At 39.6% G+C, this 144179-nt stretch overlaps 1 long non-coding RNA gene across 1 annotated transcript; it reads left to right on the plus strand.

Moving 5' to 3' along the window:
• The first annotated feature begins 35931 nt into the window (after positions 1-35931).
• Positions 35932-112464, plus strand: LOC140713766 (uncharacterized). The gene is made up of 3 exons (XR_012095728.1): positions 35932-36098; positions 108611-108839; positions 112299-112464. It is a non-coding gene; the product is annotated as an uncharacterized lncRNA (long non-coding RNA).
• The last annotated feature ends 31715 nt before the right edge of the window (positions 112465-144179 follow it).

A 144179-nucleotide genomic window follows, 5' to 3' on the forward strand; every position in this document is an offset into this window, starting at 1 on the left:
AGGGACATTTTGTGCATTTCACATTCTAACCTCCTTCTCTGCAGTTCTGCTGCATCCTTCGCTGCAGTCACTAATGATTTTGCAATGGTCAATTCCCATTCTAAGGTTAGGTCTCTTTTGGATAGTAGCCTCTTTTGAGTGCTTTGTCTATGCATGCTACATACAAGCCTGTCCCTTATTGCATCAGAAAGTCCATCTCTAAAGTCACGGAACTGGGAAAATTTGAACAGTTCCTCAATGTATTCAGAAAGGCTTTCATTTTTGACTGGTTTATTTTCTAAATCTAAATCTCTCAGCTATTACCAACAGTTTAGGGCTCAAGTGATTTAGTAAAATTGTAACAATTTCATCCAACGTCCTGCTTGCTGGCATTTTAAGGGTTACTCAGTTCTGTAAGAGACTACAAGTTCTTGCACACATTAAGCTAAGAATGTAGGGGCTTTCTTTTGCTCTTCCATGTTGTTCACATTATAATACAGTTCAGTCCTCTCAATATATAACTCCCAGCCTTTATTAGCACAAACAAATTCATCAACTTTCCTGACTGAAGCCATCGCCGCATTTTTTTCACTTTAAATTCAGCACTTCTTTCACTGTTACTATGCACTGTACTCACGTTTGTTAGCATCTGTAATGGCTTTCTCGTGCAGTTTAACTCTCGCTGTTTCATCCCGTAACTGTTGGTGCAGTTGGGGATTTTCTCTGATGTTCAGGTTCATACTCATCACCAATCTGTTGTGTTTGTGCAAAACTGCATACCAATTAAGTAAAAGCACGCATGCAGGAGATGGCTTTAACTGATATACTGACATTGCATTGAGAGAGAGAGAAAAACAATGTGCATGCGTAGACAACAGTGGATGCACAGACAACAGATCAATACATAGTGATAAGAAGGGGGAGGTCATTGCTCTAAAAGAAATAGATCCATACATTACAGTGGTTTTGCTCAGACTACTAAAGTGCAAGGTTAAAGATCTCAGTGAACACTCCAGCCAGTTGATCAGCTCAAGTCTTTAGTAGTCAGCCAGGTATCCCTGTGGGCTGAATGTTCTCCGTGTGTTCATCTCCTGAAGGTTGCTCACACATCAGCCTCAAAGAATGAAGTCACAGGATCATCAGGGTCTGTGTGAGTTCATTATGTTCTCTCCATGTTTTGATGGTTAAAGCCAGCATAGAAGGCATTAAGTTCGTCTGGAAGAGAAGCCCTGTTGACCCTATATCACTTGATCTCTCTTTATAAGAGGCGATAGCTGTTATGCATCCTTCATTGATTCAAGTTTAGTCAGAATTGTCACTTTGCCCGTGAAAAAGCTTTCTGGAGATCGTACCTGGACCTCTTGATTTTCTCTTGATCACGAGAGTTGAAAACCTTTGATTTGGCCCTCAGCGGATTGTGGATCTCATGATTCTTCCAGTACTTCTAGTTGGGGAAGACTTGGAATGCTTTTGCTGGGAAAGAGTCTATTTTTATAGAGTCCATGACAACAATGGTTTATTTATTCAGATCTACAGATGAGTCCTAGAAAATGTCCAGTCCACCAATTTGAAGTAATCCCGCAGTTACTCCTCTGCCTCCTGTAACCACATCTTTGTTGTCCTAAACTCTAGATCCGTGCTCTTTAGCCTTTGCCTGTACTCAAGTAAGAGAAGAACAGCCAAATGATTAGATTTCCCGAAATGTTTTGCATTGCTTACCTTAGTATAACAGTGGTCTAGTGTTTTGTGACCTCTGGTGTAGCAGGTTAAATGCTGATGGTGATTGGGCAGGTTTTTTTTCATAGATAACTAATGGGGTTATTGGTCTGGAGGGCATTATACAGATTGTATATCCCTTATCTGAAATTCCAAAATCTGAAAAACAATTTTTTTTTTGAGTGCTGGCACGTTGTCACAAATGGAAGATTCCACAAGGCGCTGAAGGTCCCAAGTGATGCACAGGACTGTGCATACCACACGCAGTTCTGAGAAGTGACCTCACCCCTGCCATGAACAGAAATTAATGAAAAGTAGAAACACGCTGCATAAATTGAACAATGATGCTCTTCATCATGTATTCTCAGCATCAGAATGAACATCTGCTGCTTAATGATATGCTGATCGGAGGGAACAATCTCTGCGGACTGTGCTTAGTGGTGGGGTCCTGGTGAAGGTGGCGGAAGTTGCGGAGGATCCACCACCAGCATATTATCCTCCACAACTTGCAGGACCCCACCACTAAGCACATCTTTCCCTCTCTACCCCTCTCCGCTTTCTGCAGGGATCGTTCCCTCCCCAGCTCCCTGGTGCTCACGTCCCTCCCCACATATCTCCCACCTGGCACTTATCCCTGCAAGCGTAAGTGCTACACCTGTCCCTACACCTCCTCTCTTACCACCATTCAGGGCCCCAAACAGTCTTTCCAGGTGAGGCAACACTTCATTTGTGAGTATGTTGGGCTCATCTATTGCATCCGGTGCTCCCAGTGCGGCCTCCTCTACATCGGCAAGACCCGATGCAGATTGGGGGACTCCTTCATCAAGCACCTCCACTCCATCCGCCACAACAGACAGGATCTCCTGGTTGCCACCCATTTCAACTCTGCTTCACATTCCCATTCGGATATGTCCATACGTTGCCTCCTCTACTGCCATGATGAGGCCAAACTCAGGTTGGAGGAGCAACACCTCATATACCATCTAGGTAGTCTCCAGCCCCTTGGTATGAACATTGAATTGTCCAACTTCCGGTAATTTCCTTCCTCTCCCTTCCCCCATCCCAGTTTCACTCTGCCTCCTCCTCCAGTTGCCTATCACCTCTCTCATGATTCTGCCTTCTTCTACTACACAGTGCTTTCCCCTTACATTCCTTCTTCACCTTTCCTGCCTATCCCCTCCCTGCTTCCCCTCCCCCACCCCTTGATCTTTCCTCTGATTGGTTTTTAACCTGACACCTACCAGCCTTCTCCTACCCACCCTCCTCTCACCTTCTTTGTAGAACCCCTGCCCCCTCCCTCTTCAGTCTCGATGAAGGGTCTTGGCCCAAAACGCTGATTGCTCATATAACACCAAGACTGCTTACTGGTGGCACTGTTACGTACCCCGTAACTGGGTGTCAGACCAGCAGAGAAAGAAGAATCCGTTGGAGTCTGGTGGTACCAAAACTAAAGGTGTTTATTAGTAAACTACACAATACAGTATCAAAAATGCAAATATACATATAAAACAGGTTAGCAATAATAAACTTAAAAGTGTAGGAATAATAATAAGCAATAATAAACAAACTCTATCGATGTCTAGGGGTAAATGAATTGTCATAGAAAAGTATAAAGTTCAGTTCAGTTCATGCATGCTGAGGTAGTTATGGCTGTTGTGTTGTAATCGTTGGAGAGAGAGAGAGAGAGAGAGCGAGATGTAACAGCTGCAACAGGCAAACCTTCTGTTGCTTTCTGATTCCGTCGGGTAGTAGTGGTCATTCAGTTATGACCCCTCTGTTCTTCAGCTAGACCATTCTTCTGTGGTGGACTTGTCACTCTGGCATGAGTGGACACACACACAAGTCCCCACTGGCCCTGCCATAACACTGTGAGCTTCATTGACCAATCTCCTGATTCAGTCTCTGAAACCCCCACCTTTCTGTGGGTGCACAACACTCAGTCAGTGTCCACTGGTGTGTCTGAAGGGTGTCTCTCCAGACTTGTCTTTTATCCCCACTCACGGGGTCTCAGCTATCCATCAACTCTGAATGACTGTGTCCATCAAATCATGCCACTCCTGCTATCTCCTGAGGAATGTTAACGAGCAAAGTAAAGTCCTTGTAGTGAAAGGTAAATAATCCAGGAAGAGTCAAAATACAATAGATCAACAGTCTCTCTCTCCCTCTTATCTGCAGCAGATGTTCTTGCCTGGGCGTCATCTCTCTCTCTCAGTAGCAGCATAGCAACAGCAATAGTTCATAGTTCTCGGGGGGGGGGGATGGTTAACTCTGCACCCCATTTCTATCAGGTCTGTCCATCACTCATAACACCCCCATCCTTCTGGGAATATTTACCAGGGTGAAAATGAACTAATAAAGCACATTACTGAATTACAGAGCTTAACAAAAATGGTCTTAACTACAAGAATAGTACAGATATATGTTCAAATCAACATCTGGATAAACAATCAGCAATTACATTATCACTCCCCCTTACATGTTGTATTTTAATATCAAATTCCTGTAACAACAAACTCCAACTTAATAACCGCCTATTTTTATTCTTCATGTTAGCCAAAAATACCAAGGGGTTGTGTTCTTAGCTTAGGTGTATATTACAAAGTGTGAACCAATACATGTGTGATTATACTGTGTAACACATTACAGAAGTGTACAAATACTAATCTATATTTTACTTTTAAACTTAACATTCAGTCAGTCTTCCATGATGATTTTATCTTTCACAAGCCTTGTTAAAAAAAAAATCAAATTCCCGCAAAACCAGATCCTGTTATTCAAAGTGGCATTTGGTCAACCATTGCCTCTCTTCCACTTAACTCTCACGTGGTTAGCTTGCTCACCAGCTTGGAATAGGCCTTCACAGGCTCCTTTCACAGGAGCTATCTTATCACCAGTGTTTTCCAAACTAAGCCCATTTGCTGAACTTCCAAACCACTCATTAATTTTAAGCAGGTCATTAATTTTATCTTCAGGATCTTTAATTCAGTTAGTTTCCAGTTTAACATCTGCAGGTGATCCCTCTTGGTCAAAACAACACTTTAAGTTCTGCCTCACCAAATCACATACTTGAACAACATCAGGTTATTTATCCTTAAATTCCAAAACAAACTGTAATTGACTCACAGGCACCTTGTTAACAAGCCATTGTTCCTTCATCATGGTTAAGGCTTCTAAAATCAATCCAGACTTTAAATTTACCTTATTCAAAAGTTTAGTAACACTTTTCCCCTCAATATCTTTTAGAACACCGTCTAACAGAAGAGACTGAGAATTCTCACTTTCTCCTGGTTCCAAGGTTAACCCTTTCTCCACTGAACCAAGTAAATCTGACCCAAAAGGACTGCATTCCTTTTCAACTAAATCAGATACCTCAGACTTTTCCTGAGCTTCAACACTAGGTTCAGTACCCTGCGACTCCACATCCTTCACATCCTGAACACCGGTCAACAGGACATCTGCCTCTTCTAGGCTTTCAATACCAGTTCCCTTTTCAAATTCTAAGATCCCCTGATCCTCCCAGTTACTCTCTGGGCAACTCCCCTCCAGTATAAACTCAACCTTGCGGGTTAAAACAACCTCGTCTGCTAACCCAGCAGACTCCCTCAAGGTAGTGGCATCCTTTTCATCTAGGACTGCTCTCATATCATCGGGAACACACTTAAATTCCCCAACTGAAAACAGTTCTGTCAAGCCAGACAGATCATCGGTGTCCAGCCCTGAACATTCTAACTGCCCCATTTGTTTCTCATCTTTACTCTGTGCCTCCATAACCTCCTTCCTCACTCCTAAGTGTCCACCTAGGGGTATCTTATGAACCAGGTTCAAAATCTCATTCCAATAAACCTTCGGAACCACCACCTGGTGTACCACCGCCCAGTCCTCATCGACTGGCACCGTGGTCGGCCTCCACTTCCTCATTAACACTCCCTCCTTCAGGTAGTATTCCCCTGGTTCCTTATCAATCTCTTCTTCAGAAAGAGCTGATTCTTTCAACGCCACAAGCTCCTCATCACGTCTCTGTTCCTTCATAAAGTCCCTCCTTGCTAATGGTAGATATACCTCCTCTCCTTTACTCTCCTTAACCCCGCTATCCTTTTCCTCCTCATCCGGTAACCCCTTTTTATACAAGGTCGGTAAAAACATCTCCGCTAAATCAACACTGGACTAATTTAAATGGGTTCCTTTCTCAGCCGCCTTTCTAGACATTCTGCGAGTTATTGCGCATGTGGGATAAATCTTGGAATCTATGAGCTGGTCCTCAGCCCTCACAGGCTTGCTTGTTAGTTTCACTGCTGAATACATGTCCCCACCTGCCAGATCGTTACCAAGTAGGCAGTCCACGCCGTCCATCGGTAGTTTCGACCGCACCCCTATTTCGACGGGTCCAGATACCAGGCCACATTTCAGAAATATCCTGTGCAAAGGTACGGCCTCAGTCCCTTGCGCAATACCTCTTAACACAACCTCCCAGTCTCAGTCTCAGAACCAAAATCTAACACCTTCCTTAAAATCAATGACTGTCCAGCCCCAGTGTCCGCACTGGAACTGGGGTTTCACCCTCCTTCACAGACACCGTCCCTTCCGCGATTAACTTCTCACACCCCTCTTGCGCTCTATCTAACATTGCCTTCCTCATCGATCTGTTGACCGGCTCAATGCAACCAGTCGGAGTTGCTGTTTTCCCTTTTCCTGTCTCCTTCTTCAGAGCAAAGCACTTAGATGCTATGTGGCCCGCTTTCCCACAATTATAACATGTAAAGCTAGGAACCTTCCTGCCAGCCTGTTTTTCCTCCTCCTTACCTTTTCCACTAGCTCCTGGCTTATTCTCTGCCTTAGCCAGTGGGCTTTCTCTACCGTCCCTACTGCCTCTCTGGTAGCTCTTATTTGAGGAAAACTTTGTCTTGTGGGTTAAGACATACTTGTCTGCTAACTTGGCAGTTGCAGACAGAGTCTCTGTCTCCTTCTCATCCAAGTACGTCTTCATACCTTCAGGGATACAACCTTTGAACTGCTCCATCAGTATTAACTGTAGCAGTTTGTCATAATCCCCAACGACCCCTTTTGAGGCGCACCAACGCTCACAATACATTTGCATCTCATGGGCAAACTCTAAATACGTGTGGTTCCACGGCTTACTCAAGTTCCGGAACTTCTGCCGGTATGCCTCTGGCACCAACTCGTAACTCCTCAATACAGCCCTTTTTACTTCCTCATAATCCGTAGACTCATCCATAGACAATGCCGAAAACGCTTGCTGAGCCTTCCCCCTAAGTACGCTCTGTAACAGAACAGCCCATTTCCCCTCAGGCCAGTTCTGATTCACAGCCACTTTCTCAAAATGGAGGAAGTACTTATCGACATCCATCTCCTTGAATGGAGGTACCAACTGGATCTCCAGATCAATCTTGAACCTCTCATTTGGGTTTGCTGCCTGTTCTCTTCCCTGTGATGCCCTTAACCTCTCCATTTCTAGCTCATGCTGCCTCTCTTTCTCTCTTTCCTCCCTCTGCCTATCAGCTTCTTCTCTCTGCCTTTCAGCTTCCATTTCCTTTATCTGGGGCTCATGCTCCCTCTTCTTTTCCTCCTCAGCCAACCTTAATTTTTCTATCTGTAACTGAATCTCACCCTCGGCTGGTTTCCTCTCAGGGAACAGGTCCAATACATCCGATGGGAAAACACCCTCGGATACATAATGCACAGCTATTGCTCTCTGTATGTCCAACTTTCTCATCATCGATTTCACCGCCGAGAGATTTAATCGTTTCGCAACACTCACCAATTCCGCCTTCCTGGCATCCTCTAATGCTCCTGAAGTCGGGTCTTTTAAAAATTTGTCAATCTCCATCTCTGCTGGTTTCCTGTCCGGTTATCCGCACAACCAGATCAGATAAGGGACTTCTATCCCGATTCAATGGCCCGCCAATTTGGTTATCAAATCCTGGATGAGCCCCCAATTTGTTAGTACCCTGTAACTGGGTGTCAGACCAGCAGAGAAAGAAGAATCCGTTGGAGTCTGGTGGTACCAAAACTGAAGGTGTTTATTAGTAAACTACACAATACAGTATCAAAAATGCAAATATACATATAAAACAGGTTAGCAATAATAAACTTAAAAGTGTAGGAATAATAATAAGCAATAATAAACAAACTCTATCGATGTCTAGGGGTAAATGAATTGTCATAGAAAAGTATAAAGTTCAGTTCAGTTCATGCGTGCTGAGGTAGTTATGGCTGTTGTGTTGTAATCGTTGGAGAGAGAGAGAGAGAGAGAGATGTAACAATTGCAACAGGCAAACCTTCTGTTGCTTTCTGATTCCGTCGGATCGTAGTGGTCATTCAGTTATGACCCCTCTGTTCATTATCTAGACCGTTCTTCTGTGGTGGACTTGTCACTCTGGCATGAGTGGACACACACACAAGTCCCCACTGGCCCTGCCATAACACTGTGAGCTTCATTGACCAATCTCCTGATTTGGTCTCTGAAACCCCCACCTTTCTGTGGGTTCACAACACTCAGTCAGTGGCCACTGGTGTGTCTGAAGGGTGTCTCTCCAGGCCTGTCTTTTATCCCCACTCACGGGGTCTCAGCTATCCATCAACTCTGAATGACTGTGTCCATCAAATCATGCCACTCCTGCTATCTCCTGAGGAATGTTAACGAGCAAAGTAAAGTCCTTGTAGTGAAAGGTAAATAATCCAGGAAGAGTCAAAATACAATAGATCAACAGTCTCTCTCTCCCTCTTATCTGCAGCAGATGTTCTTGCCTGGGCATCATCTCTCTCTCTCAGTAGCAGCATAGCAACAGCAATAGTTCGTAGTTCTCGGGGGGGGGGGAATTGTTAACTCTGCACCCCATTTCCATCAGGTCTGTTCATCACTCAGAATAGCACATAAGTTCAGAGTTGGAAATGACGGTGACCACAAGCCATCTCATTATGTATTCCAGAATCCAAAAATCCAAAATCCAAATCTGGCCCTAAGCATTTCAGATAAGGGGTAATCAGCCTGTATTGCAGAAAGCAATGGAAACAATATGGCTCCCTTGTATAGGGCAATAATGAAATCAGATCAACTGACTGAGTTTTACCTCAAATTTTAACTTCTGTGGAAGTAAAATCCACTATAAGTAAAAAATTCAAACGATTTGGTCCACTGTGTTACCAGTGGCTTAAATTTGAAATGAGTATTTAATAAAATGTATGCTTTGAAATCAAATCAAGTATAATTGTAATATAGTGATAACTTAACCATAAATACTTAGCAACATAATGGGTTACTTCTTTCAGAAGTACGATAATGATTATACAGCATTGACAAAACACTTACCAGGATGAATTATCCATAATAGAGCAACGTAAAACCCTGGTGTGAATTGCAGAATATCACACAATTTGTATTAATCACCTTAAAAAACTGATATGCTGTAGATCAGTCACAAATATCGGTACTCAAAATTTTTCTAGAACCAACGTTAAATAACTGTGATTTTTCCATCTAAATATCCATTGAACACAAATTTGCAAAATTGTGACAGATTTATTCTGTGATAATTCTGTGTATTTAATTTCTGTCATGCAACCATCTGAAGTGGTCACAAAGTAAATCTGAAATGGATCTATTTGGGCAGTTTCTGGTCACTAACTTGTTTCTGCATTCATTCTTAGTGGAATGAATTCTCGAAGGAGAGTATATACTATACGGCTAATATAGCATGACTGGCTAGAGTAAGTTTCAAAACATTCTTGATTTATGCCTTGTATCGTGCTAATAATCTTACTTCTCACTTTTTCAAAATAAGGATGAAAACACTGAAAACAGTCTTTCAAATTTTCTGAATTGATTTTGTCACTTATGTTTATTGTAAAAGTGTGCTGTGAGATACATGTAGACTCCATTAAGGGACGTAGACAGTTAAAGTTAAATGATTGGGCAAAGGAACCTGATGGAATAGAAACAGGGAAAATCTGAGGTTATTTATGCATTTAGTGAGTGCACACCAGAGTCAATGGGCTTAATGGCACACTCCCTGTTCTATTATGATCTTGCATTCTGAACTGAACAATTTTTATACTTTGCTTTTAACTACTCAATTATTTCACAGTCAACCCTTCAGGGTATTTTTGACGGTCTCATTCTTATTCATTGTCAAACTAACTGAAAGGGATAAATCATAAAAGGCCGTTAGCAGAGGTCAATGATTAGATGATTAGAATATTTTAATTGAGGTATTAAAAATCCAAAACAAAGAACTAAGAAAGGAATTACAGAGTGAGGTCACAGCTCAAATAATTGTTAGTAATTGCCGGTGTGGTTAATTACTGTTTGTTATAAGATAAACGCATTTCATTATATAGCCACAGGTATTTATATTCATTAACTGCATCTTTGTTGCACTCAAAGATTGTTTGTTTCATTAAGATATGCTTTTAATATGAGAATTAACAACCTATTAGGAAAGAAAGCAAAAGAAATTAAATTTAAATGGTGACTGAAAACATTGCCGTAGTGATTAGGAAAGAGATAAAAGCAAATAAGTTCTAATAACCTTATATAAAAATAGAAAGAGGAATGTAGCCGAAGAAAATATGAGGTCATTTCTTTTAAGTTGATTGAAAATCTAAGGTAACAATTTAGTCTATTATGCTTGCATTGAAGGAGCATCACACTTAGAAATTTTCTCAGAGGTGACAGAAGCCATCAGGAATGTAATATGTTGCCAGAAGACAAAAAGCATTGATTACATGGTCAAGGTCACATCTATAATCCAGTGGAAGCAAGTTTGTAAGATTGCAGAAAAAGTTAATTCTGTGTACGTATTATTGGACCTTCAGCTCTATTTCAAGGACATTAGCGAAGTTTATTCAGGGAGTTTGAACAAAATTGGTGAACAGTTGTATATTGAAAGTAGCCCTAGTATTTAATAATTATTTCTTTATTCAGTCTTGCAATATGGACTGCACTGATAGTGTCAGCATTTATTGTCAAATTAGACCACTGAAATAAGTAACCTAACAGGGCTTTACAGAATGCAGTAAAGAGGCAAACACATTGCTGAGCAATACATCTGCAGAATCTCTTGTGTTTAATCACATGGCTATATAGCTGGAAATAAATATGGACCAGTCTGGTACACACAGAAGCATCAAAATCAGTTTAATGTCACAGGCATATATCGTGAAATTTGTTGTCTTTGTGGCAGCTGTACAATTCAATACATAATAAAAAGAAAAACATGAAGTACAGTAAGTATACACATAAAATAGTTAAATAAGTAGTGCAAAAATAAAAATTAAACAAGTAGTGAGGTATTGTAATATCCATTCAGAAATCAGGAAAGAAGCTGTTCCTAAATTATTGAGGTGTGTCTTCAGGTGTCGCCTGATGGTGACAATGAGAACAAGCCATGACCTGGGTGATGGGGGTTCTTAATGATGGATGCTGCTTTTCTGAGGCATTGCACCTTGAAGATGTCCTGGATACAATGGAGGCTAGTGCCCATGATGGAACTGACTAAATTTACAACTCTCTGCAGCTTATTTCAATTCTGTGCAGTAGCAGCATGCCCCTTGAACCAGACAGTGATGCAGCCACTTAGAACACTCTTTACAGTACATCTCTAGAAACTTGCGAGTGTCTTTGGTGACATATCAAATCTTCTCAAACTCCTAATGAAATATAGCTGCTGCCACGCCCTCTTTGTAGCTACATCGATACGGTAGGTCTGGGATATTAACACCTAGAAACTTAAATTTGCTCACTCTTTCCACTTCTGATCCCTCCACGTGGGTTCTCTCATCTTACCCATTCTGAAGTCCACAATTGGTTCTTTGGTCTTACTGAAGTTGAGTGCAAGATTGTTATTGCAACAGTACTCAACTAGTTAATATATTTCACTCCTGTATGTCTTCTCATCACCATTTGAAATTCTGCCAGCAGTGGTTGCATTATCAGCAAATTTATAGATGACATTTGAATTGTTCCTAGCCTCTCAGTCTTGGGTATAGAGAGAGTACAACAGTGGACTAAGCACACATCCCTTAGGTGTGTCAGTGTTAATTGTCAGCAAGATGAAGAAGTAATTTCTGATAAACACAGATTGTGGTCTTCCGGGTTTTGAAGAAAATGTCGTAGTTTCATGGTTACACACTTGTTTTCTTCAAAATGATACACACTTCTTTGTATGTTTTAATAATTTAATCTATGTGACAAATAAAGCTAATCTTTTTAATCTTTTTTCTTCATTTTTTTATTAATTGATTTTGAATTCCCCAGCTGTCGTGGTAGATGGAATCTCAGTTTTCAAGATCTGTCATCCAGAGAGATGCTGATTATTAGCCTAGTGATATTAGCACAGCACTACCATACTCATCTGATCAAAGGATAGTGGGAATCTTACCACTGTTATGCAAGGAAAATCACTGTCAAATGTACCAGTAGCTCCTCCGTTCCTGATTCTCTAAACAAGTTGTATACATGCTTCGAGGCATGCAACACAACACCAGCCATTAAAGTTAGCCTCCTCCTGGGTAATCATCCACTATCTGTAAAATCAGCAGACATGAGAAGGCCTCTGTAGAGAGTCAATCGTTGTAGGACGGCCGGGCCAGACAACATCCCAAACTGAGTACTCGGGAAGTGTGCAAACCAACTCACGGACATCTTCAAAGACATCTTCAGCACTTCACTCATCTAGGCCGTTCTCGTCACATGCTTCAAATCAGCCACCTTCATCCCTGTCCCAGAAGTAAATGACTACCGTCTAGTGGCACTGACGCCAATCATCATGAAGTTCTTTGAACGGATGGTAATGGCACATATCAAAACTTCACTCCTACCACATTGGACATACACCAATATGCTTACCGCAGAACCATTCTTTGATAGATACCATAGCATTTGTCATGCACCCAGCCCTGAGAAGGACACATACATGAGAATACTGTTTCTGGATTTCATTTTAGCATTCAACACTATTGTCCCACAGACCTTTGTGAACAAACTCCTATACACCATTGTGTAACTAGGTGTTGGACTTCCTAACCAACAGATCTTAGATAATCAGGATGTACAACAGCTCCTTCCTCCCCAACATCCTCACCACAGATGCCACCAGAGCTGTGCTACATTGGATCCTGAGTAACAATTATTTCATTCTCCTTTACAATTGTGTACTGGAAATTACATGAAGCAATGTTGTACACTCTGCTCACACGTGATGGCCAAACACCCAAGTAATCACGTTGCCAAATTTGCCGTTGTCGTGACAATGGTGTACCTCATCACCAGCAATGATGAGAAAGGCGGAAGAAGCCTGGTCCCAGGCAAGTACTGCAACCTCTGTCTTAATGTCAACCATGCAAAAAAGATGGATATTGACTTCAGGAGAACTCACATCACTCAGATCCCACTTTACATTGGCAAATTGCGAGCAGCTAAAAACTCCCGGGAGTGCACATCTCGCACAACCTCTCATGGTCTCAGAGCACATTCCACACAACCAGGAAAGTTCCGCTATATCTCTACTTCCTGAGAAAGCTGGAGGGCTGGACTATGCACATCTATACTCATGTCATTCGACACATACACAGTAGAGAGCATCCTAGCGCCACATGTACGGAACTGCACTGTGGTGGATAGGAAGGCTCTACAATGGGTAGCCAAAACTGCCCAAAGCATCATGGGCACCGGCCTACCTAGCATCAAGGACATATATACAGAAAGGTGCCCGAAAAGGGCCAGTAACATGATACCCGCAGCACGGCCCACTCCCCTCAGGGAGGAGGCTACGTAGCATGACTAGGACCACCAGTCTCAAAAATAGTTACTTTCCCCAAGCAGTAAGGCTGATCAACCCTCCACCCATGAACCCACTCCTCCACACCCCCACCACTACTACTTTATCATTGCCTGTTGGTCACCTTATGTACAAAAACTTCAGTGCCTAGCACCATTTTATAGACATACAGACAAATCTATGTATATAAGCTATCTAATGTATATTTTTATTAATTCTGTATTAATACAGAATTCACAATTCTGTATTAATTGTGTTTTTTTTGTTATTGTCTTCACTATCTTATTGTGTTTTTTTGTGCTGCATTGGATCTTGAGTAACAATTATTTCATTCTCCTTTACACTTGTGTACTGGAAATTGAAGTGTACTTGAAGCTTGAGTGAAAAGTCTTGTGCTTTTTGTTCTGCCACACCAGAATTCAACATAAGTATTGTGCTGTGTAATTCAAATCTCTAACATTTGAATTTACATTGAAATTTTGCTATTTGAACAACCATGGGCCCAAGATTTAAAGAAAGCAGGTAGAACTGAAGTGAATATTTGTCAAAAGGGAAATACTTCAGTAGTTGGAATCATACCATGCACAAAGAGCAATGGTTGATGGTTCGCCATCAGTCATCGCATTCCTTGGAGATCACATTAGGAGTTCCTCAGGGCAGAGTCTAACCATGCTTCATCTATGACCTTCAAACCAACAGAGGTTGAAATGTGGTTGTTAACTGATGGTAGTATAATTCCTTTTGGAAACTCATCAGTAAATTGAACTTTAAACTCATCAGTAAATTGAAATTGAACAGTAAGACAACATTCAGGTATATTAAATAGCGAGTAACACTCATACCAGAGACCAGAGACCGCTTAACAGCCAATGGACAACAAGAGAGAATCTTACCATCTGCCCTTATCATTTAATGGCATTGCCATCGCCGACTCCACTTCCTATATCCTGGGAGGCAATTTTGACCAGAAATCCAACTGGTCCAGCAACATAAATAACAATGCTAGCAAAGAAGTTCAGAGACTGTGAATCTTATGGCAACTGACTCATCTTATACCCCAAGGCTTTTACCCCAAACCAAAGTTTCCATGAGGCTAGATGCATATACTGTCAATAAGCTTTTAAGATAAAATAGCTATCTTGACTGGCACTACAGATGCAAGTTACTGGGTGTCAATATCTCTGAGGAGCTACGTAATCTGATTGCCATTTATTGATGCAGCTGTAAAGGCAGCAAGACAGCGATTACATTTCATTAGGAGTTTGAGCAGATTTGCTTTGTCAACTAAAACATTTGAAAAATTTTACAAATGTACCATGGAGAGCATTCTGACTGGCTGCGTCACTGGTACAAGGGGGCTGCTGCACAAGGTTATGTTGCAGAAACTTGTAAAATTAAGTCAGCTCCATCATGGCTAGCAACCTCCACAGTATCCAAGACATCTTCAAGAAGCAGAGCCTTAGGAAGGCAGTGTCTATCATTAAGGCTCCCCACCACCCAGGACATGTCTTCTTCACACTGTTTTCATTAGGAAGGAAGTACAGCAGCCTGAAGGCACACACTCAGCGATTCACGAACAACTTCTTCCCCTCTGCCATCTGATTCCTAAATAGACGTTGAACCCATGAACAGTAGTTCAATAATTTATTTTTATTTCTACATTTTTTCCTCGATATTTATTTGTCATGTATTTCATTGTACTTGCTGCCATAAAGTGAACAAATTCCACAACACATGGCAGTGATGTTAAATCTGATTCTGTTTCTGAAATGCCATCCTAAACTTCATTCCCTCCACCAGGAGCTGGCAATGGCTGCAATGTTTGCCCATCTGCACTATAGTTACACACTCAAGTCACTCTGAGAGTATCTTCTGAACATACATCCTCAACTACAAGGAGGTAACAGGTGTATGAGAGCACCACCACTTGCAGGTTTCCCTGAGAACTGCACATGATCATTTCTTCATCATAATGAGGTCCAAATCCTTGAATATTCTACTCAGCAGCACTGTGGAATTACCTTCACCAAATGGACTGCAGTGATTCAAAAGAAACATTTCACCACTCACCAATTTTTCAAGGGCAATTAGGAATTAATAAAAATAGAAATTAAGATATGGATAATAATTTAGGGACGAGTGATGAAATGCCTTTTTAAACTATTGCATCATTTCAAAGATGCCTAGATCTTGAAAATAAATTTAAATAAGGCCAGAGAGCATCAATTAATACTTTGAACAAATTAATAAAAATCATCTATTTTGAGAATTAATGAGTCAAATATGTAAACAGTCATCAAAAATGAAGCATTCTAATGAATCAAATAATCGCAACAATTTCCATTTAAATGGCACCTATAATGGAGCAAAATTTCTCAAGGCGACATTTGACAAAATTACTGAAATAGAAACGCATTTTAGGACTAGGACTAAAATCTTGCTCTGGGCTTAAGAGTACCTGACATGCGGAAATTATGGTTGAAAGGCAGAGAGGCTTGCAGATGAACTACAGTGCTCACAGACCAATCAGTCTTAATTCTATTGAAAATCATATAATGAAATGAATGACAATAAACCACTTATCAGAGATCAGTACACATTTTTCGGAGCAACCCCCCCCCCCCCCCAACATCTTTGAGGAAGTACTGAACCATCTCTTTGAAGTTCTGTATTTCTACACTAAATGTAGATATCAGAGCATATGCTGAATTGCCAGTGCAGGCTGTGCTCACTGAATAGATAAGGGATCATGGGTTTGGTACAGACAATAACCTATACTCCTTGTTCTGACCTGGACTGAGGCAATCAACTTAGTCAGTTTGAATGTCATCAATTGACTATCCAATCTCATTCACTTTCTTCTTTCCATGTTTGTTCTTCCATCCCCTGTCTGTAAGGAGTATGTATGCTTTCCCTCTGGCTCCAGGTGTTTCCCCCTACATTCCAAGGGTGTACAGGTTAGTAGGTTAATTGGTCACACAGGTGTAATTGGTTATTGTGGGCTTTTTGGGCTGGAGGGATCTGTTACCATGCTGTATTTCTAAATAAATAAAATAGTCACACAAAATTACAGGCTCATTTTTTAATGTTGCTATGATCACATACTCATAATACCACTAGCCACTTCACAGCTATGGAGAATCTATTAGTTGTCCACTTCATACAATTTTATTGGAAATGTAAAATGCCCCATCTGAGGTGTTAAGGAGTTCCTTATACATTAGATCTGGGAAGATGAAGGAAAATAGAAAGGCCTGAGAGAAATTCTGAAACTTGTGAGGAAAATTTGGACAATCCAAAATTTAAATCATTTGATTGGGCTGTTTCTGACCAGTCAATCTGGGTGAAGTAAGTGCATGCATGAATTCAAACATCAGAAACAATTTGATCAGGCAACATCTGTAAAGGCAAAAATAAAATCAATGTTTCTGATCAATGACCTTTTATCAGAACTGTAAGACTAGTATCCAAGGTTCCTACATTTAACTTTCAGTAACACATCCGTACACATTTTCAGTGTGACTACGAGGAAGAGATGAAGCTAAGCCACTCCTAATTGGTGTGCTGATAATCCTTGGAACAACAACATAGACCAAAAAAATGACCAAATATTTTCTCCTGGTATGTCATGAGGAACCAAGTATTTTTTTGCTCAACTTCTTGAGCAGTCTGTGTGCTGAGAGAAAATTCTAAAGAACCTGCAAATACAGACATATTTCTTCAATCCTTAAAGCCAACATGAAACCCATACACTAAATTTGTGGAATAGAGATAAGCTTAAACTTATAGTGTCATAGAGTCATAAAGTTGTACAGAACAGAAACAGAATACCCCAACTACATTGACCACATGCCTATCTGTACTAATCCCACTTGTTTGTATTATTTCACTACGTCCTATTATCTCTCTGTGTCCTGTTCATTCAAATACCTGTCCACAATCCTCTTAAATGTTGTTACAGCTCCTATCTCCACTACTTCCCTGGCAGCTCATTCCAGATTCCAATTACTTCTTGTGTGAAAACAAACTTCCCTTCACATCCCTTTGAAACCTCTTACATTTCACTTTAAACCTATACCCTTAGGTTTTGGTCAACCTACCATGGGGAGCTGACGTTGGCTATTGACTCTTTCTATGCTTCACATAATTTTATATACCTCCGTAATATCTACTCTTAGCCTCCGTTTTTCCGAAGAAAACAGGCCTCCTATCAAGGTATCCAGTCTCTCCTGTAACCCAAACCCTCCAATCCATGGAAACTTTCCTGTGAACCTTTTACTTCACCCACTCTAGTTTTATCACACCTTTCTATAATGTGGTGACCAATGTTTCGTATGACAATAACATAATGTACCTACTCTTACTTCAATGTCTCAGCTGATGAAGGCAAGCATTGCATGCAACTTCTTTGTGACCCTGAATCCTTGTGATTCCATTTTCAGAGAACTATGTACTTGTACTCCATCAACCCTCCACATAGGCTGAGTTTGTCCTGTCCTGGTTTAACTTCCTGAAATGCATCACTCTGCACTCTGTGTTAACTTCCATTTACTATCCCCCTTGCTCATTTTCCCACTTGATCCCTATTTTGCTGGAATCTCAGACAACTTGTTTCACAGTTCACTACCTCAAATTCTGAAGTCATTGGTTGATGCACCATCAATAACTCACTCTGAGACATAAGAAGCGAGGTATCAGCTTTTATTGACTGGAAGAATGAACAACACTACATCCTGGAGAATGAGGCTGGGCATCAGGCTTCAATCGCCTTTATACAGGGGTCTGTGGGAGGAGCCACAGAAGCAGTCAGCAGGGGTCTGTGGGAGGAGCCACAGGAGCAGTCCAGACAGGTATATGTAGTTCACCACATTGGTTAAGTTACTAATCATCCCACCTACATTCTCACCCAAATCATTAATATATTTGACAAACACCAGAGGGCCCAGCAGACCCAACTATCAAGCCACTTTCTAGTTCTAATGAATGAACATTAATTGTTCATGTACCAAATAGCTCATAGTCTTGCAGCAAGCAAGATGAAGATGGTATAAAGTGTAGTTTAATAGTTAGAGACATTTATTGTACATACTATACTGTACTTAGAAGGATGAGAGCGGATCTGATTGAAACATATACAATTGTTAAGGGATTGGACACACTGGAGGCAGAAAGCATGTTCCCACTGATGGGTGAGTCCAGAACTAGAGGCCACAGTTTAAGAATAAGGGGTAGGCCATTTAGAACAGAGATGCGGAAAAACCTTTTCACCCAGAGAGTGGTGGATATGTGGAATGCTCTGCCCCACAAGGCAATGGAGGCCAAGTCTCTGGATGCATTCAAGAGAGAGTTAGATAGAGCTCTTATAGATAGCGGGGTCAAGGGATATGGGGAGAGGGCAGGAATGGGGTACTGATTGTATATGATCAGCCATGATCACAGTGAATGGCAGTGCTGGCTAGAAGGACTGAATGGCCTACTCCTGCACCTACTGTCTGTTGTCTATTGTCTACATGTGAATAGCTATTATCATTACTTTTGAGGGTTAAAGTTGTGTAAGATGCAGAATGCAGAGGTAACATAATAGACAATAGTTTAAAGTATTTTATATCAAAAGAATTTTCAATAATTTCATGGAATCATAGAGATATTAACCAATACAGAATGGAAACTAACCCTTTAACCCAATAAGTCTGCATCAAACATTAACTACATACCTACACTAAACCCATGCCCCAGCTGTCTCTACCTGCCATTTTAAACTTTTTCTTTGTGTATTTTCACCTATCACATTCCTGCCCCTTTCTCCCAGCTCCACTGCTCCCCTCCCACACCTGCTCCATCTGACCACCATTTTCCATCCCTGCTCAGTCCACCGACCACCTATTGGTCTTGATCTCACCCCTGCCGCACCCCTCTTTATACAAGCACTCTTCTTCACTCTCAGTCCTGATGGAAGGTCTTGACTCAAGGCATTGACTGCTCCTTTCCCCCCACAGATGTTGATGAGTTCCTCCAATGATTTTCTGCTGAAGATTCCAGCATCTGCAGTCTCTTACATCTCTATACATCAGTCCCATTCTGCGTTCCCCATGCTCCCATCAACTCCTTCTAGATTCTACAATTCATGTTCATATTATGAGCAATCTACAGTGGCCGATTGACGTACCAAATCACATGCCGTTGAGATGTTGGAAGCAAGTGAGTATCTGTGGGATGCTTGTGATCACAAAGATATTCTACAAACTTCACACAGATGGCACCAGTGGTTAGGATTAAATTCTGAGTCTTTGGACTTGCAAAGCAGCAGTTTCTAAATGCTAAACAATTGCTCATAACTATCTTATTGTTGTGATTATATTTGGATTAATTTATAATTTTTCCAGTTTTAATGAATTTCTAAAGGAATACTTAGATATGTTGTTCTGTGAGCCTTGACTGTGTTTTTTGCCCTACCCTGAGGTGTTTGGGCTGAACTCTAAAAATAGGTGAGACTGCTACTTACAGATATCCTGCTGTTGTCTGCCAAGTCCCAACTCCCCGAACTCCAGATATCCCAAACATGAAAGCAGCATTAACATTTATTTTTATCTAAAACATTACAAACTATCACTCCTTTAAAATAACTTGCTTTGAAAATGGAAAAGAACTAAAGAAAACTACACGCTTGCCTGCAGCAGGGAACATTTTTATCAAAGTGTCTCAAGTAAACTACTTAGAAATTCAGTGGAATAAAAGTTCATTCATATCTTTCTGTTGTGTTAATGAATTAATATTTCCAACAGTCTACTTGAACAATGTTTGATTATGTTAATGCATATTCTGTATGCATTACACTCAAATTAAATGCAGATTGCCAATAAAAAATAAGTAGCAAATAATTTTGAAAATTAGAATTAGATTTAGATTTCTTTATTAATCACATGTACATCAAAATATACAGTGAAATGTGTGGGTTTTTTTTCGTTAACAACCAACACAAACTGAGGATGCGCTGGGGACAATACACAAGTGTTGCCACATATTCTGAAGCCAACATAGCATTATTAGTGGAAATAAATTAAGTAAATCATAACAACCTTTTTAAATGTATTATTAAACAGAAATAGAAACAGGTTCATCTATCCAAGATGGATTATCCATCTTGCTTGATCTTGCAATGAATCATAATTGCTTACATTTGTAAATCTGCCAAAAATAAATGATTTAATTCATTAATTAATTAATACCTGCCCTGAAACTTTACTATCTATTGTCATCATTGTTAGTTCAAAACTTGCAGAGCTATATTGTTCTGTAAGCACAGATAATTTAAAACTGTCTTGAAAATAGCAGAGCTGAAAATCCCCATGTGGTGACCACCTATCAAGACACAGTTTTGGACCCTCTCTCATTTTTCAGGTTTCATAGACCATTTCTTCAGATGCTTCCCATTCCCACTTAAATCTTTTCATTTTTTTTTCTTTTCTTTTTCTATATTTTTTGTATTCCCAAAATTGCCACTTAATAATAACTTAGCCATTAGGATAGAGATATCCTACAGGAAGGATGTGGAAACCATAGAAAGGGTGCAGAGGAGATTTACAAGGATGTTGCCTGGATTGGGGAGCATGCCTTATGAGAATAGGTTGAGTGAACTCGGGTTTTCTCCTTGGAGCGACGGAGGATGAGAGGAGACCTGATAGAGGTGTATAAGACAATGACTGACATTGATGCTGTGGATAGTCAGAGGCTTTTTCCCAGGACTGAAATAGCTAGCACAAGCGAGCATAGTTTTAAGGTGCTTGGAAGTAGGTACAGAGGAGATGTCAGGGGTAGGTTTTTTACACAGAGAGTGGTGAGTGCATGGAATGGGCTGCCAGCGGCAGTGGTCGAGGCGGAAACAATAGGGTCTTTTAAGAAACTCCTGGATGGATACATGAAGCTTTGAAAAATAGAGGGCTATGGGTAAGCCTAGGTAGTTCTCAGGTAGGGACATGTTCGGCACAGCTTTGTGGGCCAAAGGACCTGTATTGTGCTGTAGGTTTTCTATGTTTTTATAAGAGGAAACTTTGATGACTCAGGATGATATAATACCTTGCAGTTCTCTATTCCTTGACGAAAATTACTTCGCCCCCCTTATTCAGTCTGGGTTCTAGATAACTCACACTGGATGCCACAGCTCTCTTTTCTGACTAATTGTTTTAATGCTCTCTCCCAGCCTCTATATTCTGCGTATACTTCACATGTGGGCAATTGCCATTTGGTCGCAGCCCAGCTAGTAATTCAGTGAGTAACACTTCCTAATTCATTTTGCAGTCCCATCTGGCAACCTGGATAGTGACACGCATGGTCAACACATCAGTTCCTGAACAACACACTCAAAATGTTTGAGGATTTCAACAGGTTGTGAAGCGAAATAACCAGTCAAGCAGAGACCCTTCATCAGGATAGGAAAGAAAGGGGAAAGAAAGCACCAGATGAAGGGTCTCAGCCCGATATATTGACTATTTATTTCCCTCCACAGATGCGCCTGACCTGCTGAGTTCCTCCAGTATTTCAGAATCAGAATCTGAAACAGGTTTATTATCATTGGCATATGTCATGAAGTTTGTTGTTTTGTAGCAGTACTACAGTGCAATACATAATACAAGTATACTGTAAATTATAATTACAAATATATTTAAAGAATATAAATATGTAGTACAAAAAAGGTGGTGTAAATCAGTAGGTTGCTCAACATTTCCAGCGCTTTCAGAATCTCTTCTGTCTCTGAACGTATCTGGTATTTAGCTTCTGCTACTACAACTGATCCACATAGCCTTTCCTTTACCATCTGGTTACTCCCTCTCCTGTTTGCCCAACTCATTGTATTTTAAGAATAAAGCAAAATGCAGTAGCTAAAACATAGAATTTAGACAGCACAGAAGAGGAACAAGACCATAGGCCCACAATGTCTGTACCGAATACCATGGCAAAATAAACTTACTACTTCTGCCTTCACATGGTCCATATTCCTCCATTCCCTGCATATCCCCACACCTGTCTAAATAGACCTTAAATGCCACTACTGCATCTGCTTCCAGCAGTACCTCTGGCAGTGTGTTCCAGGTATTGAGAGTCTGTGACATAAACTGAAAACTTCACCTCATAGTCTGCCGTGGTTCAGGGCAATGTCTCACCACCACCTTCCCAAAAGTGATGAGACATGGACAATAAATACTGATGTTTACAGTGGCCACATCCTGCAAATGAAAACAAAATAAAAATAGCCACATTATGATGTCGGACATAATGACATATTTTGAGTGCTGCAGATACCGTAAAACATTTTTAGCATTTATTGAAAATAATTTATGATTTCTTAAGGCCTTGATTTTTTCTTTTATCAGAAACTCCATTAAATTTTCTGGTCTTTTTGATCATATCACACAAAAATTTCCAAAGTTTAAATGATTTACTAATATTGAAAAGTGAGAAAATAAATTTTTAAGAAGTATCCAAATATTTCATAGTCTTAACTAAAAGGAAAGAACATATCCAATTAATTCTGATAGACACACGGAAAGGATTTCAAATCCTATTGCATAAATTATCACAATATACCTATGTTAAACTGCTCTTTTGAGCACCTCTATTTTGATTCCTTTTTAAAAGAACCTTAGAAATAAATTTTAAATTTTGTAACAAAACATAGAGCCATTTTGAATTAATGTGCATGGTCAGACAAAAGTGCTATTATCCCATTGAATGTCACATAGCAAAAAATAGGAGCTTAAATGTAAATTGTCTTGCTCATAAATGAGCGTGGCTTAAAAAAAAGCTTTCCAAGAGATGTGATTAACTATAGTTCTTGTTTGTCTATGCTCTTTTCTCTCCGAGTATGCCTTTGTGATGTGCCTTTGGATATTTTTCTCTCTTAATCAATTTCTGAATAAGGAGAAGTAATTGTTATTAACATTCAAATAGAGAAATTTAGTGAAAAGGCTTATGTTATAGTCAATGAATTTTTTATGCGAGAAGGCTATGATTTTTGTAGGCTGAAAGACAATGGATTTTATGATGAAAAGTCTGAAGATGAAGGACATTGCCTAGGACATGTAAAGACTATAATGAAAACAGAAATGTTGGAGGATCTAAGTTATTCAAATGGCATTCACAGGAAGTTAACATTTCCTGTCAGTGACCCTTCCTCAGAAATGGGGGTGGGGGGAGGGGTTGAGCGAGCGGGAGTTAGTCTTCAAAGTTGAACTGGTGAAAGAAATCATGTTTAAGACGAAAGGTGGTATGTTTATTCAATATAACAGTGCAGGTGAAGACAGTGCATGAGATAAAGGAAGAAGTAGCGAGGTATTTTATAGAATGGTGAGAAAGGTTATGAGCATTATGACAGGTGAAGATGAGGTGAAGATTCTATCTGAAGTAAAATTCAGTTTTACTTCAAGAAGGTTGTCTAGTAGATAATATGTTCTTCTCATTGATATTATATGCAAGTGAATCACTAATTTGAGCCCACCTCTGATCTGAAAACTGATTCCACTTCACTCACACTCCACACCACAGCTCTGACAAAGGGGCATTGATCCAAAATGTTAACTAGTTTCTTTTTCTACAGATGCTGCTTGCCATGTTGAGTTCTTCCATCATTTCTGTTTGTTTCAGATTTCTACGTTTGCAGTTTTATTTGCTTTCCATATAAAGAATGGAATTTTCTCCAAAGATTATAGTTATTGACTACAGTACTACCTGCAATACTATAAGTCCAAGCAAACATACCACCAAATTGATACTTGGGAGCCAGCTCCTCCCTATGCAACTGGATCCTTGACTTCCTAACCAAAAGGTTACAATCAGTAAGGATAGGACATGACATCTCCGCCACAATTATTCACAACACTGATCTTCCACAAGCTTGTCTCCACAGCCCCCTACTCTACTGCCTCTACACTCATGACTGTGTGACCAGATTCTGCCCTAATGACATCTACAAGTTTGTAGTGGGCTGCATCTCAAATAATGATGAGTTGGCATACGGGGAGGAGGTGGAGAGATCTCATAGTGTTATGACAACAACCTTACCCTTACCGATAACAAAACAAAAGTGCTGGTCATTAACTTCAGGAAGTGGTTGGGTGGGGTGAGGGTTAGAGCTGTGTCAGAGAGGGTTAAGAGCTTCATGCTCTTTGGATTGAACATCACCAACACACTGTCTTGGTCCTATCATGTTGACACCATAGCCATGACAGTTCACCAGGGTCGCTATTCCCTCATGGGGCTAAATAAATTTGACTTATCCCTGTCGACTGTTGCCAATTTTTATCAATCCACCATAGAAAACATCTTATCTCAATGCATCACAGCTTTTTGTGGCAACTGTTCTACCTATAACCACAAGAAACTGCAGAGAGCAATGGACATAGTGCAGCACATCATTGAAATCATCTTCACTTCCATGGACTCTATCTATGTTCTTTGGTAAAGCAGCCAGCATTATTAAAAATCCCACCAGCCAGACATTCTCAATTCTCCTATCTTTCACTGGGCAAAAGATACAAAAATCTGAAAGCACACACTATTAGTTCGATAAGATGGGCTCTTGACTTCATCATCTACCTTGTTATGATCTTGCACCTTATTGTTAACTTGCACTACATGTCTCTGTAGCTGCATAAGGACATAAGAAATAGGAGCAGGAGTTGGCCATCTGGCCCGTCGAGCCTGCTCCACCATTCAATAAGATCATGGCTCATCTGGCCATGGACTCATCTCCACCTACCTGCCTTTTCCCCATAACCTTTGATACCCTAAATAATCAAGAACCTATCAACCTCTGTTTTAAATATATCCAATGACTTGGCCTCCATAGCCGTCTGTAGCAATGAATTCCACAGATTCACCCTCCTTTGGCTACAGTACTTCCAACTTGGTAGATGTGACAATAATAAACCAATTCTAAATCCAAATACAAGTCTGTAAAAAGGAAAGTGAAGTTTTTAAGTCAATTTTCTGATGTAAAGGAAAGATATTTGGTAAAATCAGGGATTAGGATATTCAAGAGAATTTTTTTCATATGAGATCAGTCCAATATGGTCTACGTTAGCTGCAAAGCACATAAATAGAATAATAAGTGGAAAGAAATGGGAGGCATTAACCTGAATATGATTAAGGTGTGTGATTTCAGCAGTTGAAATATAGAAGCATATGAAAGTTATGTGGATGAAGATGGATGTAGAGTGGCAAGGTCAATTAAAAGTTACAAGGGAGCCTCCATGGCCCAGGATAAGAGGGAAGCTGAGGAGAACTGGAACATGAAAATACTGACTTGAAGGAATTCTGGTTTGGCTGGTGATGAACATAAGGAAAGCAGGGAATATGATTTGGCACATGCTGCACTCAGTTATGATCAATGCAGGGAGGGATCATGAAACTGGTGCTCAGCCCTGAACTGATGTTCATACTGCCATGGACATCAAGCAGGAACCTAGCTACTTTTGATCCCTATTGTACCCAAGGGCAAGTGTCAAACCTCCATCAAAGTATATTTAGCCAAAACTGCAAGACTGCATGGTTCAGAAGTAGTTTATTTCTGAAGCAGAGTCCTGTTTGTCAGTGGCTTTGATTACAGAAATTTCACAGATATCAGGAATGGTTCCTTTCAGTGTTTAAGCTCTTCTTTCATCTTTCATAGTAGGCTTTAAAATGGATGTTGATGGATAACATCAAACGGTTATATCCTTTAACTGATTGCCAATAGGTAAATGTAATGCATGACTGGCTTCAGTGACCCTGTACTTCTCATTCAAATGTCTAAACTAGTTATGATTATCCATTCACTTGTTTTACACTCAATCTGATTGATTCTGAGACTTAATGTTTCTCGGCTCAACTATGATCAAACTCCAACTGAATTTTCTTCCTTGAAAAGGTTCATCTTCATTGGATCTATATTGCATCAAGAGCTCACCTTCAATCCAATGTGACTTGCTCCTGGGTATCCCAAAGATGCTGCTTCCCTTATGTCATTGAATTTACCCTTTACCTACATTCTATAGGTATCTAAAATTCCTGCTTAGCATCAGCTAAATGCTCTTCAGTAAACAGTTCTGACCTCTGCATAGTAGGGCTGATTGACAGTATTGGTGGTAATTGATCTGAATTCTATAGATGACATACAGACACTTAGGTATACTGTACTCCATTTGATTCAGCACCTGAGGGTTAAAATCTAACCCTTTCTACCTTCCTTATGATGAATAACAATAACATGTGTTTACTCTATGTAACTAAGCATATATTTCTACATGTCTGATACTCGAATGGGACTACCATATACAGTGAAGAAAGAAATAAATTCTGGAGAAAATGAATAAACGGCTTCCAGCTTTGCCTTTCTTGTGATCTGATCAGCAGCTATTGACAAATTTTATTCCCAGTGCAACTTCTTCTATGTTAAACACTAACAGCTGCTTTCTTGTTGAAAAACTGTCACCTTGAAATGCAAGTAGTTGGCATATTTATACTTCCCAAGTTCTGAAGAAATGGAGGAAGCAATTCCAATTTCCAGAGTCTTCCGGAGGATAGAAATATAAGATTACCACGATAAATCTGATGAAGTACTAATGACTGGTTAGAATGTGGAACTTGCAACAGCAGGGAAGTTCTGAGGTAATGAGTGTGTGAAAATTTAAAAGGAAGCCAGATGAATTCTTGAAGGAAAAAAAACAGAAGCCATTCTGAAAGAATGCAATGAGGAAGAATAGTGATGATCTGAGTTGAATTGTCTGTTCCTATACTGCATGTTTTCTGCAGTTCTGCATAATACAGATTGATTCAATACATCTTTAAAACAAATATAAATGCTTCCTCTGTTGATAAAATGGATTTGAAATGTCTGGCCTCCTAAAGAAATGTCAATGCAAGATTAATGAAAGGTTTTATTTAGTGCTGTTTTGTGTTTCATGATGTTTCATTGCAATTTATGTCAGAGAAATTAAAAGAACCCCTGGCAATTATTACACCTTTTATGCACACTTTGAAAGGGAGAACAAAAATTGCATCTGATTGGACAGTGGCACAACCGCAGTAGAAGTATTCCCCCGCAGGTCCAGAGCGGAGCTTGAAAAAGCAGCCAGTTTTCAGCAGGAGCATTTGATTGGGGGACAGTGGTGAAGATGCAGTAGAAGTCTTCCTGCACAGATGCAAATCAGATTTGAAAAACCCTGTCTCCATAAAGGAGAGGTACAGTCTAGCAGAGCTGTCATCATGGGAGTGGTCTGAGTCAGAGTGGTAAGGCTTTGGCAAGAACAGGCGAAAGTGAGGCAAGTAAGTAAGTTTATTTCTTATTTCTATTTCTTATTTAACTTTTGAAAGAATCGGGGATATGTCTTCAGGGCCTGTGTTCTGTCTGTCAGATGTGGTATTTCCAGAAAGCTTCCAGCCTCCTTGATGGGCACATCTGCACCAGGTGCATCGAGATATATCTCCTTAGAGACCATGTTCGGGAACCAGAGATGCAGCTTGATGACCTTTGGCTTGTTAGGGAGTGTGAGGAGGTGATAGACAGGAGCTGCAGGGAGGTAGTCACCCCAAGGCTACCGGAAACAGATTTGTGGCTGTCAAGAGATGGAAGGGGAAACGTCAGTGGAGAGCACCCCTGTGGCCATCCCCCTCAACAACCAGTACCCCAGTTGAGCACTGTTGTGGGGGGGACCTACCTGTGGGAGGCAACAGCAGCCATGCCCCAGGCACTGACTCTTGGCCCTGTGGCTCAGAAGAGTAGGGAACTGAAGAGGATGGCAGCAGTAATAGGGAACTCTATAATTAGGGGACAGATAGGTGATTCTGTGGACATGAAAAAGAAACAAGGATGGTAGTTTGACTCTCAGGTATCAGGGTCCGTGATGTTTCTGAATGCATACACAATATCCTGACAAGAGAGAGTGCGCAGCCAGAAGTCATGGTACATATTGGAGAAAAGGGGAGGGGATCCTGAAAACAGAATACATACAGGGAGTTAGGAAAGAAGCTGAGAGGCAGAACATCAAAGGTAGTAATCTTGGGATTGCTGCCGATGCCATGTGGCAGTGAGGATAGGAGTAGCATAGGAAGAGCTGAGGATGAACCAGCAGGTTTACAAGTAGATGATAGATGTAACATGAATATAAGGAAGAACAAACCAATGATTGGGTACAAATGCAGACAGTGCAAAGAGTTAAATTGTACCACAGAGGCAAAATTCAAAAGGGTGAAGAATGCAGGGCTTAAGGTGCTGTATTTAAGTACATGTAGTATTCTGAATAAGGTGGATGAACCTGTGGTGCAATTAGAGATTGGTCAGGAGCTTAACATCAAAGAAAATACTTTGCATGGAAAGGGCAGGTAGGAAGGCATAAGTGGTGGTGTGTCTCTGTTGGTAAGAGATGGAATTACATCTTTAGAAAGAGGTGACATAGGGTCAGAAGTTGTTAAATCTTTGTCGGTGGAGTTAAAATATGGGAATCATATATAGGCCTCCAAATAGTAACCAAGACATGGGGTTGAGATTATAAAGGAAGCTGGAAAGGGCATGTAATAAGAGAAATGTCGCAACTGTAATGGGGAACTTCAATATGCAAGGGGATAGGAAAGATCAGGTTGGTGTCGAATTGCAAGAGAGGGAATTTTTTGAATGCCTATGAGATGGCTTTTTAGAGTAGCTTGTGCTTCCACCTATTCAGGGAAAGGCTATCTTAGATTGGGTATTGTGTAATAATCCAGATTTTATTAGGGAGCTTAAGGTAAAGGAACACTTGGGTGATGGAGATCATAATATGATTGAGTTCATCCTGTCATTTCAGAAGGAGAAGCATAAGTCACATGTATCAGTATCACATTAGAATAAAGGGAATTACAGAGGCATGAGAGAAGAGCTTGCATGGGTAGATTAGAGGGGGGATACAGACGGGAATGACGACAGAGCAGAGATGGCAGAAGTTTCTGGTAATAGTTCACAAGGCAGAGGACAGATATGTATCACAGAAGAAGAAGTTCCCAAATGGGATAGGCAACCATGACTGACAAGGGAAGTTAAGGACTGTCAAGGAAAGGGCATATAATGTAGCAAAAATGAGTGGGAAGTTGGATGATTGGGAAGTTTTTAAAATCCGCCAAAAGGCAACTAAAAATCTATAAGAAGGGAAAAGATGAAATATGAGGGCAAACTAGCCAATAATATGAAGTAGGATAATTAAAGTTTTTCAGATATATGAAGAATAAAAGGGAGGTGAGAGTTGATATTAGACCATGGAAGGTGATGCTGATGAGGTAGTAATGGTGGACAATGAAATGGCAGATGAACTTAATAAGTACTTTGCACCTGTCTTCACTATGGAAGACAGATGCAGTGTGCCACAGGTCTGTGAGTATCAGGGAGCAGGAGTGAGTGCCATTGCTATGATGAAGGAACAATGCTAAGCAACGTGAAATGCTTTAAGGGGGATAAGTCATTTGGACCACATCCCAGAGTTCTGAAAGAGGCTACTGAAGAGATAGCAGATGCATTAGTTATGATCTTTCAAGAATCGCTTGATTCTGGCATGGTCCCAGAGGACTGAAAGTTTTCAAATGACACTCCACTCTTTAAGAGGGGAGGAAGGCAAAAGACAGGAAATTATAGGCAGTTAGCCTAACCTCAGTGGTTGGGAAAGTATTGGGATCTATTATTAAGGATGAGGTTTCAGAGTACTTGGAGACTAAAGTTAAAATAAGTGAAAGTCCGTATGGTTTCTGTCAAGGGAAATCCTGCCTGACAAATCTATTAGAGTACTTTGAAGAAATAACAAGCAGGGTGGACAAGGGAGAGGCAGGGAATGTCATTTACTTAGATTTTCAGAAGGCATTTGATAAATTGTCACCAATGAGGCTGCTTAACAAGACAAAATGCTGTGACATTACAGGAACAATACTGGCATTTATAGAGGAATGGCTGACGGGCAGGCAGCAGGGTGTGGGAATAAAGGGGGCCTTTTCTAGTTGGCTGCCTGCGACTAGTGGTGATCTCAGGGGTCAATATTGGGACCGCTGCTTCTTAAATTGTTTGTCAGTGAGTTAGATAATGGAATTGCTGGCTTTGTGGCAAATTTTGCAGATGATATGAAGGTAGGTGGAGGGGTAGGTAGTGCTGAGGAAGCAATCAAATTCCAACAGGACTTAGACAAATTAGAAGAATGGGCAAAAAATGGCAGATGGAATATGGTGTTTGAAATGTATGATAATGCGTTTTGGTAAAAGGAACAATAGTGTGGACTATTATCTAAATGGGGAGAAAATTCAAACATCAGAGGTGCAAGGGGTCTTAGGAGTCCTCATACAATACTACCAGAGGTTTAATTTATAGACTGAGTCTATGGTAAAGAAGGCAAACACAATGTTGGCACTTATTTCAAGGGGAATTGAATATAATAAGAATGAAATAATGCTGAGGCTTTATAAGACACTAGTCAGGCCACACACTTTGAGTATTGGGCCTCGTATCTCAGAAAGGATGTGTTGTCATTAGAGGGTCCAGCGAAGGTTCATGATGATGATTCCGGGAATGAAGGGGTTAACATATTAGGAGCACTTGGTGGCTTTAGGCCTGTACTCACCAGAATTTAGAAGAATGCAGGGGACGGGGGTCTCATTGACACTTACTGAATGTTGAAAGGACTAGATAAGGTGGATGTACAGAGGATGTTTCCCATGGTGGGGGGTGTCCAGGTCTTGAGGGCACAGCCTCAGAATTGAGGGGCGACTCTTTAGAACAGAGGTAAATAGGAATTTTTTTAGCCAGAGGGTAGTGAATCTGTGGAATGCTCTGCCATAGACTGCTGTGCAGGCCAAGACCGTGGGTATATTTAAAGCGACAATTGATAGTTTCCTGATCAGTCAGGGCCTCAAAGGATATGGCGAGAAGGCGAGTGTATGGGATTGAGTGGTTCTGGAATCATCCATGATGGAATAGCGGAGCAGACTCGATTGGCTGGATCACCTAATTCTGCTCCTATGTTGTTTGACTCTATGGTCTTACGGTGTGAATTCCATAGCATCTGGCAATATTCTGTCTCAAAGGTTGATATCAGAATATTCTTCAAGAAGGTAAACCCTCACAAGGTTTCATGCCCTATTGGTGTAACTCATAGGTACTGAAAACCTGGGCCAACTAATTGGCTGGAATGTTCAAGGACTCTTTCAACCTCTTACTGCTGCTGTGGAAGGCTTCACCTGCTTTAACAGGGCATCAGTCAAACCGGTGCCCAAGAAGAGCAGTTGCCTTAATGACTTGTGGCACTCCCATCTACTGTTATGAAGTGGTTCGAGAGGTTGGTCATTACTAGAATTAGCTCCTGCCTGAGCAAGGGACTGGACCCATTGCAACTTTCCTACCGCCACAGTAGTTATACAATGGATGCAATACATATGTGCGATTGCTGTTTATCGATTACAGCTCAGCTTTGTACACCATTATCCCATTAGTACTAATCAATAAGCTTGAAAACCTGGGCCCCTGTACCTCCCTCTGCAAATGGATCTTTGATTTTCTGCTAGAGAGTTCACATTTGGTGCAGATCATTAATAACATTTCCTCCTCGCTGATAATCAACACAGCCGTACATCAAAGATGCACAATTAGTCCTCTGCTCTGCACTCTCTACACCATCTATAAATTTGTTGGCAGGATCTCAGATGGTGACAAGGAGGTATAAAACGGCAAGACAGGTCGGCTAGTTGGGGGTGTCACATCAACAACTTTACCTCAACATCAGCAAGACCAAAGTATTTATTGTGGACATCAGGAAGGAGAAGTCAGGAGAACACACACTAACCTTCATTGAGTGGTCAATGATGGAAAGAGTGAGCAGCTTCAGGTTCCTAGGTGTCAACATCTCAAAGGATCTATACTGGACCCAACATATTGATCCAATCATGAGGAAGGCATGTCAGCAACTCTACTTCACGAAGAGATGTTGAGACTTGGTATGTCACTGAAGACTCCAGCTGATTTCTACAGATATACCACGGAGAGCATTCTGACTGGTTCCGTCACCACTTGGCTCCAATGTGCAGTACCAAGAGAAATTCCAGAGTATTGTAGACTCAGCCAGCTCCATCACAATCACAAGCCTCCCCACCATCCAAGACATCTTCAGTAGACATCACCACAAGAAGGCATCCATTGTTAAGCAGCCTCACCACCTGGAATACCCCCTTCTCATTACTACCATTAGGGAAGATATATAGGAACCTAAAGACCCATACTCAATGTTTTAAAACCAGCTTCTTCTCCTTTGCCACCAGAATTCTAAACAGTCCATGAATCTATGAACAATATGTCACTTTTCCTCTTTAGTACTGTTTATTTTATTACTGGAACTTGTAATCCTTTATGTCTTGCACAGTCCTGCTGCCATAAAACAATAAATTTCATGACTTATGTCAGCGATAATAAATCTGATTCTAATTCTGATTCTGAGCCACACAAAGCTAAAATTTGAGACATGAGGAAACAAAATTTATTTTGTGTCCCATTGTTAATCACTTAGCTGCTGTTTGTGTTTACCTCTATACATTCAACTCCAGCTGGACATGAATGCATAGATTTAAATATAAATGGTGATTAATATTTGGGCAAGTATTTAATGCTGGTAATCCAGCATGAATATATCCCCATAACCTTCTGTGTAGGTGTTTCCATTTGATCCAGTTAAGTAGAAAAGTAGGAACCTTCAATAGTGTAATAAACTCTACGTTGTCTTAAAACACAGTGGAAATTGGAGTTGTATGTCCATTAATTGGCCTAACGTGCAAACCAGTGAGTTTCTTCTTTATCCTCATTATCACATGGGCCCACTCATAAATGTACTTTCCACAAATACTAAATGCATTTAATTGTTCCATATTAAGAAGCCCAGGTGACAGGCAAAATAAAACAGCAATATTTTAAGCTAGAAGAGTGAATGAGATACCTACATATATTGTGATTAGACCTTGTAAAGCTTGAGTTCTGGAATATTGGAAGGTTTGTGTGAAATTATTCTGAGAAGATAGTGCAAAACAGGTGACAAGGAATTAACACTTTGGCACACATTAAGCTTAGCAGAAAGTAGGAGAACCGAGAGGAATGCTATTTGCTCTTGGTGCTTAGGTGTAGTTTCATCTCCCAAAACACTGAAAGAAGATAGACTGAAATCAACCAAAAGGCTTCTTTGACACCAGTTTCTAAATCTACATCCGCCCACCATAAAGGCAAGAACAGAAGGTGCATGGTAACACTATTCTGTGCAAGTTCTCAACACCCACACCATCCTGATTTAGAACTATATCACTGTTATTTCCCTTTTGTTGGATTAAGTTCCTAGAGCACTCTGCCTGAAAGCTCCGATGAAGCAACTACACTGTGTTGACTGCAGGGATCTAGGTAATAGCTATACTCCATCTTCTTGAGGCATTTGGGCAGTTAATGTTAGCCTGTAATTGGAGGCTGAACAATGGATGTGATTTTCCACGGAATAAGGCTGCAAAGATTAGAAAGTCATTGCAATCACCAGATGAAGAAGAGAAACATTTGCACACTTGCCATTGTAGAACAGTCAAAAAGGCAAAAAAGAACTCTTACAGAAAAAAATAGTCTGCCTCCATTCTCGATCATCTCTGTTTTTCTATAGTGCAAGAGCCATTTAGAAAGTATATAGGAACTATAACGGGATGAGATAGGAAGACATTGTACTTTTCTTTTGCTGGAGTGTCTATCCAAAACAGCTATACGCTTACTTTTAGATGTTTAAACCAAATCACTGTGCTGGGGAGGCATATAATATCTCCTTGTCTCAAGTAATCCATAAACAAATTCTGACTCTTTATTCGAGAACAGAAATAAATAAGAGGAGATTTGGAAGATGTTCCATTTTCCAAAGGATGTCCCATAATGTCGATTCTTATGGTTAGACTGTGTGGGACCGACCAATTTGTTGTCTTTACTCATTTATTCAGTGAATGTGGGTGTTATTGTCAAAGCTAACATCGATTGTCAGTCCCTGAACAGAATAGCCTAGTACATTACTAGAACAGTTAAGAATCGACCATACAGATGTGGACCTTGAAGCATAATTAGGCTAGTCAGGGTAAAGACAATAGATTGGTACTTTAAGACTAATGCAGCCATCTCTGCAGCCTTTAAGACACAATGGTGCAGACTATCACGTCCAAGGGTCTTGTCATATTTTTTCAAGAGAAACAGATTGTTTTAAGTTCCTCCCTCCCTAAAACCACTTGATATCTGATGTTTTGGGGATGTTACCATAAGACAAATCTGAAGTAAGTATTTTGAATATTTTTCAATTTTCGATTTCTCACTATTAATTCTGTTGTGTCATTCTCTAAGAAATAATATTTATTTTGGCTTCTCTATTCCTTTAAATATGCCTATAAAAGATGGCATTGTTTGTTCTATGTCATTTATTTCTGATGTCTCTTGCACTATCATTCTGCTCTTATAATTATTTTGGTCACTCTTTGCTGCTTTGCAGACATTTCACTGTCCTCTGGCTTACCACTAATCTTCAACTCAGTGTATGCCTTTTCTTTCAATTTTACACCATGCTAAACTTCATTAATTTGCCATGGATGGTATATCCTTCAAATAAAACCATTCTTCCTCACTGCAATAAATCTTTGCTGACATTTATGAAATATCTCCTTAAATGTCTGTGACTGCTGATTGACCACGTTACCTATTTTCCCATTCCACTTCAGTGAAATCTTTTTTTATTTTGTTGCAATTGCCTTTATTTAAATTTAGGAAACTTAGTTTAGACCCAGGACTTTTAACCTGAAACTAAAGTTACAATTCAACCACACTAATTCCAAAGGAATTTTACAAAGAAGTCATTAATTAATAGTACCTCAGAATACACTCTGTGAATTTGCCCTCAAGTCTGCCCTTGACAATTTGCTTTCACCAATCCATATGATAATTATGATCACCCACAATTATTACAGTAACTTTTAAAACTCCCCCTATTATTTATCTAATTACAGTATACTTTGTCCTACATCATAACTATTAGTTGGTCAGGGTGGGGGTGTGTGGTGGAATGGCAATTCTCTCCAGCACTTTCCTAGACTCATTAAATATTACCTGCATTCAAACTGATTCCTTGACTTAACCTTCCTGCACTGTGTTTTTGTCACCATCGTAGTCATTAAATGAATTACTAAGAGAGCTACAAGTTGTTCTTTCTGACTATCCCTTTTAATGTAATTTGCCTCTGAATATTTATTTATTTATTTATTGAGATTAGTGTGGAATAGGCCCTTCCAGCCCTTCAGCAATCCCCTGATTTAGTCCTAGCCTAATCACAGGACAGTTTACAATGACCAATTAACCTACCCACCAGATGATCTTTGGACTGTGGGAGGAAACCCACACGGTCACAGGGAGAATGTAACAATTCCTTACAGACAGTGGCAGGAATTGAGCACGGGTGGCCTGTATTGTAAAGCATTGCGCTAACCACAACACTACCACAGTTCCCAGCCTTGGTCACATTGCTAAATTCTGACATGGGGTTTTCAACTTGAATCATTAACTATATTCCACAGAGGTTGCTCAACTTGGTGAGTGTTTACAACATTTTGTATTTCAATATCTGCATCTGAGCCTTTGTACTTTCATCAACTCTACCTTTGTACTGGTTATTAGATAATCTCTGTTTGTTTCTATTTGTGTCAACACTTCATTGAGTTTATTATGAATACTGTGTGAATTCAAATAAGGAGCACTTAATTTGAACTTGGCATCTTTCTTTATTCTGACTTAATTTACTGATGCATTCTTATGTTTATGTACTCTGCTCCTTCTCAGTAACAATGGGAATCTATATACTACTAAATCTCTCATGCTCTGTTTGTCTGTTTGTGACCTCCAACTAGCCCAAACGGTGCATTACAGCGACACTTTTTTTGACTAAGTCGACTTAAAATGCGCTAACTTACAGAATGCATGCAAAGTTCAGGGTTATATATCCGTATAAAATTGCTCACTCGTCAATCAACAGGCCCCGCTTTCCACAACCTGAGCCGATTCCAGCCTTAATGGAAACTGCGACGCGACACCACAACGAATGCGCACGGCCAGCCTCAGCAGCGCCTTACGATGCTCACAGAGCCGATTCCACCTTTCAAGGCCAAACCATGGAGAATGTGTTGATTTATTTAGAGAAACCGGTATTCCAGCATGGTCAGCTGTATGTGGCTTTAAGCCGGGGAAAAAGAAATGAAAACTTAGAGTATTCTTGAAGGGTGGCAGATCAACCAGAAATGTTTTCATCAAAAATGTTCTTCGTTAAACGAGGAGGAGCTGTATTTGTCTTGCTACGCGTCTTTCTTTAACAATCTGAGTTTTTCTTCTTTAATTTCCAAAGCATATCACATCAGACTGCACTACCTTCCTCTCAAAGGGTGCCCCAAGGGGGTCACCCGGTTGTCTAGTTGTGACTAAAGGTAAAACTTCAAAGATTAGCTTTATTTGTCACATGTACATCGAAACATTGAAACATATCGTGAAATGTGCAATAATGTCAATGGCCAGCACAGTTTGGGGATGTACTGCGGGCAGCCTTCAATTGACAGTATTCTTCCAGCGCCAACATAGTATGCCCACAGCTTACTAACCCTAACCTATATGTCTTTGGAATATGGAAGGACACTGCAGTAGCTGGAGGAAACCCATGTGATTATGGGGAGAATGTACAAACTCCCTACCGAGAGTGGTGGAAATTGAACTGGGATTGCTGGCACTGTAAAGGGTTATGTGAACTGCTACACTATCGTGTCACCCTTACCCCCTCATTATTCTGCACTATTACCTTTCCTTCTCTGCTCTCCTTGATCTCTCCTTGCCTGACCCTTAATCGTTTCTGCCATTCAAATCAACATTCATGTTTTCAAAGTAGGATTTGAGGAAGACACATATTGGTCTAGTCTCAGTAAGCAATTGTTTATAGTGGAAAATGCAGTCTAATGTTGGAATGTGCAAAATAATCCACTAGAGTCATAAAAATGAAAAAAGTAGAGAACTCATTAAAATATGAAAATCTGATAAATGTAATTCAGAAGTCTTTAAATGTCTCTGTATACAAGTCACACAAAGTTAACACACAAGTGTAAGTAAGAAGGAAAAGAAATGGTATGCTAGTTTCATTTCCAGGGCAAGAATAGAAGAGTAACAATTAAGTATATGGTGAGTCCACATCTATCTACCAAATTGTTTTTGGATTCTTTTAAAAAGACTGATATACCCCTTTGGGGTCAATGCTATGAAGGTCCATTGTACTTATCCCTGGAATGAGAGGGTCATCTCATGCAAAGGGGTTGGGCCCACACTCTCTAGAATTTGCAAATTTGGAAGAAAAATTCAGCTGCTAAAGAACTTGAGTAGATGCAAAGAAACCTCTTCATCTAGCTAGATAGTCAAGAAGTTAGGTCATCCTCCCCAGACAAATTGACTGCAATTCAGGAATGAGATGAAGAGAAATTTTGGGTTGTAATATTTGGTATTCTTGCCCCCAGAAATATGAAAAGACTCAGATACTATAATGTTCTAAAATGAGCTGGCAAGATTTTTGGACATTGAGGGAATAAATGTCATGCCAAGAAAGTAACATAAAGTTCAGCCATGACATTATCAAGTGGTAAGACCTAGCTGGTCGACTCTAGCTCATATTTCATCTATTCTTATAACATTTGCAAGAGTTGAAAATGAAATATGTATTTAATTTTAAAATGTCTATGCAAGTATAATGTTTTTCAAGTTACTTTTTTCTATATCTCAGGCTCATGCTTATTATCCAAGTAGCACTTTATTGTTGACAAAATCCTGAATTCACTCTTTGAAAATGTTTCACCTGTTCCCAATCTGTGGATGAACTTTGATATTTAGAAGCAAAAAAAACTTGTTTTAATGAAGTAGGCTCTGAACTAAATTGGAGTGATTCATCAACACATTAACTGCACTGCACTTATATGCCATTCCACATTTTATATTGGGGCATCAGACCTGGATGTCATTTGGACTGGGATTAGAAATTGGTTTACGAATTCCAGGTTCTGTTATTGGTTTCACAAACTGTCTTCTTATGATCAGATAATTTATGGAATTGAAGAAACGAGAAAGTAATTTTCAATAGATTATGTCTTGGTTGAACAGTAATGAAGTTTATCGAAAGAAACAACTTTAATGATTTACATTTCATTGATTTATGTGTGCACAGGTACCTTGAGCCTGCAGGCGTTCTTCAGAGCTGATGTTAGTTTTATAGACTCAGGCAGCAATGTGATATTAAAGATTCCACAAAGAACTAATAATAGTTACAGCAATAATGTTTGCAAACTCAGATATACACAAATCATATTGGACTAGAAAACCCAGTTCAGTGTAAAGAATTTTATACAGAGTTGCTGCTTATAGAAAGTAATCAGAATTTCATTTTTCCATATTTTATTTACTTGTTCACTTTTTGGGACAAGTGCCACTGTTAAAGCCAGATTTTATTGCTCATCCTTAATAGTCACTGAGAGGATGGTAGTGATCCACCTTCTTGAAACTTGTTTTAGACCAGTAATAATAAATCAACAGTGATATATTTCTAAGCTGGGAAGGTGAGTAGCTCAGAGGGGAATCTGTTGGAGGTTTTCTCAGGTGCCTCATGTATACTTTTCTTGGTTGTCAGGGTGCTGATTTGGGTGTTGTAGTTGAAATGGTCAAGGTGAACAATCACAGTGCATTTTGTAGGTCATATGCCCTATAGCCACGGCATGCTAGTATGGAGGGAATTGATGTTTCAAGTTGTTGTAGGGTACTGTTCAAGAGGATCAATTTATGCTAAATGGATTTGAGATTTGATTAGTGATTGGTGAAAGAGATACAGAGATGGAGAAGGGGGAATTGAAAAGAAGAGGACAGAAGGCCATGGAAGGAAGAAGGGGGGGGGAAGGAGCACCAGACGGAGGTAATGGGCAGGCAAGGAGATAAGGTGAGAGAGGGAAAAGGGGATAGGGAATGGTGAAGTCGTGGGGGCATTACTGGAAGTTTGCGAAATTGATGGCATGAACATGACACCTTCCATGGCCTTCTGTCCTCTCCTATCAGAATTCTCCTTCTTCAGCACGTTACCCAGACCTGCTGAAGGGTCTCAGCCAGAAGCATTGACTGTACTCTTTCTATAGACCCTGCCTGGCCTGCTGAGTTCCTCCAGCATTTTGTGTGAGTTGATTGGATATCCAGCATCTGCAGATTTTCCCTTGTTTGATATTTCTCTCCTCCAGTTGAAGAGTTACTCTTACTAAAGTTAGAGTACACCAGTTTCTTGTGATCCTCCATTGGATGATGGAACTATTTGGTGATTGAATCCACTGGTCAGTTAATGATATGTCTAGTGACTGTGATGCAGCACGCCGTGTTGTGATCTTTCTGTCCCATTGTAAATCCTGATGTGTTGTCCCTGGTGTTCCAGTTTCCTATATCACAAGGATGTGATGGTTGGTGTCGTAATTGGTTCGTGTGAACTATTCAGAGCGTACGTGATGGAAGCAGAATGAAGACAGATCTGAAGGAGAATAGGTTACAGGTCAATACAGTACATGGAGAATAGGTTTGATGGTATTTTCTGAAAGACAGCATAAGATGGAAGTGCCAGGTGTCTATCTGCTATATCATAGGGAAAGATAAGATGAACTAATGTCTAACACTTTCTACTGGGTCCCTACCTCCTTCCTTTTATCCTACAAATCCGCTCTCCTCTCCTTTCAGTTTCCTTCTTCTCCAGCCCTTTACCTTTCCCACCCACCCAGCTTTACCTATCACCTTCCAGCTAGACTCTTTCCCCTCTCGCACCTTCTTTTTCTGGCGTCTTCCCTCTTCCTTTCCAGTCCCGTAGATGGGTCTCGGTCTGAAACGTCAACTGTCTATTCATATCCAGAGATGCTGCCTGACCTGCTGAGTTCCTTCAGCACTAAGTGTGTGTTGCTTTGGATTTCCAGCATCTGCAGACATTCTAGTGTTCATCATGTCTCTGGCTGGTGAAAAAAGTAACATTATAACCAGATGGCAGGAACATCAAATTGTCCAACCCCCTTCTGGCTCTCCTATTGTCACTTACCTGCCTATCACTCCCCCAATATCCATCCTCCTTCCCTTTTTCCTATGGTCCACTCTTCTCTCCTATCAGATTCCTTCTTCCGCAGCCCTTTACCTTTTCCACCTGTCACTTTTCAGTTCTAACCTCATCCCCCTCCCCTTCACATGGCTTCACCTATTACCTTCTGGCTTCTACTCCTTTTCCTCCCCAGTTCATATTCTGGCATCTTGTTCTAATTCTGGCATTTTCCCCTTCCTTTCCAATCCAGACAAGGGCTCTCAACCCAAAACGCTGACTGTTTATTCATTTCCACGGATACTGCCTGACCTGCAAAATTCCTCCAGCATTTTGAGTGCGTTGCTCTGGAATTCCAGCATCTGGAGGAACTCTGTGAATATAAAACGAATTGCACAAGATAGTTCTTACACCGACAATCAGAGCTGCTCTTTCTATGATACAAGGAAATTATGTATTGACCCCAGCAGCTATCAATTGATTCCTCAGGTTGACAATTACAGTTCTGGCCAATGACTGAATCCTTTAGCAGATGATTGACAGCTCTATTCACTGACTAATTTCTCCAGCTGATGATTGGTTCCTACAACTGATGATAGACAGCTCCAGCTGATAACTAATTCATTCAACTGTTGATTGAACCTTCAGCTGACATTGACAGCTCCATCTGATGAATGATTCCTTCACCTGATGATTGGATCCTACAAGCTGATGATTGACACCTCCGGCTGACATTGTCAGCTCTAGCTAACGATTGATTCCACCAGCTGCTGATTGACAACTCAAGTATGAGTGTGCCCCCATGACTAACTCTTGCGGTTGATCATGAACTTCTGAGTGACTCTACCAACTATACCAACTGATTGTTGATTTTTCCAGCAGTTGATCGAATCTAGCAGCTGATTTTGATTCATCCAGCTGAGGACTGAATCCACCAACCATATTTTGACTGCAATAGCTGATGTCTCATTCCCCAGACTGCTGATTGATTCCCACTGTTACAGATTGACTCCATAAACTATAGATTGAATCCATCTACTCCAAATTGACTTCTTCAGTAGATTATTGATTCCTGCTGTAAATTATAGTCCCGATAATTTACAGGGTCTCAGCCTGAAATTTCAACTGTTTACTCTTTTCCATAGATGCTGCCTGGCCTGCTGAATTCCTCCAACATTTTGTGTGTGTTGCTTGGATTTCCAGCATCTGCAGATTTTCTCATATTTATCTGCAGCAGCACTTATTTCATTCTCAGAAATACACACAAAGTGCCGGAGGAACTTAGCAGGTCAGACAGCATCTGTGCAAATGAAAAAGTCTTGGAGAAGGGTTTTAGCCCAAGACGTCAGCTGTTTACTTATTTCATTAGATACTATTTGACCTGTTGAGTTACTCCAGCATTTTGTATGTGTTTCTTTGGATTTCCAGCATCTGCAGACTTTCTTGTGTTCTTGTTTCATTCAACCAATTAATCACCAATACTAATATCTGCATTCACCCCAGAAGTTAACAGTTGGTCTGATTAGTTCCATTGGCTGCCTCATTTTCTTATTGAGCTGTTAAACTGCTGGTGATAACTGAGCTCTTTGTCTTGGCCCTGAGCAACTGGAAAACATAATGTCATTGAGTTCTCAAAGTGGTCTTGCTGCATATTCTTCAATAGGATCAGCAGAATTGTGTGTGGTTTAATGAGGGAGAAGAGATAATAGAAGCTCTAACTGCAGCTCAATGACTATTGAAGGAAACCTTCTGGACTTGAACCTCCAAGGCAATCAGAGCAATGATTGGTGTTTGAACTTCATAGTTGTTACACCAACGAATGTCTTTGGTTATCTTCTTCACAAATTCACTCTTTGATTTTGTGTTGCATGAGGCAGCAACCCAGAGAGAAAAAGAGATTGGGTATTTTCTCTGTCATTGGATAATTGTTATTTATGCACTTTAATGAGATTATTGACTGTCTAGGGAAGGATCTGAAACTAATTAAATGAAATTACACCTGAAAATCAGGACAGATGGACCATACAATAAGGATTCTGTTATTAAGTCATCAGTTTTGAGTCCATTATGTTGCCATCAAATAAACATGGTAGCAAAACAAAATCAAAGACCTACTGTTCCAAACAGAATTAATTTTAGAACATAAAACATAGAAATCTAGAACACACTACAGGCCCTTCGACCCACAATGTTGTGCCAACCATGTAACCTACTCTAGAAACTGCCCACAATTTCCCTACTGAATAGCCCTCTATTTTTCTAAGCTCCATGTACCGATCCATGAGTCTTTTAAAAGACCCTATTGTATCTACCTCAACTACCATCATTGGCAGTGCATTCTACACACCCACCACCCTTTTGCGAAAACCTTACCCCTAACATCCCCTTCATACCTACTTACATTTAAACTTTAAAACTATGCCCCCCAACCCCCTGTGTTAGCCATTTCAGCCCTGGAGAAAAGCCTCTGACTATCCACACGATCAATACCTCTCATCTTATACGCCTCTATCGGGTTACCTCTCATCCTCTGTCGCTCCAAGGAGAAAAGGCCAAGTTCACTCAACCTATTCTCGTAAGGCATGCTCTCCAATCCAGGAAATATTCTTGTAACTCTCCTCTGCACTCTCTTTATAGTATCCACATCCTTCCTGTAGTGAGGTGACCAGAACTGAACACAGTACTCCAAATGGAGTCTAACTAAGGTGTTATATAGCTCTTGAACTCAATCCAATGGTTAATGAAGGCCATCACAATATATGCCTCCTTAATGACACTATCACTGCACAACAGCTTTGAGTGTCCCCTGGACAAGGACCCCAAGATCTTGCTGATCCTCCACACTGTCAAGAGTCTTACCATTAAGATTATATTCTGTCTTCACTGTCTTCAAATTTGACCTACCAAAATGAATCACTTCACACTTATCTGGGATTGACTCCAGCTGCCACTTCTCAGCCCAGTTCTGCATCCTATCAATGTCCTGCCATTTGTCCAGACTATTCACATGATCCCCAAGTTTTGTGTCACCAGCAAACTTACTAACCCACCCTTCTATTTCTTCATCCAGGTCATTTATAAATATCACAAAGAGAAGGGGTCGCAGAACAGATCCCCATGGAATACCATTGGGCCCCATCCTCCATGCAAAATGGAGCTGTTTACTTATAAACACCTTCTGTGGGCAAACCAATTCTGGATCCACAAAACAAGGTCTCCTTGGATCCCATGGCTCCTCACTTCTGAATGAGCCTTGCATGTGGAATTTTATCAAATGCCTTACTGAAATCCATGTACACTACACTGACTGCTCTACCTTCATCAATGTGTTTTGTAACATCCTGAAATAATTCAATCAGGCTTGTAGACCACGACCTACCCTTGACAAAGCCATGCTGACTATCCCTAATCAGATTATGTCTCTCCAAATGCTCATAAATCCTGCCTCTCAAGATCTTCTCCAATAACTTTTCCACCACTGAAAAGGAATTTATTTGAAATCTTTTGTAGCCCTGAATTGGGATAGTGTCCTTATGAAAGAACACTGATCAAGTGTCACCAACCAGAAAGTGTACCTTTGTTTCTGTCGCCACAGATGCTGCTTGACCTCCTGGGTATTGCCAGAATTCTCTATTTCCTGAACTTAGGTCTACTACTTTGAGTAAATGTCCTTTTCTATGCCGCTTGATTATAAATTGACTTAGCAATTATACTATAGTTAATTAATTCATGTGCTCTCCAGTATAAAATTTATCTCTATCTCAGACATCTTTCCATCAATAGAGAGAAGCATTTTATCCTTATTATAGAGAGTGGATTTGAATTAAAACTCAATCTCAAAAAATGCTTGGAATTTCATCAAAATCTGAACAAGACATCTTCCAAAATTTGAAACTATTTCTCAAGGCCAATGAAGAAAATAGACTGTAATGTTTTGTTTCATCAGAATGGATTTAATTTTTGAATTAACATGATTAAAAATTGAAAGCGGTCTATGCAGTTTCTGAATTCTGGTGATTAAAATCATTTCCTTGAGTCTTTTACTGAGGAATTATTAAATGTGTCACAATATTGATTGATTGCTCTGAATGAGCTATTTAAAGTCACAAGGGCTACTGATGATAGTTTGATGTAATCAAATTACAGCCCACTGAAGGGATGATCAATATATTATACCATAGACACTGTAGAATCTGATTAGGAGTAGCACGATTTAAAAAGATGTTTGATTTTCATGCAAGTCACCAACAACAGAAAGATTATATTCTTTTTGCGAATGTAATCATCTCCAAATGAGAAAGTAATAAAGATCTATCATCATTGTTTATCAGATTTTTCAAGGAACTATTGAGCAATTAGACCTCAAGAGATAGGATCTATGACAGGAATTCCTTCTATTCCTATGTGCTATTATTACCTTTCAGAAAGAAAAAAAAGTCTTTTGTCGAACAGATGTTTTTTTTTCAAAAGATTGTGCCATTTTGCCCATCTTCTTTAACTCTTGGTGAAATTTGGAGAAAAGGATTTGGTTTTAACACCCAGACAATATGTTGGAGAAGTATGTGGTCTATCAGGTCACGGAGATCTCAGTAAGGATGAGGATTGATAAAGCACCATGACGATGGTTACCATTAATAGTTCCATTGTGAATGATCCTTATTAGTTCAGTATGCTATGTGAAGAAGATGCACTGAGAATATAGGGAGATAGAGATACTTCTGACAAAGGAGCTTCACCCTGAAATATAACTCTGCTTCTCTTCCCATTGTTGTTGCCTGACTGGCTGATATTTCCAGAATTCCACATATAGATACGGTGTTAAAGAATGTGACAGGCCTTCATTGGTTGGTGTGTCATTTTGAAGCCGTATAAAGCTTCAGTTCGGCCACATTTGGAGGATTTGCATCACAGGAATGATATGGCAGTTTTTGAGGTGGATGCAGAGGAGGTTCACCAGGATGTTGCTTGAATTTGAATGTATTCACTGGAAAGAGAGATTGGACAACATATTCAAAATGCCAGAGGAACTCAGCAGGCCAGGCAGCATCTATGGAAAAGTGTAAACAGTCGATATTTCAGGCTGTGACCCTTCATCAAGACTTCTTTTCGTGACAGGCATTAGATGGAAGGGTACAGACCAAGTGCAGGCAGATGGGATTCATTTAACTTTGTATCATGGTCAGCACAGACATAGTCGGCTGAAGAGTTTATTCTTTTTCTGTACTGTTCTATGCTGTTTATGTTCTTATTGAATGATTAAGAATGCATAAGGTTCTTGTGTTTACATGTTTTTTATTTATTAGATCATAACCAGATGAAATATAGCACCATTAGTTCTGAATGCACCAGGCTTTATATGAATATTTCTCGTTGTCTACTTTCCAAAGTGTTTGCTTTTTCATTGGGTTTGTACTCTTCTAAATTGTTGCAAGCCTTGCTTTGTTCTGTATCTCTATTGCCTACACGCTACTGCATCCAGGATAATCTTATTTCACCAATTTCCTGTTGTGCAATCCAGTTTATTCTTTAGGTTAAATAATTGATGCATGCCCCCTGAATTCAACTGCAATTTCAACAACATCTGGTGGGCTTTAATAGTACTGAAGATACAGGGTTTAGGAAATTATGGACAATCCACAGGGAATGGCAATGACAAACTTTATTGCAAGAATGTCTATTTTTTATATATTTTATAGTCATTGGATCACTGGTTGTGTTTCTTTACTGGATATAATTAATAAGTATCTCATAAAAAGACTTGTACTTTTACTACACCTACAGGACCTCCAAAATCAAGGACTGGTCTTTTGAAGAGCAATAACTTATTTTTGTGCAGTGACTGCTGTGCTGTATGGAATACAGGAGACAATTTTAGAACAGCAGGAACCCACAAACAGTGAGAACGTAAAGATGAGATTTTTTTCATATAGTCATATTGAGTAAGGAGTAAATATTGGCAAGGACAGCGAGGACACTTCCCCTTCTTTGCTGTGAAATTGTCTTGTGGGATCTGTTGCACCCGACTGAGAATCAAACAAGTTAACATCAAATCAAAAGATGGAGGGGCTTCTCTCCAACTGCAGCATACTGTTAATACAGTACTGGATTGTCAGCATGATCTCCCCAGTACTACAAGAATTGTCAATTCTTCCAAGATTTTTTTTTTACTTTGCCTTCTACATTGCTCTGAAAAAGCATATTATACTGTAAATCTGGTCCTGGAACTTAGCTGTTATTTTCCAGAAAACACACTACAGTACTTCAATACTTGGTGAGTGCTGTCTTCCTTAACATCTCTATGGACTTTACTTGAGATCGCCCACTTTCATTGTGCACATCATCACTCCGCTAAAAGAATAGGATACTTCTACATGCTGTTGAAAGGCATAAATGTGGTTCTGGATGTGCACTCGATGAATTTTGACCTGTTTCTACCACCCCCACCATCCCACCATTCAGTTGAAATATTGTATCTGTTCTAATTGGGACCAGGAAGCAGTTCTTGCATTAGTTCACAGCTCCCGGTGTTAGTTTAGTTCCTTTTATCACCCTTTTGATCTAATCTTTTCTGACAACTTCAACAGAAGCGTAAGGGGGGTAGCATGACATTAACAGCATGGACACCACAATGAGTATCTTTTTGCTGCATCTCAGTCTGAGGTAATGCGCAGCTAATATTACTGGTTGACAGAGTAACCTGTTGGCATCAGGACAGAGTCTTGTAAAACAGTGATACGCATTACTGAGTGATGTGTGTGAGAAAATTCCAGTGAACATCATTCAGTGCTCATGATTCTTTTAGATTTAAAACTCTCGTTTCTGTTAAACTGAATACTTCCACAGCAGACGTAGAGTTTAGTACATTTCTATATTTATCAATTGCTTTCTACATTTCAAGGTTGTTTCACATTCATTAAAACTGCAGAAGTATAGATTGATACATAAAAGGGTTGCTTTATGTTATGCTTGCTATTGACTGAATAGGTAGGTTAAGTAAAAATCTATGTAGAAATCAACCTTGTTTTCAAATGAGTGGAAATTTGATTTCAAGCCAACAATGCACATTTAAAAAAAAATGATTGATGCAGATTTCCTTCCAGCATTTCTCCTCTCTCTCACCATTTCCCCAAATTTTGAGTCCCACGTCAGTTTGCACTATTGCTGGCTTTACTGAGGTTTAATGGTTCAAAAATAAAAATGAACTTACTTAATGCCTTTCAAGATTTCAAGAGCTCATGATTTATAAATAGTGAAGTACAACCCTTCCTAGCTTAAGAATGCTCAATTTATGTACTGCCCACACGTACAAAAACACAGTAAAGACTGCGGATGCTGGAATGGAACAACATACAAACGATGCTGGAGGAACTCAGCAGGTCAGGCAGCATCTTATGCAAGGAAGCTATCAGTTGACTTATCAGGCTGAGCTCTTCATCGGGACTGGAAGGGCAAGGGCAGATACCAGAATTAAAGGGTGGGTGGGAGGGAAGAGCATGACTTGACAGGTGATAGATGAAATCACATGACAGGGTGAAGGTGGGTAGGTGGGGAGGTGAGAGGAGAATTGGGAATGAGATGAGAAGCTGGGAAGTAGTAGATGGGAAATGTAAAGATCTGAAGAAGAAAGAACCTAATAGCCATAAGCTTACTGTCCAATTGGAATAAAGGGTGGGGTATTGTTGGTAATCAGCAGATCATAAGGGTAGAGCAGAGGAAAGGGAGGAGGCAACCGAGCCACAGGAATAAGGGGTTATGGGGGAGTGGTGAGCTTGAACAATTGATGTTGATGCTGTCGGGTTGCAGACTACCAAAACCAAATATGAGGTGCTGTTCCTCTAATCATCACCTAGCCTCAATTTAGTAGTAGAGGAGGCAGTGGACAGACATGTCAGTATGTGAGTAGTAAGTGGAATTAAAATGGCTGGCCACCAGGAGATGTGGCTGAAGAGAAGCTGCTCAATGAAGCAATCCCCCCAAGCTGTATAAACAGTGAGTACACAAGCATACACATGAAGGAGAGACCAACAAGATGGATTTGGTAGCTGCTGAGTGTCTGCAGACAACCGTCATTGACACTAGGTGGAATTTTGTCACATGGAGCCCAAGAAAAATACATTCTAATTAACATCTTGATTACCATTTTTTCTGAATTTTGAAGTAAAATTTATTATCAAAGTACATACACATCACCACATACAGATCTGAGGTTCTTTTTCTGCAGGCGTACTTAGCAAATCTATAGAACAGTAACTGTAAAACGTAAACATCAGGATCTATGGACTGCAAGCAAACTGTGCAACTGCTGATGTAAGAAAGTAGCAATGAATAACAAGCGTGAGATGACAATATAACAGAGTCCTTAAATGGGTGTAGCTATCCCCTATTGTTCAAAGTCTGATGTTTGGGGGTAGTAACTGTTCTTAAACCTGGTGGTATGAGTCCTGAGGCACCGGTACTTTCTACCTGATAGCAGCAGCAAGAAATGATTTTGAAGCTCCACTTAGCCACACAGTAATAGGTGTAAAGTGAGTAGAGAAGGGGGTTAAGTACACATCCCTGCAGTGCTCCTGTGCTGATGGAGATTGAGCAGGAGATGGTTTTGCCAATCTGAACTGACTGGTGTCAACAAGTGAGGAAATCCAGGATCCAATTGCACAAGGGGGTATTGAGGCCAAGGATTTGGAGTTCACTGATTAGTTTTGAGGGGATGATGGTGTTAAATGCCAAGCTGTACTCAATAAAGAGCATCCTGATGTATGTATCTTTGCTGTGCGGATGTTCCACAATTGTGTGAAGAGCCATTGAGACAGCACCTGCTGTAGACCTGTAGCTTCGATAGGGGAATTCGTGCAAATCCAAGTCACCATTCAAGCAGAGGCTAATATGCTTCAACACCAGCCTCTCAAAACACTTCATCACTTTGGATGTAAGTGCCTCTGGGCGATAGTCATTTTGACAGGTCACCACGCTCTTCTTGGGCACCAGTACGATTGAAGCCGGTTTGAAGCAGATGGGTACCACTCACTGCCGGAGCTGGAGATTGAAGATATCTGTGAATACACCAGCCAGTTGGTCAGCACAAATCTTCAGTACTCATCCAGGAACTGAAGACTAGACTGGATGCTTTCCTTGGATTCACTTTGTTGAAGGCATCCCGCACGTCATCTTCAGAGACTGAGACCAAAGGATCATCGGGAGACATTGGGGAAAGTGGAGTGCACGATGATTCCTCCCTGTTCTGATGGACAAAGCAAGTATAGATGGCATTAAGCTCATATGAAAACAAAGCTCAGCTTTCCCCTTTGTCACAAGATTTAGCTTTGCAAGAGGTTATGGCATTTTGTGAGTCCTATCTAGAGACAACCCCATTCAGTCTATCAATAGTGTCATTTTTACAAACATAAATAGTATTTACAACTTTACCTCAACCCGGAGAAGTGTCAGGTGGTACACTTTGGAAGGACAAACTCCAAGGCAGGGTACAAAGTAAATGGCAGGATACTTAGTAGTGTGGAGGAGCAGAGGGATCTGGGGGTACATGTCCACAGATCCCTGAAAGTTGCCTCACAGGTAGATAGGGTAGTTAAGAAAGCTTATGGGCTGTTAGCTTTCATAAGTCGAGGGATAGAGTTTAAGAGTCGCGATGTAATGATGCAGCTCTATAAAACTCTGTTTAGGCCACACTTGGAGTACTGTGTCCAGTTCTGGCCGCCTCTCTATAGGAAGGATGTGGAAGCTTTGAAAAAGGTACAGAGGAGATTTACCAGGATGCTGCCTGGTTTAGAGAGTATGCATTATGATCAGAGATTAAGGGAGCTAGGGCTTTACTCTTTGGAGAAAAGGAGGATGAGAGGAGACATGACAGAGGTATACAAGATATTTAAAAGAATAGATAGAGTGGACAGCCAGCACCTCTTTCCCAGGGCATCACTGCTTAATACAAGAAGACATGGCTTTAAGGTAAGGGGTGGGAAGTTCAAGGGGGATATTAGAGGAAGGTTTTTTACTCAGAGAGTGGTTGGTGTGTGGAATGCACTGCCTGAGTCTGTGGTGGAGGTAGATACACTAGTGAAATTTAAGAGACTACTAGACAGGTATATGGAGGAATTTAAGGTGGGGGGGTTATATGGGAGGCAGGGTTTAAGTGTCAGGACAATATTGTGGGCCGAAGCGCCTGTACTGTGCTGTACTGTTCTATGTTCTATGTTTACCTGCAGTAAGATCCTTTAAAAGTATGTAATTATTAGCCCGCCCGTGATAGTATTGGGCTAAATTTATTAGTAACAGCTATATGATTAAGAGTGACAAAATGAGATTTTATGTACTTCTACAGATTACCTATCCATATGGGACAACCCACCTTTACAGGAATGTTCTACCAAGTGGGAACTCAGTCATGGCCACGTTTCCAACTTGCTAACAGTTCAGGCCAGGAGCAGTTCCTGGGAATGGAATACTGCCATAACCTGTACTGTGAAATGCCATCACCTTTATATTGTGCAAAATATATACACAACAAAATCCCTTAACAAGCAATGAAATTATATTCAGATTCAGATCCAGGACTACAAATTCAATGACTGCTCCCTTCTTGTGTATGCAAATGAAAAGCGTTTTACAGCAGGATAGCAGTGTAAAACTTGTTGTATGCTACATTGATGAGCTGGCTTCTTCTGAAAACAACCAGTCATGGATTGCCTGCCTTTATTGCATACCCATCTTTACCTTGTCAGTAGGACTCCTGATTTGCATTTCACCATCAAGCACAGTGGATCGGTTGGTAGGGCTGTTGTCTTAAAGCTTGAGAGACGTGGGTTCAATCATCTCATCTTGTTGACCTATAACAAACTGACTTACATTAGGCAAATCACTACATGGATCTTAATTAACTCAAAACTCGCACTTTATTGTCTCTGTGCACATAATTACGTTGACACCAGGCCAATCATTTAAATCCTGAACACTATTGTTCCCTTTGTGCCAATGCTCGCCCAAACCACACTCCAATTTATAACACTGAAAAAGGGGGTCTCCCATTGGCCAAATTAATCCTCCATTTCCCTGCCCCTGGCATGGGAATCTTCCTCTCAATAGTAGCTCTCAGTAGTTCCTGCTGCTTCACATTTGAAGGCACTTGTTCTTATTCTCTTTCCTTATCATTTTAAATTGTTTTATTTCAATTTCATTGGCTCTGCCCTCTGTGACTCTGGAGTGACAGCTTTGTGTCAGATTTTCATTGGCTCTGGTCCAATGCATCAGAATCAGAATCAGGGTTAGTATCACTTGCACATGTCTTGAAATGTACTGTTCTGCAACAGTAGTACATAAACTATAAATTACAATAAGAAATGCATGCATAAATATTAAATTAGATAAAACGAGCAAAAAGAGAGAAAAATAAAGAAAAAATAGTGAGGTAGTATACATGGGTTCATTGTACATTCATAAATCTGATGGCAGAGGGGAAGAAGCTGTTTCTAAAACATTGAGTGTGTGTCTTTGAGCTCTGTACCTCCTCCTTGATGGCAGTAATAAGAAGAGGGCATGTCCCAGGTGAAGGGAGTCTTTAATGATGATGCCAACCTTTTTGTGGCATCATCTTTTGAAGATGTGCTCAGTGCTGGAGAGAGTAGTGCCCATGATGGAGCTGGCTGAGTTTGTTACTTCTTGCAGATTTTTCTGATCCTGTGCAGTGGCCCCTTCATACCAGATGGTGATGCAACCAGTTCAAGTTCTCTCCATTGTACAGCTGTAGAAATTTGTGAGTGTCTTCGATGACATGCCAAATCTCCCCAAACTCCTAATGAAATGGACTGTCATGCCTTCTTTGTAATTGCATCAATATGTTGGGCCCAGAACAAATCTTTAGAGATGTTGACACCCAGGAACTTGAAACTGCTGATCCTTTGATGAGGACCAGTGTGTGTTCTTTTGAATTTTCCTTCCTGAGGTCCACAATCAATTCCTTAGTCTTCCTGTTGTTGAATACTAGTTTGTTGTTCCAACACCATTCAATCAGTTTAGCTATCTCACTCTTGTACAATACTCCTCTTCATCATCACCTGAAATTCTGCCAGCAATAGTTGAGTTATCAGCTCATTTATAAATGGCTTTTGAGCCGTGCCCAGCCACACAGTTGTGGGTGTAGAGAGAGTACAGCTGTGGGATAAGCATGAATCCTTCAGGTGCTCTCGTGTTGATTGGCAGTGAAGATGAGATGTTATTTCTGATCTGCATTAACTGTGTATCCCAATGAATAGGTCAAGGATCCATTTACAGAGGGAGGTACAGGGCCCAGTTTTTGGAGCTTGTTGATTAGAACTGAGTGTTGGATGGTGTTATTCTGAGCTGTAATCAATAAAGACCATTACTTTATTGTGCTTCTCTCAAGTAATATCTCATGCTTCATGACCCTTTGTTTGTTTTCCCTGTGTAAAATCAGTTCATATCATTTTCGTCAGGTTTGTAATGACCAACATGCGCAATAATCTAGTGCTGTGCAATTTTTTTGCCCAGTGATAAAATGAATACTTTTTAAAAAATTCAATGCGCACATGTTGTTATCATTTGTTAACAGCTAGAAATGTTCATAAATATTTCTCGTAGCTGCACATTCCTGACCTCATGAACTTTCGGTGTAGCAGTTTCTACTGTTTCATTAAGCCATTCTGCTTTAACTGAATTAGCAGTTCTTTTGTGCTTCAGGCCCTTTGCTTCTTTGGAATTTGACAAGGTGAATCAATATTTTTTTTCAATAAAGCAGTATAAGTAAGCCAGTTCTAAAATCTACAGACAAATCATCGCATACTCCACCTTGCCAACACTGTCTGCATTAGAAACTGAAACAGAAAATGTGATTGTGTATGATCATGAGATATACTTTACATGCCAATGAGGTACAGGGTGACAACCTTTTGTGCACAGTTTAAGTTTCTTTGCGTGCTAGTAGCAAAAGATATGTGCATGCGCGCACCTTGGAGGGAACATTGGTTAGTTAGTTGCTCGTTTGAAGTTACTTCAGATCACAGACACAGAGTGCACTATTCATAAGCCTGCATCTTTGATCTTACCAAAGGAACTCTGACAGTCAACTACTAATTTGGAGGTATCAATGAGGGTCTCATTGTGTCCACTTTTAATTGCTTTGATACAGATATTCCTGAGCAAATCCAGTTCACAAAATGAAGGTTGCAGAACTGTCATAAAAATGATGAAATGGTGGTCTCCATCCTTTCCACCACATGGCATGAAAAAAATGGATATTGATTTTGTTGTCTTCCATCGTTCCAGTCAGATTTTCTCCTATTTCAATTCCTTCACGGCTAACACTCTGGTGCTCCCTGTGGAGTTTGTTTGTTCTTCCTATGACTGTATGCATTTCCTCCAAGTGTTCCACTTTCTTCACCATCCCAGAGAAGTATGAGTTGATAGGTTAATTGGCTATTGCAAATTGTCCCCAATATGCAAGTAACTAGTACAATCTGGGGGAAGTTAATGGCAATGTTGGACAACAAATTGAGATGAGTGTAAACAAATGCTGAATCATACAGGCCCAATGTAACAATACTTCATTTGCAAGTCTGTTGGGGTCATCTACTGAATCTGGTGCTCCCCGTGTGGCCTCCTCTGCTTCAGTGAGACCCAAATTGGGGGACTGCTTTGTGAGCAGATTCCCATTCTGACATGTTGGTCCATGGCTTCCTCAACTACCATGATGAGGCCATTCTCAGTTTTGGAGGAGCAAAACCTCACATTCTCAGGTTTTGCTCCTCATATTCTGTCTGAGTAGCCTCAAACCTGATGGCATGAATATTGATCTTCTTATCTTCCTGTAATTTCCCCACCAGCCCTTTCTCTCTTTTACCATTCCACATTCTGCTTCCCCTCTTACCCCTTCTCTTCTCCTCACTTGCCTATCACCTCTCTCTGGTGCCCTTTCTCAACCTTTTCTCCCATAGTTCACTTTCCTTTTCAATGAAGTTCCTTCTTCATTAGCACTTTACCTTTTCCACTTATCACCTCCTGTCTTCTCACTTCAACCCTTTCTCCACCCACTCATCTTTCCATTCACCTGGCTTCACCTATCACCTGCCAGCTTGTAGTCCTAGCCGTCCTCCAACCTTATTTTTCAGACTTCTTCCCCTTTCCTTTCCTTTCCTTTCCAGTCCTGAAGAAGGATAGTGGTCTGAAACATCAACTGTTCATTCCCCTCCATAGATGGTCCCTGGTCTGCTGATTTCATCCAGCTTTTTGTGTGTGTTGATCTCTTCAATTAAATATATCCCTACTATATCAATGTAATATTTACCTTCCCCCGCACCACTTTCCCAGATTTTGTGTCTATTTTTATCCTTGGTTTCAGAGTAAGAGGAAACCTACTCTAAAGAGTTATCAAAGGTTGACATTAAAGTGGAGTAGCAATAAAGAGACCATTTCCAAGAACAGAAGCATAAGTCATCCTTTCTGCTCTACAATTAACTCAAGATTTATTGTCTGTCATCACTCTAAACCTTCTTCTAAATGCTACCTTGCTCAGCCTCTCTTGATCTCCCTACTTTTTCCAATTCTTCCTCACAACTGTTCCTTATCAGTTAACGCTTTTCTGATCATCTCCCTCATCTGGTCACTTACTTTTGACTAAAGTGTTGGTTGAGGAATAAACATTGGTCAAGACATTTGGAAAATTTAACAAGCTTCTTCAAGCATAAACAGATTTTATTTAAAATATCCAGTAGAGAAGACAAAAAGGGCATGGTTTATTATTTAGTTTACTGAGTCTTCGGCCTGGATTGCAAGCATATGTCAATGAAAGGCAGTTTTAAAAGAATACATGAAGACAAGTTAGAAGAAGAACCAGTGGTCAATAATAGGCTGGGGTATATTGAGCTGTTAATATTAATAATAATATACAGATGGCCAGAGTCCAAGTGAACTGGAGCTTGTGGGTTGAAGTGCTCACAAAGTTTATGTTGAAAATGAGATAGATGAAAAACAGGAAGCTTAACTATGAAGCTCAGGATTTGAGGACTGGAAGATTATTATTATGTTGGATTGGAAATTGCACCATCTTAGATCGCAAGACCTTGTAGTGGATAGTGAGGTCAGCTGAGAAGATCATCGAGGTCTCTCTTCCCGCCATCACAGACATTTACACTACACGCTGCATCCGCAAAGGAAACAGCATTATGAAGGACCCCATGCACCCCTCATACAATCTCTTCTCCCTCCTGCCATCTGGGAAAAGGCTCCAAAGCATTCGGGCTCTCACGACCAGACTATGTAACAGTTTCTTCCTCCAAGCTATCAGACTCCTCAATACCCAAAGCCTGGACTGACACCTTGCCCTATTGTCCTGTTTATTATTTATTCTAATGCCTGCACCATTTTTGTGCATTTTATGCAGTCCTGTGTAGGTCTGTAGACTAGTGTAGCTTTCTCTGTGTTGTTTTTTTTACTTAGTTCAGTGTAGTTTTTGTATTGTTTCATGTAGCATCATAGTCCTGAAAAACGTTGTCTCATTTTTACTGTGTACTGTACCAGCAGTTATGGTCGAAATGACAATAAAAGTGACTTGACTTGAGGAAGTAGACCATTCAGCCTGTAAAGCTGATCTAAGATTCAGTGAGACCCTGCCTGATTCGAACTATCATTCCATCATCTCGGCTTCTGTCCTTTTGTTCAGAAAAGATCTGAAATATGTCAAACAATAAATGAAAAGCGTCTATTGTGGAGCAATAGAGTTTTGTTGTAATTCATGCCAAGAATTCCTCAATAAGAAGTATTGTTTGCTGCCATCATATTTTATAACCCCACACTTAAGTTATAGAAAACTATGTTGAACTGTAATGAATACATAATATACCTCATGTTTTTGAATTGAAGGCTTTTCCAAAATTGGAAGACACTGGACAAATTTCTGGATTAGTAAAAATTAAGACCAGGGAAATAATTGTCTGCTGAACTACAGGGAATTGCTACTTTGTAATTATTTAATTCCTTTACAATCTTTGCTAGAACTATTTGCCTTAATGTGCAATATAATCTGCTTCTCGACATACATATATTTTAAATTCTCATTAATGTTGACATTAATGCATTAAGATATGAAGATACAAAAAGCTTTTAGAAATGAAAGTGTCAATGTTCACACTCACCGTTCTGCTTCAGAGGGGTACTAATTCTGTCAAGAATTAATTCACTTGAACAAATTGACATACAAATTAAAAGCACTGTAAACATCAAATATTTCCAGTGGATAGGATCAAAATACAAAACCCCTGTTTATTAATTGAGGAAATAATGGGAACATATACCACTCAATTGTAATATTGTAAAGTAGTTTGCTTTCCATCAGATTGAAACGCTGGTATAAATTTAGCTTGGAAATTGAGCCAGATCCTTACTTGATTAACGACTTTAATTTATATTTCATCTTTACATAGCAGAAAATTCCTAAGGTGCATCACTAGAAAGCCAACACAAAAAAAGGAAATAATGGAGTACATAACACTGGACAACAATGATTTTGTTTCATGATTACTAATGGGTGTATCATATGGATTTTGGGCTACTGGTCATGAAAATCATCATGAAATTTTCCTATTGTGCATCATTTTTTCAAAATTGCTCATATTTGTTATTTAAATTCACAATTCAACAAAAACACCTTCCTTAATCTTAGCATCAGAATAACTGAAGCCAAGGTCAAGGAAGGCATTTTTGTTGCTCCACAAATCAAACAGCTTACCAAAGACAGGCAATTACAATAACATCTAGTGGGACCAGAGAAAATCGCATTCAAGGCATTCAAGGATGTTGTTGAAAATTGTCCCAGCAACTACAGAGCAGTAATCTATGAACAGCTGGTTGACAACATGCTTCGAGCATACAAAACCATGAAGTGCAACATGTCACTTAAGATTGATTTTCTATGTTCCTATTTAGAATTACTCCCTGAAATTCTTGACACCGTCATGACGAGCATGGTAAATGTTTTCACCAGATCATTGTGGTCATGGAGAAGTGGTATCAGGGCAACTGGAATCCATCAATGTTGGCTGATTATTGTTGGACACTTAAGCGAGAAGCCTCAGATATTGAGTACAAATTAAAATCTTCAACATTTTTAACTAAGTTGAACTATTGCAAAGTGTTAGCCCATGACGCAATTAAAGTTATTAAAATTATGATGCATTATATTCAAAGTTAATTTCTTATTTCTCCAAATTCCTACATGATACAAGTAGTCTGAAATTATATTTGTGTTCAGCTTCAAGCTGTTTATCATGACCAAAAAATGTCTGAAAATATTTGTCCAGTGTAATCAAAAGTTGTTTTAAGGTAGTAGACTTAAGGGAGGTATCAAAGGAGGAAAGAAAAGTAAACAGGTTTAAGACAGGAATTTTGGATGTTCATATTCAGATTCATTTATTTATCACACGTCAATCGAAACATATAGTGAAGTGCACTGTTTGAATCAACAGCCAACTCAGCCTAAAGATGTATTGGACGCAGCCCACAAGCATCACCACACATACCGGTACCAACATAGCATATCCACCTTGTTCACAGAATAACACTAACAACAACAGGACAACAGCAACAGTGAAACAAACCCAGTTCCTCCCTCCAAACCAACGCATACACACAGACAGTCCTCCCGTCCCAGGTGTATCCCAGTTCGGCAGCTGAAGGCATAGTCCCCACTGTAGAACTACCACATTAGGAATTGATGAGATAGCCAGAGAGAGTGCAAATATTGCAGAGAGTTAGTTAGAGATTGGCAGATGACATATCAATGGGGGGAGGAGGAGAATAATAAATGATTTATGCTAATGAAGTAAGTCCTGTGCCAAATCAGTTTGACTTACAATTCAAATTCCACTACTTCAACTTTCTACACAATGATAAGCTACTTTATACACATACCATAATACAGTGTTAAATTTACCTTGCTTGTAAGCTATGGTTGTTTTATATATAGCATTGGCTTTAAAAGATAATTACTGTTTTAAGACAATTATTCTGTTTACACAGTGTCTGATGGTTAACAGATTGTTGGGCTGCGACACTGTAGAGGCATCTGAACTTACAGTCTGGAGAAGCCATGAATAAATCATCACATTTATTGGACCCTTGAGCCAATAAATATCATATATTTTGTCCAACATTATAGTCAAATAAGAACCCTGATTTGATAATAGAAATAATCCAATACATGGTATAATAATCGTAATATCACAAGTGAATAATTTTTAATGTATTGCAGTATTCAGTAAGTTGAGCACTTAAAGTTCATTTGTGCCAGGATGATTGTAAAATAAATTATGCCAACATCTCAATCTGTAGATAGAGTTAAATGACAAGTAGTTTTTTTTAATGTGGTGAATAGTAAATTCCTGTCAGAATTATGACAAAATGTTCATTTACAGCAGGGCTGCCCAACCTTTTCATGCCATAGACCAATACCATTAAGCAAGGGGTCCATGGACCCATGATTTAGAACCTCTGGTTTATAGAGAGACAATTTTAATATTTGATAAGAAAGAGAAAACCTGATCCAGATCACATTTTCAAGTGCACATGTATGTTTCCAATACCTTGGTGGTGAACTCCCACACTGTGACATGAAACTGAAGAGGAAAGTAGCAAGAAATGTCCATACTGTAATAGCTCATCCTAAATGGAGACGGTAGAATTCATTTCAAATCCCCACAAGGAGTAAAGCACAAGGAATAAAAGTTGATTGCCATCCAACAGATCTGCAACAGGAAGTTCATAGATACAACAGGCAAGAATAAGATTGAGTTCCATTGGAAGTGCTGATGATATATTTTGAATTTCCTTAATTGTTCTATTCTTTCTTCTGCTAAGGCACACCTTGAGAGTAAAGGATGTCTTACATCCACCGATTTCTTGGGTTCTAAAATGGCTGATGTGTGACCTAGAGACTCGTACAAATAAATCAAATGATGGCTGATAGGCTGGGCAAGTGAGCAGTTGGTGATGCATTCCTGTTGGCCAGTGGACCATGGGTTTTGTGCTGGATCTGAGGAGTTGATCTTGAAATATTATTTTCCTCAAGTGATGAAGGTCTGTGTAGCTGCATTAAAGGTTCTGGTAAATTTTATCATCAATGTCTGAGATACGGGTAATTTATTTTTTCCAGGACTGGTGCCAAAACTCTATTGTCAGAGGGCAGTGTGGTGCTGAGTTCTTATAATTGCATGTTCATTTACTTTTGAGCTAAAGGAGATTCTGATTTTTTTTTTCAGTTTTTACCCAAGGTTAGTCTTACCATCTTTTCAACTGTTATGTTATTGAAATGATGCAAGGTTGATCTCTCTCCACACTGTTCCAATAAAGTACACTAAGATGCTTTTTCTTCCATTGTTCACTTCTTCCTTTTCAAGAAAAGTATATCGGTAATGACCAGTATATTTCTAGTCATTATCTCGCATTATCTGGTGCATCTTTCATTTTGCAAGGCATTTTGAATCTTCATGTATGAATGCATTAACACCAATATTAATGAGAATTTGAAATATACTATGTATGTCTAGAAGTAGATTATTTTGCACATTAAGGCAAATAGTTCTGGAGAACACTGTAAGCAAAATAATAATTACAACACAGCAATTCTCTGCAATTCATTGGACAAATTTAGCATATTCTTTCACACTGACATTTGCTCACGTTTAAGCAACTTTGCATCTGTCACTTTAAATGTCTGACAGTCAGTCATCTTGGCTCCCGCCAATTAGAAAAGAACTCATTAGAAATGATAGTGGTTAGTATATAGAAAGCTGTGCACATGCTTCCAATTATTCTCAACCACACTCCTTTTCTGTGGAACAGTATTTTCTACATTCAAGTTCATCAGCTCTCATTCAATAATAGTGTTAATATCACAGCAGTGGTAACCTCAACATATTCAGCTCTTTGTACCTGGGCAACCCACTAATGAAGAAATACTTCCTTTCATAGCTAAGAGGACAACCAATAGGAGCAAATTATAAGAAAAAAAATAATATAACGCCCTGGATGCATCTGTGTGAAATAGGTCTCAAAATGTGTTAAAAATCTAAATTACCTCAAAACTTTATCCTGTACATTTGCAACACCAGAAATTTATCACTCTTGTAGAAACATCTCATGACTTTGTAACATTCCCTTTTTCTTTTTCTCCAACTCATTCAATGTGTGCTGCAATCCCTCATTATTATTCACTTTATTCATACTTATTATTATTGTTGTTTTACTATTATGTCTCTTTTATGTATTTCATTACACAGCCAATATGTTTATTTACACTAACTTCTCTTTACAATTTGACCACTAGAATACGCTTTATTGTTTCAATCTTCTCTTAATCTTTGTAAATTAAGAGAGGGCATACAGGAGTGAGATATACCAGTTAGTTGAGTGATGGCACAGCAACAACCTTGCATTCAACGTCAGTAAGACCAGAGAGCAGATTGTGGACCTCAGAAAGGGGAGGACGAGGGAGCATGAACCAATCCTCATAGAGGGATCAGAATGGAGTGAGTGGTCAATTTCAAGTTGCTAGGTGTCGAGATCTCTGAGGATCTAACTTGGTCCCAACATATTGATGCAGCTATAAAGAAGGCAAGACAGCAGCTATACTTCATTAGGAGTTTGAGGAGATTTGGTTTGTCATCTAAAACACTCAAAAACTTCTACGCATGGACCATGGAGAGCATTCTGACAGGCTGTATCACTATCTGGTATGGGAGGGTGGTGGGTGCTATTGCACAGGATTGAAGAAGTTACAGGAAGTTGTAAAATTAGTCAGCTCTATTTTGGATACTACCCTCTGAAGTATCCTAGATATCTTCAAAGAATGGTGCCTCAGAAAGGCAGCATCCATTATTAAGGACTCCCATCATCCAGAACATACCCTCTTCTCATTATTACCATAAGGAAAGAGGTACAGAAGCCTGAAGGCACACAATCATTGATTCTTTCCCTCTGCCATCCAATTCCTAAATGGACATTGAACCCAAGAACACTACCTCACTTTTTTTATTAATTCCGTCTTTGCACTACTTAACATTTAAAAATGTAATATACATATATGTACTTATGGCAATTGATTTACCTGCTTATTCATTTTGTCTATATTATCATGTATTGCATTGTATTGCTGCCACTAAGTTAACAAATTTCACGGCATATGCCGATGATATTAAACCTGATTCTGATTCTGATATTCTTATGTATTTTGTTTCTATAATATTTAAAACTATTTTTTTCAACTGCATTGTGTTATCTCCAGTTAGTACAGCAACTCTTATCTTTTTGTCCTCCCTAACCCTTCATATCTGCTTTGCTTCCTCTCCTCCACAACCCTGCCCAATTCTAATTCCATTTTAAAAGAGGTTATAACCTTCATCATCGATCTTTATTTTGAAGTGGTTATGTTTCATTTTTCCTTGGCACATTTGATTCTCAGTACAGATAAATATCAACAGTTCTCTTTGCAACAAAACACAAAAAGCTAGAGGAACTCAGCAGACCAGGCAGCATCTATGAAAAAGAGTACAGTTGATATTTTGGACCGAGACCCTTTAATAGCTCTCTTGTTTTATTGCAGATGTCATGGAGATGTCTATGCATGTATTTAAATATGATTTTTATTAATTGTTTGTGTTAATGATTGTGAACAGACTTTTCACATTACTTGGCTGTGACTGTGTCACATTCATTCTTAAGCACATCATGACTTTTACATACATACAAAACAAATACAAATTCAATTTTTCTACTTCAAAAGAAAGTTATATGAATTATAAATAAGACAAGTTATTATAAGCCAAACAATCCACTATTTATTCAACTAAATACTTTAAAATTCAGAGATTTTGTAGATTTTAAAAGAATACAAATTATGTATAAAGTAAAAAAATGGACAGGTACCACAAAGTATCCAAAGGTTGTTTAAAATGAAAGTCAACATGATTTGAGAGGAACATGTATATTTCAAAAACAAAGGATAAGAACAAATGTAAAAAATCATTGTTTAAAAACATGTACTATACTTAACAAGTTTTAAAAATTATTTAAAAATTATTTAATAAACAAATATAAAATACATGATTTAAAATGAAAGGGAGTAATGTAAATAAATGATATTTGGAATTGAATTTTGTGTTAAAAGATTATGAAATATTTTGTTTTTGATGTGATGCTTGACGCCAAATATGTTGTTGTATAAGTAAGAGGGGTAGGCGTAATAAGCTGTAGCTTCAGCCTACACCCTTTCGGTCTGTTTTAAAGAATATCTAAGTTTTTTGTTGTAATTTTGTCCTATGAAATCGTCGTTATGAAATTATCATTTTAAATTATGCTTTTTGTTATGTTTGTACCGACCAAAATAAATTAATTTCATTCATTCTATTCATTCATTCATTCATTCATCATCAATGCATTTTCAGCTTTAAGTGTCCTTTAGTTTAACAATCTTTGCTGCAATGCTACTTATCTAAGGTACCAGGAATCCAATCCTATTCCACATCAGGCAGAACCCATCCCAATGGGTTGCCAATCTTATTTTACTTCAAAAATTATGTCTTTACTTTTAGAAAGCTTAAACTTCTTTCTAATCCTAACTGGACTTCACCAATAGTGAAACATTTACTCCTTCCAATTAGTGCCAAACATAACTGAATAAAGGAGGATTTTGTTCCATGTGCTTGAGTGCACAGGGATTTGAATTGAGGCACTTATTTTCATTTGGTATATTCATCAACTCAGGAACATCAAAGCCTCACGCCTTCCAAAAAGACTATTTTCAGACTCCAAAGGATTGTAGGAAGTGTTCAGATCTCTGTTAAATTAGAAGCAAAGGGTTACATCATGCATTTTGTTCCTTTTTGTCAAATGAACTTTCAATTCAGAATCAATAGACTGTTGCAGGAGCTGTATGTATTCATATTAAGCACTTAGCTAATTGCAGCTTGCAGTAAAAATGAATAAAGGTGGATGTGCAGAGAGCTCTACTGTCCACTCGCAACATAAAGTCATGTCTCATTCAAATGAATCTTGTTAAGTATGTCACACTAGTGTTAGTGGATTAGTCCCATTTCACAGGTCATCTGCTTTAAATGCCACCAATTTGCATTGATTTTAATACATTAGAAAGTACTTGGTTGTCAGGAAGATGCACCATATCAAAAAATAATTATCTCTATTAATTACTTCACATTATTTAGCTTCAAGCTGATACAAATAAAAATAAATAAGATATTAAAAATAATCTTATATTCATGTCTCCAATAACTCTGTCTGTAGTTTCTGTAGAGACAGAACTGTTGAACTTTTAAAAAATCACTTTCTTATAACTTATATGAATGATTAATAATGGCTGGTACTACATTATTTATGTAGCAAAGGTCTTAGCAGCAATACCAGACAGTATTTCAGTTTTTTAAAAAAATATCTGTGGCTAAAGTGGCCTAGTTGACTGATTCTCTCAATTCTTTGTCACAGTCAGAAACACAATACAGATCTGAGAGCACTTACAAATAATATATGGGTGTTTGAAAGAAGCTTCTGTTGAAGCATGAAGTGCCGCAAACCATAAGCGATACAGTGTGAGCACAAGCTTGCCAATGTTAACAAAGCCCACCTTCTCAATCATCTAAGTGTGAAATTAGCAACCTTTAGGAAGGATTTGCACTACATTAAGTTGAGTTGATTTAACCCTTAAAACTGTAGACTGGTGAAGTAGTTTGATAGATACACCTCTAAATTAGTAAAGGAATGATCGCTGAACATAGTACGTGTTTGAGCAGCAGCATGCTCATTTCCAACAATGAAAATAGCAGTGGATTGTGCTGCCATGTTTGCTATTGTTAATTAGCTATTCTTGTCAAAAAACTTTGTAATTAACGCAAAGCTTTTGACCTTTTACTTTTCTTTTTAAACGCTGCATTGTTATTGGAAACAATTTCAGAAACCTATGGTCTTGTGATAGAATTGTTCGGCAAAACAATGAAAAGAGCGCATCCAGTTTTGTATGCTAAGAATTTTCTTTGCATGATGGATCAATAATGGAATGCCTACAAAATGAATGTGGAACACAGCTGGGGATTGTCAGCAGTCAGTCAATAATTGTGCAGAGATTTAAAGAGTTAACTTTTTATCAGTTCTGAAGAAAAAAAGAGTTGAATTTGATCCTAAATATGAACTCCTGCCCCTTTTTCGCAGACACCACCTTACCTGCAAAATGTTTTCCTATCCACGGGCACAAAATGGTGGAACTCAGCAGCATCTATGAAGCAGAATAAACACAATGTTTTGGGCTGAGACCCTACATCAGAACAGCTGTTTTTGTAAATTTTCATATTCCTAATATCTATAATATTTTATCATTGCAGCGGGTGTAAACTCAGATATGACCAGGGCAATGTTGTGAAATTATCCTTTTATATGGTCAGTTCTGGGTATCACCAATTAAACCAACCATAAAGGTGTCTGACAAATGTAAAAATCTATTTGAATCTATTAATTTCCTTCAGATAAGGAACCCTTGTCAATCATGCATAACGTCCTTTGGATTCAAATCCTTCACTTGCGCAGAATTGGCAATAAAATGTGTATTCACCAACATATATCTGAAAGGAAAATGGAAGCTAATTAGGAATTAAGCGTTATAGACTATGATATGAATTTGAAATTGAACAGAGGATTTTAACAGATCTTAATAGATGCCAAACACAATTGTGCAAGTTAAGATAGGGTCTTTTAAGAGACTCTTAGATAGGTGCATGGATCTTTGTAAAATAGAGGGCTATGTGGTAGGGAAACTCTAGACAGTTTCTAGAGTAGGTTACATGGTCAGCACAACATTGTGGGCCGAAGAGCCTTTAAAGTGCTGTAGATTTCTATGATTCTATAATTCTATGAGCTAAGTCACAACAAGCAAAATATATGCATAGAACATAGAAATTTATAGTACATTACAGGCCCTTCGGCCCACAATGTTGTGCTGACCATGTAACCTACTCTAGAAGCTGCCTAGAATTCTCCTATCGCATAGCCCCTTATTTTTCTGAGCTCGATGAACCTCTGTAAGAGGCTGTTAAAAGATCCTATTGTATCCACAAAGACATAGACAAGAGAAAATATTAGCAATGAACATAGAGGATGTTCTGTGATGGAGCAACAGAGATTGCATTTCATTACAAACATTCTATTTAATTTTTGTTGCAGGAAGATAATCCTGGCATTTATTCTGTCTTTGCTTGTCCTTTAACTGAGGAAACAGTTATGATACAAGTGTGAAGTCATAAGCAACCTAGAATGACAGATTTGCTTCCCTGACCAGGTTTTCCACAAAAATCTGGAAGTTTCCTGCTTTTGTTACTAGTTGCTTTTTTAAAACTATAGACTTGCACAATTATTTGAGTTTAAATTCCCCATCTTTCATGAGAAATTTGAAGTCCTATCATTGGATTAATGGCCCTGATCTCTAGATGTCAGAGCAGAGATTGAACCTCAGTGTTTTTATACCACAGAGGTCAAATGAAAGAACAGTAGGTTTAATAGAAAAGGTATAAATGGAAGTAGAAAGCACATTCTCTAACATTGTTGAACTCATAACACAACAGAAAATGGTGTAAAATATTCTGCTCGTCAGCATCAGTGAAAGAAAACATCTAGCATCTATTATATTTTTGCTTTCGGACTGTTGAACTCAACATAATGTTTGGAAAGCTAGAATATATGGAGTTGAAAGTTTTTTGAGAACATGCTGAATATCTGTAGAACAGTTCAGAATTCTAGGTAAAGAGAGGTCAGAGTGGGAGTGGGCCAGAGGACTTAAGAGTTGCTAGTCAGACACTTGGGGTCACGTTGCGGACTGAGAACAAGGTTGTGAGAAACAGACACCCAGTGACTGATTATGTCAATGAAGAAGAGACCATATATTCAAGGTAATTTAATCATGAGACAATTTACCTACCGACCAGTTTATCTTTGGATTGTGGGAGGAAACCAAAGCACCCGGAGGCTGTTAATTGAATTGAAATACAATAGTTTTTCCTGTAATAAGTTCTTGAAACACTAGAGGCTCAGAGGACATGGGTAAAACAGCAAGAGTAATATCTGTTTTATTGAGCAGACCACAAATCAACAGTCTCAAGTATTGTGTAACAAGGCAATTGTTAGTTTTTAATTAGCAAGGTGACTCTTCCAATTCTAATCCCCCTATAATTTCCACATCCATTAGTTCTTCTGCCTTATATTATTAAAAAAATATATTACCTCTACTGCTTGCTGCAGTCTTGCCAATTTATTAGCGCACACTGATGGACCTTTCATCATTTTTCAAGACAAGTGGAACATTTTGATTTGTGAACATTGTTATTCAGATGGGAAAATCATGGTAGCAGTAAAAGAAATATAAATGTAAGGTGTACTAAATTATTAACTTGCCATGACAAGATGCTTACCTGCTGTTAACTGGCTCAATTCACTCAATCTTTTCAGATTTCATGGGAACGTAGCACCAGGAGTAAGCTATGTAGCCCTCGAGGCTGTTCCACCATTTAATAAGATAATGGAAGACACATAACCTTACACCTACCTGTGCTGTTTGCTTAACTGTGTTTGTTAACACGGTGCTTTCAGGTTCAAATTTAAAATTAATAAAAACAACAATTTTGCTTTGCAGTTCTAAATCATACTATTCTTTAGCGTGTCGAGGCACTTCCTAACTAGAACCACATATGACTGGAAGGTCATATGCATCTCAGGGGCTTGGTCCATCTAGCTTACACTCCACATCTCTGCAGCCTGACTGTCCCCCATGGCTTTTCATGATCCCAGCTGCCTTCGTTGTGGGTTTGCCTGTCATCCCAGTCTCCCCAGAACAGATGCAAATACTTAAAAGGAACAGCCTGTGATATTATCAGGGGAATTGCACCAAGACCAAAATGAGGGATGCAGGAGCCTTATTTGAGGATCTAAGATGGGACCAAGGAGCAGAGACATAAGACAATGCTGATCCTAGCCTTATCCTTTATCCCTGCCTGATCCAGGTTCATATTCAGTTATGGCCTGGTGTACTACACTAATTATCACGGGTTAGTCACTGTATTGTGTATACACTAATAGAGGACTGAAGTATTTTACTGTGTAGCACTGAAGTATTGTATTGTATTGATCATCTATAGTACTGTGGATGCAGATGCTATATTGGCAGCGCTAGTCTGCCTATGTATTGTGGCAGACGAGAAAAGCTTGTTTACCTCAACTGCAATAACAGACAAAGCACAATCACTCGGTGAGAGCTAACCGGGTCACAGACCATCACACACCTGAGTTACAGTCAGGGCAGCACAAAAGCGAACAACTGTATAACCTGAACTAAAATCTAACAATAAATGAACTTAAACATCTCACCATAATTCTACCGGACACACATACCGTGCATGCATTTTAAAGTAAGTACATTAAGCAGCACTGACTGCTAGGAATGCTGGGGCAAGTTGTCAACCACGCCTCAGGAGCACCACACTACCATCACCTGCAGGGTTAGACAACCCCAGCAACCCAGAGTCCACAACAAAGACCAAAGGTCCCAATGTACTGATGTCACTGTCACTCTGGGACACTGTGGGGTGTCTGTAGTGTTCTCCCTCCCAGGGAAGTGAGAGGCGGGGCACCTAGAGTGTACCTCCTTCCTTCAGCCATGCTGGGCCAGTGGAGGCCGAGGGCCAATATGGTGCCAGCCGGTCCTGATGCAGCATGACTGTCTTCCACTGCTCAGGCAACTGCACCTGGTGTACCATGTCGGAGATATGGTCGAGCACCTCACCTCGCCCCTTCCAGCACCTTCCAAGCTTGGGGGAGAGTCCCTTCTTGTGAGTGGGGCAGTAGACCCATACTTGGTCCTCCACAGTAAAGTCCTGTATGCAGCCGTGGGCCTCATAAGCCCGTCTTTGGCAGATGCCTGCTGCGCTTTGGTTCTGCTGAACCGCAACGTGAACAGCCCGCAGGTGCTGCGGGTCCTCCAACCCAGCTGCCCCAGGAATCTCTGGCTCGGGAGGCAGGGGCCAAACTCCAGAACCGCTGTTGTGTGCAGCTCCCTCCCGAACATGAGCACCTCCAGAGTACAGCTGATGCTCTCCTGAACTGTTGTCCGGTATGCCCACAATACTAGGAGTAGGTGGCAATCCCAGTCGCATTGGTGCCAGCCAACAAGGATGGCAGGCTACGTGGCCAGGGTACGGTTAAAATGCTCCACCAGCCCATCACTTTGCGGATAAAGTGGGGGAGGGGTGGTACATATTTTGGTGATTCGCAGCCGCTTGCAGTCCGCACCAAACACCTGCGCCTCAACGTTGCACCCCTGGTCGCCATGGAGATCCTCAGGGGTACCAGAAAGGCAGAAGAACTCCTCCGCGAGTCTCTCAGCGGTGGTGGCGGCACTCTGGTCTGCGACCGCGTAAGACTCTGGCCACTTTCTGAAGTAATCCGTGGGTGTGAGAACATAGCAGTTCCTGGCATCAGTTTGGGAGAAACGGCTCAGGATGTCCACACCTACACGCTCCATTGGAGCCCTCACCAGAAGTTGCATTGCCTTGAAATCGTAATCATGGAGAGCCTCCGCACCTACTGCTTCCCGGGACCGTGGAAGATCAACAACCAGGTCAACAACACATGGTCTGTGCGAAGCAGGTGCCACCAGTCAAAGAGGTACAGGCATTATGTGGCAGAAGGCCTGGACCACGGGCAAGAGCTCCAAAGGGTCTCAGCCTCCTCAGGAAGGAAAGGCAACTCTGGCCCTTCTGTACAAAGCCTCTGTGTTGTTGCCCCACTCAAATCGATCATCCAGGTGCACTCCCGGGTCTTTGTAGGTCCTCAGCACATCCAAGTCCTCACCATCAATAGTAACGGGAAGCGGTACAGGCTTAGTCTTCCTAAAGTCCACCACCACCTCCTTGGACTTACTGATGTTGAGCTGAATAGAGCAGAACCACAACTTGATTGAGTTAGTGCTTGGATATTTATTAAAATACTACACACCAATTATTTACCAAAATCTCTGCAGCTATTATCACGAACAATTTTATCCTTCAAAGAGAAAAATTAGCTGCTGATTCAGAATCAGCATTATATTTTAATTTAATTTTTGTTCTTAGCCATACATTGATTTATTGATCATGTTTTTCAGAGATTTATACAAAGAGGGAAACAACGGGAGATAGTTTGTGGAAACATTCATTAAAAGTATAGCATACATCATAGAATAAAGAATGAGGTACATGCTGCTTGGTTGATTGGTATTAGAAAATTGTGCATGATAGCAAATGCTGTGATTCCAGCATTTTCAGTGAGAGGACGTATGTAATTCTCCCTGTATGACTCCTGATCCTCTGGCTCAATAATTGGTTACATACAGAGATAATAATTAGAAAGTAAACAATTGTTGACCCAGTCCATGTATTCTGCAATGACACACACTCACAGTGACACAAAGCATCGTGTTTATTTATTGGCAAAATTGCATCAAGTCTCTTGTATTATATTTTTTAACAGATTAACTGAATAAAATCATATCACTAACAAAAACCATGAAAAAGTTAAGGATTTAAACATAAACTGTTATCAAAATAATTTAAACAGCACAACACAAGTCAATCGTTAATTGCAAAATGTGATATTCAGCTACCTGGCAGTTCATGGAGTATTTCACATCAAAATGCTGAGGCTTGTTTTAGTGATGGTTTAAAAACATCACTCCACCAAATAATTTTTGAGTCCTATAGTGCAAAGAATGACCATTATAAATTGATGACAACCATGCCATACGAAGGGTGATTGATATGTTCATGGCCTAAGGTAGAAGGAGTCAATTTTAGAAAACCTAGCACATTTATTTTTCAACATAGTCCCCTCCTACATTTACGCACTTAGTCCAGCGTTCGAGGAGCACACGGATCTTGGACCTCCAGAAAGTGTAACATGTAACAAGAGCTGTATAACTCATCTCCTTCTCCAATAGGCCACGAACTTATCAATCACCCTTCTGTGGACACTTCCTGAAGGTCCAAGATCCGTATGCTCCACAAGCGCTGGACTAAGTGTGTAAATGTAGGAGGGGACTACGTTGAAAAATAAACATGCTAGGTTTTCTAAAACTGACTCCTTCTACCTTAGGCCATGAACATATCAATCACCCCTTGTAATTAAAGCTTATGTCCAGATCATGTTGTTTCCTGTGATGTGCTTTCATTGGACAAATGCAGTTGCAAAGCTCTACTGGGAATAAATAGTTTGGTGCCCATTTAATAGAATCTTATGTTATATGTCATCATCTGTATAAAAAAAGAAATGAGCTCAGGACCATCTATCTGAAGAGTAATTTGTTCTTAACGGAACAATGTAGGAGAGTGGCTTTATGAATACAATAAAAAAACAAAGGAATTAATCTACTTTAAACAACACAGTACAGTGATTGGATTTGTTGCCTTCTATCTTGCATGATTTCCACTTGTTGAACTGAAGTGAAAACTGGATTATTACCTTCACCCTAAAACTACTATATCTGTAATTTTCTCCGACCTTGTGTTACATTAACATCCAAATGTTCCAGGCTCCCTTCTCTTCTGTCTCTCCTTCTTCATCAAAGATTATACTTTTGGTTTCCTTGACCTTATGCTTTAACTTCCCTTTCCTGAAGCTTTCCATCTTAGTCTCTTTAAAATTCCCTCAACATTTTAGTCTTGAGTTTTAATATTTGATATTCACAGTATGACATCTATCTTTTCCTTTCACAGGATATAAATCTCATTGATATTAATTGGTAGTTGGTTTGGATAGAGTCTATATCTAAAGTGATGAAGGGTTGATAATATCGCCAGAAATGACCCAACATCATGAAAAAGGAAATTAACTTAGCAGGCTACATAATTCAAAAAAAAGTAACTCACATCAAAATAAGAAGCTTTTTGAAAGGCTAAACCATATCTTTTCCATTAATGTATAAAGCTTAATCAGTAGTGCATTGAAAAGTATGCACCACAGCACATGTCCTAGAGATAGGATATATTCTGTGGCATATACCATGTCTTGTACAGCTTGAAGTGCATTGAGGTGGGCAAATCCCAAAAGCATAAAGCATGGATCTTATGAGAGGCTAGGGAAGAAATCGTACAGGCACTTGTAGAGATACTTGCTTCATCATTAGCCACTTACAAAGTTTGAGAAGATTGGGGTGTGGCTAATGTTCCATTATTCCAGAGAAGGATAACAAGAACTCACCAGAGAACACCAGACTTCAATGGTAAGGAAATTACTGGAGCGAATTGTGAGGGACAAGATCTACCACATTTGGATAGTCAACGTCTGATCAAGAATACTCAGCATAGTTTTGCTTGTATTGATGTTTGACAAATCTTTTCAAATTTTTTGAAAGGTAACAAAGGGGATAGACAAATTTGAGCTGCAGATGTTATCAGTTTGGACTGTAGTAAAGTTTTTGACAGGACAAGGTCCTGCATGGCAGAGAAATCTGGAAGGCTAATCTGCATAGGATTCGGGGGGAGCAAAGCAGATTCAGAAATAGCTCCATGATAGGAAACAGAGGATGATGATTCTTTGACTGGCAGCATGTAATGGGTGGGGTAGTCCAGGAGACATCATGCTCCATAACTGGGAGAGAAAGGAAAGAAGCTCATTAAAGCAGCATAGAAGGTGAGGGAGGGAGGATTTCTCTGACAGGGCAAAAATTTAATGACTGTGGGGAGTAACCTGTAAGCAAGGTTATCTAGCTAGTGAGTGAATGGGAGTAGTTAAGGAGTGAGAATATAGAGGGAAAAAAACATTGGAGATTCTTTATTATAGAATCTATAGAAATATTTCCATATAGAAGAAATGCAGACCATGAAGACTTGCCCAGCATGTCTTTTGTCTATTTTCTCACTCTCTGACTGCTCCTATTCACTCCTTGATCACATAACCTTTTAAATTCAGTCAAACAAGTGATAGATTAGAAAGGTTTAGAAGGATTTGGGCCAATTGTGGGCAGATTGGATGGGCATCTTGGTAGCCGTAGGCTGTTTATTCTGATGCATTTGTCTCTGTGTTTTACAACTCTCTAACTCTATACCTTGTTTACAGCTTACCCTTATGGTCATCAAAGACTTCCCTATCAGAGTCACTCCCCCTCATCCACCTTCCTTATAGCTTAACCAACTTCTTTTCTCTCCTTCTTAGTGTTGACGAAGGATCCATGACTTGAAAAGTTAACTGTTGCTCTTCCCTCAGATGATCCCTCAAATGAGGGTGACCAGCATTTTCTGGATTTTTTGTTATTACTTCAGATTCTAGCATCTACAGTTCTTTGATCTACTTCATCTTGTATATTATACCACTAAAGTGAAAATTATTTTATAGATGTCTTTGTGAAGGGGTGAATGATGTTAGATTTAATTGTGTTATTTTCATTGTATCTATAGACTCTAAGGGGGTAGTAATTTGCCTTTGGTTCCTTGATATCAATGAATTAAATTTCAGAATCTGAGTACATTGCAGGGTCATTGTTACATTAGGCTTATAGCATGAGTGAACAGAGATAAATTCAATAGAAAGGGCCAGGGAAAATCAACTTACCTTAATATCGAAACCCCAGAAACAAATGTCAATATTATTTCATTATTATTAGGATAGCATCAGGACCTTATATTTGGTCAGTACAGAAATATAATGCCATTATAAAATTAAAAATGGATGCTAAATTGCATGCAATTTTTTAAAAAATGTCTCATACTTTGCTAAAAGACTGACAATGAAAACTTCAAATAAGCAAAATTTGGTTTGCAAGCCACATTCTCAGATTCTCTCACTAAGTGTTTTAAAGTCACAGGATAACTTTTGCATTGTAATAACATATTTTGCGTGTCCACACATAATCAATTTGCACCTTAACAGCCATAAATGATTGTATATCTATTTATCAAAGTTGTTATTTGATAGGCCCAAAAGCTAGAAGAATCTCTGCCTTTCATCCGAAGAGTGCAGTAATTCCAACAACATAGCACTTATTTAATACTGCATGACACCGTAAGCATTGACTTAATAATTGCCTGTGTTTGGAGTTGAACCAACAATCTTCCGTATCGCTGTGTGCAGGCCATCAGATGAATGAAGTTGACAGAGACATTATCATCAACTATAAAATACTCCCATTTGTCAGCATGCTTCTGGTAGCTCATCATCACACTAAATTATTACTTACTTGCCCTAACATTGAACTTACAAATGCACAGAAGTGGAAAGTCAGCATTATCAAATAGTTTCAGGACATTAAATTGGTATGATAAGGGCCAGTTTATGGACTAGGATCCTGTACACAAGAAATATTGGCCCAACAGGATGCTAAGTAGGGCATTTTCTTCAGATAAGAATGACAGTGATCAGAAGTAGGCTCCTCCTACAAATTAGCTCTGGTCTAATGCTTGCCAACACTCCCGCTTGCAACAGTTCAATACTTTGGATCTGTCAAGTTTGGAATTCCTTTACTGGAGGGGAGCAATGGTAGAACAATTCTTGTTTTGTGTTTCAAATCCTGTCCTGTGAAGACAACAATAGCAGGAGTGTCCCTTAACTTCACGGATCTCTTAGCTCCTCTTCTTCTGGCTGCAGCCATTAAACAAGCAACTGGATACTCATTTTTATTAAATCACCAAGCTATCTGAGGGAAGGTTCCAGGTCCAAAGAGCTTACATAAATAGTCATGTTCATTCATGCCAGTCTTTGATGGGAGACACATGTTATGCAAGGCTGAAAAATTAAAGCTATGGAATTTACTGCTCTGCAGAAGTTCATCAATATGGGACAGCCACATTTTAACATCTAACTGTATTTTAATGAAAGTTGCCTTTGGGTGGAAGATTGGGCACAGCCTCAGAATAGAAGAGATGAAGAGGAATTTATTAAACGAGAGAATGGCAAATCTGTGGAATTTGTTGCCACAGGGGGCCGTGGAGGCCAAATCATTGGGTATATTTAAGGCAGTGGTTGATAGGTTCTTGATTAGTCAGAGCATGAAGGAATATGAGAGAAGGCAGGAGGTTAGGGCTGACAGGGAGAATTGATCAGCAGTCAGAGTAGACTTGATGGGTCAAATGGCCTCATTTCGCTCCTTTATCTTATGGTTATGCTCTTATATTGTCTTTTCCAGCAGCTCCAGTGGAGTTTGTGAGATACTGTGTATACATGATGAAATCTAGGCCATGAGCAAGCCATAATCAGAACTTGAATATCTGTAGTAAAAAAAAAGTTGGAACTCTGCAAACCTTGGCATTATTGAATGATCTAGATTGACTGAGAGCTCATGTTAATTCATTAGCAATGAATGATGTCTTAAACGCAATGTTACCATAGACAGTAAGTAATCCATTAAATTTAGAGCCCCTCTTGTGTAATCTCAATGATTTACACAGCAAATACCAAATGCTTCATTAATAATAGAAGAAGAAGAAATATATAGTATATTTGCTGTGATTTTCAACTCATCACCATCCTTTTGCTGGCTGCTTCATGTATAACAGATACTTTGCCACACTGTTGATGACCAAGACCTACCTGTTGTAATTTTCAGAGAAATCTATAGATTGAGAACAGCATACTTGTCTGTTGTAGGCAGAAAGTTGGACAAGTGTTGCAAACCACTTCCTAAATTGTTAGAGCATGTATCTGATTTGAACATTTGAGGGTCATTCAAGGAAAAGTTCAAAAATGGGGATCTAAGTGAATATTTTATAGAGGCAGTGTGGCTGCACATTCTCTGCTGTTGGACTATATTCAGTTCTTTCAGGGTTTGGTGGTCAGTGCCAACCCACTACCAGGTCCCAGAACAGGTACTTCAGGCTGAAAGTTGACCAGGTACCCATGTTCCTGCATTTGCTGATCTGTCCCATTGCTCATAGGAAAGAAGTCATTGGAACAATGTACCCAATCATTCTATCCCAAGTAACTTCTTTTCCTTGTTTCCCAGTTCATACAAAAGGTCTCTGACCTGAAGTATTAGATAGACAGATAGATAGATAGATAGATAGATAAATGGGTACTTTATTGATCCCAAAGGAAAAGACAGTGACAGAGTAGCATTGCAAGTGCACAGATTTACAAATAGACAAATTTTAGAAGAGAAGAAAGAAAGAATAAAAAATAACTTACCTCAAACAATCTACCAGAAGGTCATCACTTTCCCAGCTATAGGTTGACTCATTATGGAGCCTAATGGCCGATGGTAAGAATGACCTCATATAGCATTCTTTAGAGCAGCACAGCTGTCTTAGTCTATTACTAAAAGTGCTCCTCTGTACAGCCAAGGTGGCATGAAGAGGGTGAGAAACATTGTCCAGAATTGCTAGGATTTTCCATAGGGTACTTTGTTCTACCAGAGCCTACAGTGTGTCCAGCATGACTCCAAAAACAGAGCCAGACCTTCTATTCAGTTTAGTGAGTCTGTTGGCATTATCCGTACTGTCGCCATTGCCCCAGCATAGCATCGCAAAGAAGATTGTACTGGTGACAACAGACTGGTAGAACATATGATGGAGAGGCCTGCAAAGGGCCTCAGTCTCCTCAGGAGGTAAAGGCGACTCTGGCCCTTCTTGTACACAGCCTCTCTATTGGTGCATTAAAACTACTCTTCTTTCTCCAGATGATGCAGGACCTATTAGTTTTGTTTCAGAACAAAAAGTAGCACTGATGGTGTCAGTACTGGTGGAGGGAGGATGTAAATATTTAGTAATCAGAGCTCCTCTGTCTGGAGAAGATGTGTTTTACTACTTCAATATAATTATGTATGGCATGACCTGTCTGGATTTGTCTTGACACAGGGCAAAAAGTTTTCTCTGTACAGTATTCCATGTGAGACACTAATATACCAAATAGAAAGCTATGAAGGAAGACAGTGTGGAGAGCAAACAGTAAAAATAAAACTGCTGCAGACTATCATATTTGTTATTAATACATAATGAAAAGGAATAATGGAAATTAGAAATGATAGATCCTGAAGAAGATTCTCAGCTCAAAAGGTCAACTATCTATTCATTTCCAAAGATGCCACCTGACCCGCTGAGTTGCTCCAGCATTTTGTGTGTGTTGCTTTGGAATTCCAGCATCTTCAGACTTCCTCATGTTTATAACAATGGAAATTCTCAACAAGTCATGCAGCATCTATAGAGGGAGAACATTGTTAACATTTCAGCTTAATGCTTTGCATCAGATTTGGCTAGCTCTAATGTAAACCAAAAAGGATGGTTATCTAAAATTATTGAGTTCAATTTAGAGTCTAGTTTTATGCTCATTAAAGGATTAGAGATGCCAATGACACACTATACTTGAGAAGAAATGATTTTGTATACTTTGATTCAGTGAGGTTTATGTGGTATTGCCTGCATGTGGATTGCTATCTTACCCATTTTCTTAACTTACATAGACTGTGCTTATGTGGCAATGTGCCTCCCTCCTCTTCTCCCACTCATGTGACCTTCAGCATAACAGATCAAAAATGCTTTGTGAATAGAACAAACTTGTGCCCATTTAAGTTTATCACTATTACATTTCTAGAAGCATAAATATCTCTAATTTCTTCTGGAATTTGTTTTGCCAGAGTTCTTTTATTGTCACTTTTAACCTGATGGTTGGGGACTGAGAGACAATTAATACCCACCTCTAGTTGGCTTTTCATATTTCTCTATTTTCCTAACACATGTTGAGCGGTGCTGTGAGAATTTGCACATCCAGAACATCAATGACAAATCCCACGGATGAAATGCCATTGCCTCCACCAGCTGGAATAGGAGGATGAGAAGGAACCCAGTAAGAAAGAGCCACTGCAGGAAGTAGTCACACTCATGATATTGTGTGGGTTCCACTAAGGGGATGTTATATGTCACCATGCAGAAAGAAATAATTTGATTATGGGATGATTTTGATCTCATTGTGATTATCATCATCATAAGAGACCTATCTGTGGTCAACCTATAATTGATTTATTTATCTATGTCTTCAGTACAAGCAATATCAGTAGTAGCTTTCAAATGGCATCCTCTAGTTCTTTCTGCAGTTAATGTACTCCATACATAATAATATTAATGAGAGTTCTACTGCAACGTTGTCACGGAATCTGGTCAATCAAAAGACTGAGTACTTTAGTAACTCTGTCACTCATTCTATCCTGGGGAACATGCATGAAAACCCTTCTCATAAATGTTCTTATAAGGTTGATGTCAGGTTACACTGGACAACAAAGATTTTGCTTCCTGAATACTTCTGGGCATATCTTATGGATTTTGGGCTATTGATCATGAAAATCACCATGAAATTTCTGTGTCGCACACAGTTATAAAAAAAATCGCTTATATTTGTTATTTCAATTCATAATTCAAGTCAGAATAACTCCTGCCAAGATTAAGGAAGGCATTTTTGTTGCTCCACAAGTCAAGCAGCTCATCAATGGCTTGCAATTTGAAGAACTTCAAGTGGGTCTGGAGAAAATCACATGGAAGGCTGTCAAGGATGTTGTTGAAATTTTTCAGAATCAGAACCAAAATCAAAATCAGGTTTAATGTCATCGGCATTTGCAATGAAATTTGTTAACTAAGCAGCAGCAGTACGCGCAATACATGACAATATAGAATATAAATAAATAAATAACAGTATATATATGTGTATAAAACAGTTAAATTGAAATAGTGCAAAAACAGAAATAATAAAAGTGAGGTAGTGTCCACTTGGGAATCAGATAGCAGAGGAGAAGTAACTGTTCCTGACTCGCTGATTGTGTGCCTTCAGGCTTCTGTACCTCCTTCCTGATGGTAACAATGAGAAGAGGGCATGCCCTGAGTGATGAGAGTCCTTAATGATATTTCTGAGGAGGCAATACTTTTGCAAAAAGAACTTTGTGCTGTGTTATCAGCTCTGTGAGAAGACTTTGGTGCATCGTTTGCTTGAAAGGATAAAATAACAAGATCCCATTATTGCTGACCCTCAATGCCCTTTAAAAGTCAAAACTAGTACCACTGCAGCTAATCATGACTCTAAAACTCCCATGTACTTGTGCCCCAGTGGATGAGGTACTGTTATGAAAGGATGACCATTAAAGAATATGCTCAATCAATGACAAAGGCATCTTTTTAAAACTCTGAGTTAAGAAATTCACTCAAAATAATTGATCCAATTGATGTTAGAACAAAATGTAATGGGTACCTAATGATGTTGGTTTTTATTCCAGTCCCATTAACTGCTACTTTTTATATATCAATCAAATGGTTCTTCCACCTCAACAAGCAAATCCTGGACATTAAAACATTTTAACAGTCAAAGCCATCACCATTGGTTTTAACCTTTAAGCTGTGAAAATCCTCAGCTGCATGATTATGCATTTGCAGTACTGTAAAGAAAGATTTGAAATGATGCTTGTGAAGTCTTATTCATGTCATTGAGCCTTTCAGACAAGGGTTTCATTCAGTCATAACCATAGCAATGTGTTCTGGGGAAAAATGTTTCATTAGAATGATACAATATTGATGAGGATATTTTAACTTAAAATAGTCGATTGCCTTCTTGGATAATCAGTCATTGATAAAGTAGTTTTATATCTGTCTTTGGAGAAAATTCCAAAGAACCATTATGCCATTTTTTACTCATCTTAGGACATTTAACCCCTTAATAATCCGGCAAAATGTTGAAGTTCCAGGGAGGACAAGATCACAAATCCATTTCTAGGCTCTTTTTAAGGCAGTCTCAGAATAACATAAAATAATCTGATTGTTCATTAGTGAGTTACGTTCAGCCAGTAAAAATGTTGATTAAATAAGTCTGGCATAGTTGGGGATAAACCCCGGCAGCAGTTACTGAGCCTCACTAAAGCAAAAGTCACAGCAAGCATCTTGACACAATAATTCACAGATATCCTAGCAATGTCCATAGCTATTTTGTATTTGTTAGTTGGTGGAAAAGAAAACTTGTTCTTACTGTGAAAGTGAAGGTATATTCTTTGTTATGGAATATAATTATCTGACTGTCTGCACAGTGAATTCCACTGTGTAGCTGCATCACCAGTGGTTACTTTAATTTCATAGTGGTTAGATCATTCTTTGCTGTCCACAAAATGATTACAACAATAAATGGGATGATCAAAGACTTTTAAATTAATCCACAAATAAAGGAGATAAAGGCTGAAATGAAACTTACTTCTCAAGCAGAATCTTTCTGTTAGATTCTAGTGACAATTCCTGTTGAGTAATATATATGAAAGTGTTGAAGACCAAGAGCTATGTTACATTTCCCACCCACTTACTCACCCCTCTGACCCACCTTCCTCTACTTTGCCATGATAGGTCCAACAAATTTACTGATGGGCTGTGAATCTCCATGTCAGATTCCTACCACAAGCTCATTTCCTTGGCCAGCTCGAGACTGCTGCTCTTTCCCACAAGTAACAGCAGACTAGGATAATTGGCTGCAGGGCAAAGGTGACCCTGTTGCTTGGGAGACAGTGGTGTAAGAAAAAACTGCTGTCCTTATAAAGGGCTTCAGCACAGTCTGCTAAAGAAAAGCTACTGCACAGTGATGTGCCAATCTTTTTTTGACCCGGACTCCACTCCGATTGTGTCCACCTTGATAATATGTGCCAGATGAGATTGACATGTCTTGTATCAAAACTACCTTCTTCCATCAGATGTCTGCTCAGATTCAACTCTTCATGCAGCCCCTTGATCAAGAACTGAGTGACCATGGAGGGAGAAAGACTGTCTGCTGGGGTGAAAGGAAACCGCTGACAAGTGAAATCACACGAAGGACAATAACCTGTTCCTAGGTTGCAGAGATTAGAACAACACTTAGATCTGAGCCTCCATGGGAGCACACAGGTTTCACATAGTCACTACTCGCGTCTACCTGATTGCAGCTTCCTGACCCAGACGCTGCTGTGGAGATTACAATTAAGCTCTTGCAGAAAAGTGTGCATCACCTCCAGAGTATAAATGATGCTTTTGTGCATTTGCACAACCTCCTGAAAGAGAACAAAATAAACGTGACCATCTCCTGAATTGGAGCTAGACAGAGCTGACCATGCACTCTAGCCTTGTCTGTAATGCTGCCTCTTTTAGTCCTGATTTTAGTCCTCTAAGGTGAATCAGAATCAAGTTCTAGTTTATTATCACTGATGCGTCATGAACCTTAATGTTTTGTGGCAACAGCACAGCGCAATACGTAAAACATACCATAAATTGTAATATGAAGTATGTATTTTTAAAAATAAGTATGTTGTGCAAAAATATTGAGGCAGTGTTCATTGTTCAAAAATCTTTTGGCAGAGGGGAAGAAACTGATTCCTAAAATGTTGAGTATGTGTCATTAGGCTCCTGTACCTTCTCTCGGAAAATAGTAACCAGAAGAGAACAGGTCCTGGGTGGAGGGGGTCTTTAATAATGGATGCCACCTTTTTGAAGCATCGTCTTTTTTGAAGATGATGGATCTGGCTGAATTTGCAACATTCTACAGCATTCTCTGATCCTGTGCAGTGGCCTCTCTATTTCAAATGGCGAGGTTAGAATGCTCTCCACAGTATATCTGTAGAAATTTGTGAGAATATTTGGTGACATACCAAATCTCAAACTCCTAATGGAATATAACCACTGCAAGAATGTGTGGATTTTTCTCCAGTCAAGTCCCTAAGCCAAGTTTTGCTTAAATTAAGGTGATAAGAGATTCTGCATCCAGGTGTGTGATATCATGGAATAGTAGCTGTGAGTGACATGCAGTAAATTGTCATACTTACAAAGCATTGCGCCTTTCTACAATGTCTCAGTCCTAACTGTGAGAACTGCTGCAGCCTCCTGCAGCCACAGTAAACAGCAGCTCAGGTGGATAGTCAGCCTGGCAGAGACACCCAGGTTCTTAAACCTTGAGGTACTTCTCCTTTCCCCTGCAGCCTCTCCCTCTTGTATGACCACCTTGATGTATGTTTGTGCCAATAGTCTACCATGGGGATGGCTGAAATCTCATGGCTAACAGTTGAACAAAATTCACAAGTAAAACATCATGATCTCCATTGCTTCATATAGAGGTTTAGCTCATTTAGCTGGTGCAATGCACTAATACTTTTGTATGATCATCAAGATCACCTTTTCAAAAGTCCTGTGTTGATGTAGGCCAGCCATGTTATGATGTTTTAATGTCCCAGTAACAGAGGTAAGACAAAAGTGGTTTGGAATAAGTACCTATAATAAAAATTCAATCTGAATTATGAGAATGTTATCAGAGCTACATGTTTAAGATTTGACAAAGTGGGTGTAATTGCCTCAGAGTGTTGAGGTAAGGTCACATTTCAACAACTTGGTCACTTTCAGACTTTCTATTTTAATTGCTGTACTCACGTGGTACTTGGCCATGGGAATGAATGGACAATATTTAAAATGAGGCTGCCTTGATCCTTGAAATATCAGACAGAAATTAATGTTAAATTAAGCACAAAGACAAGTTTCTCCAGGCAGTTGGTGGTCTATCTATTGTATCAGAGGCTTCATTACACCAGGCAGACCAGGAAAAGATGTTGGCAGCACTTTCCAATTCCTTTTAAAATCGAAGAAGACCAGGACAGTTATTATTTGGATTATTTTATTCCAAAAAGAAGTTTGACATTCAATCATTCTACAATCCCCCTCAGGAGTCCCATGAAAAAAGAATCTGGATTTTTTAAAATTATTCTAGCAAGAGTCTCTTGAGATATCACCATATCAAAATTCCAATGCTTCCCAGTTTATATGTCAGTATCTTCCAACTAAACTCAAGTTAGTGCTGCCTTTCAGCTTGCAGTCTTTCTAACATTCAAAAAATTAGGTGATATTATGAGGTTATTGTCACAGAACATTCAATTTTTTTGAAAGCTGCATTTTCACTAAACCAGAAAAATATATTGGTGCTAGAAAAAAATGTTGGTGCTTTAATTTTCTCCACAGAATGGCTTCTGTGTTGCTACAATAAATAAGGAGGGGTGATATTGTAGGTTAGTGATTACATTCAGCATTTTTCAACAGTTCCTAATTTGATACTTTAAGATGAGGCTTCAACATAAATGATCCTTGAAGATATACTCCTGGCTCATTAGAAAGACCTCTGCACAAGCTAAGCTTAATGTTCATGGCCGCTGGGCTGCTCTTTTTTTTCTTCCAGATTACCTGTTACATTATGTCATGTTGTGTTCTGTTTTTGGAGCGCTTCATTATAACATGCAAATACCTGTCTCGTAATGACTTTGCAGCATGTCACTTTTCCACTGACCTTCCTTATTGTGATGGGAAGATAGAATGTAACTCTGGAGCACCGGACAGCAGTATGCACTGTCTGCTAGGGGTGAAGACCATTTAATATGATAAAGCTGTCTCAAAGGACAGCAGTAATATTAGCCTTCTCAAAAAATAAAAGAAATCCTGTGGTGCGGGCTTCTGCTGCACACTGAGTTTCCCACATGCTCACGGGTAGAGAGCATGTGCCACAAACCCATCCGTCAAGGTGTTACAGATGCGGTTAGTGAAATCCAATTGACTTGCCATCTGCTGCTCATTCGGGGAACTAGCTTCAGATCCTGTGCATATGTGTAATGCTCTTCGAGGATGTACCACGTCTATTTAAAAAATGGACCCATATGACCTGTGTCTCAATCTTGATCCAAGAGCCCATATTTTCTGAACTTGGCAACTGCATTGACCTCCTCATTTAATTCTCCAGGTAAATCAGATCATTTGTGCAATATTCACACCTTGTACACTTTGGACTTTAGTCTAACGGTACTTGGAAAAATGTCTTTCACAAGAAGGCAAGCAACCTGCAATAACTTCATTTTGTGCACATACGTCATTATCCCTGGTGTTCCCCCAAGGATCTATTCTTGGTCCCTACCACTTTCTCAGTTGTACATTATCCCATGATCACAAGACAATAACACATACTGCAGGAGTGAAATTAGGCTTTTTGAACCATCAAGTTTGCTCCAGCATTTTATCATAACTGATCCATTTTCTCTTTCAACCCCATTCTCCTACCAACTCCCGTATCCCTTCATGCCCAGACTAAACAAGAACCTAGCAACCTCCAGCTTAGATGTACCAAATGACCTGGCCTCCACAGCCTCTGTAGCAACAAATTCCTTAGATTTACTACCCTCTGGCTAAAGAAATCATTCTCATCTCTGTTCTAAATGATTGTCCCTCTATTCTGAGTCTGTGCCCTTTGGTCCTAGACTCCCCCATTATAGGAAACATCCAGTCTACCTGGGCCTTTCAACATTTGATAGGATTCAGTGAGATCTCCCCCATTCATTAGAATTCCAGCAACTACAGACCCAGAGCCATTAAAACTTCTCATATAAAGAACCTTTCATTCCCAGAATCATTCTTGTGATATCTCCTGAACGCACACCAATGTCAGTACATCCTATCTTAGATAAAGGGCTCAAAACTGCTCACAATACTCCAGGTGAGGCCTCACCAGTTGTGTTATCAAAACTAAACATTACATCCTTGCTTTTAAATTCTACTCTTCTTGTATTTAATGCTAACATTGCATTTGCCTCCTCCCTACTGACTCAGCCTACAAGTTAACCTTCAGGGAATCCTGCACAAGGATTCTCAAATCCCTTTACACATCTGATTCATGAATTTACTCCCTGTTTAGAAACTAGTCCATGCTTTTATTCTTTTTACCAAAGTGCATGATCATACACTCTCCAACATTGTATTGCATCTTTATCCATTCTTCTAATCTGTCTAAATCCTTCTTCATCATCCCTGCTTCATTAACACTACCTGCCCCTCCAATATACTTGCATCATCCACAAATTTGGACACAAAACCATCAATACCTTCATCCAGATCATTGACATATATCATAAAAGGAAACGGGCCTGACACTGAAACCTATGGAACAGCACTAGTTACTAGCAGCCAACCAGAAAAGGCTCCCTTTATTCCCACTTTTTATCTCCTGATAATCAGCCAATCCTCTATTAATGCCAGGATCTTTCCGTTAATAGCATGGGCTCTATCTTGTTAAACACCTTGTGGCACCCTATAAACACCTTCTGAAAATCCAAGTACACAACATCCATCAATTCTCCTTTGTCTATCCTGGTTATTTCCTCAATGAATTCCAACACATTAGTCAGGCAAGATTTTCCCTTAGGAAATCATGCTGACTTTGGCCTGTTTTATCATGTGCCTTCATATGCCATCAAGTACCCAGATACCTCATCCTTAACAATTGACTCCAACATCTTCCCAACCACTGAGGTCAGTCTAACTGGCCTATAATTACCTTTCTTCTGCCTCTCTCCCTTCTTGAAGAGTGGATCGACATTTGCAATTTTCCTGTCCTCCAGAACCATGCCAGAATCTATTGATTGTTGACAGATCTTTACTAATGCATCCACAATCTCTTCAGCTACCTCTGCTGCACTCACTTCCGTCATCTGACACTGTTGAAACTCTGGCATACTGCAAGTGTCTTCCAGAGTGGTCTAATGTAAAATACTTATTCAGTTTGTCAGCCATTTCCTTGCCCCCCATTACTGCCTTTTCAGCGTCATTTTGCAATGGTCTGATATCTACTCTTTCACTGTTTTTATATATCTGAAAAATCTTTTGGTACCCTCTTTGATATTATTAACTAGCTTGCCTTCATATTTCATCTTTTCCCTCCTTCTGGCTTTTTAAGTTGCCTTCTCGTGTAAAATCTTCCTAATCCTCTAACTTCCAACTATTTTTTGCTCTATTATATGCCCCCTCTTTTGCTTTCATTGTTGTCTTCGACTTCCCTTTTCAGCCACAGTTGCATCATCCTGCCTTCTTCTTTGGGATGTATCTATCCTGCACCTTCTGAGTTGCTTCCAGAATCGCCAGCCATTGCTGTTCTCCTGTCATCCCTGCTAGTGTCCCATTCCAATAAATTTTGGCCAGCTGTACTCTCATGGAGCTGTAATTCCCTTTACTTCACTGCAGTATTGGTGGCATCACCTCCAGTTTCCTGATCTCATTAAGCTTCACTTCATCAGGTGTTTTGTTTGTCAGACGGCCTGTTTGGGAATGGATTAGTCAAGAGTTCCACCAGCTCGATGTCAGGTCACTGCATTCAATCCACTTCACAACTGCCCTTCCCTAACTCTCAGCTCTGTCCCTCACCCTGACCACTATTTGAAAATGTACCAGATTGCTCATCCTTTGGATATTTGGTGCCAAGATGAGCTTTGATCCATGTATCCATGGGCCTCTGAAACCATCATTCTCGCCTGTGCTCATTCTGGTCCTGACAATCCCAGTACAGACGTTGAGTCCTGATGAAGAGTCTTGGCCTGAAACAGTGACTGTTTCTTCATTTTCATAGATGCTGCCTGACCTGCTGAGTCCCTCCAGCACTGTGTGTGTGTGTGTGTGTGTGTGTCTGTCTCTCTCTTTCTCTCTGGATTTCCAGCATCTGCAGAATCTCTTGTGTTTATGGCTCCCAATACATTCCTAGTAATTTTATTCCATGTAGATCATCTAAAAATCTGCTGCTCCAGTCCTATCCCAGGATAAATATCTTTCATTAATTTACTCTGGGCCTGTTTCTCTGCATTGACTCTCTATTGAACAACACATTGGTTTTAAAATTCTTGCTCTTGTTTTCAAACTACTCTCATTCTTACCCTCTCCATTTTTCTATAACCTCATTTAACCCACGCTTTCCAGATCATGGAACTCCTCTTGTGCTGATTACTCAGTTTTGTTTTTACTCAGGCCTGCATTGGCAGACCTGCCTTTAAGTGGCTGAATCCTCTGTCTGTCTCTTCAATTCTGTTTCCTCCTTTAATAGACTCCTCAGAGTGTCTATTGACTGGACAATTTTGGCTAATCAACTGTGAAAGGGATGGGCAGCTTAAGCTGAAAACAAAAACATTTTTTTTCAGAATACACCTAATCCAAAGAGCACTCTAAATAGAGCAAGGCAGAAATTACAGTAAGTTCATGCAATAAAGACAGGATAATTTAACCAGTGAATTACTATGAGTGGAAGCTTGTTCCATACAAATTCTGTATGTCAAATAAATTTCTAGGCTTGGATTATGGAAGAGTTATAAGTCATCACCACTCTGGTCTCAGAGACAGATTGTCACAGTATGAAATACCCTTTTAATCCTTACACTTTGTGCTTTTTGGCATCTGTTCTTTCTCCCTGTATGACTAATTGTTAAGTTTTGCCTGATTATTGTCAGTAGAAAGCTGTGCATTGTTTGAAATAATGAATAAACACAGGTGTTTTTTGCTGTTAAGAGTAGCCATATAAACGATGCAGCTACAGAGGCTAGGAATTTTGTGGTGAGGAACTCATCTCCTAACTTACTGAAGCCTGTCCACCATCGAAAATTTGAATTTGTTTATAGGGTGAGTACTTCACTTGCAATTTATCGACAGTCTATTTTAAGGCATAATTCAGTGAAACTCACTCATTTAATACTATAAGAAAAATAAGGGGAAAATTGCCACAGTGACCTAATGGGTTGTCCCTACTGCACACTTCTGCATCTCTGACCAAGTGAGGAATCCAGGGTCTCCCAATTATCAACAAAGGTTTATTTTCTTCTGGATGAAGGGAACACAAAGTGTGTAGGTTGTTACCATAGATAAATTTCTTGGGTTCTGTATAGTCTTGTCAAAATGTAGAATATCATGACATTAAGTTCATGTCCTCCCTAGTTTATGAACACCCAACTTATGTATAGAGAGCACATATGAGAAAGCACTTGGGCGAATGGTGGGATGGATCTGCCAGCTGCTTTGGGCTATAGGCATCTTCATTTGTGCGTCAATTCAGTTTGCAGTAATCTTGCAGAGAAATCTGAATAGCTGAGTTCAACACCTTGGCTTGATTGCACATTGCCATTGGTTAGCCTATGTTTTTATTGAAATACGTTGCTGGGTAGCCACTTCTCCAGTTTCCAAACTGCATGCATTGCAAATAGTTCTCAGGAATTGATCCCCATCAGAACCTGGAAAGATCTGTATCTGGGCTACACTGGGGATGATGCCATGTATGTGGAAGAAGCAATTGTATACCAGGAGCTGGTTTTAAGTAGATCTCATGTGAGTGAGTCAATAATTATTTGTTTCTGCTGATAGTTGTCCCACTTCTGACAGTATTCCCCCATGCCATTGCTTCGTGTTTGACTCACTGCAGCAAAGCCATTCTTGGAACCCTGATGGCCTACACTCATTCAAATACATTCCACAAGTGTCATGGATGCCACAGTAACACAGTGGTTAGCGCGAAGCTATTAAAGCTTGAGGCATTCCAGAGTTTGGAATTCAATTCCAGCACTATTCTGTGAGGAATCTCTGTACATCTTCCTCATGGAATATGTAGACTTTTTGCAGGTCCTCTGGTTCCTCCACGCAGTTCAAGGACATGCCGGGTAGGTTAGTTGGTCATTGTAAATTGTCCCGTGGTAAGTTTAGCGTTAATCAGGTTTGTCAGGAGTTGCTGGGTCGGCCTGACTCAATGTCCAGAAGGGCCTACTCTGCACTGTACAACTAAATAAATAAATAAAATGAACTTTTATTAACATGAAAATGAGTGCCTAGATATATGCCATGATCATCACAAATGCTGAAAGAAGCCAAATACCTTACTTGTGCACTCCATGAGTTTTATGTCCATGGAAAATCTGAGCATTCAATCTTGCTTTAAGAACAGGGAAAAGTAACAGATTATGTAAAATAAATTCACAGAGGTTGCATTTAAGACCAGTTATAATTAGAGAGGCAAATCAGAGTAAATTGGAGGGACAGTTTTAGGAGAAATAAACTTAATAAGATTTTGGTAATGTATAGAGACCTGGTTCAGTACCTAAAGGACCTTCAAGAAAGCAGGTGATCTGGAGAAAATATTTACAGTGCACTCCATGGTCCAAAGGTATCCTATTGGAAGATGTAGTAAAAGTCAGATTTAGAAAAAAATTAAAAATTAAATAGATAAAGATTTGACACAAACAGTTTAAGAAGCAAGTTCATAAGAATGGAAATTTACCAGTGGATCTAATGAATTCTTTCTATCTTGCATGGAGCAGCACAATAGCATAACAGTTGGTATAATGGTATAGTGCCAGTTATTGATCAGGGATCAGGGTTCAATTTCCAGCACTGTCTGTAAGGAGTTTGCATGTTCTCCTGATGACTGCATGAATTTCATCCAGGTGCTCTGGTTTTCTCTCACAGTCCAAAAGATAGATGGGTTAAGGTTAGTAAGTTATGGCCAGTTTATGTTGGTGCTGGAAGTATAGCGACACTTGCAGGTTGCCTCCAGCACATTGTGTTAATTTATTAATAGAAAAGACACATTTCACCGCATGTTTCAATGTCCTAGTAACAAATAAAGCTAATCGCTAATATCTAATCTATACCTTTCATCTATTTTGCAATATAATATTGATGAAATTTGATTTAATTTTCAATGACAAATGAAGAAGGAAAATCTATTGGAAAAAAGACATTGAATGTGTTGGAAATTTTACATGGGCTATCAAATGTTGGATGAATTAGAACAGTTATTTTCTGCCAACATATGTTCTTTAGAAGTCACCATAACATGCAGGTTTTGAAGTACTAACCTTATGGTATTCCAAATTGCAGCAGTAAACTTCCACACAAAAACCAAATAGTAATTAAATTGAAAAACAATTTGGGTAACTCTGTATTTTGATCATAAATATGCATTTCAATTGATTCCTTGTGGTTTAGTCTGATGTTTACTGTGGCCTACTTACCTTTTAATGCAAATAAACCTAGTTAAATCTACAAGTTCCATTATTTTTGATTAACGTAATTATCATGTGCACAGTTTGAATTGAAAGGGATCACCTCCCTAATTCCTGCTTTCAAACAGGGTAGATTCTAATTGTATTGACTCAGTCTCTTGGGAAAAAGTTAAATCTCATTTCTTTCTTGTTGGGTACACAATATTTCACTGCTTAATTAGGCTATTAATCTCCTAAATGGTGCAAGGAACATATTTAATTCTTTGTTGTTTCATGACTATTAAACAATATAAATTTACATTAATCCATAGTTGTTGCCAAATCTGACAGCCAGCTTCATTTTCTCCCATCTCCGCTTGAGTTCAGCACACTCCTCCTGAAAAGCCTTCACCATGGAAAATGCTATACCACCTGCCAACTCACGCTCTTCCATCTCCCCCTTCCCTTTTATTTTGACTTCTACCCCCGTCTTTCTATCCAGTCCTGATGAAGCAATTGACTGCTCATTTCCCTCTATGAAAGCTGCCTTCCCTGCTAAGTTCCTTCACATTTTGTGGGTGTTGCTCCAAAATCCTAAATTGGGATCAGAAAAACCAGCATCAGATTTATTATCATTGGCATACTGGGTGAAATTTGTTATTTGTGGCAGTAGTAGTGTGCAAGACATATAAATGACTATAAATTACAATAAGTAAATTGTGCAAAAGAGAAATAGTTCACAGATTCATGAACCATTCAGAACTCTGATGGCAGAGGGCGAGACCTAGCATCAAGACTAAGAGGACAGAGGGAGGATAGGCCGTATAAGTAGATGAGTGGGAGGGCTGAGACATGGGCTGGTATGTAATAGATGGGACCAGGTGAAATGGGAGATTAATTGGCAGATGGAACCAAATGGGGGGATGGGATTGAGGTGAAGTTCACATACAGAGGCAGGTGAATTTATGGTAGAAACAAGTAAAGGAAAAAAAAAATGGCAGATGATCAGAGCAGTGGTGTGCGGAGGAGGGGAGGTAATAAACAGAGACAAACACTGGATGATGATAGGTGGAACCACATAAGGACAGGCTGGCGAACAAATGAAACCAGATGGGGTTAGGGTAGTCATTATAACTCCCATTCCCATTCCATATTGACCACTGCCTGTCCTCAGCTTTCTCCACTACCATGGTGAACAATGTATCATATTTTATAAACAGAAGAAATTCTGCAGATACTGGAAACCCAGAGCAACACACACAAAATGCTGGAGCAACTCAGCAGGTCAGACAATAGCTGTGGAAATGAGTAAATAGTCAATCTTTCAGACAAAGCCCCTTCTTCGGGACTGGAAAGGAAGGGGAAGACAGCAGTGCACAAAGGTGAGGTTAGTTAGTAGGTGATAGATGCTGGGTGAATGCATGGTTGAAGAGTTCGAGAGCAGCAAAGATCACAGAAGAGGAGCAGTGAGCATATTTCAGTTGTGTCACCTACAACCCAAAGTTCAAAGTAAAATTTATTATCAGAGTACCTACATGACACCACATACAACCCTGAGATTCTTTTTCCTGTTGGCATACTTAGCAAGTCTATAGTACAGGAACTCTTAACTGTAAATGAACTGTGCAAAGCAGATAAAAATAAATAGCAATAAATAACAGGCATGAAATAACAAGATAACAGAATCCTTAAATGAGTGCAGCTATCCCCTTTTGTCCAAGAGCATGATGGTTGAGTGGTAGTAATTGTTCTTGGAGCAGATGGTGCAAGTCCTGAGGTACATGTACCTTTTACCTGATGGCAACAGTGAGAACGCGGCATTCCCAGGTGGTGAAGAACTTTGATGGTCGATGATGATTTTCTACAGCAATGTTTCATGAAGATGTGCTCAATGGATGGGAGGACTTTACCCATGATGTATGGGCTGAATCCACTACCTTTTTTAGTATTTTCCACTCAATGATGTTGGTGTTCCCATGCCTGGATGTAATGCAGCCGGTCAGCTCACTTTCCACCACACATCTATAAAAATTTCCCAAGATCTTCGATGACATGCCAGACCTCCACAGACTCCCGAGGAAGTAGAGGTGCTGTCGTACTTTCTTCACAATAATATTTATATGTTGTATTCAGGACAGGTCCTCTGAGATTATGACACCCAGGAATTTAAAGTTACTGACCCTCTCCGCCTCTGATCCTCCAATGCTTACTGGCTCATGGACCTCTGGTTTCCCTCTCCTGAAGTCTACAATCAGTTCCTTGGCCTTAATGATATTGAGTGAGTGTTTGTTGCTATTACTCCACTCAGCCAAACTTTCAACAACACTCCTGTATGCTGATTCATCACCCTCTTTGTTGCAGCCCACAACAGTGATGTTGTCAGCAATCTTGTGTATGGTGTTAGAGTTGTAGTTAGCCACACAGTCATAGGCGTAAAGCAAGTCAAACACGGGGCTAAGGACACATCGCTGTAGTGCTTCTGTGCTAGTGGAGATTGTGGAGGAGATGTTTTTGCCAATCTTAACCAACTGGGGTCTACAAATGAGGAAATCTGGCATCCAGTTGCTCAAAGGAGTATTGTGGCCCAGGTCCTGGAGTTTACTGATCAGTTTTGAGGGGATGATGCTGTTAAATGCCGAGCTGTAATTGATAAGGAGCCCCCTGATGTATGCATCTTTGCTGTGCAGATGTTCCAGGTTTGTGTGAAGAGCCATTGAGATAGCATCAGCTGTTGCTTCGGCAGGCGAAGTCACCATTCAGACAGGAGCTGACAGGCTTCAACGCCAGCCTCTCGAAGCACTTTATCATTGTGGATGTAAGAACCACCTGGCAATAGTCACTTAGACAGGTTACCATGCTCTTCTTGAGCATTGGTATGGTTGAAGCCTGCTAGAAGCAGGTGGGAACCACACATTGCTGGAGCGAGAGGTTGAGGATATCCGTGAATACACCAGCAAGTTAGTCAGCATGGGTCTTCAGTACTCCACCAGGTACTCCATCTGGACAGGATGCTTCCCTTGGATTCACTTTCTTGAAGACAGTCCTCACATCATCTTCAGATACTGAGACCAAAGGATCATCGGGAGACATGGGGGTGTATGATATTTTCTCCCTGTTCTGGTGGTCAAAGAGAAAATAGAAGGTATTGAGATCATTTGAAAGCAAAGCTTTGCTGTCCCCTATCTGCAAGATCTAGCTTTGTAGGAGGTTGTGGCATTCAAACCCTGCCCCAGCTGTCGAGTCCCTCATTGACTCCAGTCTCATCCAGAATCTCCACTTTGCTCGAGAAATACACCTTGTGTAGCATTCTTGATCTGCAGACTTGAATGCCTCTGATCTGGCTCTCAGCAGGCTCTAGATTTCATTGCTCATCCAGGGCTTCTGATTGGGGAAAGCCCTGAATGATTTTCATGAGGACACACTCAACCACAGCTGTTTTAATAAAGTCTGTAACCACCCTGGTATGAACATTGTGTTTTCCACTTCCACATAAAAAATATATTTCTTTCCCACCCCTATTGATTCTCTTAGGTTCTCCCTCTGTTCACGTTTTCTACCTCCCCCTCCATCACATAGATGCATTACCCTCCCTGACCTGGGTCATCTGCTCATTACCCACACACTTGGGTTTCTTCTTCCTTGGACTACCTTTCCTATGATTGTGAGGCTAAGTACAAGCTGAATGTTGTATTTAAGTTTGTTGGTTGAATCATGGGTGGTAACAAATTGATTACAGAAGGAAGATTGAAAATCCAGTGAATGATCCCATGACAACAAACTTACATTCAACATCAGCAAAACCAATGATCTGATTATTGGCCATAGGAGGAGGAAACTGGAGGTCCATTTGCCAGTCCTCATTAGGGGATCAGAGGTAGAGAGAGTCAATAACATTAAATTCCTTAGTGTTACCATCTCGAAGGAGCTGTCCTGGGACCAGCACATAAATGCCATCACAGAGAAAGCATGATAGCACCTCTGAAGTTGCATACACATATTTGGTATTTCATCTAGATCTTTGACAAGCTTCTATTGTTGCAAAGAGGAGAGTATCTGAATCATTGCATCATGACCTGGGATGAAAACACCAATAACCAGGAATGGGAAAATCTACAAGAAGTGGTGGGTACAGCCCAGACCATCAAATGCAGAGCCCTTCCAATCACTGAGCACATTTACAAGGAGCCCTGCCACAAGAAGACATGGATGTAATCACCCAGGCCATGCTCCTTTCTCACTACTGCCATCAGTCAGGAAGTACAGGAACCTTAGGTCCCATACCACCAGGTCTAGGAACAATTATCACACTACAATCACCAGGCTTCTGAACCTGTGTGGGTAACTTCACTCACCTCATTGCTGAAGTGACTCCACAAACTATAGACTCTCTTTCAAGGACTCTATACTCAGTATTATTTATTTATTTTTAAAAACTATTTGAATGGTTTGTCTTATTTTGCACATTAGTTGTTTCTTCGTTATTTGTAGCTTTTCATAAATTCTATTGCAATTCTTTATTTTCCTATAAATGCCTGCAAATAAACAAATTTCAGGATATATGGTGACATATACATACTTTGATATGTATATGGTACACAGACATGAGGTATTTTGAAGTTTGAATGTTTGAACTTCTTCTCCCCTTTCCATCTGGTTCAATTTGCCCATCATCAATCCTTTATTGGATTCCACACCTTCCAGCCTCTGCCTCTACCTTTCCCATCCCCTTCTCCCAACCTGACTCCATCTGCCCAAGTTTTTTCTCTTATTTCCTTCCACCTATCACACATCAATATCAATCCCTCGAAACCCCCTTCCCCTCCCTCTCCCCACCAGGCTCCCTCTGCCCAACAATACATTCTTTGCCAGTTCCATTTATCACCTACCAATCCTGTCTTACCGCTCTCTGTTTCCTTTTTATACTGCCCATCTTCTCGGTGCAGTCCTGATATAGCTTCAGCCAAAAATGTTGACCATCCCTTTGACTCTACACTTTAGTTCCACCTGCCATCTTCCAGTTGCTGTCTCTACTTTCTTCCTCCCTTCCTCTAAAAGTTTGTTGTTTTGCATCATCTTATATACTTTACCATTAGCAACCAAAGATACATTTCATCAAGCGATTCTAACACCGGTCAAATCTAAGAATTCTAATTGATTTGTTTTACAGAAGATGTAATATACATTTAATGTTCATTATTTTACTGTACATTATTGTGTGCATGATTTGGAAGAACTGGTGGATGTAAGTGAATAGCTATCATTATTGTCCTGCAGGCAAGGTAGAAGTAACATTTATACCGTTATTTATATCAAGAATTCTGAAAGCCCTGGACCTGCAACTCAGCCTAGAAGGCTGTGCGAGCAATGTGGGTATTTTTAGAATATTTTGTGGTTTTCTTTCAGATAGCAAAGATATCATCTTATCACCTGCTAGTTTCTAACTTACATGACATTTAAGTGTATTAATCTAGGAACCAGTGGGTTTGACATTATCATTTAATCGTTGATTCAAATTCAGCCAGGACCAACAGAATAATTGCCTTTTTTCTCTGACTGCAAGATTCTTTGGTAAAGTGAGTTGCATAAAGGCAATCTAATAGCATTTACTATATTCAAAAGTGGAAAATATACTTTCATCCCATTTATACATTTACTTCACAATAATATGATTATAAACATTATTAAGTATATTATTTTCCTTGTGTTCATTACCCATTTTCCTCTAAAGACCTAATATCTCCCAGAAGTCAAATCTGCATTATGATTTGAGACTTGAAATCCATCCTGATCAGTAGTACTACAGGTGCAATGTGGTTACAAAGAGCTTCAAAATTCATTCCACTAATTATCTCATTTAGTGTTCTCAGGTGGGGATAAATTACTCAGCAGTTATATTTTTCCAAGACCTCTGGCATAGTTCACTGCATTCAGATTGAGCACTTAGAGAATCTGTGTTTTTCTATTTTCGCGGATTGCAATGTTTAGATATCTTTCTCAAGTTTCTAGTGAGTCCTGTTTGTTGAAAGATAGCTGAAGAAGAGCTTGCATTTTAATTGTTTCCAACTTCATCCATCTATCATTTTGTTTTGCCCCACCCTCCCACCAGCACAATTCAATGTAGTTTCCCACAATCTGTGATGGATGTTCACTTCCTGGGCCAGGGAGCCTCTCCTTTTTTGCCAAGCTTGGCTTTCCAAGCATAGCACCTGATACTTCTGGAGGTTAAAGGATTGTTTTTCAATAGGATAAACTTCCAAATAATATTCTTTGTTTAGCTGCTGGTCATAAACGGGAGCCAGTTTTTGATGTCAAATGCAAACAATAATCAGTTTGCAGTTGAAAGGACAGTTTTGCAAACAGGCTTGAAAGCAGGATATTTGGTTACAACCTTTTTTTTTTCAAGAGATGCAGTTTAAGACAATGAGTTACTTAAATTGGCTTGTTTCAAACAGACGATGTTGATAAATTGTTTAATTCAAAGAACCTTGCAGACCAGATGGATTATGTCAATTAGCATATCAAATGGCTGATATATTAATAAGGTGGAAGGTCTGTGTGTTCATGGAATCAGCTTCACAACATTAGTTGTGGGTACCTTGGAACTGTGTCTCCAAGAAGCTTTTAGACTGTATAAAAAGGATACCTGAGGAAATATCATATAGACATGAAGTCATCCAAGTGGCTGCCAATCTGTATAAGTGTATGAAGCAGTTGAGGCTTATTAGGAAGGGTTAAACAACATCAAGAAGAAGAACAGAAACATGGGGTGTCTTGAATCCATTCTTCTGGCTTTGATTTCTGTGACAAACGATTCATTTGTCTGCATTGTTGGTATGTCTTTTTAGCTTATTAAAATTGTACCTGTGTTTTGGAAATCCTTTGTGTTTTAGAAATGGTGTGTAATTTGGAAGTCTTATATAAGAGAGAACTCCTCTGTGAGTTTTAAGTACATTTTAAAAATGCTGTTTGGATTAAACGTGTATCACTGAAAATACATGAATTGTGTTTCAACTACTTTGCTTGCTTGGAAGTATCTTCTCCTTGGTACGAAACGGCGACCCAATACTCAAATAGTGAGTATTGGCAGCTAAACCTGCTGTGGAAAATAAACAGGGAAGTGAATTTGCTTTTGAAGGTCAGGTAGTTACAGTATGATCTCCCTTTAGTGTGGGTACCAATAGCTATTTATATCAGATAGGATTTAAGGTCTGTGTTTCAGTTTAGAACATCATGGTCAGCAAACCCAATACCATCACAAACAAAGAAGAGGACAAATCTAATTCAGTGATGATCAGCAAATTATTTCAGTGACAGGTTATTTCATCCAAACTGGAACTTGTCTCAGCAGTCAAGATTTGCAATAAAATTCCTTTTTATAACAAAGGACAAAGCCATTTGGACCATTGAGTCAGTGCCAGCTCTCACAACAATCTTATCAATCCACTTCACAACCTATTTTTCCTGTGATCTATTTTCTCTCCTACATCCATCTACTTTATCCTGATTCTCCTATCTTTTCCCCAATGTCAGAGCAATTCACAATAGCCAATTAATCTACCAGTTACAACATCTTTAGGAAGTAGGAGGATACCAGATCACCCAGAGAAAACCCATAAAGGCAGGTCACTGGAGTTATCAGGCTTTGTTGCCATCACTTCCACCACTTTATGATAATGTTGAAGTACTGCAGCAGAGTTGGTCAGATAGAAATTGGACTTCTCTACACCAAGGTTTCCCATCTGGGATTCCGCAGAACCCTAGGGTTCCATGAGTGGTTGCTTGGGATTACACAAGGGATAATGATTTTAAAAAATAAACATCGCTTTTTAAACTTCACATGACATGCGATGCTAGTGGTGGCCAGTGACTGGGGCGCCCCGTTAGCAATCTCATTAGAGGTCCCTCAGCCCAGTGTGGCAGAGTGCAGTAGGACTGGTTGAGTCCATTCTCAGTTTTTGATGTGAGTTAGTGGGAGGCCATTGATAATTGGTAAGCACTGTATAGCATGGAGAGAAGGACAGTAGGCTCATAATTGCTGAGTGCTATATTGCACAGAGGGGAAGACAGAAGGCTGATAATGAGTGAGCTCTGTACTGCATGAAGAGAAGGATGATAAGATGATAACTGGTGAGCTCTGTATTACATGGAGTGGAGGACGATAGGCTGATTATTGGTGATTGCTATATTGCACAGAAGGGAGGATAGTAGGCTGATGAGGAACGTGAAGTGTGTTTTCTGATCATTGAATGGACTCGCCCCCTTTTCTATCTTATTAACCCCTGTGTTTTACAGGCATGTCTGATGGTCCAACGTAGCGACTTTTGAATTACAAACTTCAGGGTCATTTCACTGCAGTAGTACAGCAACAGAAACAAAGAAGTCTGCCTTTACAATGAAAGCTACTTATCAATGAGTTTTACATGGACTGCTGATTCAAATTGTCATATTCCATTGTGTCTAGCCAATGGAGGACAACTTACAGATGCAGCAACGTCTCCTGCAAAATTGAAAATACACCTAACTACAAATCACAGCCATACAACACAGTAAAGTGTTGATTATTTTGAACATCTGTTGGAATCTCAAAGCAAACAGAATAAAGCTTTTGTTAGTAAAGTCAGAGTCTGTAAAAGGTTTCAGGAAGCAAACTATTTAGTAGCATAACTTATTACCCAGAAAAGGAAAAGTCACACAGTTGGTGAGATCCTAATAAAGGTAGCAAGTAAAATTATCGTCGGTATAATGCTAGGACAGGATGCAGTATGAGAAATTGAAAAGGTTTCATGATCAATGATGATGATGGCTGGTTTCTTTGCTTGCAAAGATTAGAAAGGAAGAAGAGTCCTCAGGAGCAATGGCATGATCATAGGTGACTGTAGAGGCCAATTCTAGACCTGCAGACTCTGGAGCAGAAGGGGCACAGGAACAGCTGGGATGCGAGCACTTGGGTAGTAGGATCCTTTCTGTGTCTCTTCAGCAGTCGCTCTTCTGGATTCCTCAAAGTTCTTGGCAGCGCTGTGGATTGGTGTTCTCCAGTAGTCTCTGTCACAGTGGCCGCTAGCAGCTGGCTAGCTGCTGTCACTCATTGACCTTGCTATTTCCCTGAGAGAACTGCGTCTTAAGTTGATCTTTCTTATCCTGAGAGAAGTCTTTGTAGAGTACTGTTTTCGGTAACCTGGAGTTGTCCACGCGAGACACGTGGCCTGGCCAGTGGAGCTGCCTGAGCAGTAAAGTAGCCTCAAAGCTTGGAATTTAAGCCTTCTCCAGGTCCTTGATACCCAGGATGGAGCAGAGGCAACGCTGATGGAAGCACTCAATCAACCAGATTTGCTTATGATACAAGACCCAGGCTTCAGAACCGTATAGCAGTGTAGTGACCACCGCAGCCCTGTACACCTGGATTTTTGTGGACAGACACAGCTGCTAGTTCTTCCATACATGTTTCTGGAGGTGCCCAAAATGGCGACTCGATTGTTAACATCCCTTACTACCATCATTGGGGATGACACTGCCAAGGTAGGAGAATGAGGTCTTGCATGTATTTTGTTCAGGTGAGAAGGTGGCCACTCGCAAACAGTATGATAAGTCGACCTACATGTCACATGATGTTGAAGAAGTTTTGTGTGATAAACTGAAAAACAATAGCTGATCTATCCTGGTTAATGAGTCAACAAATTTCACCGATAAATGTCATGCAACAAAAGAGAAGCTGGCGGCGTGACGCAGTGCGCAGTGGCCACTCCGGGATGAATATCTGTAATCTGTCAAGTAGGATGCCGTGTACAATCCTGATTTGATGGAGACAGACGTGAGAAGCACAGAGCAACATCTGGTGAAACTTCTGAAATGCTTGTTTCGCTGCCGCTGCTACTGTGCGATTGAAAAATCTCCGGAGAGGAAGGCCCCGAATCCTTGGCTTTGCCTGTTGCTTGGCGGCCGGGACTGGGGTCGAAGCGCTCGGTGGAGATGGTGCTCGGTGTTGGAGGGCTGGTCGGAGGCTGGAAGTTTTTGGACGGACTCAGAGTTGGTTGTTGGGTGCGTCCAGGGTGCTGTATCGGCAAGGTTGTGGCGCTGGAGGTTCATGGCAGGAAGGGTTTTTCTTCCTTCTACCGTCTACGTGAGATGATGGGCTATTGGGGACTTTGAGACATTTTTTTACCGTGTCCATGGTCTGCTCTTTATCAGATTACGGTATTGCTTTGCACTGTTCTAACTATATGTTATATTTATGTGGTTTTTGTCAGTTAGTCTTGGTCTGTCTTGTGTTTCTGTGATATCATACTGGAGGAACATTGTATCATTTCTTAATGCATGCATTACTAAATGACAATAAACGGGGACTGAGTGTCCTCATAATCTACCGTAGATTCCGGATTTTAAGCCGCTACTTTTTTCCCACATTTTGAACAGCTTTGAACTTTGCGGCCTTTAAAACGGAGCGGCTAATACATGATTTTTTTTCATGCCGCCTCGTAAACATTTTGCCTCGTAACAGTAGACCAATAAAATTGATGAGTAGTTCACAGAGGTCCAATGAAATTGTACGATAAATCAAGCGCACTTTCACAATTAAATTATTGTAAATCAGTCATTTGTACTCACCCTCATCAACATGGAAAACACTCGAAGAAAAGCATTGTGCTGCCTTTATGGCAGTTATTTAGTTTATAATATTTTCGCTTAGTAATTCATTTTCTAGTTAAAGTTAGAAGAGTTTTAACTATATTTGTTTTCTGTACTACATCGCGGGATGCTATGACGTCACACCCAGTTTCGCCGCGTCTTGTGGGAAAAATGCCGTTTGCGATAAAACGGGACGGAGGGAGGGAGCGCATTACGCGAGCGGCTTTGGATCTGAGCGAACGCTGCTTTTAAGTTAAAGGCGATCAATAACTTTTCCTGGTAGGCTGCAGTATATATATTTTTTACCAGTCGTTAGGAGATATTGGAATGTTGTTCAGTAAAGAAGTATACGCAACGTATATTTAAAAGTAGCCGCGTTACGGGCACGGTTCGAAAAAAAGCATTTGCAATATGTATTTGTTTTTGTTACCATATGGATTTAATTAAAAGTTAAAAAATCCTCACGTGTAATATCTTTCTGTGTAAATATCTCATATTACAACGTGGGACACCTGCGGCCGAAAATCCGGTGCGGCCTAAAATCCGGTGTGGCCTGTACAATTAAAAAATTGATTTTATTTCTAAAATTTGAGCCAGCGGCTTTTAATCAGGTGCGCTCTGTAGTCCGGAATCTACGGTAATCTAAAAAATCTAATCTAATGTTGTGGCATTTGTAAGATTTGTAAATGAGGCTGAAATTCAAGAAAACTTTTTCTGTTGTAAAGAGCTACCCAAAACAAGCAAAGGCCAAGATATATTTAATGTTTTGCCTTCATATGTGGAAACAAAAGGTCTGTCTTGGAGGAACTGTGTTGGCACCTGTACTGATGGTGCCCCATCTGTGGCTGGCTCCATGAGAGGTTTTATTTCTCTTCTAAAAAAAATCCTGACAATGTCACCACACAATGGTTTCTTCACAGAGAGGTGCTGATGTCAAAAACTCTTTCAGATGAAATGAAAAATGTTCTGAATAATGCTATAAAAACGGTTAACTTTATTAAACAAAGACCAAGTTCACTTGAGAATGTTTAAAGTAAGGTGTGAAAACCTGGACAAAGAGCACACCAATCCCCAGTTCTATACAGAAATCCAGCAGCTTATTCTCAGCAGGGTGTTTGAGCTAAAAGAAGTACTTTCAAAAAAAGAACGGGCCAGATTTTGCTGAGTGCTTTGAAAATAAAGAATGGCTGCAGGAGCTAGCCTACTTAGCAGACGTTTTTCATCTTGTGAACCAGTTGAACAAGTCTCTGCAAGGCCCTGGAGAAAATGTTTTGACTTCAAGTGACAAGATTCTTGGATTTAAAAGGAAGCTGAAACTTTGGAAAAGTCATGTTGCAAAAGGAAATTTTGAAATGTTTCCACTGCTTTTTGGGCTTGAGAGTGAATAGGATATCAGAGAGTCTCAATACTTATTGGAGACCACCTGGAAGAACTGTAGAACAAAATTGTACAATGTTTTTCCTCCCTTTCAACACATGTATATGACTGGGTTAGGGACCCTTTCTCTGAATCATCTGCTCAACCTGAGAACTTGACTTTGAGAAAAGAGGAAGAACTTTGTGAGATGCCTTCTGATCGTGCACTCAAGATGAGATAATACTGACCTGTCCCTGGACAACTTCGGGATTTCTGTGAAAGAAAAGTACTCTATCATTCATCGGAATGCAATGAAAATTTTGCTACAGTTTTCAACTTCTGACATGTGTGAGCAAGTTTTTCTTGTTTAACAATCATCAAGAGCAAGGATAGAGATCATCTCATTTCAGTTGAAGGTTAGACTTATGTGTGCTTGTCTCAAGTTCAAGCCAGTATCGAGCATTTGTGCAGCAAAAAACAAGCACACGTTTCATATGCTAGGCCTATATTTGACCCTGATCATGCCACTTAGTAAGAAAACGTTTCTTCAAAGTCTTGTATAAAATTGTGGCTTAGGCTGTATTTTTATTCATATTGTTTTGGCTTATGGTTTTTAGTATCTTTACCATTCAACATTGTCAATAAATTTTCATGTTGTAAATAGCATTAACTAAAATCAATTTACAACCTTTATTTAAATTAAATCTACAGAGCCTACCTTTAGAAAAATTAAATCCCATTTTGGCTTAAGCCAGTTATTTAACAGAAATTTATTATGTTTGCCTTATGAGTTTTTAAAATTTATGAAAGAGAAGGAGATTAATTACAAGAAAGTTAAGCTAAGCTTAACCACCTGTTTTTTCAAGAAAGGTTGGCTAAAAATTCATTCTGAACTCAAAAGAGCATTAACAATGATTTTTGGACTATTATAACCACAAGTTACTGATCACGCTAACATACCGTGAGCTGTAGATATAATATTTTTTACGCAGGGGTTCCCTGAGACCTGAAAATTATTTTAAGGGTTCCTCCGGGGCAAAAAAAAAGGTTGAGTAGACTGCTCTACACATTAAGCCTGTGATATAATAACTGTAATAACTTGCACTAAAGTCCATTTCCGAAATTCAGATACATTTGAAACTAAACGATTTACAATTGAATTTCAGAAGAGCATGATGTACATCAGCTTCTACATTGTAAGTTAAGCAAGTACCACAAAGGCTACATTTCCACCTACTGTCTTGCATTTGTACATTAGCTAGACCTATCAGTAGGCGCTCAGACGGAGACGAGAGGGCATACAGGAATGAGAGATACCAGCTAATTGAGTGGCGTCACAGCAACAACCTAGTAAATGGACCTCAGAAATTGGAGGACGAGGGAAAATGAACCAATCCTCATAGAGGGATCAGAAGTAGAAAGAGTGAGCAGTTTGAAGTTCCTAGGTATCAAGATCTCTGAGGATCTGCTCTGGTCCCAATATATGAATGCAGCTATAAAGAAGGCAAAACAGCAGCTATATTTCATTAGGAGGTTGAAGACATTTAGTTTGTCAACTAAGACACTTGAAAACTATATTGATGTACCTTGGAGAGCATTCAGAGAGGCTACGTCACTGTCTGGTATGGGGAGGGGGGGTTTGGGTCTCCTGCACAGGACCGAAATAAAGTTGTAAAATTAGTCAGCCCCATCTTTGGTACTAGCCTCCATAGTATCTAAAAGATCTTCAAGGAGCGTTGCCTCAGAAATGTGACCGCTATTATTAAAGACCTCCATCACCCAGGGCATGCCCTCTTCTCATTGTTACCAGCAGGATGGAGGTTCAGAAGCCTGAAGACGCACACTCAGTGATTCAGGAACAGCTTCTTCCCCTCTGCTATACAATTTCTAAGTGGGCGTTAGACACATAAACACAACCTCACTTTTTTAAACTTATATATTACTTATGTTTTGCACTATTTTTAATCTATTTTTTATACTTACTGCAATTGATTTACTTGCTTATTTTTTCTTTCTATTTTATTCTGTATTGCATTGTACTACTGCTGCTAAGTTGACAAATTTCATGACACATGCCTGTGATAATAAACCTGATTCTGATTCTAATATTCTCTACTCTAGAGTTATAACTGATCTAGACGATGGTATCAAAATGAACATCAGCTAATAGCAATCCAAAGCTTGTTGGGCGCAGAATGAAATCCTGCACAAATTAATTAAGGTTGAGGTTCCTGTGTCTGCAATACAAAGGTGCTCATTTAACCTATGAATCTTCTAAATCCATTTTGTCTTTATTGTTGTAAATTCTAAATTACATTCCACTGAAAAAAGCATCACACCTGTGATAATAGTTTCAGTTTAAATGGACTATGTGCAGGTAGCTTTGAGGATTAGCCTGAAGCTTAATCGTTTACCTGTCTCTATTGTTGTGCCTATATTGGAAAGATTGCTTCTAATATTTTCCTTCTGTACTTGCTGCACATTGTCAGCTGGGTATTTAGAGATAGAGTGAGCCCAGTAGATATTTTTAGAAATTTCATTAGGGATTTAACATCCCTCACTGGAGAAACCCATTGCATGGCATTTGATGAAAAATAGGTCATACTTCTGCAAGGTCCTCAGTGATATCCCATATTCTACAGGCCAGAGACAAAATAATATACTGTTACTGTAGGAAACAGTAGAAGCTGACTGGTTTTCATTCTATGTAGCTATTATCTATAGATGAGGAGAATGATAATTTGTACTCCTTTTCTGCTTTTCCAGTTTGGGACAACCCACAATAAAAAAAAATATCATTGTTGTTAATCTTTTATAAATGAAAGTAAACAGATACATAACAACTCATACAAAATTCTGGAGGAACTCAGCAAATGAGGAAATGAATAAACAATCGAAATTTTGGACTGAGACCCTTCTTCAGGACTGGAAAGGAGAGGTGAAGGTGACAGAATAACAAGATGGGGGAGAGGTAGGAGAATAGCTAGAAGATGATACATTAAGCCAGGTGGATGGGAAAGATAAAGAGATGGAGAGGAAGGAATTTGGTAGGAGAGGAGAGTGGACCAGAGGAGAAAGGGAAGGAAGGAACCCAGGGCAGGGAGGGGGGCAATGGTACAGATAGGTACATGAGAAGATGTAAGGGGCCAGAGTTGGGGAATAGAAGAAGAGGGGAGGATGAGGGGGGGGGGGAATACTGGAAGGAGAAATCAATATTCATGTCATTAGGTTGGAGGCTACCCAGTTGGAATAAAAGGTGTTGCTCCTACACCCTGAGGGTGGCCTTATCATAACACAAGAGGAGGCCATGTACTGACAAGATGCAAAAATAACAGTACTCTATTTCTATTGTATTTTATTTAAGATAACAAGTAGAAGCAAAATCTCAGAACAAGTATAAGCCTTTTCTCTTTCATTAAATTGAAAACAAAACTAAAGTTTAACTGTTTCTTTTTCAGGAAGTAGAAACAGAAAATGCAAAGATTACTCAATTCTATAGTCAATGGATACAGCAGTTATGAAGTTGTTCCAAAGGAACAAAATAACAAATAGTTACAAAGTTTTTGACCCTGATCCTATAGATGTGACATTTTGATCATCCTGTGAGATGATGCAGAATTCGGGAGAAATATGCCTAATGATTATCGAACACAAAGCATTTGTCTTCTTTTTCTTCTTCTTCTCTCACTATTCACTATTTCCTCCTTCTTTTATATAACCATAACCATATAACATATAACCATATAACAATTACAGCACAGAAACAGGCCATCTTGGCCCTTCTAGTCCGTGCTGAATGCTAACTCTCACCTAGTCCCACTGACCTGCATTCAGCCCATAACCCTCCATTCCTTTCCTGTCCATATACCTATTCAATTTTTTTTTAATGACAATATCGAACCTGCCTCTACCACTTCTACTGGAAGCTCGTTCCACACAGCTACTACTCTCTGAGTAAAGAAGTTCCCCCTCGTGTTACCCCTAAACTTCTGCCCCCTAACTCTCAACTCATGTCCCCTTGTTTGAAACCCCCCTACTCTCAATGGAAAAAGCCCATCCATGTCAACTCTATCTATCCCCCTCATAATTTTAAATACCTCTATCAAGTCCCCCCTCAGCCTTCTACGCTCCAAAGAATAAAGACCTAACTTGTTCAACCTTCCTCTGTAATTTAGGTGCTGAAACCCAGGTAACATTCTAGTAAATCTTCTCTGTACTCTCTCTATTCTGTTGACATCTTTCTTATAATTCAGTGACCAGAACTGTACACAATACTCTGAATTTGGCCTCACCAGTGCCTTGTACAATTTTAACATTACATCCCAGCTCCTATACTCAATGCTCTGATTTATAAAGGCCAGCATACCAAAAGCTTTCTTCCGCACCCTATCCACATGAGATTCCACCTTCAGGGAACAATGGACCATTATATCCTAGATCACACTGTTCTACTGCATTTTCTCTATTAAAAAGAAGAATCTATTTACTTATCTTCCTTTTCCACTATTGTCCCACAGGCCTTGGTAAACAAATTCCTACTCCTCAGTCTAAATACACCACAGTGCAACTAGGTGTTGGACTCCCAAACAAACAGTCCTCAGAGAGTCAGGATGCCCAACCACTCCTCCCTCCCCATCATGCTCATCCAGGTGCACCCCTGAGCTGTGTGGGATTGCTGTACACTATACTTGAACATGGCTGCATGACCAAACACCCAAGTAATCACATTGTCAAGTTCGCCGATCCCACCACAATGGCAGGGGGTCATTGCTACTATCATTGTTATCAATATTTTGTTTCTCCTTTTCCTCTTTTTTTGGTTTTATGACTTCTGAAGTGACCAATGAGGTCAATGAATGACAGAAAGTGCCGACTGGTGGTGGGGTGGGGGGGAGGGGAGATTGAGTAGATAGTTTATTAGATGGTGGGTATTCCTGATCTTAGATTGTCAATACTATATCAAATACCCCTTCTGCACTTTGAACAGTCATGGGCTAGAAATACCCAAGAGACAAAGGTGATGTTCTATTTCTTCAAAAAGGTTTTCAACACATCCTCTTATCCTTTCCTCTGTTGACTTGGTAGTCTCTGATTATAACAAAGTTTGTAATGATGTGTCTGTTTCAGATTTTGTATCAGATGAGGCCATCTAACATATTGACTAAATTCAGCTGGGATATTGGCTGGGCAGGGCACAATGACATTGGTTCCTTTACCCTGTCAGTGAGTTTGGAGGGTTTTGTCAAGTTATTGTTGGTAGTGTTTCTTTCTAGTGCCTGAATTTGCCTGCTGAAGATGGTCCACCTCTCAGAGGCAAGCTGCAGAGCACAACTGCTACTGTCTATTAGACAATGAATTTTGAGTCTGGTCTGAGGTCTTCAACATTGGATAGCCTCTTCCTTAATCATCATTAATATCCAGCTTCACTAAGTTGTGGCTCTTAAAGGAAGGAGTGGTCCATGTTTTCCAAGATCTTCTCGTGAACCTCTACTGCAGTTGGGGCAGGTTGAAGATATCTGTCCTGGTGATATTAAGTGCAAGTTCCATCCTCTTACATGCTTCAACTCAGAGCACGGTCTCCAAATGAACACAATATTTTTCTGCAATACTGTGTCTCTCCTTCACCAGACTTTCCTTGAGATCCAAGTTAATCTTCAGAACTAATGCAAAATTATTCAATCTACAGTGATTACAGCCAGAACCAATGACAGCCAAACCTCAGGTGTCAACTTTCAGGGTGCAGACAGTACTTGCAAATGGGCATGCTTGGAGGCTGTGCCCCAAGCCATTGTTGATGAAGCTATGGTAACTGGAAAGAGAGCAAGAGGTGAAATGAGGAAAATATGATGTAGTGTCCTTTTATGATCTGGAACAGACTGCCCGAAAAGACAATTGACAATTCAATTCAATGGTTATCAAAGGGTATTAGAAAACTTCACAAAGGGGAAACATTTATAGAGAAATACAGAAAGAACAAGGGATATGAAACTAATTGGATAGATCTTTCAAACTTTGAACAAAAGCCCAAAGGAAAATGTGACCTCTTTTCTGTGTTCTATCAGTATGACAGCCAACAATTTAATAAACGCATAAGGATGGACAATTTAACTGGTCAGTATTTCCAATAACATTCTAAGTCAATCTTTTGAAAAACACTTTTGTAATTTTGCTCTAAGTGATAAAGGTAAAAATCCACTTCCTATACTTACACTGGCAAGCAAAACCAATTTGATTTTTTTGTGACTTTACATTCCATCAAGTTTGAATTGACTGCTGAAATTAATTTTCTCAAATGAATACCAGTAATGTATAAATCTGATTGCTTTGGCTGTTACATAGGGTAGTTTGTTTGCCACTGAATCAAAAGGGTGTGTTCAAGTCTCAATCCAGTAAACTGAGCACCAAAATCTTGGCTGACAGTCCATTGTAGAATTTAGAAAGTGCTGTGCTGTACTGTCAGAGGGATTATCGTTAAGAAAAGACAATAAATCAATTATTTTCCTGCCTGCTCAGGTAAATATAAAGTATGCCATATCACTTCTGTGGAACATGGTAAGGGAGTTCTCCGCAGTGACTAGGTTAACATATATGTCTCAAATCAACATCATTATAAGTAGAGAATGTGGTTAACATCAAATGACAATTTTAGAAGATATGTTATGTGTAAAATATATTTCACATTTCCTTCATTACAATTGTGGCCACTCTTTAAAAAATAGTTTATATTTGTTAAATACTCTGGTTGTAAAAATAGATATAGAAATGCAAATTTTCTTATTTTCTATTTGGGGATGAATGGGCTTTTAAATGTTGTGACATTGTTTCCTACAATTCAACAAGTTAGGTTATACAGATGCAATGCCTCACTTTTTTAAATCATTTATTATCATTGGCACAGAACTATGTTACATTCAGGTTGATAGTATTCAAAAAGCATACATTAATCCCATTTACTTTTGTCTTGCTGACATGGAACATAAATCAGTGAACTCACTTTAAACTGCTTGTATTCTGCTTTGTCAGAGGAACATAATATGCATTAGGTGGGGGAGTAAGATAGCTCACAGAATGATGGAAATGTTTCCTTCCCTCGTGAAAATTTGCATAATGAATGAAACACAGCAGGTGAATAGAACTTGCAGTACTGTGTAAAAGTCTTAGGCACATTAAATTTTTTATGATTTCAGATGGTATGGCCTCCATGGAGCCCTGATCTCGACATCATCGAGGCTGTTTGGGATTACCTGGAGAGACAGAAACAAGCGAGACAGCCAAACTATTCAGAAGAACTGTGGCAAGTTTTCCAAGATGAACAACTTTGTTCAAGTTTTCCAAGTTGAACAACCTACCAGCAGATTTTCTTCTAAAACTGCATAACAATGTACCTAAGAGAATTGATGTACAGTAGTTCAAAAGGTGAGGGTGGTCACCCAAATATTGATTTGATGTAGTTTTTATAGTAATTTTTTGATAATTTGCAACTTTTCATTTCATTAGTTTTGAAAGCATCTTTGCTTTACAGAATTTTTACATGTACATAATACTTTTGCACAGTCCTGTATATGAACAACAAGTTTGCTACTTCACTGTGTTAGTTATTGTATAAATATTCTTCATTGTTGCTGTCACCATTATGATAATGATCAAAACATACACTATGTTTTAGGAACAGCTTCTTCCCCTCTGCCATTAGATTTCTGAAAGGTCCATAAGCCCATGAACACTACCTCACTATCCTGCTTCATTTTTGTACCACATCTGTACATTTTTTACATTTCTTGTTATAACTTATGGTACTTTTTTTACATGGGGCACTGTACTGCTGCCTCAAAGCAACATATTTCATGACATATGTCAGTGTAAAGAAACTTGATTCTGATTCTAACTTTCACAGTCCTTGTTGTTGTGTTAAACAATGAACCTTTCTCTTCACTCGACAATTTGTGACTCAAAACAATGGCACCAGTTGATGTTCACTGGCCATGGATGATGAGTCTTTGTAACTATAATAGCAAAATCTTCATCAGCATGAATTCAGTATTTGCCAGTAGTTTCTTCTCTCAGTTTTAGTTGTTAAAAAGATACTTATGCTCTCCACTAATGTTGGAAAATACACAGCACATGTTCCTGTTCTGCCAACCCAGATCTCATGAACGTTTAACTAACTTGGTAATCTTAGTTAAATTCAGCACATGAACTTCAATCTATTCAGCAATAATCAATAAATTTACTCTTTATGTAGCAGAAGACAAACATTTTTACGCAGTGAACTTTGCAACGATTCTATAGATTCATGGCTTATTTTTCATTGGTATTAACAGATACAGAGAAACTTTTTTGATGTGTGTTTGGTGTGGGGAAGGGGAGGTTGTGGTTGTTTTGTCGATGGTGCATTGTTGGTTGGAGGAGGGAATGTGACCAATGATAAATGCATTGCTAAATTTCAGTTCTTGGTTAAACTTTGTTCCATTAAAGCCAACAAAATAACAATGCTCATATAAATGTTTCATGCAAAGGATCAAATATAAATTTCTTCCCCCATTCTCCTACCCAGCTCTATCTGCTTGAGAAAAAATACCCTGCGGTGTAGATGGAAATTTTAATTATCGAGAATTTATAACTAATATTGACTTAGCAAGAGCCTCCAACTGTTAAAAGTTTAAACCTGTAAGATGTGTCGGAAGCCTGCTGGTAGAACAGATGCAAATCAATATTACAGAGGACAAAAATGAAATAATTAAAATAGGAAGCAATGACTTGCATTTATATAGCACCCTTCACCACTTGCAGAGCATACCAAAACACTTATAAACTGCATTTTTCAATGTGCAGTAGATTTCCAATGCAGAAAGCATTGCAGCCATTTTCTTTCCCCTAGCCAGCTAACACAAATGACAATAAAATGAGCTGAATTTCTACTTTGAACTGATGATTTGGCAACCATTGGTGTTAAACTCTCCAAGATAAGTCTCACAGATTTTGCGGAGCCACAATAAGTCCATGACATGCTGAGTGATAAAGAATGGCATCTGTTAATCTGCCCTGTTACTGCATTCCAGTTGGAATGCAATGGAGCAACAGGATTGTGTTAAGGTCTCACAGCACAATGCTGTAGAGTTTGTCATTCTGACTCTGCAGCAGAAAAAAAAAGCCCAATGGAGGAGTAATCCTATCCATTTCAATGGGGATTCCGAAAATTGAAAGTTTTGTTATGCTGAGCAAAAGTAAAATAAAATAAAATTTTAAAAAAAGAAAAATTTAAGCTCAGTTATTTCAATGCTATCTTTAATTATTTCTTGGTGTCTTCCTGAACAAACTTCATGACATATGCTGGTGATATTAAACCGATTCTGAAATGCTTCAATCATGTTCAGTAATTTTTAAAGCCTTTGTTGTAGAAGTTAAATGCTCCTGAGCACAGAGAGATTTAAGACCCGTCTCAGACTCATGCCCCCCCTCCCCTGACAATTCTGTGACATGAGGCCCCAGCACAATGTAGCCAAGAGCCTCATCTACACTGAGGCCTTGCTGGAAGCCCTTCATGTGTGATTGAGCATGGTGGTTCATGTTGAGAATTTGGCTAAAGTGGGTGGGCAGAAACCCCAGGTAACAAATCCAGCTGAAATTAAAGCTTACTAACATGATAATCTCTTTTTTTCTTTGTAAAGTTGAGAAATAACTGTAGGCTGAGAAACAGCACAGGATTTACCTGCTCCTCTTCAGAATTATGCTGAGAACATCTGAAAGCAGATGTATCCCCACCTTTAAAATTTCACCCAAAGTAAGTCACCTACAGTACAACATCATGATGGCATCAAAGAGTCAGCATAGACATTCTGTAGAAAGACCTGAATCCAGCACCAACTAACTCATTGTTGAGGATAGGGCTAACTGTGGCACATAACATGAAGTAAAATAATAATATTTGACCAGAAAGAGCCCAAGATTTGTAACTGATGAGAACTGAGCTAATAAGTAATTACATTTTGACCCAAAACATGAAACCATTAAATTCTTCCACCCTGGTAAGGTCTCAGCTTCACTACTCAGACTTTCAGATGCTTGGCTAAGCCATCAGGGAGCTAATATAATAAATCCCTGCCCTTTGGCCCTTTGGATGAGCTGTCTCCTTGAAAGAGCTACCAATTCACCCTATTTCAGTGCCTTTTGCCAGGACCAATTTATAATGTAACTCTTCAACAAATTTCTCAAAACTCACCTGAATTAAGTGAGAGGACATTACCAGGATTTGCAGGTTTTCTCCAAAGTCTATCGCATTTTTAGACCAATCATAATAATTATATGCATATGCGCATATTTGAACTAATTGGGTTCCTTCAAACTCATTAGTGAATTTTTATAAAATAGTGTAATTAAGCCTCTGCGGAAGAAGCCAGGCTTTGAGCTGTCACTATTGGTAAAATAAACCCCATTGTCCAGTGCACTTGTCATTATCTTCCATTTCTTAAGGGACAGAACTAATTGCATAGTGAGTTTAGCTGCTGCAATTTTCTGGTTTTTTAAACTTTCATCATACTGCTTTTATAATAACTCTTGCGTAAGTTAGAGGTTTGATTAGAATTTCATCCAGCTGACAGGCAGGGCGTGAAAAATTCCCTCTGCCCCGGTTAATAAGGTCTACCACTACAATTGGCATTTTCAATTTAATTTAATGAGGAAAATGTTAATAATATATGACTTTGTATTATATACAGGCAAACTAGAGAAGGAATAAGGGTACGTGCAACAGAGTTGAATCTGACAAATCAAATATTGGCTTGTCTTTTTTGAGATCACAGAAATGATTTAAGAATTTAACTTCAGTGAATGTCCTTTCATTCTCTATTTCTTCCTTTTTTCTATTTGCTCCACCAGGTACCGACCCCACCCTAACAAAGACCATGCAAACAAAATCCAGATGGACAACCTGAAGGGTTCACTGCACTGTGATGACTGCCTTGTTTCAGATAAGATTTTAAATCAATCCCATGTGCTCTTTCAGGAGGACATTAGAAGCTTTGCTGCACTGTTATAAAGAAGAGCTATTCTTCTAAACCAATATTCATCCCACACTAGCAATTGTTAAATCCATTCTATTAGTCATGGTACTTGCCAATGCAAACATACACGATTCAACACCTGAGTCAGGCAACTGCATGCAGACCTTTCAGCCAACATAGTCCATGCTGACAATCAAACTCACATTTACACAAAACTAACTTACTGGATATTTTCTATAGCTCTACAGTTTATAGCTTTTATTTTCCTTTATCTGCATTTTCTTTCTCTTCAGTCTGTCAATTACCTATCAACTGGATAGCATAATCAATATCTTAAACCCAGACCTAACCTTATCATTCCTCCATGCTCACTACAACTTGAAACTAACTTGTTTTCTCTTGTTATCAAATTCAAAGGGTCTTTGATCTGAAACAGATGACACGAGACCTATTAAGTGTTTACAGAATTTTCATTTTTTTGCTACTAAAGTCTGCAAGCTGCTGCTTTACTGTTTATGAGAGTTTGCTCTGTGTACGTTGGCTGCTGCTTTTCCTATATTCCGACAATGAAGAGCACTTCAAAATTATTTCTGTGGTTGTTATGTGCTTAGGGAGTTTCAGTGGTTGCTGGATATGCTGTGAGATTCCTGGTCATTGATATCTTTTGATATTTGAACGTGAAAAGAAGACAAAGCAAATAACTTAGCTGCCATTTCCTTGTTTCCTACTATTCATTTCTCAGCCTCACTTTCAAGAGGTTCAAAGCATTCATTCCTCAGCTACATTCTTCCTCTTTTCCATAGAGTCTCTGGATATCTGCTTTGATATTATTTGGAAAAATTTCTAGTTCTCTTGTCTGCCAATGGCAATGCCAAATTGTATGGTCTAGTTTCCAGTTACTACTTTCTGTGACCCTTTTTTCTTGATCACAGGTTGTTCATCATTCTCACCAAGTCTCCCTTTCTGATTGGAATATATTTCTGTGGAATTTTATTTTAAAAAGTTGCTTAAAGATTGAGATTAGCTCTAATTGTCGCATGTACAATAAAACATCAATACAGATAGGGAAATGTGTCATTTGCCTGAACAACCAACACAGACCACAAGTGTCACCAAGCTTCTGGCACTAACATAGCAGGTCCACAACCCATATGTCTTTTGGAAAGTAGGAGGAAAGCAGAGCACCCAGAAGAAACTCATACAGTTATGGGGAGAAAGTATAAACGTAAAGGCAGTGGTAGAAATTGAACTCCAAGCACTGACTGCTGGCACTATAAAGCATTGCACTAACTTCAATGCTACCACGGTGTTGAAGTTAACGATCTGTCACTGCTTAACCACTGATCTTTTCTTTACCTTCTTTTCCCAGTCCATCCTAGATAATGCTTCCCTTATAATTGCCTTCATTTGGATTGAGAACATGGGTTTTGGATCTGATGTGTTTGCCCTGAAGCTGTACCTGGAATTCTATCGTATTGTGATCACTACTCCTTGGAGGATCCTTCATTAATGATCTCATATTAAACCTACCACTTTACACATGACCAAATCTAAAATAGCTGTTTCCAGGTGATTCCATAAGGTATTGCTCTCAGAGACAATCCCTGATGTTCTTCACAAATTCATCTTCCAGGGTACCCTGCCCAGTTTCATTATATTCAATCAATATGCATATTAACATTACCCATGACAAATGCTGACTTTTTCTTATACACTTTGATATTCTCCATTCATGTACTGTTCTATTATGAGACAACACTTCAGAGGTCCACAGATCACTCCTATTTGTGTTGTCCATTACTCAGCTTCCTTCACTTCTATCTAAACTGAGTCTACTTCACACTGCACTGATATGTTCCTTACAAGTCTTCCCAGAACCTCATTTTCCCTTTAAACTATTCTTTTGGAAATTTGTAATGCTGAATTGCCCATCCTGATCGTACTGCAATTATATCTCACCAGTTATTAAATTATTTCTTTCAATTTGTGCCATCAACTCATGCATATTGTTACAGATGCTTTATGCTTTCAAATAAAGATCCTTGAGCTTTGACTGTCCAAGGCATTTTTATCACTCCACTTCCAATTATTGCTCAAAAGCTTTTGTGCTTACTTCCTGCCTTTTCATGTCACACTTTGATTTTCATTTCACTCCTTCCATAACCATTACTCTCTCGTTTCACTTTTATTAATTAGACTTCACAAATTTCAGCTTCCTTGTCTATGAAACTAGTTATGCTAAGACTCTGCTTCCTGCATAGTTGCAATGAAGACAGCACATTCAGAATTGTTCTTTCTGATTGGCCCCTTATTTAAGTCTCTTGTCCAATCCCAAAAGAAATGGAAGAAATGCACATCACACCCTCTGTGGGAGAAAATGGCTTGTCCATGTTTCAGATCAAAACTTTACATAAACCCTCCCACAGATCCAGTTTAATCCTTTAAGTTCCTCCAGCAGATTATTTGTTGTTCCAGGTTCCAGTTCCTTGCATCTGCTCAGATTCTCAATCACTCACTCTTCCCAACCTATCTCCTGTTTTTATTGCTTAGCCTCTCTGTCCCTCATTCTTTGCACTTCCTCAGAATCCCAATAACCCTCTTCATTTAGCTGAGATTCTGATGAAATGCCACAGCAGATTGGCACTGTGATGAAAAAGGACATCAACTTCTCTGGCGATTCAATGGATATTGATGTAGCAATCTGCTGGAATCCAAACAACGCTGTTATTATTTGAATCTTCAGGGACAGAGGGAATAAATCCTGGAATTTATTTTCAAGCAGTCTGTTGTCTTCTGTCCTTTGGCTTCAGTTTGCTGTGTTATTGCAACAGGATTTTGGTCATTGTTTGCAGGAAAGTAAGGAACCACCATAGTCTGCTTCTCTGCTTTGCATGGGCCATGATCAGTTCACCCACAGCGTTTCTCTGCACAAGAATGAGAGCCACCTGCCTGTGTGCAAGAAGAACATATTGCTGCTGATGTCTTGTAAGCGTCACTCTGCTCATAGGGAACTTTGGCTGCTCGTGTCTATTACCTATCTTCACTGAGGACAAATTTCTGCTCAACGGTGATGTTAAACTGCTCCCACTTTCTTCTGGAACTTCAAACTACTCCTGCAGATGAGATATCCAGCTGGCTGATTTGAAAACTGCACAGTCTGGAAGAATTTGTGGTATATGACCTCAATCTATACCTACACATCACAATGCACAAGCACCTCCTATACCTAATAAACTGGCTACTGAGTGTTTTATGGTCTCCTACTGTGGTAGCCCATCCACTTCCAGGTTTGAAGTGCTGTGCATTCAGAGATGCTCTTCTGCACATTATTGTTATAACACATGGTTATTTGAGTTACTCTTGTCTTTCCACCAGCTTGAACCAGTCTGGCCATTCTCCTCTGACCTCTCTCATTAACAAGGCACGTTCACCTACAGAACTATTGCTCATTGGATTTTTTTGTCATTTTTTGCACCATTCTCTGTACACCCTAGAGACTGTTGTGTGTGAAAATCCCAGAGGATCAGCAGTTTCTGAGATACTCAAACCACCCCATCTGGCACCAGCAATCATTCCACAGTCAAAGTCACTTGGATCACAATTCCTCCCCATTCTGATGCTTGATTCATGCTTTTATGCACTGAGTTGCTGCCTCATTATGGCTGATTAGATATTTACATTAACGAACAGGTGTGCTCGTGTACCTAATAAAGTGGGCAGTGAGTGTATGTGCAGTGTAATGGGGTTTCCACTGATCTCTTGCTAAGAAGCATTCATGGCTTTTAGAGAGAATGTCACATGCTCCTGTCTCCAGAAAACCCCCTGATAGAGCTCATAGAGGCACCTTGCTATAATTGTTACCTTTTGCAATAACTAAATATCTGGATGGGAATTTACATTAACCTTGTTACGAAGGTATTTTGAGTCCTCTGGTGAATTACATTTGTGAAGTCACCATTACCTACAGATTCATTGTGCCAATATCTTTTGTCCGATGGCAACCCAGTGGTGCTGCGTGTATCTCCCCATAAAAGGCATCCTATAACCTAATATGTCAGATGGAATAATACACAGTATTATTTATCAGCATAACTACCATCACCACCATTGTTATCATCAGTAACTTCTTCACCATTGTTACCTCCATCTTCATTACCACCATCAACATTATCTACATTACCATCATCATCATCATCATTATCATCATCTGTCCAGTGGCCCTGACCTCACACACCATGAAGACCTAGACAGGCTTGTCCTGGCTCACCTCTGACCCCTGGTCAGATTAGCCCTCGATCCCTAGCAATTTGCCTAGCAGGAGCACATTGGACTCCATCATGCTGTCATCTACCGGCTGAACAGAGCCTACTCCCCTTTGTGTAGGCAGGGTAGCACTGTGAGGATCATGTTTTTTAGATTTCACAAGTGCCTTCAGTATCATACAGCCCTCAATACCGGGGGAAAAGCTCAGTTCAACGCAGTCTGGCACTTTCACTGTATCCTGGATAATGGACTACCTGACTGGCAGATCACAGTTTACGCAGCCTCAGAGTTGTGTGTCAGACATGGCTATGAGCAGCACCAGAGCCCCACAGTGGAATGTATTGGCTCCCTTCCTGTTTACCTTGTATACCTCAGACTTCAGATACAACTCTGAGTCATGTCATCTGCAGAAATTCTCTGATGACTTAGCAATAGCTGGGTGTATAAAGGGAGATGGGAGGATGAATACAGGGCCCTGGTGGAGGACTTTGTCAAATGGAGCAAGCTGAATCACCTGCAGCTCAACATCAGCAAGACAAAAGACATGGTGATAGACTTTAGGAAGACCAAACCTGCACTGCTCCTTGTTACTATTGATAGTGAGGACGTGGATGTGGTGAGGACCTACAAGTACGTGGGGGTACAGCTGGATGACAGACTTGAGTGAAGCACCAACACACAGGCTGTGTACAAGAAGGGCTGGAATTGCCTCTACTTCTTCAGGAGACTGAGGTTCTTTGGAGTACATAGGCCTCTCATTCACATGTTCTACCAGTCTATTGTCACCAGTATAATCTTCTAGATGGTGTTGTGCTGGAGCAATGACATCAACCACGGTGATGCCAACAGGCTCAATAAACTGATCAGAAAGGCAGGCTCTCTTATAGAAGTCAACCTGGACACACTGGAGACTGTGGTAGAACAAAGGACCCTATGGAAAATCCTGGCAATTCTGGACAATGTTTCTCACCCTCTGCATGCCACCTTGGCTGAACAGAGGGTCACTTCTAGTAATAGCCTAAGACAACTGTGCTGCTCCAAAGAGTGCTATATGAGGTTATTCTTACCGTCAGCCATTAGGCTCTATAATGGGTCAACCTATAGCTGGGGAAGTGATGACCCCTCCTGTTAGACTGTTAGAGGTAACTATCTTTATTTCTTTCTTACTTCTCTTCTAATATTTGTATATTTGTATATCTGTGCACTTGTAATGCTACTGTGACACTGAAATTTCCTTCGGGATCAATAAAGTATTTATCATCATCATCATCACCACCATCATCATCTTCATCAACGCAATCATCATGACCATCAGACACCTACTCCTCTGTCCCACCATATTATTATCTTGCTCAAAGTGGGAATGTTCTAAGAAAGGACACATCAGCATTGGATGCAGTCCAGAAAAGATTTACAAGGCTATTTCCTTTGAGGATATGTATATTCAGTTAACTAAAAATCCATATTCTGTCAAGTACAGAAAAATAAAGGGTAAGATTATTGAAAGATAAAGAATATGTCAGGGTAGATAGAGTCATAGAGTCTTAGAAATTTACAGTGCATAATCATGCCCTTCAGCCCATCTGGTCTGTGTTGAACCATCTAAGTTGCCTAGATCCATTGACCAGCAGCTGGACCATAGCCATCCAACCACCCCCCCCCCCCACCCCCCCAACATGGTGACATGATTCCACTTAACTAATAGGAGAAAGCAAAGGAGTAAACATGATTGAATGGTAACAATATACAGATTAACATTGGGTGCACAGTAATTTCTTATCACAGTGAGTAGTGAGTCTCTAGAATTATTCTCCCTGGGAGTTGTGGAAGCTTGATTAATTGCTATACTAAAAGAGGAGGAAAATAATTTTGTTAAAAGTAAGGAACTGACCACAAGACCATGAGACATAGGAGCAGAATCAGGCCATCTGGCCCATTGAGTCTGCTCCGCCATTCAATCATGGCTGATCCTTTTTTTGCTATCTCCTCCTCAATCCCAGTTCCCAGCCTTCTCCCCGTAACCTATAAGATCATAATTGAGCACTGTGCAGAACTGACACAAAAGAAGTGTTGAGATGTCAGAGAGATCATATCGAATGGGCAAGTCTGAGAGGACAAGTAGTATTCTCACAGCCTTGTGAGTCCTTGTGGTGATGCCACAGAATGGATGGCAATGAGAATGTTTCCTGTTGATCAAATCAAAATCACAATGAAACATTCTTGGAGAGTATATCTATCAGATTTCATGCAGCTTATTTCCTTCAGGTGGTGTGTCCTTCACCTCTCTGCTCTTAAGGGAAAGGATTGTCTCATGGTGAAATACTGAACTCTTGAGAAACCTTCTTCTATACGGCTGCTCAGGATGCTCTCAATACATCCTCTGCAGAATGTGGTGAGGATGGGGGGTGGGAGATGGACTTTTCTCAGCCTTCACAGACAGTAGAGACACTGCTGGGCTTTCTTGGCTATGGAGCTGGTATTGAGGGACCAGGTGAGATTCGTCACCAGGTGAACACCAAGAAATTTGGTGCCCTTAATATGGTGCTAATCTGTGTGATTAATTGTTTGTGTCTCTGAATAAGTGGATTTGATTGAGAGCAGTATTTATGATGATATTCTTAACAAGCAATTCCTGCACCATATTTCCATATCTTCAGGATTCTTAATCCTATACTTGACCTTCCTTCCACCTCTCTGCACCTTTAGCATTAGAATCAGGTTCGTTACCACTCTCTTATATGAAGTGAAAGTTGTTGCTTTGCAGCGGCAGTGCAGTGCAAAGACATAAAATTACCTTAAATCACCTGATAAATAAATGTACAAAAAAAGGAATCATGGGGCAGACTTCCTTCTTGAAATTTCTACCTATTTACTCTTGGTGTTCTAACCCTCCTTCCAACAGCCAACTGTCTTCTCTAAGGCAGTCACTATGTGTGCAGTGTGCTTTGTAATCATTATGTGTGTCTGTCTGATGTGCTTACTGATAGCAGTAGAAGGATCAGTCCGAGTCAGCATGGATTTATGAAGGGAAAATCATGCTTGACTAATCTTCTGGAGTTTTTTGAGGATGTAACTATGAAAATGGACAAGGGAGAGCCAGTGGATGTAGTGTACCTGGACTTCCAGAAAGCTTTTGATAAAGTCCCACATAGGAGATTAGTGGGCAAAATTAGGGCATATGGTATTGGGGGCAGAGTACTGACATGGATTGAAAATTGGCTGGCTGACAGGAAACAAAGAGTAGTGATTAACGGGTCCCTTTCGGAATGGCAGGCTGTGACCAGTGGGGTACCACAAGGTTCGGTGCTGGGACCGCAGCTGTTTACAATATACATTAATGATTTAGATGAAGGGATTAAAAGTAACATTAGCAAATTTGCTGATGACACACAGCTGGGTGGCAGTGTGAAATGTCAGAAGGACGTTATGAGAATGCAGGGTGACTTGAACAGGTTAGGTGAGTGGGCAAATGTATGGCAGATGGAGTTTAATGTGGATAAATGTGAGGTTATCCACTTTGGTGGCAAGAACAGGAAGGCAAATTACTATCTAAATGGAGTCAAGTTAGGAAAAGGGGAAGTACAACGAGATCTAGGTGTTCTTGTACATCAGTCAATGAAAGCAAGCATGCAGGTACAGTAGGCAGTGAAGAAAGCTATTGGCATGCTGGCTTTTATAACAAGAGGAATTGAGTATAGGAGTAAAGAGATCCTTCTGCAGCTGTACAGGGCCCTGGTGAGACCATACCTGGAGTATTGTGTTCAGTTTTGGTCTCCAAATTTGAGGAAGGACATTCTTGCTATTGAGGGAGTGCAGTGTAGGTTCACAAGGTTAATTCCCAGAATGGCAGGACTGTCATATGTTGAAAGATTGGAGTGACTGGGCTTGTATACACTGGAATTTAGAAGGATGAGAGGGGATCTGATTGAAACATATAAGATTATTAAGGGATTGGACATGCTGGAGGCAGGAAGCATGTTCCCACTGATGGGTGAGTCCAGAACTAGAGGCCACAGTTTAAGAATAAGGGGTAGGCCATTTAGAACAGAGATGCAGAAAAACTTTTTCACCCAGAGAGTGGTGGATATGTGGAATGCTCTGCCCCAGAAGGCAATGGAGGCCAAATCTCTGGATGCATTCAAGAGAGAGTTAGATAGAGCTCTTATAGATAGCGGGGTAAAGGGATATGGGGAGAGGGCAGGAACGGGGTACTGATTGTGTATGATCAGCCATGATCACAGTGAATGGTGGTGCTGGCTAGAAGGGCTGAATGGCCTACTCCTGCACCTACTGTCTATTGTCTATTGTCTATTGCCTTTAAGGGCTAAGACATGGTTCCTGTTGTTGGGGAAATCAGTGCCAGTATTTAGAAGACCATAAGACATAGGAGCAGAATTAGACCATTCACCCATCAAGTCTGCTCTGTCATTCCATCATTGCTAATCCCGGATCCCACTCAACCCCATATTCCTGTCTTCTCGTCATAATCTTTGATGCCCTGACTATCAACTTCTGCCTTAAATATATTCTGCCTCCACCACTGTCTGTGGCAGAGAATTCCACAGGTTCACTACTCTCTGGATATATTTTAAAAAATCCTCCTTGTCTCTGTTCTAAAAGGTTGCCCCTCGATTTTGATCCTGTGCCCTCTAGTACTGGACATTCCCACCATAGAAGGCATCCTTTCCACATCCACCCTATCTAGTCCTTTCAACGTTCGGTAGGTTTCAATGAGATCCCCATGCATTATTTTAATTCCAGTGGGTACAGGCCCAAAGCTGCCAAACACTCCTAATATATTAGCTGCTTCATTCCCAGAATCATCCTTGTGAACTTGCCTGGACTTTCTTCAATGACAACATAGCCTTTCTGAGATATAGGGCCCAAAACTGTTGGCAATACTAAAAGTGTGACCTGACTAGTGTCTTATAAGGGCTCAGCATTATCTCCTTGCTTTTATATTCTATTTCCCTTGAAATAAATGCCAACATTGCATTTGCCTTCATTACCACAAACTCATCCTGTAAATTAACCTTCTGGGAGTCTAGTACGAGGACTCCAAAGAACCTCTGCACCTTTGAATTTTAAACGATCTCCCTATTTAGATAATAATCTGCACTATTGCTCCTTTTACCAAAATGCATTATCATACATTTTCCAACACCATATTCCATCTGCCAGTTTTTTGCCCATTCTTTCAAATTGTCTAAATCCTTCTGCAATCACATTACTTCCTCAGCACTACATACCCCTCCACCTATCTTCGTATCATCTGCAAACTTTGCCACAAAGCTATCAATTCCATTATCCAAATCATTGACAAACAATGTGAAAGTAGTATTCTCAATACTGATCCCTGAGGAACATCACTAGTCACTGGCAGCCCTCCAGAAAAGTCCCCCTTTTTTCTCACTCCCTGCTTCCTGCCTGTCAGCCATTCCTCTATCCATGCCAGAATCTTTCCTGTAACACCATAGGATTTTATCTTGCTAAGCAGCCTCATGTGTGGCACTTTATCACCTCATTTCAGACTGATTCCAAAAGATCTTACACTGGTCCTGATCTGTAATGCTTGCAGGACTGTTTCAGATGTGCTTTTGAGCATTTTTGCCATTTTATTGAGAGGACCTCTTTGGGTGCCATGTTTTAACATCCCAAACGTAGGTGCAATCCAATTTCCAACCAATTGACTTTTATCGTATTCATGGCACATAAAATCTTGCTTGGCTGGAGGCAACAACTGTGCAATGGTTCCACTAAGCACCCCAGAGAAAAAACTTATCCTCTGTGTCCCAATAGTCTGGTAAGTATAAAAGCAACATTTATCTTCAAACTAGTTTTCCAGGGTAATGGCTGTGTTTGTAAAACCCTGGACATAAATTATGCCTGAAACACCATGTCAACATTAAGCTTGCAAAGTTACAAACAGATTTTCTACATTTTCCTTGGAAGTATTCTTCAACAGAATTTCAGCTGAAAATACTATCTAAAGCTCTAAGCAGTAGTTTGCTGATGGATCCTCTGTGAATACTCCAAATTAAAGCACAACAGTTGGAGGAGTCATCTGCACATCAACCATATTATAGTCAGTTTGCAAAATTAATAACTTTACAGCAGATTTTCAGGACTTTTTGGCCAATGGACCTACGCCAGTGTTTATCACCCACAGATTTCTCCCACAAACACTCAGTGGCCACTATATTAGGAACCTCCTGCACCTAATACAGGGGCTACGGAGTGTACACTCATGGTCTTCTACTGCTGCAGCCCATCAGCTTCAAGTCTGACATATCGTGCATTCAGCGATAATCTTCTGCACATCACTGTGGTAACACATGGTTATTTGACCTAATGTTGCATTCCTATTAGCTTGAACCAAGCTGACCATTCTCCTCTGACCTCTCTCATAATTAAAAGGTATTTTTGCCAACAGAACTGTCAGTTAGATTTTTCTTTCGTTTCTGCACCTTTCTCTGTAAACCCTAGAGATAGTTGTGCATGGAAATAGCAGGATATCAGCAGTTTCTGAGATACTCAAATGACCAAATCTGGCACCTACAGCCATTCCACTGTCAAAGTCACTTAGATCACATTTCTTCGCCATTTTTGATGTTTGTTCTGAACAACTACTGAACCTCTTGCCCATGTCTGCATGCTTTTATGCATTGAATTGCTGCCTCATGATAGGCTGATTGGATATTTTCATTAACGAGCAAGTGTACAGGTGGACTTAAAAAGTGGCTACATTACTCCTTCAAGTACTTAGCCGGACCCTCATTTCATACATCACTGTTTTGACATTGATAATCTAGTCAGTTACAAATTTTCACCATACTCTACTTAAAGTTTCTTGTGCATTCCTTAATGGATTGATTGGTGAATTGATATCTCATCTTCAAATTGATCACCCCACAAGAGAAAAGTTTTCTCCATATCTATCCTAATTAACTCCTTCATAATCTAAAGCACATCCATCAGATTATTCCCTCAGTTTTCACTCATATGGAGAAAAGTCTTCAATCAGTTAACCTTCACTAATACTTATTCTATCTTAAATCTAGACTCTCTCTGTACTTCTTATTGATTCAATTCCCTCTCTCTGACCTGATAAACTCCCGCAATTACTTGGGCAAGGTGTAGCGAGCCTATCCCAGTGGAACTTCCCTCATCCTAGCCCAACTCTGGAATGAGGCACACCTAGATCCATACATCCATAGAAGCCTCAGCTGGACCTGGGAAAAGCACCAGGTAGTAGTAGATCTGGGCAACACACTGAAGAAAGCACACACAATCCAATGCAACCCATTGGTTTCTGAAGTACTTAATCAAGTGTGATAACTTTCTTGTCTACTTTATGATAGGTTCCTTTAAATTCTCATCCCAAACATCTTGTATAAAATAACTTAGTTCTGACGCTGGCGTGGGAGTTGCTGACTTTTAGATGTGACATGAACTAAAACACCCTAAATGTTTTCTTGGGTGGATATAAGGATTCCATAATGGCATTTCAAAGAAGAGTGGTCAAAATCCGGATAATATTTGTCCTTCAATAAAACCCACAAAAGCACCGATTTTCTATTAATTATTATATTGATAATTAGTTCGCTAAAAATTTACATTTTACTGCAGAGGTGATATTTTTGAAATACTACATTTGCTGTGCCTTGGAATGATCAGAATTTGTATAAATTGCTCTGGAAGTGCAGACCTTCTGTCATGCCCTCGTAAAGGATGTAGCATTAAAGTTTGACAATAGAGAATAGACAGTAGGTGCAGGAGTAGGCCATTCGGCCCTTCTGGCCAGCACCACCATTCACTGTGATCATGGCTGATCATACACAATCAGTACCCTGTTCCTGCCCTCTCCCCATATCCCTTGACCCCGCTATCTATAAGAGCTCTATCTAACTCTCTCTTGAATGCATCCAGAGACTTGGCCTCCACTGCCTTCTGGGGCAGAGCATTCCACATATCCACCACTCTCTGGGTGAAAAAGTTTTTCCGCATCTCTGTTCTAAATGGCCTACCCCTTATTCTTAAACTGTGGCCTCTAGTTCTGGACTCACCCATCAGCGGGAACATGCTTCCTGCCTCTAGCGTCCAATCCCTTAATAATCTTATATGTTTCAATCAGATCCCCTCTCATCCTTCTAAATTCCAGTGTATACAAGCCCAGTCGCTCCAATCTTTCAACATATGACAGTCCCGCCATTCTGGGAATTAACCTTGTGAACCTACGCTGCACTCCTTCAATAGCAAGAATGTCCTTCCTCAAATTTGGAGACCAAAACTGAACACAATACTCCAGGTGTGGTCTCACCAGGGTCCTGTACAGCTGCAGAAGGACCTCTTTACTCTTATACTCAATTCCTCTTGTTATACAAGCCAGCATGCCATTAGCTTTCTTCACTGCCTGCTGTACTTGCATGCTTGCTTTCATTGACTGATGTACAAGAACACCTAGATCTCGTTGTACTTCCCCTTTTCCTAACTTGACTCCATTTAGATAGTAATCTGCCTTCCTGTTCTTGCCACCAAAGTGGATAACCTCACATTTATCCACATTAAACTGCTTTGTGTCATCAGCAAATTTGCTAATGTTACTTTTAATCCCTTCATCTAAATCATTAATGTATATTGTAAACAGCTGCGGTCCCAGCACCGAACCTTGCGGTACTCCACTGGTCACAGCCTGCCATTCCGAAAGGGACCTGTTAATCGCTACTCTTTGTTTCCTGTCAGCCAGCCAATTTTCAATCCATGTCAGTACTCTGCCCCCAATACCATGAGCCCTAATTTTGCCCACTAATCTCCTATGTGGGACTTTATCAAAAGCTTTCTGGAAGTCCAGGTACACTACATCCACTGGCTCTCCTTTGTCCATTTTCATAATTACATCCTCAAAAAACTCCAGGATTAGTCAAGCATGATTTTCCCTTCATAAATCCATGCTGACTCGGACTGATCCTTCTACTGCTATCCAAATGTGTCGTAATTTCCTCTTTTATAATTGACTCCAGCATCTTTCCCACCACTGATGTCAGGCTACTGACGTTTGGTGGCAGTTGTATGAAAAAATTGGTGAAAAATTAGCAAAGCTGCTAAAAGATCTGCTCATTTCTAAGTGAGCACAGGGTATGTCTGAGTTCAGAACAATGTGCATATTGAGCATACAATATTTTAGAGGAAGAAATCTGTTGGGGCCAGATACATTTGGCATATTAGAATGCTCTTTCTGAGTGAAATAATTCAAAGGTTCTGAATATTAAATAGGGAGAAAATAACATCTCAAATGCACTAGAGACAAGTAGAGATACCAACTGGAATTCTGAACAAAAGTGCACTGCTTTTGTTTCACACTGGGGATTCAATGTAAAAGTCAGACGTCGACAAATATGAGATAGAGGCCTGCCAATACGGGAAAAAATATGTAAAGTCATGTCTCAGGGGTCAATATTATAACTCTGCCGATTCCAATCTAAATTAATGATCTAGTTCACAAGATCTTGGCCATCTGTATGACCAGTGTGAGATAGAAGGAGGGGTGTATTGAATCAAGAGAAGGAATTTGAAGATGAGTTAAATGAAATATTTAACCCAGAACAATCGGCAGGTAAAATCCAATTTGTGTAGGCTAAATTACAGTACATTAATTAAAATATTAAGCAGATTAATGAAAGAAACAACATCTCACATTACTGTAGCACATTTTACAGTGTCAGGACATCCTAACGTATCTCTTCACAGGTAATTCCTTTGTAAAGCAGGAAACACAGCTACAACGATGGAGAAGATCTTAGGAATAGCAATGTGATATTAACCAGATTGGAATTTTCTGCTGGTGACCACTGTGCTTGATGCTAACATTTGGAAAAAGTACAGATTTCTCTTTGCAAAATACCTCTGAGTGACTGATTCCTGACATGCTTGTGATAGGGGGAGAGATTTAGCAGACTAGACCTGCTCTCTCTGATGTGCACAAAATGGAATAGGGTCATTGACAATGTCTTCCTTAGTCATAGTGTCCAGAAATAAGATTGACATTCTCCAAAGAAGAGATCAGCCATTCTGAGAGAGCTGAGGAGAAAATTTTCCATCAGAGTGTGGAAGAAACTTTAGAATTCTCTACCTAAGAAAGCTGTGCAAATTCAGTCACTGAGAATAGTTGAAACAGAGTGTAATAAACTATAAGTTGCTATGGAAATCACGGGATATAGGGTTACTGAAGGCATGCAATGCTGAAGTGGTAAGAAGGGTTCAATGTTCTATTGCTGTTTCTCCTTTGAATATGCTTAAGTTTTGATATTCCAAAACATTCAAAAATTATTTATCAAAAATTTCTTTTTTCAAAATAACCGCTATGATAGTATAGCAGTTAGCGCGACACTGTTAGTGCTTGGGGCGTTGGAATTCAGAGTTCAATCCCGCATCCTCTGTCAGGAGTCTCTGTACATCCTCCCCGTGCAATGTTGGGTTTTTTCCAGGTCCTCCAGTTTCCCCCCGAAGTCCAAAGATGCACAGGGTAAGTTAACTGGTCTTATAAATTGTTCCCTGATTAGGTTTGTGTCAAATTTGGGTTGTTGGGGTTGCTGTGCAGTGCAGCTTGAAGGGCCAGAAGGGCCTGTCCCACGTTGTTTCTCTAAATAATTAAACACTCAACATTTCCAACACATTTAAAAGATTAAAGATATTACTATGAACTTCATTTATATAAGTAATATAACCAACCATTAAACATAACCCTTCAGAATTTCTAAAAAATGGAAAGAATGTTTGACAGAATTGTAAGCAACTATCCTCAACCAATCTTTGGCAACTTAGTTTAACAGTCAATGTGGCGCTTTACAGCACCGGGGATCAGAAGATCGAAGTTCAATTCCTGTCACTGTCTGTAAGGAGTTTTTACATTCTCCTCATGTCTGCATGGCCCTCCCTCTGGGTGCACCAGTTTCCTCCCACACCCTAAAGATGTACAAATTAGAATTAGTCAGTTGTGGGCATGACATGTTGTCATTGGAAGCATAGCGACAGCTGCAAACTGCACTCAGCACCTCCTCAGATTGTGTTGGCCATTGACACGAACAACACGTTTCACAGTATGTTTCCATGTACATGAGACAAATAAGGCTAATGTTTAATCATTAGATTTTATATTAGCTTTATCTATTCATTTTAAGTTGTATGGCAACAATAATGAAGGCAGAACTTATGCTCCATTTCAAATGTACCATGAAGTGTAGGAATGAGCCATGTTATTGAACTCATAATTGATCTTCCATATTATTACTCCCACAGTAATGCTGGGGAAGAATATCTAATTTGTGGGCACAGATGCAACAAAGTGACAGCACTATTTTCCCAAGTCTGACAGCGTGTGAATTGGAGTTCTCCAAGCAGGAGAATACAGGCATTGAGGAAGCATGCCATAGTGGGACCCTACTTGGTGCAATTATGATGAGGATCTGCAAGGATTTTCTTCATCATGTTATTTGTCAGTATCTTATATTTTCAGCTAGGTAACTTTTCAAGTCTTGGACTGGTCTTCATTTAATTACAAAGAACATTTAGATAAAAAAGAACCCATGCTTCTAGGTATTCAACGATGACGATATATTGAATTCAATTGAAATTGTGTTTTTATTGGTTACATTGTAATTTGGGTGGATATTCAATTTGTTTTCAATGTATTTGTGTTTTTTTTCAGATATTTCAATTCATGATTATCAGGATGTGGGATAGGTGGAGATCCAACAAATAACACTCTTAGCTGTTAACTTTATGGACAGGACACTTGTCAAGGAAGATATAGTCAAGTCTGTTCCAAATTCACTGGCACTTGATAATCCACCTTTGACTATATCATTGACTGTAGCTCAGCACTTAATACCATCATTCCCACAGTCCTGATTGAGAAGTTGCAGAACCTGGGCCTCTGTACCTCCCTCTGCAATTGAATCCTTGACTTCCTAACCGGAAGACCACAATCTCTGCGGATTGGTGATAACACTTCCTCCTCGTTGGCGATCAACATTGGCACACCTCAGGGATATGTGCTTAGCCCACTGCTCTACTCTATTTATAAACATGACTGTGTGGCTAGGCATAGCTCAGATACCATCTTTATATTTGCTGACAATACAACCATTGTTGGTAGAATCTCAGGTGGTGACGAGAGGACGTACAGGAGTGAGATAATGGTGCCACAGCAACAACCTGACACTCAACCTCAGCAAGACAATAGAGCTGATTGTAGACTTCAGGAAGGGTAAGACGAAGAAACACATACCAATCCTCATAGAGGGATCAGAAGCGAAGAGAGCGAGCAGCTTCAATTGAATATCACAATATTATGTCACAACATAATCACAGGTAGATAATGTAAGGTCATAAAAGGAACTTTTTGCCCATTGGCCTTCATCAATCAAAGTATTGAGTTAAGGAGATGGGATGTTATGTTGAAGTGCTGTAAGATGTTGGTGAACCCTAATTCGGAGTGCAATGTGCAGCTTTGGTCACCTACCTACAGGAAAGATATCAATAGGATTTAAAGAGTGCAGAGAAAATTTACATGGATATTACCAGGTCTTGAGGATCTGAGTTGTATGGAAAGGTTGAATAGGTCAGGATTTTTTTTCCTTTGGAGCATAAGAGAATGAGGGGACATTTGACAGAGGTAAAGGATACAAAATTATGAGGGGTATAGATAAGGTAAAAGTAAGCATGCTTTTTTCCACCGAGATTTGGTGAGACTAGAACTAGAAGGCATGGGATAAGGGTGAAGCGTGAAATATTTAAGTGGAAAATAAGGGGGGATCTTCTTCGTCAAGGGGTGATGAGAGTGTGGAATGAGCTGCCAGTGGAAGTGGTAGATGTGGGTTTGATGTCAGCGTTTAAGAGGAATTTGGAAAAGTATATGGATGGGAGGGGTATGGACAGCTCTGATACAGGTGCAGGTCGAAGGGACTAGGCAGAATAGTTCAGCACGGAATAGATGGCTGTGTTTTATGATTCCATGAATCTATAATCTACTGTGAAATAGTTCAATATGTTTGCTGCCTTTACTGCTATAAATATCTCCAATGAAAATGTTATGATCATCTTCACTAAATCATTTGCCTCGTTGTATTTTCCCTTCTCTTACAGTAGTTGTCAGAATCGGAATCAGGTTTATTATCACCAGAATGTGAAGTGAAATTTGTGAACTTAGCAGCAGTAGTTCAATCCAATACGTAATATAGAAGAGAAAAAAGTAAATAAAATAATAATAATAAATAAATGAGTAAATCGATTACAGTATATGTATATTGAAAAGATTAAAAACATACAAAAAAACAGAAATACTGTATATTAAAAAAATTGAGGTAGTGTCCAAGGGCTCAATATCCACTTAGGAATCAGATGGCAGAGGGGAAGAAGCTGTCCCTGAATCACTGAGTGTGTGCCTTCAGGCTTCTATACCTCCTACCTAATGGTAACAGTGAGAAAAGGGTGTGCCCTGTGTGCTGGAGGTCCTTAATAATGGACACTGCCTTTCTGAGACACCATTCCCTGAAAATCTCCTGGGTACTTTGTGGTCTAGTATCCAAGAATGAGCCGACTTGATTTACAAACCTCTGCAGCTTCTTTTGGTCCTGTGCAGTAGCCCCCTCCCCCCATTCCAGGCAGTGATGCAGCCTGTCAAAATGCTCTCCTCGGTACATCTATAGAAGTTTTTGAGAATATTTGTTGACATGCCAAATCTCTTCAAACTCCTAATGAACTTTAGCCAATGTCTTGCCTTCTTTATAACTACATGGATATGTTGGGATCAGGTTGTGACTGTACCAGTAGATGAGTACTGAAAAAGATTATCAGAGCCTAAACTCTCACACTTCTACAGGACTAAGGCAGTGGGTGCATTAAGACATTTCCCCAAAGGAAAGGAGGAAAAACAGAAATAAAAGCATTGGCATAACAAATCAGATCTGGTAAGCTTCTGCCAGGGGAAGTACTGAACAGACCAGGCAGCATCTGCATTGAGAGAAACGGACATTGTATATCAAGCTGATAACTATCCACCAAAAGTGGAGATATGAAAAGCTTTAAAATGCATCTTTTATGTAAGGAGTTTAGCAATAAAAAGATTTCATCACAGAGGGTACAAAATAAATAATGGAAAATACAATACATGCATTGTAAGGTTGTCAAAGGTTTGTGTTAGCAGGTATTGTACTCAAGCAAAGAGATGTATCAAAAAAGGGATCTATATATAATAACTCAATTCTACCAGGAGCCATCCCTGATTAATAGTTCATATTTCTATTGTAATTTATTGGATTCCCTGAAAAAGAAATAATAAAAGTCATTGCTTCAAATGGATGATGAAACTGTTAATTCTATCATTTCATTAAAGGTCTTTTCACATGGTAGGTTCAAGGAAGGCAATGAACAATTATGTGTGTTGCTAGATGAGGTACATGATGGAGAGGCAAATTAACACAAAAGCAGGAAATGTACTGGAACTCAACATTAGCAGCGTAAGAGTGTAAAGAATGTGACAAGCAATTCTTGCCTAGTTGGCAGTGCTGAATATACGCACACACAGTCATGCTCTCACTTTTAATATCATTTTAAAGTGAATTTTGGAGGCAGAATATACTGAGCTGATCCTAAAATGAAGCATATTTAACACTTCCAGTGAGGTACATACTGTATTTCTAGGCAGTAAACCCACACTAGTTGACCTGTATGGTAGCTTGTTTTGTTTACTTTACCACTGAGTGCAAATCTCTGATTTTTTTCTCGGCAATGATTACCTTGTTAATGAATTGCACAAATGAAACCAATGATCCTCCGCTGGGAAATTGACACCACTTTTATTGCAATGTGTCGTAGGGGAGATAATGATTACTCAAGAGCAGCCAGAAACTAATTTATAGTTGTAGTTTTACAAGGGAAGGCTGATTATCTTTCCACTGCATCTGGACTCAACTTATTTTAGTAAGTTCAGTTTATAGAGTTTTGCAAATGCTATACCAGATTTAGATTTCAAGCTAATTGATTAAAGTGATTGAAAGTACTTTCGATTGGAATGTTCCGTCAGCCTCTTCATTTTAGATAGAAAAAGATGTATGTTAAGGTTTTTAGGCCTTACATTTCTCTGTTTGGTTTAATTTTCATTGAATAATTGAATGTATCATGCATATACAGTATAAATAATTGAAATTATTATTTAGTGAACAGCCAATAAATAATACTCTTTGACAGCTTTAATCTGACTTTGGAAAGAACTGATAAATGATTTCAGCTGGTGATGGTGGATTCTCCATTTGTTTTAAACCTGAATAGCACAACTTGGAACATTTTTTTTATTATTATTATGGATTTACAGGGCAGCAACTGCCAAGGCCAGCATTTAGTATCCTTTCAAAATTATTTGAAATGCTGTTTCAGTAGAGAGTTTCTGCACTGGTGGGTCTGAGGTTATGCACTGGCCAGGTAGTCATGACAGATTTCCTTCCCTAGGGGTATCAATGAACCAAAATGTTTTCAGGATAATCTCCTTACCCTTCTTCTGGCTCTTCTCCTCCTTCCCTTTCTCCAATGGTCCACACTCCACTCATGTCAGATTCCTTCCACTCGAGCCCTTTACCTTTCCTACCAACCTGGCTTCACCTATCACCTTCCAGCTATTCTCCTTCCCCTCCCACCACCTTTTTATGCTGGGATCTTTCCCATTCTTCTCCAGTCTTGAAGAAGGGTCTCAGCCCGAAATGTTGACTTTTTATTCATTCCTATAGATGCTGCCTGACCTGCTGAGTTCCTCTAGCCTTTTGTGTGTGGCGTTCATGGTAATCTGATGTTTTGAGAATGATCAAGTATTCCAGTTTCATTTAAATGCTCAAATTTAAATTCCCTACCTGCTGTAGTGGGATTAAAAATCTAGTAATTTTAAACATCAGACCTCTTCAACCCTCATAGATATTTTGCTGAAACTCCTTTGATTGTTTTCGCTTTTTCTCTGAGACTTTTGCTACCTGTTCTATATACCATAGTATATTATTTGGCAGATCAAATTATTTTCAGAAATATTTGAATTCAGGGATTTAGTTCTGTAAGTGTAGTGTTCAAGATCACTAATGGGTAGGAGCTCTGATAATTCTCATCCAGCCAATTTTAGAGAATGGAACAAAAAGGTACAAAATATAGTAAATATGTTGGTAAAAGTAATTGCATATGTCAGTAACTCTATCAATTTCTCCTTTCCATATACCATTCAAGTCCCTACACTGCAAGGTGCATTGTTTTTATGGTACAAGTTCCCAAGAAAACATGACTAATGGAGTAGAAAATTGAGTGTGGTGTTTAATTTCTGACAATATCAGTATTACATCCCTGCACATCTGGTCAGTAAGAACTGACCTTCAACAAACAGCCTGCCAACCTTTGAATTGTCATAGATTTAAAAATAATGCTCAGTTGGTCTTCTATCACCAGTGTGTTAGCCCGTTGTCATGGATGTGTCTGTGATGAAGGAATGTGCAGGTTTTCTTCAAGCCAGTATTTCGTGTTCCAATAAATCTAGAAGAGGGACTAGGAAAACGGGGTGTAATTTAGAATGTACAACGTCAGCAAATATGGAAAAGGAAGGAAGACTTACATTTAAATAACCCAGCCTACTTTTGGAAAACTTTATTGCACACAGGTTGGTAATCTGATCATCTGTTTCTTAGTGACACTGGTTTAAAGAGCTCCTACTGTACATCTCAAGTGAATGACAAAACCCATGGTAGATAGAGAATGTCACATTTTACAGAGAGCCAATACTGTGGGTGATCAACTAAAATAGGATTGTTATTGCAGTGCTGAATTTCCTTTCTTAGTTTATCTTAATATATAATATTAACCTTAACACTGCAAAAGCTACTTTATGCTACATGTCATAATCTTGGTAAATTTTGGGAGATAAATGGCCAGTTTAGATACTCCTATACTGTTTCAACAATCATTTTCATGGAAGGATAACAAAAAAGATATGAAAATAACTGGTCGACCAGTCAACCAAATCCTGACTGAGTTCAGTGACTGGTGTTTCCATGGCAGATGTAATGCTGAGATCATAAACACTGACTGCTATTATAGAGTATATTGCAGAACTGCTCTGAAATCTGTTCATAGCAACCCAAACATTCCGCCTGATTTACCCTGCTCAGCAAAGTCATCTGAAGGCATTATATTGTTGTAACAATTTAATCTATTTCATTAAATACACTACATGTACATGAAATTTAAACTAATAAGTTTGTGCATTTGTACTTCCAAAAAAGTAACAAATCTTAATAATAAACACAAGTAAGTCTACAGATGCTGGAAATCCCAAGCAACACACATAAAATGCTGGAGGAACTCAGCAGGTCAGGCAGCATCTATGGAAATGAGTAACTTTAACACAAGAAAATCTGCAGATGCTGGAAATTCAAACAACACCCACACAAAATGCTGGTGGAATGCAGCAGGTAAGGCAGCATCTATAAGAAGAAGTACAGTCAATGTCTGGGGTTGAGACTCTTTGTCAGGACTAACGGAAAAAGGAGATAGTAAGAGATCTGCGTGTGGCCGAAAAGTTGAAGGGCCGAAGAAATTACAGATGGGGAGCAGTGAGAGTGGGTTTCACTAAACTCCCGTTGAAGAGAAGATTTAAATTTCTTCAGTGTAGGCATCCCTGGAATTTCCAGCATCTGCAGATTTTCTCGTGTTTGTGTTTTCGAATTCACTACTGTGAAGCCTCTTCCAGGGATTCTCTTAATATCTCTTTTTTCCGTTAGTCCTGACAAAGGGCCTCGACCTGAAATGTCGATTGTACTTCTTATAGAAACAGACAATTTTTCCAGCCAAGACACTTCTTCAGGACTGAAATGGAAAGGGGAAGATGTCAGAATAAAAATGTGGGGCGAGGGGAAGGAGGCTAGCTGGAAGGTGATGTGAAGCCAAGTGGGTGGAAAGGGAAAGGGTGCAGGGGAAGGAATCTGGCAGGAGGGGAAAGTGGACCATAGTGGACCAAAGGAAAGGGGAGGGGACCCTTCATAATTACTAACAAAGAACTGACTGGAAATTTATTCTCAAAGCGCAGATTCTTATTTTTTCAGAATTTAACTGTAGTCTGAGATTTAAAACTTATTTTAAGTTTGTCTCTTCTATTTTTCTCTTAAAACTTTTTTTAGTTCATTACTTTCCTTCACATAACTCTACATAAAATTAAATATTCTAGTCGACGCTCTATGCAACTGTTAGCTTTATACTAACTGAATTGTTGAAGAGATACTCTGTTGCTTGATTCTATACAGAATTCAGCATTGAAGAGAATATCTTAGTTCTGGAAGTTACTGCTCAGATGCTTATGAGCAACGCTATGCACAATCAATGGAAAGTTCTGTTTCTTCATCGTAGTTAGGGAAAGGGTTGTACCAATCAGCTTAACACTTCACCCAGAATGCCTGCACCATTCTCAGTAACAATCAATGTAGCTGCCCCTTTGTGCACCTTTGCTTGAGACCTGATATCTCAGTGAAAGGGACCAATGAAGAATGTGTGCTTACTTTTCGGCTTACACCTGGTCTTTGAGGATTCTTCTTTTGACTACACAAAGGATGAAATTTCAAAAGTATTCTTAATTTGATTGACACATGAAAGTCATTAGGCCAGCAGCTGTACAAAGGTTAGGCATGTGGTTGTAACAGTAATAGCCAACATGAAGAACATTAAAATAATCAATGAAAAATGGTGAGTTGTTGGTAGAATAATCCATTTTAAAAACTATTGGGAAAGGGCCAATTAATAGTACAGATTAAGTAGCTGTGAACTGCTATAAATGTTTTCCACTTTGAATTATCTTTTCCTTTGGTTTACTTAACTTGATCATAAAGTCAGCTTTTATTGTTCACACTTAATTGTTCCTGAACCAGAGACAAAGCAAATGAAAGAATCTGCTTTCTTTCTTTGTAGGACATTAGCATATGAGATGGTTTCATTATATGATAAGCTGACAGTTTCCTTCCACCCCTTAACATTACCACTCACCCAACAAAAAGTCAGGTTCTCTTTCTTCGGAAACTTTAAGTTAGGGTGACTTGATTCATTCAAAGCCACTCACCATTTCTGGATGGTGGGGACGGAGGTTAAGTATGTTTCACGTGTACATATTCAGACTTATCTTGAGCATCTGGAATGATCAGCATAGTGACACAATCTTTTATGATGTGACTAGTATGCTAACAAGTGACATTCAACTAAAGGTCAATTAATCAAGCTATGTAGACAGCCAAAAATATTTCTACTGGGAGACCCAGCGAGCAAGAAAAATGAATAGAAATAGATGTGCATGCTCATTGAAGCTTTGAATGTTAAATTGTGATCCATACCCAAAAAGTTCTGGTTTACATTTACAAACTAAGGATGAATTTTACGTATATGGTTTCCCAACAAACTTTTCAACAGGAAGACATTATGATCCACAGGAATATAAGTGGAATCAGTCACTGACTACAGAATATTATGAGGAATACGGGGGGGGGGGGGGGCATTATTGGATTTTGAGAAAATCATCTGCATCATCATTTTCCAAAATGTGAAGCCTTGTCACCAGCACACACTTCAAGAAATGCAAGTTGAACAAAATTGATGATCATTTACTTACTTCTCTTCACACAGATTCCCTGAGAGTGAGTTTTATTCCAGATCTCAAATTCTTGGGTAATTATTTGCAACTTTTATAAGAGCAAATTTCTATTCCCCAAAACGATATGTGGGAAGGAAAAGGGAGAGCATCATCGATATTCTCCATTGTCAAGTGTACATAAAACATCCTTGGAATTACACAACGTATATGAATTCAAAATCATTACCTTGGATTTTGCCTATGTTTTCAGATACATGGACTCAGGGCAGAGTGGCTAGCAATCCTGAGACTTGAGCTAATGAGATAGGGTCATGGGTGGAAACTCCACCACGACCACTGGTGAATTTAAACATTGATAATTAAAGTGAAAGTTTTGAATGAACAATAAAGATTGCTAAGAAGATTATTTGAGTCATTCCCCTCTTACCCCTTCTCTTCTCTTTACTGGCCTATTACCTCCTTCTGGTCTCCATCCTCCTTCCCATTCTCCCATGGTTCATTCTCTTCTTCTATCAGATTCATTCTTGTTCAACTCTTTATCTTTTCTACCTATCACCTCCCAGCGTTTCACTTCAACACCCTCCCCCACCCACCTACCTTCCCACTAACCTGGTTTCATTATTCACCTTCTAGTATGTAGTCCTTCTCCTCCCCCACCTTCTTAATCCTGCTTTGTCCTGCTTCCTTTCCAGTCCTGATGAAGGGTCATGGCCCGAAAAATCAGCTCTTTATTCTTCTCCATTAATGCTGCCTCACCTAGTGAGTTCCTCCAGCATTTTGTGTGTGCTACTCTGAATCGCTTGTGATAAGGAAGAAAATATATTGTTACATAGAGCCCTTTACATACTGAGCACAAGTACCCTGACTACTGTACATTTAAGCAAAATAATTTTGTTTTTGCAGAAGCTGTGTAAAAAATGGAATTAACTGCTGATATATGTAGTAGAGATGACTTGCTAAAAAATTCTGGATGATAGAAGTTGAGACTGTCAGAGGGATTGCAATAGTCATTGTTGAGCATTTGTCTGGAGTTAATGGGAAGGATTTTTAATTTGGGGTCTGGTCAGCTGGACTGTAATGGACTTCTAGTATTCTGCTTTTGTGTTGACAGACCTTTCAATGGCAATCTCTTTGGTTCAGCGTATGGAAGGGACTTGGTGCACAATGGGTTGGATATATATATTGACAACTATATTCTATAGCCTGTTACTGCTGGCTGCAGCTGTTGTGGGTGAAATGAGCTTGTAAAGTCTGAAGCCGGCTCTCAACATGGATTAAGTTGTAGTGTAGAAAAGCCCTTAAATTATTGTTCACATTGGATAAGCATTCTCAGGATGAGAGAGCTTGGCTATGGATGGCATGTTCGTATTTCAAGATGCTCATATGACAAATATTAACTTGACAGAAGCACAGAAGGAAAAATATAACATTATGATTGAAATATTTCTTTAAGGATGGAACAACTATATTTTCTGTATTATGCAGAGTTATGTACCAGTCTACTACACAGGCACTGCAATAAAGCTTCAGTACATATCAAAGCACTAGAGGAACTCAGCAGATTAGGCAGAGGAAAAGTGACAGTCACCTTTTCGAGTTGAGACCCTTCATCTGGGCTGAAAGAAGAAGGGAAGAAAGCCAGTATAAGAGAAGTAAAGGGAAGGGTTGGAGCAGGAACTGGAAGGCAAGAGGTAGAATCAGATGAGGAAGGGGGAACATCGAGAATGATGATAGAAGCTGGAAGTGATATCGGAACCCACTGAGTTCCTTCGGTGCTCTGTGACTTGCTTCCGATCTCAACATTTGCACCAGTGACAAAGATAGAAAGGGAGAAGATGTCCTGCACAGTGAGTAAATAGGGTATTAGGAAAGAGGCTGAAAAACAAGACCTCAAAGACATTGATCTTTGTATTAGTCCTGGTGCCATGTGCTAGACAGGACAAGAAAAGAAAGATAGATCAATGACTTGATGAGCAACTGGTACAGGTGGGCAGGGCTTCAGGATCCTGGATCATTGCAATCTCGTCTGGAACATGTACGTGTACCACAGAAACAGGTTGCACCTTAACCAAAGGGGAACCAATATCCTAAGCAAGCGTTCTACTCATGCCACTTGGGAGAGTTTAAACTGGTTTGGCAGGGGAATGAGAACCAGAGCACCCGGTTTGAATGTGGAGAGATTGAGAAGAAGGTAGAGGTCATGATCAGTAACCAAGACAGCAGCAAGGTTATAGACACAATAGGACAGAGAGGGTTAAGTGCATATCTTCCAGAATTGTTACGTTGAAGTTGTATAAAATGTTGGTGAGGCTTAACTTGGAGGATTGTGTGCATTTTTGGTCATCTACCTACAGGAAAGATGTAAATTAGTTTGAAAGAGTACAGAGAAAATTTACAAGGATATTGTCGGATCTGGAGGACCTGAGTTATAAGGAGAGATTGAATAGATTAGGACTGTATTCTTTAGAATGTAAAAGATTGAGAGGAGATTTGATAGTGGTAACAAAATTATGAGGGTATAAAAATGCAAGCAGGCTCTTTCCATTGAAGTTGGGCGGACTACAACCAGAGATCATCAGTTAAAGGTGAAAGGTGAAAAGTTTAAGGGGAAAATAAGTGGAAACTACTTCACTCTGAGGTCTGTGAGAGTGTGGTAAAAAACTGCCAGGATTAGTGGTACATGCAGGCTCAATTTCAATGTTTAAGAGAAGTTTGGATAGGTATATGGATAGTAGGGGTATGAAGGGCTATGGTCCTGGAACAGGTCGACAGGAGTAGGTAATCTAAATAGCTTTGGAATGGACTAGATAGGCCAAAAGGCCTGTTTCTGTGCTGTACTTCTCCATGACTCTAAATATTATTGGTAAGGGTGATAAACAGAGCATGAATCAATACATGAGCTATGATGATATGACCAAAACAGAGACTTGGTTGAGAAAGGTACAGGAATGGATGCTTAATGGTGTCAACGTTTGAGAAAAGGTTTGGGTGGAATTTGTGCTATAAATCAAGGACAATATCACAGCTATGCTTAGATGAGACATAACGGGGAGGGGGTTCATCAGTAAATCTACATGGGTAGAACTCAAAAATAAGAAATGTGCAATCAGTTTGATTACGTTCTATACAGAATGCACAATAGCCTCCAAGACACTGAGGAATAGATATGCAGTCAGATTAGGAAAAGCTGTGCAAATGACAAGGTTTTAGTGGATGACATCAACTTCCCTCAGATAGACCTGGACTCCTTAGTGCAGGAGATTTAGTGGGGGCTGAATTTGTTCAGCCATCCAGACAGGCTCTATATCTCAATATGTCGATAGTCCAAAAAGAGGAAAGGACATTCTTGGGAAGTGAGTCTGAACAGGTGATTGACATCTTAGTGGAAGAACAGTGATCACAACTTGTTAACTTTTAATATTGCAATAGGTAAGGCTAAGAATAGACCTTGTGGGAGGGTATTAAGTTGGAGCAGGGCAAATTAGGGAATATTAGCCAGGATAAGAGAGAGTTAATTGGAGACAGGTGTTTTTAGGTAAGTCTGCCTCAGACATGTAGAGGATATTTATAGATAGATAGATAGATACTTTATTCATCCCCATGGGGAAATTCAACATTTTTTCCAATGTCCCATACACTTGTTGTAGCAAAACTAATTACATACAATACTTAACTCAGTAAAAATATGATATGCATCTAAATCACTCTCTCAAAAAGCATTAATAATAGCTTTTAAAAAGTTCTTAAGTAGTTTACTTAAATACATTAAATACAATCAACCCCGGCACTTTAACATATCTTACTCCTGGCGGCTGAATTGTAAAGCCTAATGGCATTGGGGAGTATTGACCTCTTCATCCTGTCTGAGGAGCATTGCATCGATAGCAACCTGTCGCTGAAACTGCTTCTCTGTCTCTGGATGGTGCTATGTAGAGGATGTTCAGGGTTTTCCATAATTGACCGTAGCCTACTCAGCGCCCTTCGCTCAGCTACCGATGTTATACCGAAAAAACAGGTATTTTCCAGTTCAAAAGAAGGAGAAGGATGACAAAGTACGAGAAATTTGATGTCAAGAGAAATGGTGAATTTCGAAAAGGAAATGTATATAAGATTTATTGTGTGGGCAGAAGGGATTAGTTTAGTTGAACATTTGATTGTCATTTAATTTATTCAGCACAACATTGTTGACGGAGTGGCCTGTTCCTGTGTGATACTGTTCTTTATTCTATGGTGGTCTTTAGTCCTCATGTAGTACCAAGAGCTCGAAGGCTCAACATTTGAATAGTGAGTTGTCTTGCAAATAATGATAACTTTTTTGGATATACAAACTGGTCTCAACAGGTTCTGAGGACAAATTGGCAAAAAGAACTCTGGAGAATTGCTGAAGATGATTAAAAACTCTTACATGGCAAATTCTGGATAAGCTTGGAATCGTATTTGTCTAATTCTTGCATGTGTGCTCATGGATGTGATCCACAACTAGCCAGGTGGCAAGTGACAGCAGCATTGACCAGGCGCTGAAGTATTCTACACACCATTAGCCATGTTAGCTGGTCGGTGGTGTTAGTGGCATCTGCACTGAACTTCAAGGAGAATGGTCCTGGGTTTGATTCCAGCCAGCTCCTTGCACGCTTTATGTCTGTGCTGGGTTGAGCATCGAGCTAGCAACTCAGCCTTGTAAAAAGCAGACAAGTGCTAAAAAAATGGCAAGGTTGTCACTCGATGCACTACAAGGCGTAGAAAGAAACAAGAGCAACGTTAGCCATATTAGTGTTAATAAGAATGAGGCAATATAACACAACAACTCAATTTTTCAGGACCATATTCATTACCTCACTCAAAAAGCATTCATGAAAAAAAAATTTCGGCTAAACTGTTGAATTTATAGGAATAGTGTATATGAAGGTAATTGTGAAAAGTTTTATTTATTGGCTTCATTTGAACACAATCATAAGTAAGTAAATGCTGAATGTAAGATTTGCCTAATCATAGTCATGGCCCACTCAACCATTCCAGAGAATACACTTAACTACTTGAAAAAAGCAATGACATACCCCTGGTACGTAAGGCAAGAAGGTCATACGGCATAGGAGCAGAATTAGGCTACTTGTTCCATTGAGTCTGCTCTGCCATTTGATCATGGCTGGTATACTTTCCCTCTCAACCTCATTCGCTTGTCTTTTCTCTGCAACCTTTCATGCACTTACTAATCAAGAAACCATCAACCTTAATAAGACTAGGAGCAGAAGTAGGCCATTCCGTTCATCAATCTGTTCCACCATTCAAACGCGATTGATCTAATTTTCTGCCCCCCAATCCCATTCTCCTGCATTCTACCCATAACCTTTAACACCTTTACCAATTAAGACCTACCGATCTCCATTTTAAATATGCCTAGTGACTTGTCCTCCACAGCCATCTGTAGCAATGAATTCCACAGTTTCACCACCATTGCCAGGCTAATGAAATTGCTCCTCATCTCTGTCCTAAAGGGATGTCCTTCTATTCTTGAGGCTGTGCTCTAGACCCAGTGCCATCAAATGCTCCTCATATATGCGTTCGGTTTCAGACATCACTAAATGTGAAGTAGATCACTGGAAGTCTATGTACATATGTTGGTTTATGAGAGATACTTCACTTCATTAGGTTTGCAGCTTCAGATGGAGCATTGGCCTTTGGCTTTGAATTCTGCTTATAAACTTAATGGGATGGAACAATTCCAAGTATATTCTTACCCCTTCATATGTTTAATCTTCAAATGCATCATTGAAAAGTTCAGTCAGAATAATTACAGTCACTCTTAAGAAGAAAGCATTGCAAGTATAGTCAAAACACAGCAGGAAACTTTGCATGACCAATTCCTTTTTGAAGTAAAGATTGGTTCTGCATACTATTAGTGGCTGTATACTTCCAGAGTCCTTATGAAGATATGAGTGAGAGATTTATTCAGTCAAATTTTGGCTCTAGAGTGAAATCAAGACCTTTTAATCTAAAACAACAATATGATACTAATTAGGAACAATGAAATTTCAAGTAAAATGAGACAGTTGTGTTCTCACCAGACCTTGCAAGCTAAGTTTATACAAATGGAGCAAGGAAATGTTTCTGGAACCAAGATATTTCTAAATTAGGGTCAAGTCTAGTATGCAAATGCAATAACTGGTCACTGCAAGGAAACAATCCTGGACGGTGAATTGGTTGACCATGAAATGTCCAAGTTCGAGACTTCAGGAAGTAAAGTAGAAATTCAACTAAGTTTGACAAAAAAAAATCACGCTTTTGAGTTCAATTCAAGGGTCAGAGTCTCAATATGGATGTAACATCGAAGTCTGCTAGGAAATTAGGAAACTAGTTCACAGACTAAATTTAAAACTGTCATTCATCAAATCTGCTTAAGATTTCTAGCATCTGCAAAATCTTTTGTGTTTAAAATCTGCATATCAGTAGGTTATTTTTAATAATTCATTCCACTATTGATTTCAAAAGGAAAGTAGAACCAAATGCAATGTACCTGTTAGTATCTGTCATGTTGTTTGTACTATATCTTAGTTCAAAGTTCAAGTTCAAATTTCAGTGTTATCATACTCTCCCCATCCTGCTTGCAAAACCACTTAAAGGAGTGGTTGGCAAATTGTGTATACATCCTCCCCCACCCAATCGTCTTCTATCTGCTACTTCAAATAAACAGCCTATGCTTCCACATGGGGAGCAGCATTTATTTAGGCAAGGGAGGGTCAAAATTCTGGTGCAGTTCTCCAAATATGCAATGGAGGTTTCAATAGAAATCTTGTCTAGCAGAGTACATTGTTAACTCCATGTTCTTATACCGGAGCCAGGAAAGGAGATTAGGTGAGATCCATAAGAAAGCAAGGAAGCAGATGTAGTGTACATAGACTTTAGCAAGACTTTTGATAAGGTCCTGCTGTGGGATTCTGGTCATGATGGCTGGCTCTCTGATTGGAGGCCTGTGAACAGTAGTTCAGCAAAGCTGTGAATAACACCATTTAGGGGTGTAGTTAACAATGAGGATGACTATCAAAGTTTACAGTAGGATCTGGACCAGCTGGAAAATGGGCTGAAACATGGCAGATGGAATTCAATGCAGAGAAGTGTGAGGTATTGCACTTAAGTAGGACCAACCAGGGCAGGACTTAGAGTGTCAGTGGTGGGGCACTGGGGAGTGCAGTAGAATAGAGAAGTCTGTGAGTACAGATCCATAATTCCTTGACAGTGGTGTCATAGCTAGATAGGGTCATAACAAAAGCCTATGGCACATTGGTCTTCATAAATCAAAGTACTGAGTTCAGGAGTTGAGATGTTATATTGAAGTTGTATAAGACATTGGTGAGGGCTAATTTGGAGATCTGTGTGCAGTTTTGGTCACCTATCTATAGGAAAGATGTACTGTAAATAAGATTAAAAGAGAGCAGAGAAGATTTTCGAGGATGTTGCCAGGACTTGAGGACATGAGTTATAGAGAAAGTTAGAATATCTTAGGACTTTATTCCCTAGAGCATATAAGATTGAGGGGTGACTTGATAGAGGTAAATGAAATAATGAGGGTATAGATAGGGTAAATGCAAGTGAGCTTTTGGTTCTGTTGATACAATGCATGCTAATATGAAGCTTTGACTACCTAACAATGCATACATTGTATTTTCCATTATTTATTTTGTAGAACAAATCCTTTTATCGGTAAACTCTTACACAAAGATGCATCTTTAAAGCTTTTCATATCTCCACTTTTGATGGGTAGTTACTGGATTGAAATGCAGTATCTGTTTCTGTCAATGCAAATGTTGCCTGGTCTGCTGAGTAGTTCCACTGCCAGAAGCATAC

The sequence above is a fragment of the Hemitrygon akajei genome, chromosome 20 (genome assembly GCF_048418815.1).
Source record: "Hemitrygon akajei chromosome 20, sHemAka1.3, whole genome shotgun sequence".
NCBI lineage: Eukaryota > Metazoa > Chordata > Chondrichthyes > Myliobatiformes > Dasyatidae > Hemitrygon > Hemitrygon akajei.